This window comes from Acomys minous (genome assembly GCF_964271855.1).
Source record: "Acomys minous genome assembly, chromosome: 16".
Classification (NCBI taxonomy): Eukaryota; Metazoa; Chordata; class Mammalia; order Rodentia; family Muridae; genus Acomys; species Acomys minous.
Genome location: NC_140498.1, coordinates 28,193,031 through 28,337,209, shown reverse-complemented (window position 1 = coordinate 28,337,209; position 144,179 = coordinate 28,193,031). Strand labels below are relative to the sequence as shown.

The window sequence follows — 144,179 nt, the reverse complement described above, 5'->3', positions numbered from 1 at the left end:
ATCTATTGTTATAAGTTATTATAAGCTGCCTTGTACCTTGTAAATATAGGTGGGTACTAGGAAGAAACCTCATATCTTCCGAAAGAGAAACAAGTCCTCTTAAATATTGAGCCAATATTCAGCTCCTCAAAATTACTTTATTATTTAACTTTACTATCAAAAATTTCAGAAAACATTAAAAATTAGGATACATAGTAGCATCTACAACTGAGTCCATAAGTTATAGATATTAATAGAAATGTGGAATGATTCAGAAAATCTCTAACTTCAAACATGTTTCAAATTATTTCCATATTGCTCTAAGGATTTATAAATCACTCTGGTCAGAGTACTTCTAAAACTGATGCAAATCAAATGTGAAAGGGGACCGACCCAACAGACTGCTTCAAGCAAGAACTCTGGCTATGTTCAGTGCTCACTTTTGGAGACAGAGAGACAGTTTACTATCTGCCTGATGTGAAACAAGGTGCAAATAAGGATCCAATTATTGGTTTCATTCAGCATTTGCTCCTGTTTTCATTCTCTCATTCACTATGTTTTACTCTACAGAATTAATCAGAGAAAATGTAGAAGCACAGTGCACTTGGCATTTACTTTTTCTATTATAAGTATACAATGGAAACACTGTCTGAGAACATACACACATGCGCACACACACACACACTACATATCAATAAAATTAATGGAGTGATACTTTCCTCAAGTAACATTTGTTGTGCTAAGTTTTTATATAAGAATTTTAAGAAAGAAGGAATGGTATAAAAATTTAAAGATCCTTGATCACCCATAATACATTGAGTTTACATTTATCTGAGGACCAAATAAAAACAGATGCATTTTAATACGTATTGTTTATGCTTGTGAGGACAGCCTCAAATATATTGAACCTTGAGGAGTCAGTGACAGAATGCAGTCACCCAAAGTTAATTTAGATCCCTATTAATAGATGACTGCCAAAATTAGACTCTTCCTTTGGAAATGACATGATGACAGCTGAAATGATGCTTGATGCCTTTTGAGAAAAATCCCAGGCCCAAGGTGGAATCTGGCAAGTGCATGTGCACATGTCACTGCAGAAGATTGCATCACATTTTTAAAGTGGCCTCAATATCAACAGTTCAAAATTTGAGAAGGTTTAGTTAATTCATACAATATGTTTATACTGTAAAGTTCCTCAGTATTTTCTGGAAGAGTAAGGCCACAAGACACATCTCACGTCATTCAAATCAGCCATAGTGGTGAAACTGACAGAGGCTAATACATAGTGCAGTAAATATTATATGAGTCTCTTAATGTGGGTGTCTGTTCATCTTCGCATTTATGTTGAGTAAGGTAACAAAAGGTAGCATGCAGGTTTTGAATATTTTCCATAGAAAATAATAAAACCTTTTAACCTTGTGTGGCAATACATACCACTTGGCTGCCTCTCTTGCTTCTATTTGGTCTCTGAATTACTCCTATAAATGATTAACTAAAATGATATTTTGATGATATCTAGAATGGAACATCAGGCTTTTTCTATGCAATGTTTATGAAAGAAAAATAATAAAGCCACAGACTATGTGACAACATCAGATAACAATAACAGCATGAACCAATAGAGATATACATGTAAAATTCTTAGACAGAAATTCTATTTTGTCATTTAAAACTATCCTGGTTTCCATTATTCCAGTTATTTTAACTGAAAAAGAGAAACTCTTTCACTTAATCACAAATGGGCAAACAAACGAAGGGTGGTCATTTAGAACTTTAGCCAGTCACTATTATCAACAGAACAATGCACAATCTATAAGAAGTCTAAAATTAAGTAGCAAAGGTCAGGGGTTATGATGGCATAACCAGCAGACAACAGTCAGGAACGCTAAGGCAGCATGCATCCATTCTTTCACAGTTCTGAAGGCTGAAGGGACAGCTGAAGTTCTTCTTTCAGATTTGCAGATGACTAATTGGTTCCCTCATGGTGTCCTAGTTTATTTTCCGGTGCAGTGATAAACCTAACTAGCCAAATCAACTTAAGGCATGAAAGGGTTTATTTGGTCTATGATACCAAATTTCATTCCTTCATTATTGGAAGCCATGGCAGTAACTTATGACAGGAACTTAAAGGCAGGCCTACTTGTTATTTCACAAGGCACGCTATTTCAATCTGACCAAGGAACTCAGTTCTAAGGCCAAGGAGAATAGCAGGAACCATTGAGAATGATGCTTGCTACTGGGCTTTTACTCTTATACAGCACAAATTAACATACTTAAGAGGAAAACACACTGGGAAAATAGTTCTTCCCACAGTGGGCATGACTCTTCTACATCAGTTAATCATCAAGGCAAGGGAAATCTGATCTAGGCAATTACTCAACTCTTCACAGATGGCTCTAAGTTGTGTCAAGTTGACAATAAGTTACCCAGGACAAATGGTGAGAAAGCTCAATTATTTTATGATCTCATTAAAAGTTAATTTGTCCATTAATGTATCCATCTCCAAAAATAGGCACATTATATATGACATTCAACATATGAATTCTGAAGGAATGTAAGATTCTGTCCATAGAAACATATATATTCCCTTTATATTTTCATATATATATATATATATATATATATATATATGTATACATTACATACAGGATAAATCCTAGATGATGTATACACAATTCTGGATTTTATGAACAACTTTTCATGGTTTATTTTATGGGGAGGGTTGCTGGAGTTCACTTGTGATCTAAGTTTTATCCTACACTGTTCTTCTCCTGAACATATCAGAATGGATATATTAAAATGAATTTCTTTTATTTTAAATATTATAAAGGTGTAATTTTTAATTGGATCTCATTCCGTACACATGGATTCGAGGGAATTACAATGTATTGGGTCTTGTATGTGATTCTTTGACCTTTCAATCTTCTCTTCCTTCAAGACAATGTAATGCTATTTCTTGACTCTTATTCTCCCAATAGCTGAAAGTACAGACTTAAGAATTATAGATGTGAGCAATAATCTATACCTTGACCTAGGCTTTTTATTTGTTTGTTGGAGTCTAGGATAAGAATTATATCCTCAAGTATAGAGAAGTTACAAAGAAAATAATTTGTGTGCATATATATGTATATAATTTATGGAAGGTAGCTCCCAATAGTAGGTTTCTATATAGCTTTATCCATCGTGTTCATTCTTAGTTATTCCTTCTCATATTCCATCCTTTAATTTGCCTTCCTACGCCTCGCTCTGACCCTTTATACCACTACATTCCATCTCCTTCTCTTAAAATCACTCCCTAATACCTTCTTACTACCTTCCTGACTTCAGTAGGTATTCTAATTTAAACATACACTTCTAAAAATGAAAAAATAATGAGGCATTTGCATTTTATAATATGAGTAACTCACTGAAAATTATTATTTTAGCATCATCCATCTACCTGAAATTTTCATTACTTCATTTTTCTTCATAACTGAATAATATTACATTGAATAGATATACTGCATGTTCATCATGTAGTCAACAGTTTACAAGTATCTAGGATGTTTCTACCTCTCTCCCTATAATGAATATGGTAACAGTGAACATGGATGAAAAAGTATCTATACAGGAGGATATCAAGACCTTTGGCAACATGCTTGTGATTGGTATAGCTGGATCATATTCCGAAATCTACCTTTATATTTTTGAAGAAACACAGCAATGGTTTCCATAGTGGCTTTAGCAGATTGCCCTCCTACTAACTGTGAATACATGTTCCCCTTTTCCAAAAATCATGTCAATATTTGAGAATTAAGTATGATTATTCTGCTAAATTAATAATTAATAAATCTCTAAACATGTATCAGAGAAGCTATTTCTTAGGTAGATGATGATTAATTCAAAAAACCCAAAACTTGTCAATGCGTAGTGGTCAAAGACTGTGGAAAGAACAAACCTTAATGAAACATCTAGGTTACACTATCCTCCCCCAAAGAAGGTTCAGAGGTCATTGTGGAAACGGGGAATGAAATAGTGTAAGAACCAGAGATAGTGAACATGGAGCAAAACAGGAGTTGTTGGGCATGGTTGAGCCATTACACATGTGAACTCACAGTACCTGTGACTGAGTGTACAAGATCAAGCCAGCCAGACTCTAAGCATGTGTCGGGGAGGGACTCATGATTTCTCATCTTTAGCTGAGAAGCTATTGGTAACTGATGGCCATTGTGTGTGTGTGTGGGGGGGGGCGGGTGGAATTTATTAGAGAACGCAGCACCTAAGAGTCTATTCATGTTCCTATAGATGGCCCTGCATCTATGTACAAGCAGGAAGTACGAAGTGGATTCGGTGAGTTTAATAACTGGAGGATATCACATCAAGCTACAAGGTAAAAGTGTTGAGGTGTATAGTATGAGCATTTGAAGGAAGAGCATGTGATGAATTGGGTTGGAACTCATTATATGAGTGTACATAATCAACAAGAGTGAACCTATTATATTTTTTTTTTTAAGTAACTGTGTAAGTGTAGAAATAAAGTGGTAACTGCCGCTGAAGAGGCATGGGGTGAGGGCATGACACATTTTGTCCACCTTCTGTTACAACTAATTCTCCGAAATTTCTGTTCCTTATAATTAGAATGAATCAACACATAATCTACCCTTAGCAGGGAGAATCCCTACACACACACATTGTTTAAAAATCTAAAGATAAGTAAATGCAGAATGATACTTTCCTAGGATTTAAGGGAAGTTTTTACTTTTTGTATAACATTTTAAATTTATTATTTGATAACATTGTATACTTTTACACGCCCATCTACTTTTTCTCTCCAATATCCCTGGGACTCCATCTCCACCGATAACCCCACAGCTTCATGCCATGCCCCATTTTATAACTCATTAAGAACAATAATTGAAAATGTGGTTTTTATCTTATGTATTGTGGTCTTACTTAAGAAAGGGAAAGTGGTGAATTGTGACTCTACCATTGGATGGAAAGTCAACTCATTTAAAGTATCTGTTTTCTTTCCAGAGTTTAAACTATTTTGAAATTTTCACTTCAAGTTTTAGACTATGGAAAATCCCTTAGGTAGTTTGGACTGAGTTGACCAAAGCACTGACATTTCTAGATGATGCTTAGAAGGCACTTTAGCCTGAAACTTTAAAAATAAAACATCAGTTTTAGCCTTGCTTCTGTTTCAGAATTGCAATTAAACATGCCATATGTTGGCTAATCTGCAAATAATACTTCTGTGATCTTTTGTGGAATTTCCCTCCTCCAGATATCTATTCCAAGCTCCATGGAGTTTAGAAGCATCTTCTGAATTATAGTTACCACTGTTTCCCTGAGCAAAAGGTTTGAAGACATCAATGTATCATGTAGAATATATATTGCATGAAAAAATGGTTTCTAAGAGGTGAAGCCATAAGAATTCTTATTATCATTTTACCCAAAACCAAATATTAGCCATTTTCGTGTATTAAATTTTTCTCACAAAATAACAATAATCTACTTCTGCATTCAAGATATGTGTTACATAATTGGACAGAACACACACACACACACACACACACACACACACACATACACACACACACACAACCAGAAAGTATTTGAAGGGATAAAATAGATACATAGGAGAGTTAGATGAGTTAAGAGACATTCAAGAAAATAACACAGTTTTTTTTCTTTCATTTTTGATGAAATTTTCCACTTCCAGAATACTACTTAATGCCATCACCTCTACACACACATTCCTTACTCACCTTCAGCTGTGTTGCAGCCATGGAGAAAAAGGTTGCCTTCCCCTATTTCTAAGATATTCAGCACCAAGAACAGTACTTGAATATGCTTACTCTTCTTTCAAGCTGGACGAAAAGAGAAGCATCATTTTATAGACTGCTTTTTCCTTTCTTCCTGTCTTCCACAGCACCTAAAAAACTGTGTCTCTTATTGTCAAAATATACAGTTTAGATCTGGAAATTTTAAGTAGAATGAGGATGGGAAATGGGCAAGAGCAACTTGATGGGTAAAGGAAGGATGTGTTTGTCTATGAACATGTAAGCAATGCATTACAAGTTTCTCCGTGTACCCTCTCCAATGGTCTCTGGAGTGCTAGAAAAACTGGAATCCCACCTTCATTAATATTCAGTTATAAATTATGCCACAAAGAGCAACAGTTCTACAAGATTGAGCCATGAGGACCATAGCTTCTTATAAATGTGGTCATATTTCATGGGTATCCAGTGATACAGACAGTACCTTCACAGTACACTGAAATAGTTATTTCTATTTAGGGTGCAGTGAAACTTCTGTACAATAACACTTGGTGATATTGTTCTCTTTCAATTATCCCTGTATTTGTAGCACTTGTACAGTATTCACACTAAGTTAGATTAGAATAGTGAATAACATGGGTGGCACAAAGATTAAAGCCAAAAGTAAAACCTGAAATATTATCTTAAGGCATTTTTAAAGCATAAAGTATAATGGAAAACTTCCGAGTTTGTATGATAGTGTTAATTTAGAATTAAGTAGGTCGAGCCTTGAAGACAGAAGTTTATATCAGGAAAATGTTTGAAAGAAAACAAAACAAGAGCTGGGCATGGTGGCTGTATTGAGGAGGCAGAGGCAGGAGGATTGCTATCAGTTAGAGAAGATACTGGTCTACAAAAGCAAGTCCAGGACAGCCAAGACTACATGGAGAAAGCCTCTCTCAAAAAAAGAAAACAAACAAACAAACAAACAAAAAGAAAAGAACATAAGCACAGCTTATTTTCCTCCATGTATGAGGCATCGTGGAGAATAAAACACTGGAATGAAAAGTCCCAGTTAGGAATTTTGGTGGGACCCTGGGAAAAGAAACATAGCCTCAGAAATAATCAGCAGCACTTGATCAAGTCAGTGAACCAGTGTGTACAGATGAGGGACAACACTGATATCACACTTCAGTGAATGTCCGCTGTAAGGATGTCATAGTCCGTTTGAACAGGACAAGCCAATATTAACAAGCCACTAGGAAGGAGTTAATATCTGTTATCTATCAAGAGTATATCCAAGCTACACTCCAAACAAGATATTTCTGCTTGGCAGTGCTGTAAAACACTGACACACAGTAAACCATCACAACAAAAAGTATCCAAACAATACCATTGTCTTTAATAAAAGCAAGGAAAATATATGCATGCCCAACAGGACAAGTGGATAACTTTCAGAGCAGAAACCTCCAATTACATACATGCACATACACATATACACTTGGGCATGCACACATGCATGCACGCATGCATGCACAATTATAGAGTTTTATCAAAATTAAAATATAACTTTTGATGGTCGCATCAAATTCTTCCATGGTATCCTCTATATCTTTCCTCTATCTCTTGTGTTCTGTTGGCAATGCTTACCTCTGCAGTTCCTGTTTTCATCTTTAAGTTCTCTCTTTCCAGGCGTTCCTCAATTTGTGTTTTTATCATTGTTTCCATTTTCATTTTCATATCTTGAACTGTTGTATTGATTTCCCTCACCCAATTGTTCTCATTTTCCTGAATTTCTTCCTAGACCTTCTTTTATATATTATATAAGATAATGGTAGATTCAAGGTACCAGATATTATGTTGTATGGAATCTATTAAAGAGCATGGGGAAAGAAGGAAAGGGGGAAGGCTACCCTAGAGAGAGAGAGAGACAGAGACAGAGACAGAGGGGCCACATGGACAGTTTGTCCTATTATATGGCCCTGGGCAGGGCCACGCCCCCATGGCAGGTAAGCAATGATTTCATAGGCTGGCCAACTGAGGCAGAATCCTAACACCTGCAGTTCAGACCTAGCCAATGTACAGCTCATTCTCAATGGTTGTGGGGAGAACCGGAAGAACTGTCTCTGACATGAACTTTGGTGCCACAATTTGATCACTTCCCCTTGGTAGGAAGGCCGAGTGGCGCACAGAGGAAGGGGGTGCAGACTTTCCACATGAGACCTAATAGATTATAGTCTTGTGGTGGGGGAAAAGTTTTCATTCAGTTGGAGATCTAGGGGAGGGGAATAGGGTGGAAGAGGAAGGGAGTGTGGGAACTGCAAGGTACAAATAAGGGGATAACAGGTTGTAGTCTGAAAAAATTATAATAAATTTAAAATTAATAAAATATAACATCTATGAAGGAATAACATTATTTTTATGTATTACAATAAAGCATTTATTGCTGTTAGAAACTTCCCCACAACTTAGAGTTTGAAAACAAAGATTTATTTTCCCTCAATTTCAGTTGCCAAGAGGGCTCAGTCTGTGACTCCAGGTCTTTGATGATATTGCAAAGACTTTGTCAGGCAGAACAACAGACATATCAAGACTTAACTGCGTGTAAAGGACCCACTTCCAAGCTGAGCTGTGCAATTTTCAAGCTTATTGTTTCACAGCTATGAACCAATCATCCGGGATTCCAGTTATCCAGGAAATTCATCCCACGAAAGAAGAAGACAGAAGGGAAGGAAATCTTCTTAAAGTTGAATTTAGTTCAAAATGAGCTGACTTTCTGGACTATTTCCTCTTACATTGCATTGGCAATAACTACATCATATGGCCACAGCAAGTGAAAAGCAGATGGGGATATAGTCGTTTATTCTGTCGGTAACATGTTCAGACTTTGAAAAATTCTGATAACAAAATGGAAGAGAAAATTCGACAGACAACGAGAAATACAGTCATTTTGCTTCACTGAATTATAAAAGTGATGCCTTGTTATTAAAAGTAATATGCCCATTACAAATTAAACAGTAGGAAAATGCTATAAAGCGGCGTCTATAATATAACTTCTTTAAGAGAAGCATATGTAATATTGCTGTGTGTTGTATCCCCTTGCTTTCCTTAATTTAGATTTTGAAGATGTTAAATTTATTTGGGGAACATTCAGCGCACTTAAAATAAAATAAAGACAGAGAAGTTTGACCTGACTCTAAAAATGGTTCAGGAATAGAGACAAGAAAACTAAACTAGTTTTGATACTAGGTACAAGGGAAAAATGGTTAATGGTGCCCTAAAAGGACTTATAAGTAGTTAGGATTGCTTAATTCAGGAAGCAGAGTGTCTTAAGCACCTTCACAGTGTACTTTTGAACATCTATTTTGGGTATTTCAATTGGAAGTTTGGAATGTTCTATGAAAAGAAGATACCGAAATAAGAAGCTTGCTTTATTTATCATAGTGGTGACAATCCAGTCATGAGATGCTGCATTCACAGGGAGCAGTACAGAGTGAGATGGGCAGGAGGGAGGGAGGGAGGGAGGGAGGAGAAAGAAAGCCACATCACAAAGGTAAGAAACTCAGGGGTAGGACTTAATGTAAATAAATCATCATTTTGACTGTTACCCTTAATATTTGCGTGCCTATTATAAAATAATAGATAAAAAATATAATTGAAGGAGAGTGAAAGATCAGCCATGAGAAGTATTTAAGATGATACAAGAATTGCAAAGCTCTGAAAGATCTGAAAAAGGATTGTTACTAGAAGTGTGTAATTCAGAGGCAGGAGTCTGAAGAGGTAACTTATCATAGGCTATGGGATGTGTTAACCGGACACTGAAAAATACCAAAAAGTGCTAACTAACAACAAAGATTTGTTTCTCTCATTTCCTATGGGCATTCAGAAGATGTGGTTTAACAGTTTTTGAGTAAATGTAATTTGGAAAATTACATGAATCCAATGGTCCTGCATGGTACTAGAGCCACATTCACTTCTGTAGGAAGCTATTTTTTTCCTTTTTCTTTGTAGTGCTTGAATACACTATATTTGTTAAACATGCAGAACTATGATGAAGGCCACTTAACTGAAAATTTAGGCAATGAAATACTTAGTTTCACATCCGGATGGGAACAGGGGTGAAAAAATGATGTTAATTAGTAAAAACATATTCATTTACTTGTGCAGAACATTGGCTACAAATTTTAAGATATTGTTAAGATCCTGCTATTTCCTAAAAACTGTATGAGAATAACATTTTGTACATCAAATAACAGATGGCCAAGGTATTTTTTGTAGCATTGAAAATAATTGTGCAAACTAAATGCTAATTGTTTTCCAACTCAGGAATATTTCTAAATTATTTCCCCAACAATAGATACAGTTTTGAAAAGTAAAACTTTTGTATGTCATTACTTATATTCTAGATCTGTTGGTCATGACTCCTTTGGGGGTTGAATGGCCCTTTCACACAGACCATCAGAAAACTCAGATTCTACAATGTGATTCATAAAAGTAGCAAAGTTACAATTACAAAGTAGCAGTGAAAGTGCTTTCAAGTTTAGGGGTCATCAAAGCATGAAGAACTGTATTAACAGGTTCCAGCATTTGGAAGGTTGAGAACCACTGCTCTAGGCCATAATTCATTCAAAATCAGAATTTGAACTAAGTTTTTGAAGTAACTCTGAAGTACTGATAGATCTGGCCTTCCTCCCTGTTTTGAGAAAGCCATGGACAACAACACAATTCTACCCTTCTTAGACATAAGATGTATCTTCCTTTAGTGCATTCATTAGAGTTTTAAAAGTTAAGACTGAGTCCTAATTCTATGAAGTAAAAGTGATTTGGTACTTCTTTCATGGATTTGGGGAGGGGAAACAAAGTGAAAAACATACTTAAGACTTTTAACATATCTCGTCATTTGCTTGCATTTGTAAGGGCCAACCAAACTAATTGGTACCAATTATGATTCAAGTTAGGTATTTTACAGCTGTAATATCAATTATACAATGGTCCTGGGAAATATGACATGCAAATTTCTTCCTATAAACTAGAAAACAACAAATAACAGTAAAGTAAAAATCCAATAACAACTAGTTCAAAACACAATTGTTGAGGCTCAAAATAAGTTTCATTTCAGGATGTAATTTATGTTAATTTCAGCTCATTAGTCCCCTATGATTACCACAACTCTTAATCTAGGTATAATTATAGGTTCTTAATGAAGTAATTGCTTAAGATATCATGAAGAAATATTGATTTCATGAAACTGTACTTTTGTAACTCTTAATAAAAGCCACAGAGTTCCAGGTTAATATGTATTTATTCAGCCTTTGTTATAAGCAGCATTGGTTCAGAAATAGGGTAATCAAACAGAAACACCAAATTTACCAAATATCAAGATATAATGTGTTAGAATATAGAGAGTGTTATGACAGGGTGGGTAATTTAATTCTCCGACAGCTCTTATCTCTCAGCTGCCATTATGAAAAGTAGTGAACATCTGATGTCAGTGTAGGCTCACACCCTAGGGATCCATCTCTGAACATGAGAAAAGAGACAGTTGAAAGACATTTGCGTCAGCATTTATTGCAATAAGAAAAAAAAACCAGAACCTCTGAACATTCAGCAATGAGGTGCATGGTAGTTATGATAGTTACTGCAGTTGGGGTACAACTTACTGTGGTACAGTTTGGAGCAGCTATGAAGACTCGGTACATTTTTCTGTTCGAGTCCAGACTTTTTGAAAGAGGAAAGTTCCAGGGAAAGAATATTAGCACCAACTTGACAAACAAAACATAAAAAAAAAATCTATTTCTCTCTCTCATTTTTCAAAAGAGGAAATTCTACATAGTAACATTTAATAGCTGTCCAAGGATGATAGATATCTCAAACACAAAATATGGAAAGAAAACCTGCGGTTATTGAGGACAGTGGTTTGTTCACCTAAGAGCCTAGGAAAATGAATCCTTAGAGAAAGCACACTGGCCCTCACTCTTTCTTATCATTGCCACTTTTACGTTGACTAATGAAGTTTAACATCTTATTGCTGTTAATATATGAGGCCCTTGGAACTTTAAAAAGTATTATCTGATTTGGCGTTTTGGCTTATGTTTCAAATTCCAATATTTACGTGGTAGATGCATGGGGATTGCTATAATTCTGAGGACAGCATCAGCTACATATTCAGATCCTGTTTCAATAATGAAAGATAGATAAAGAGGAATGAAGGAAGGAGAGAAGGGAAGAGAAGGGGAGGAAGGGAAAGGAAAGGGAAGGAAAGGGGAGGGGAGTGTAAGGGAGGAGAGAGGAGAGGAGAGGAGAGGTCAAGACAAGAGAAAGCAGACACTGCTCCAAAATACCAAATTAAATAAAGGTGCTACACCTGAAGCATTGGTTCGCCTATTAGTACTTACCTATAACGCATGAAATCCTGGGTTTGTCCCCTGTACCACAGGAATTGGGAAGCGCAATCTATTACTATATGCCAATAGTGGCTGATGGAAGAAAATAGGCTCAAAAGTTCCAAATCATCTTTAGTTACATGAGTTTGGGCACAGTCTAGGATGAGGCTCTGTCTTGAAATGAATAAATAGATAAACCCAGAAAAAAAAAAAAAAAACAAAGAATCAGAAAAGAGAAAAAAAAAAGTCCAGTTTCAAATTCAGAGTCCTTTTCTGTTTGATGCTCTGCCTGTAAAGACTCAGAAATTAACCTCACCAGCTTTCTGAACGTGAAGAAAAGACCCTGCTACAAAAGAGGAATCACCTGGAATCATTTTTAGGGAGGCACAAATTACAGGAAGCTGGATCTAACAAGGGAAGATTCAAGGATCCTTAGACAGAAAAGGATGAAAGGACTCTGCAGTTGCAATTGGTCTCATTGTACAATTTCAGAGTTTCTGTTTTCTCTCAAAGCAGAGGCACATTTCAAAGGGAGACGATTGCATACCCATGGTGTCACTGGAGCATTTGTTTCTTGGTTTAAATGAATAACCAGATTAGTTACCACCATTCGTTTGTCTTCTTCTTCGGGTACTAGAGACTAACTACAAAGGGGCAAGCAAAAGAAAGCAGCTCTCAGACCAGAGCTGAGGGAGTCTGGAATGGAAGCAGTCATCCCTTGTTCATCTGGTTGTTACATGCATCAGTTGGTACTTCCTTCTGTGGCCTTCACCCTTGACCAATGAGCCCCAAATGCTAGCTTGTTTTAGAATTAAATTACCAGGCTAGAAAACATGGTATCTGCTTTAACTAAACGAAGAAAAAAAAAATCTCTTCTTAACCTCACTCTGTATCTCTTTTGCCATATACAGTTGAGTTCATTCCAAGAAAATTAACTGATTAATTAATTGATTAGTTATTTAGGAGGTATTTTCTTACTCTAACTATCCCTTCCACTTGAAAGGAGATTAGCTAATACACTATTTGGCTTATCTCTGAGCCTTATCAATACTTGAGGAAGAGAATCCTTGTTTGATCACAGTAATTAAAGGCAGCTTTCTTTACTTGTCTCACTCCCCGGGGCAGTGCTTCTCAACTTTCCTAATGTTGCAACACTTTAATGTAGTTTCTTATGGTGTGGTGATCCCCAAACATAAAATTATTTCTATTGCCATTTCATAACAATAATTTTGCTACAGTTATGAACTAGAATATAAATATCTGTGTTTTCCAACGGTCTGAGGTGACCCCTGGGAAAGGGATTTTGACACCCCCCCCAAAAGAAGTCACATCCCACAGGTTGAGAACCACTGTCTCAGGGCTACATTTTATGAAATAGTCCTGATCCCATTCAGTTATTATCTGAGTGGAGGAGACCGGTCCTAAGAGTGTCGTGTTGTAACTCATGGCAAGACATGTTTGAATTTCATCTGGAATTCTCTTAGTTTTGCTTGTGTGTTTTCTTTTCTCTTTTGCGGATGCACATGTGAAGATGTGAAGACAGATCCCTGAGAGACCTCTCTGTGCCCCTCCAATATGTGGGGATACACTGGAGAGAGCCACAGTTCAGTGTCTTCAGGGGAGGCTTGTCTCTTAGTGGAGAGACAGACACCGAAGCACTATTAACTTTACAAATGTCTTAGGTTAATATTATACATGAGAGTGATTGACCCAAAGGGTTTACTGCATAGTACATTACAGTAAAGGGTTAACGTAGGGTCTTAAAAGATAGAGAGATAGGCTCGTGAAAATTTGAGAAAAGAAAATTGCAAGGAGTAGAAAGAGTAACTAAAACTATTTTAAATTGTTTAGGCAACAAACAGAAAAGCTAATTTAACCTGAAATAAAATGACTAGTGGGAAAAATGCATGGAATTTTTTTATTAAACTGACAGGCAAAATCTACCTGTCCAAGTGGGGGAAAAACAGAAGTATATTACTTAATGACACTCTATGGGAAAAGTAGAAGATAGACATCCAATATTCCAAGGACATAGATGAACATGCAATATTCAAGTCACACTTTTTTTGGTACATTTTAAAAGTTGGAAAAACAAAGTTTGATGATACAGAGTCTTCAGGAAAAAATATTTTGGACTTTGTTTTGCATTATTCTCTCATGTCTAATGAAATTCTCTAGCTAAGTATCTTCAGACATAGTCACATAAGTTGCATGAATCGTGTGAAAAATCAAAAGAATCTCAACTTTTCCTTTAGCTTGATCCCATAGAATGTAAACAATTCCATTCAATTCTATTGCTGAAATATCCTCAAACTATTCCTCGGCCCTTCCCCCGGTTTAAGTAGACAACATCTTTCTGGGGTTTTCAGTTTTGCTTTTAATCTGTGTTTTGCTTCACATCATTTCAAAAAATTCTGGAGAATTTGTAATTCAGTAAAGAATGCAGAGAGCAAAGAAAAGTAATAAAGAACAAGATTAAAATATTCAGCTCAGTTGTCTAAGAAAAAGCACAGTGCTCTTGTGAACTTACTATTGCAGGTACATGAGTTGAGAAGGTAAAATAAACATGCTTAATTCTGCAGAGCTTACATGAGGGAGAGCTAAGGTGTTTTTGCTGTTTAGAATAACAGGCCTAATATGAATGGCATTCAAGTATTTTTTTTTCTTTGGCCACATAGACCTGTATTGTTTATCAACTACACTAGAATCCAATAGTTAAGATGTCATCATTTCCCTATTAACTCAAAGTATAGCAAATCAGGTTTCTGAAAGCCTGTCTCACGGACCTCATGTGTCATGTGCTTTCTGACCAGTTGCTGTGTGCAGGAGATGGTGCTAAGTGGAAAGGCCTGGGCTCACAAACTTGAGATGCCTGATCTGTTTTTAAAAACTGGAAGATCTGGAATACGCAGGCTGACTTTTTTTTGTTTGTGGCTCATTTGGAAAAGATATTCACACTGACTACTCTGTTTCTTTGTCCTGGCTTATCCCATGAATTTATATTACTTTCCTGACTTTGTAAAATGACAATGGAATTTGTTTCAAGATAAAGCAGATGTAGTTTCTCATTTTTTCCCTATTTACCTTATTTTCCCTTTAGGCATGAACGAGCCCCAAAATTCTGATTTCTTCCCTTTCAATATGAATAATGAGTAATGTTTTCATGAGTATTTTGAAGTATTTGAAGGCATAGATGCAATGGGTACTGTTTATTCTCAGCTTGGCTGGATCTAAGATCCTTAAGAGATGTGACTGTCGTCATTTTAGTGGGGGATTTATAGTGATTACATTAACCGAGGTGGAAGAACATAAACCCTGTGTACAGCACCAGTCCCTGGCTGGGATTCTGGATTATATACGTGAAGGGTAAAAGTGCTGTGTGCCCACACTGATGCCCCAGCCACGCATGACACGTGCAGACAGCTTAGATGCCCTATTCAGATGTGGCCTATGGACAGATCATTCTCTACATGGGGGGGGGGGGTAGGAGAGGAGCAGGGACTGCCTCTGATGTCAATGATTTGATCACTTCCCCTTGGTGGGGCGGCTTTGCAGGTACAGAGAAAGGGGATGCAGTCTATACTGATGAGACCTGATAGGGTGTGGTCAGAAGGTGGGGGAGAATGGACAATGGTGGAAAATGGAGGGAGGATGGGAACAGGAAGATACAATCTACGGGATAAAATAGACATGTAATGTGAAGAAATTATTTTTTTAATTAACTTGATAAAATTCTGTGTACCAGCATATGCCCATCGTTCTCCTTTTTGCTGATTATGGCTGTAACTTGAGCAGTTGCTATACTGAATTGTATCCTTTATCTGGGTGTCATATCAAATTCCCCCCTCATTGCTTTTGGCGAAGTATCATCACTGCAACAGGAAAACTAAGACAATATTAGTGTAATGAAATATCGGTTTTACTGGTTAAGTAGTTATTCTTAGAAAGGAATGGGCTTAAATTGTACTCCAAGTTATAGGTTTTTTAATACTTAAAACATGTGAAATGAATGTTAATCCCCCGAAAGGAGACTAAAGAACACAAACCCAATTTTTTTTTTTTTTTTTTTTTTTTTTTTTTGTCTTTGTCAAATTCAGCAAGATGTATGATCTGTGCAGGGGACTGTCCCCCTACAGGTGAGTTTGGGGACAACAATGAGTTAACTTGTTAGGCCTCTTTTATAGGGAAAAGAAACGCAAACTGGGGATTTTCAGAGAAGTATGACAACATAAGAACTTTTTAAGTGGAATACAGAGTAGATATCAGGTTGAAGATTAGTTGGCAGGGCATCTTGGTAGAACATCTCACATTTCCCCAGCAGAACATCTTATGTTATGTATGAGGAGAGAAGTCAGAGTAAGGTCTGGGTATGGGGCAAGTCAAATTGCAGGAACAGATCGTTGGAGGGTGAAACTTAAGTTTTACAGTAAACAGAAAGAACTTATTTTAACCTTCTGAGAAGCTGGCTGCTAATCTAAAACGGACTCAGGCTGGTCCATCATGATGTGAAAGCTGCAGCATAATAGGCAGTGGTTTTGCAAGATCATTTTTTAAACATCTTGAGCTTTTCATTAGTGAACAAACTTCCATAATACTTTGTTTCAAGTAGTGGTGTTGAATTCACCACTGACTGATGCTATGAGAAATGGTGTGACCCAGGATGACCAATCAGAAACATTTCAAAGCCTTTTTATTTCCTTTCTTACATACACAAAGTGATTGTTCTGGGGACGGGGGTATTGTCAAAGCAGAGCTACTGACGCAGATAAGGCATGTGATGCAGTTTTTCCTTGATATGTTTAACAATTCCTTTCTCTCTGATGCATTTTTGCCCTTGCACTGATGGGAATATATCTTTGTCCTGCCTGGGGCCACCTAATAAAGAGACCCTGACAACAAGACATATCCAGCACAAGCCAAGCAAAAGCTGAAAGATATATGGACAAGCAGCAAAGAAAGAGCATAAAAAGTCTTCATTTTACTGTTGTACGTCGTTATAGGTGCTTCTAAATTCAGCCCTTCCCTGGGTATTCCCTTACTCTTCATTTTGACAGAGATATAGTTAAATTTTGTCTGGACTAATGTTAAAATATAGGCTGGTAATCATATCTGCAATGTTATCTGTGTATCATCTTCTGAAAACTGTCTTGAATTAGTTATTTTAATATCATCTCAGTATTCCTAGCTCTGCAGTGTACTATACCACTGTTTTTTTTTTAAATCGTGGTAAAGATTATGTGTATCATATGAGATAATGTAAAATTTTGGTTAATATCATTAAATACGGGGTGTAGGGATACATGTTGCAGTTTTTAACAGAGTCTTATTTAGCCCAGGCTAACCTAGGATGACCTTGAATATCTCATCTTCTACCTATATATACCCAATTGTTCTCACCTGGCTTATGTAGTGCTGTGGATACAAGGGCTGTGCACACTGTTAAGTACTCTATCAATTGGGTCCATTGAATCTTCATCCCCTTATCACAATATTTGAAGGTCAATTGTCATGCTCTCTGCAAATTTTGCTCTGGAATTTTGTACTATTCACACAAACATACTCTGATATTTGGAAATGGGCCCTCATTACTTTAGTTTTCCAAGTTAGGAGGGTATAGGACCAGGCCTGTCTGCTCAGCAGCATCTCCTGTCCATATTAACTGATTCATGATGGATGTGACACAGGAGACCAGTGATATGCATCCTTAGAACTTTGACTTGTGATATTTTGAGACTATGAGGGAAAAAAAGATAAGCATGCCAATTTACAGTCTGGTCTTCAGTACTCAGTGCTTAGAACTACTTTGGACAGTAATCCACTACTTATTTCATGTTTCTGATAGGCAACAAATGTTAACATCTATTAAGCCTACTATTAAAATTGAGTGTATCCAGCTAATTCTGATAATAGATACTGGTTACATCTCAGACATCTTCTTACCCACATAATGGACCCATGAGTGTTCATTTGACTCATTGTTTTCCTAATTTTGTTGACAGAGAAGTTTATTTGAGACCTTACCTATGTTTCCCAGGTGCTGCTACTGAGACTAAAACATAGATCAAATCCTGGAATCCACAGACTGTTTTTGGCAAAAGCACCAGAAATATTTTTACCATGAGCCATGTATTTGATCATATTAACCCTTTCTATATTACTTGTTCTTAACTAGCTCCGTCTTTTTCCTTTTATATGCTTAACATTCCTTCTTTTAATATTGATGCACTTGTTACACCTTAGATTCCAAACATTTTAAGAGATAACATGTAACAAATGCATTTTCAAGTCTTGCTTCTCTTTTCACAGTAACCTCAGTTTTATTCATTTTTCTGCAAATGACATAATTTTACTCATTTTTATGATTAAATAAAACACTATCACTCTCTCTAACACACACACACACACACACACACTTAAGCTTAACCTAGGCTGATAGTATAATATGGTATAATGAACAAAGCCATTATTAGTGCACATATGGAAATGCATATGGAATGAGCTGACTTTGATCTTTTACAGTATATAGGAAAAAGTAAAGTATCTGGAAAACATGACAAAGTAAAACACCACGTAGTCAAAACATCCCAGAACAAAAAGAAGCACATCAGTTCCAGAATTCACGCATAGTAACCACACAAGAACAGGCATGTCGACCTGATGGGAGCACAGCACGGAGGTGCTTGCAGCCATCAGTCCCCTGGAAAACCAGAAATCTTAAGTTCAAAGTATCATCCTCTCAAAGGAATGGACATAAAAATGTTTTCTCCATCCAAAAAGATGGGAATTGACGGTGATTAATAGCTTGGTGATGTGTGTTATCTGTTATCGGTCTTCCAGGCTTTACCAAGCCCTCACAACCAGGACTAGAGATACCTAACAGTATAAAAAAAATGACCATTGTATTATCTGAATATCCAGGCCATCCTCAAAGGTTCCACACTGAGAACCAGAGGTGTCAAAAAGCCCAAATGATGTCTATGCTTCTATGCTATCTGTATGAACAAGACCAGGGTAGATTCTTACCTAGGTCCTTATGCTAATACAGATAGCCTGTTTCCAGAACCATCTTCTTGGCGAAAAAGGCATGCACTATTAATTGAGTTTCAATGTAAATATGCTTTCTTATGCACTGGGGATTGAAATTATACTATATTTAAGTAAGCTGGCAAAAACAAACAAACAAACAAACAAACAAATAAAAAATAGGCCAGACATTAGACTCCCTGAAGTTTGAGCTAAGTTGATAAAATCAAACCAAATGAGATTTTCCTTCCCACTTCTCCTTCGCTCAGTTCCCTGTCTTCCATGACCACCTTCAGGGTCTTCGGCATAGATCAGTTTTTATTTGTAGGATAAGTGATACCAAAATAAGCCCATTCGTACAATTGGTTATATGAAAACAAAAAACAAAAATCAAAACAAAACAGGTTCATTAATGAGTGATGCTTGGAAAATTGAAGATCTATGCACACAAAACTGGGACTATATTCTTTTTTTTTTTTTAATTTGTACAAAAATCAACTCCAAAGGGATCAAAGGCATAATATAAGACATAGAACTTTGAAAATATTAGCTCAAAGCCATCACAGAGAAAACAGTCCTAGATCTAAGAACAAACCATGACTTTCTAATCAATGCTTAAATAGCTCCGAATATGTTAACAAGGTAACAAGGTAAGCAAAGGGGATTACATTGCATTGAAAACTCTCTGCACAAGAAACCATCAGCACAGTGAGGAAATGGGCTACAGGATGTGGGAGAGCTTGGTCAACTGTTTATTAAGCAGGTCATTCATACCAGAATATATAAAGAGCTAAAAATTTTAGGTAACAGAAGAGCAGATAACTTCAGCAATAAACTGGTAACTGGAATGCACATTCAAATGAATAAGTGCGATTGGCTAATAAATACAGGAAACACTTAAAAATCTTTAGCTACCAGTTATATGCAAATCAGAACTAACACCACCTATTGTGAGGATGTAGAAAATAGTAACCTAATCACTCCTAGCATGACTAACTCAGATCAACTACTGAGGATGGAAATACAAAACTTCCATTTAACTGTATGTTTAAATAAACTCTAGTTACATATAATATATAATAAAATATAATTGGTATATAGATAGTTGTATTCTATTGTTTAGGAAGTAGTGACAAGAAAATAATCTTTATGTCCTGGTATGTGCTTTGTTTTCAAACTCCTTTTTCCTACAGTTGATTAAACTTGGGCACCAGGAGACCTTGAATGCAAAAGACCTACACCATTTCTCTAAGGAATTATGAATATATGTTCAGTCAATGTTTTGAATGCCATTTTATATGAGTTTTCACTGATAACTCTGTGAAAATATGATTTTATTTTTCAGAAATTAAACTCCATCTTTCCTTTAATTATACCTTAGTGTTCTCCTTGTTTCCTAGAGATCTACTTAACATTGAAGTATGTCACCCACCTGAAACTGAGGAATGAACCCACGTTATACATATTATACAAAAAAGATTGAAATAACATGGAGAAAATTTAGAAGTAAACACAGGGTTTTAAACTTAAAGATATTTAAGTTATATCTTGTTTTCTTTCGGTTTATTTAAAGGACAGTTGATTTCTGAAACAGAAACATGAAAAGATGCCCTGAAACCCTCTTAACTCTTAAAAGGGCAAACTTGATTGTAGGAATTATTTTTAGCCATGCTTTGAAATCTTGTTAGCCTCAAGAAGACAGCCTATTTATATATCTTCTTTTATGTCAGAAGATATTAAGGCAAGAACCTGGCATTAAATTTTGTGTTAATTATACTATAAAAATATATTTATGAAGTACATTTTTTCTAACAAATATTCATAATGAAGATGATCTCCAGAACACAAATAGAAGTATCAAAGTTGATATATTAGAACAAAAGCATCTGTATCCTATTTAACCTCTTATCATAAATTGACCTTCCCAGTGTAATAACTAAGCAAATAAAATTCTTAACAAAGCTTAGACAATATATACATTCTAAAACTACACTATTAAATGTATTTCACAGTCTAAGATTTCAATGACAAGGCTGGTATCTGGTACAATTTAAGACCATCAACGTTTTAGTAAGGATAAAGGGCACAGAAAATCTGATTAAAAGAGGCTTTTAAAACACCAATTTAAAAACTTTATAGGGCATAAAGCAAATGCCAGAAGAAAATTAGTCCTGTGAGTACACGCCTTGGCTAAAAGGATTATGACTTATGTATCATCAGTATTCTGAAATGGGTAGGTATTATGAATATGAAAGAATAATGCTTCTTTTAAAAAAAATGAGAATTTACAAAGAGATCTGCACTTCTTTAGAGGCACTGTGAATGTCTTCCTGTGGCAACTCGTCTCTAGATTCACTATCTACATTGTGAATATAAAAATGTAGTTCAGAGCATGGCCAAGGGGAGCAGGGTCAGATACTCAGGTTGATGATATAAATGTGAGTGAAGGCCTAGGAATTGTCTTCAGTAAGGAGAGTGCATCAATCCAACTGGGGAAACATTTGAACTCTGCAGGACTTAAATTATTGAATTTTCTAGTTTTACATGATCTTTTAGTTAAAATAAATAATATAAGCATAATAAATTTGAAAATAAATAAATAAATGTGCAAACACCTACAATCTTGTGGAACTATTGAATTTTATTTTACTCATTGAATTCCTTGGTGGTTTAATGAAGAGTCAGATTTATACTGGAAAATATATAGAATTTCTTATAATGAAATACGTTACTTGGTTGATAACTGTTGCTAGTGAGCAATACAGCTCGGAAAGTCAGTGTTAGGAGGACACGGGCATTAAGACACTTGATGAATATCCACTGAAAGGAGTATTAGTATTATGATTTGCTAGATTCAGATATAGACTCTGTAAGAAGTGCTTAGTGGGCTCTATATCCAGTTTGTCAATAGCACATGCATGCACTACATTCAGGTGTGCTCAAGATTTTGTGTTCTTACCAAGACACAGACTGCTTCATTATTCAAAATTTACAAAATGAGTTCCTTCTAGTAGATAAACATGTACTAGAAAAATACTGCCTAGATACCCAAGAGCTTCATTATCTTCTCATAAAAACAGTGGAAAAAGGGAATAAGAAGCTCATTAATGAAATAAAAGTTGAGGTAGGAAACAGAAGACAGAGTACACCCCCCCCCACACACACACACACACTACTTCTGACAAACTATATATAGCTTAAAGATTTTCTTTTATCAAATATCTTTGTTTCAAATCAAAATGATATGACTCACCTATAGAAGAGTCATAAGTGCAATGACCCTCAATGACTTATAATGATAGCCAGTGGAATAATGCTTGGAAGGAGATGTACATTAGGGAGGATAGGATGTAAGTAAATTGTTTGCCTTATAGAACTTTCCCTTGTCATGTAAAATAAATATGCTTTTGAGTATTCCTTTTGTAAGAGATTCCAGCTGATGAATCAGTACAGAAGTGTGTAGAATATGTCTATAATTGAATGCTATTCAGAAAGGAAAGGAAATGGACTACCAGTGTCCCTAACGATGTTCTTGTATTTCAGAAGTGTTCTACTAAGCAAGAGAAGCTGCTTACCAAAGACTCATAGAATGTGATTGGTTATATGAAAGAACAGAAGAGAAAAGGCCAGAGTAATGAATGCAAAGCTATGATTGCTTTAATGTCTATATGAATATTCATGTATTTATATATAAACACATGCATTGATATGTGAATACATAGTACTAAGAAATATTGAAGTTTTTTGGTGAAATGTCTATATATAAAATGCCATGATACAATAAAATTTCCTAGTTGCGGCTGTCATGGAGATTGAAGAGGCCACGTTCTAGCCAGACAGGACTTCTAGTGGAGGGAGGGAAACATCAAGCCATCCACAAAAAATTCAAACAAATATTTACCCATCTTAGAAGAAGTGCAGGGATAAAAATATATCAGAGATTGAGGGAATGTCCAATCAATGCCTGGCCCAACCTGAGACCTACCCCAAAGGAGAAAGCCAATCTCTCACACTATTAATGATACTCTGTTATGCTCGCAGACAGGAACCTGGCATAGCTGTACTCTGAGAGGCTCCACCAAGCAACTGACAGAAACAGATGCTGAGATTCACAGCCAAAATAGGGCAGAGCCCAGAGAGTCTTGTGGAAAAGTGAGGGGAAGGACATAAGGATTTGTAGGTGACAGAAGCTCCCCAAGAAGACCAGCAGAGTCAATTAACCTGGACCCAGGTGGTCTTAAATAGACTGAAGTACCAACCAAGGACCATGCATGGACTGGTTTTGGACCCTAGACATATGTAGCCAATGAGCATCTCAAGTTTTGTATAGGTCCCCTAGTAAGTGGAGCAGGGACTGTCTCTGACATGGACTCTGTTGATTTTGATCACCACCTCCTGGTAGGGCTGCCTTGCCAGGCCTTAGTGAAAGAGGATGCTCTTATTCCTGATGCAACTTGGTGTGGCAGGGTGGGTTGGTGGGATGGGCGTCCCTTTTCTGAGGAGTAGGGGAGGGGGAAAAGAGAGAAGAAGGAGGGAGAGTCAAATCAGGAGAAGAGGAGGGAGGGTGTTTACAATTGGCATGTAAAGTGAATAAATAAATTAAAAATAATAAAATAAATAGCATTTCCTTTTTAAATATCTAAACCACCTAACTCATATTTTGTTCTGGGGATTGGCTGGAGTGTAGGGGCACAAATTGGGAATCATATCCTATTATTTTAGTTTAATGTAAAGACATCTGAAAAAGTCAATATTGCTTAATTAGAACAAATATCAAATTTCAGGTAAGATTTTACTTGGAAAACAAATTCTCAAATTTGCATGGTTTTTTACTATCAAACACTTACTAGGGTAAAGATTATCATTTGTGTAGAGTAATAAATATCTACAGAAAATATTGAAGGTTTCGTGATTTTCTACAATTTTAATCAAACATTTCATTTAACAGAATAAAAAAAATACCTCATATCAATTTTATTTTAATTTTTATTAATTTATTCAAATTATATCTCAATTGCTATCCCATCATTCGTATCCTCCCATTCCTCCCTCCCTCCAGCTTTCATCCTATTCCCCTCCCCTAGGTCTATGCTGAAGAGGGACCTCCTCCCCCACTATATGGTCATAGGCTATCAAATCTCATCTTGGTTGCCTGCTTATTCTTTCTCTGAGTGCCACCAGGCCTCCCCATCAAGGAGAAGTGGTCAAATATGGGGCACCAGAGTTCATGTCAGAGTCAGTCCCTGCTCTCCACATAACTGTGGAGAATGTCCTGTCTATTGACTAGATCAGAGTAGAGGTTCAATGTTTACTACTTGTATTGTCCTTGGTTGGTGCAGTAGTCAGAGCAGACCCACCTGGGCCCAGATCCACCCATCACAAAGTTCTTCTTGTAGTTTCTAGGGCGCTCTGGGTCCTTCTATTTCTTCATTCTCCTATATTTCTCCTACTTAGGGTACCAATAGGATGTCCTCACATCTATCCCAATATCCTGGTAAGTGAAAATTTCATGGGACATACCTTTTGGGCTAGTGTCCAATTATAAGTAAGTATATACCATAGGAATCTTTCTGTTTCTGGGTTAACTCACTCAGTATGATCATTTCTAGTTCCATCCATTTGTCCACAAATTTTGGGATAAGTGCAGATGTATGACAGTTTGTGTCCTTTTATTTAGCTTCTATTATAAAATGTTAACTGGGACAATAGTCACTTTACCCTTTCTGTAGAGCACATTGATGTAAAGAATTAGGTTTAGTACACAGCACTAAATGGGACGTTTCCATAAAATCACTCTTCTCAGAACTCAGGGAGTCCCATGGAAGAGGAGACCGAAAGAGTTTGAGAGCCAGAGGGGATGGAGGACACAACAAGGCCAGGACAGCAAGGCCCTCTTAATCAGCTGAACAAGGCTCATATCAACTCGCAGAGACAGAAACAGCAAGCGCAGGTCTCTACCAGGAGCTCTGGGTTTGCACTATAGCTCTCACTTTAGTAATCTCATGGTTCTTTTGAGTCGGTGAGCAAGTGGGCCTATGATTCTTTTGCCTTCACTTGGGGCTTTTTTCCCTTCTGTTGGTTTTCCTTGCCCAATTTCAATGCTGTGGTTTTTTGTTTTGTCTTATTATATTCTCTTTCGTTTAAAAATTATGTTTAGTATGTAGGTTAAAAATATTTGTATAACCTGATCGCTTACTTGATAATTACCAACTATGGGAAAATGGGAGCACTTCAGCTATCTTATTGTATTAGTTAGCTTTAGCACTAGTAACTTTTTTCAGTAAATATATTTTTGAGTATATATATATATATCACTTCATTATTCCCTAAATTAATTTATTTTTAAATGATCTCATCATCAGGGTTAAATGAACTATATTTCATTCACTTAAGTTGGATGGCAGTTTGTCTTTTTATTTTAGCATTTATGTTTATAGTTCTTATACAAGTATAATTTTCAAATAAAGAATTCCTCAGTATCAATCAGGAATAGTGTAGGGTAGCTGTAGTTTAGGGATTGAGACAAGGCTACATATGGCTATGACATGACCTTGTCAGGAGCATCTCTACGCCAGTTGTTTTGTTTTTGTTTTAATCGTGATTGTCCTGGTAGTCACACTAATTATATAAGTGATGAAAATACAGAGCACTAAATATAAGCATGTGATCCTGGTGTGAAACACATGCATTGCAGCATCATTAGTTAAAATTACCTGCTGGATGAAAATGGACAACACATTTGAAAATTTTCTCCTTTTGATGATATCATAGCTTTTTCAATTTATTTAAAAATTAGATAGAACCCATACTGGAAGTGAAAATGGGAAAGAATTTCAAGTACAAGATAAACCTGTTCAACTCCTTAAAATAATAATTAAGGTGTTCAGTAATACAACCCCATTATATTCAAAATTAACACCATAAGATGCACTATATACAGTTAAAAATTGTGCTCTGGTTAGTAGGTAGCATAAAATTTTGGTGAAAATAAAAGATGACAGAAGAGGACAAATTAGGCAATTATTGGATGAGAAAATATCCAATTAAAATCAAGTGTACCAGAAAGTGATTTAATTAATATTAAGCTATCTACTTTTTTAAAGGTTAAATCAAATTTGTGATGTAAACTAATCTTTTAATATATTGTTTTTTTCTCATTTGCTGCTTTTTGTATTTGTATTTTAATTTCTCATGTACATTTTACAAAATACCAGCTTTGGAATTCAAAGTATGGATTTTCTATTACTTGACATTCATCAATCAGTTTTTAAATCTCTATTAACCTGTGGCATCATTAATTCTTTCAAGCAATATCTCGTGTTTCTGCCTATTACAACAGTCTGTCTATTTCTCAACCTTTCCCATTCATTGAGTCTCTGTGTACAGTAATTTACTCTTTATTTTGCTGCTAATGCCTTGTAGAAATACTAGGTGCACAGATGCCAGTTGCCCTGAAAGAATGTTAAAATCTCTCAATCCGTGTTCTCAGGGTAGGATAGGTGATGACTGATACAGGGATTGTTATTAAACACTTTGTTTCTTTCTAGAGACAATTAGAGAATTACCTTTAATTTGATAGAAGACCATGGATGGTGGGTTTGTGGCGAAAGGCCAAAACTCTGAGCATTGGTAATGACCTAAGGGTGTATCCTAAAGAGAGCAAAAAGATGTCTGCGGTTTAGTCTTCATATAGAAGTCTTTATATAGAAGGCAAATTAAATATTATAGAGTTCATTCAGAACAGCTAGTGTAAGTGAACCTAGGAAGGATGGAGCTGGGAGGAGGGGCATTTGTGAGTGACTTTGGGAAATGCTTAGGTAAGAAAGAGTAAAGACTATGAGTTATTTAACAGGAATGAATTTGCATATAGGTTTTCAAAAAATAATAATGTCCAGATTTTACTAGGGAATCTACTGCACTCAGAGCTTTGATGCTCAAAGAATCCAAGAAAGAAGGACTGACACAGAGCACATTTTAAAGAGTAAACAATCGTTTGTGTATATGCTTGCACGAAATGGTAGAGTTCTGTAATCCACCTGATTTGTATTCAGTTTGGGCTCTGTATGTACCAAAATCGAACACAGTAGGAAAAAGCTCTTTCTTTGGCTTATCTTTCATTTTCTTATTTGATTATTAGAATGGAGGAATATTACATGGGGATGGGAAACAGAAGTCAGAAGCATTCCACTGGTTCTCTTATGCAACAATGATCTTAATCTACCCTGCACTGTACATTTGAGGCAGTATTTTGCTTGGTAGAGGATGTGTCCTTTGAGCATCTGATTCTCTTCTACCAGTGTTTGATTCTTCAATACCTATTCCCTTCACTTATTTTACACTCACACACACACACACACACACACACACACACACACACACACACACACACACACACACACACCCTGCCCTTGAAGTAAGTTAACATTCTGCTCAGGGAAAACTGATATATTAACAAAAGAGACAAGAAGACCAAATGAAAAGAACCAGGTACCTCTTGACACTAAAAGGTACACAAAAATAAAAAGTCTGATTTTCCTAGTTTTTCCTTCATTTTCCTATTCATTTATTATAACAATAAGACGATGCCATTGTGAGAGAGGTCTTGGGGAGAGAAACCAATTTGTGCACCTTTTACATAATAAACATTTGTCCTCTGGGGGAGGCGCCAGCCTTCTCTGTGAGAAGCTGTGTGTTCCTGGTAAATTATTCCACTAACTTTTAGTTACATCACCGATCATTTAAAAATGAGTAAGTGATATATTAATTCCTAGAGCGGTTTCAGTTCAATGTGTTTATTTCTATAGCCTTACATGAAAAGTAGTAAAACAGCATACTGGAGTAAAAATTTGAGGAAGCCATTAATCTCTACTTTGCCTGGTTCTGTCACTGCAGCCACATTTCCCACCTGAGTCCTTAGCATCTTCTGTAACAATGGTCCAAACAAACCAGACTGACTGATTTCATTCCTGTTTGGGTGAACTAAGTTCTCAGGAAGAGGCCCTCAGCTTGCTTGTACAGAGATAAAACATAACCTGAACTCTGAGATGCATACTAAAAAAAACGAATTTTAAAAAATAGACGCCATGCTGTGACACAGAGAGAGAAACGACAGAAAATGTGTATGCTCTGGTTTTTAAAGGTCCATGTGTTTTAGATTGCTGCGTAAATGACTGGCTTATAAAGTTTGCCTAGAGAAAGCCAGCTAGGCGAAACACTGTCAGAGCTCCCCCTAACGGAGGTAACAAGGAAGTCAGGCAGTTTGGCCAGCAGGCTTTTCCAACATGTGAATATTAGTAAATACTAAAAAATTAACAGTTTGCCATTCACAGTTGGTACAATGGCTCACAACAAGACAAACTTTTTTTGACACTAGAAAAAAATAGCTCCGATTATTCCATTGAGAAAAGGTGCTGTTTTTCCTCTCGCTGTAGGACCACACTTAATTGCTTTTGATAGGAACGGAGCTTTAAAAATTGAATGGCAGCTTAAAATAAATGTGGACGCTTTTCTCAACTCGTTCAGCCTGTGGCAACTGATAATAAAACATTTCTTTGCAAATAATAAAGGGAACAATATTTTAACTGGTCTGTTAAATTCATTATGGGCTGAGGATTCTGTCCAACTTTGGGCGTAATGTATCATGCAAACCTTTGCATCCTGTTATTTTAGGAAAGGAGAAGCTAGTGATTAAGTGAAGAGGTTGAACAAATAGCGGCAGCACTGTTGGCTGTTGGCTGTGAATGGAATGGCGTAGCAAAATTCCCAGCTTAGATGTCTGATTATTTAGAGCCTTATGGATGCTTCTGTGCTTCTCTTTAGGAAGAAGAAAAAGTCATCTTGAAATGCGTCCTAAAATAAATAGACATGAAAAAAATAAAAATATTTCCTTGGAATGTTTTTCAATGGTTTCTTCTGTCAGATGAATACAGAGGGACACCTTTTTTTTTTTAAAGAGCACTTGTAGTCTATGTGTGACAAAAGAAGCAATTTACTCAAACTATCATACAAATTACTATTTTGTTTTGTTTTGGTTGGTTGGTTGGTTGGCTTTAGTGTTTTTAATATTTCAGGGAAGAAGGCTGTGGCCATGAGGAAAGCAAAGGAGTGCTATAATTTAGGAGAAAAGACTTGATCAGAGTTTACTGAGTGCTGTACAGGCTAAGGCATTTCTTAGCTGTACCTCACCTGGAAGAGGGCTCATTTTCTCATTGGTTCCAATTCAGAGTGAAGTGGTTTTTCTTTGGAAGGAGAAAGCAATTAGAGAGACAAAATTTGAGAAGGTAGATTTTCTCATTAAGCAAGACTTATGTCATCAGTAGGGCAAACAATTGATTATATGTTGAAGGAAGGGGGGAAAACTATTGAGACCAGTGATTTGTATGTCTATCAGTTAACTTGAAAGACAATATCCACGAAACCTTAGTGGTTTTATGTCAATATACCCTTCTTCACCTTGAAAGATCAATAGTTTCTGGTTAGAAATTTGACTAATATCAATCAGAAAGCATTTTAAAATTTTCTTTACTTAGTCATTTTACAGCCTGATCCCAGCACCCTCCCTCCTGTCCTCCCAGTCCCATCCTCATGTCCCCCACCTCCATTTTATCCTCTCCTTTTTCTCAGGAAGGGGAGGCCCCTAAGGGTTACCAACCCACCATGGCACCTCAAGTCAGAGCAAGAATAAGCACATCTTCTCCCTCTGAGCCTAGACAAAGCAGCCCAGGTAGGGGAAAGAGATCCAAAGGCAGGCAACAGAGTCAGAGATAACCCCTACTCCCATTGTTAGGGGACCCACATAATGACCGAGCTGCACATCTGCTACATATGATCAGGGGTCTATGTCCAGCTCATGTGAGCTCTTTGATTGGTAGTTCAGTCTCTGTGACGCCCCATGGGCTCAGGTTAGTTTACTCTATAGGGTCTTCTTGTGGTATCCTTGGCCCTTCCAGCTCCCTCTGTCCCTCTTCTCACTCTTCCACAAAACTCCGTTTGCTTGGCCTATTGTTTGGCTGTGGGACTCTACCTCTGTTTCTATCAACTGCTAGATGAAAAAATTCAGAAGACGTTTATGTCAGGCTTCGGTCTGCAAGCATAGCAGAGGATCATTAATAGTGTCGGGGTTGGCTTTCTCCCACGGGGTGGGTTTCAAGTTCGGCCAGACATTGTCCCAATCTCTGTTCCATCTTTATTCCCACACTTCTTGTAGGCAAGACAAATTTTTGGGTGGGTTGGTGTTGCCCTCCCTCTACTGGAAGACCAACCTGGCTACAGGAGGTGATATGTTCAGGCCTCTTAGCCCTAGCTGTTAGGATCCTCAGCTAGGATCACCCCTAGAGACTCCTAAGGGCCTCCCCTGTCCCAGAGACGCTCCCTACCAAATATTTGTTCTCTCCCCAGGTCCTCTGCCTCCCACTCACTCCCACTGCCGCCCCCATCAGTATGTGATCCATGCACTGAATAACCTCCCCAACCCATCTCAGAAAGTATTTTAATGCTACTAATTGAAGAAATACAGTAGCTAAAGTGATAAATTGAATTTTAAAATTATGAAGCAGCAGAAATTTAGCCATTCCTCTGATAGGGTGATCATTTTTGTCATTCTATGCTCTATTAGTATCTAGCACATGTTGGACTTGAAATAAATGTCACACAGGGGTTTGAGAAATGGACAGATTGGGGATGAAGGTATTCAACTTATATGTGGTCAATTTTTATTCCAAATTTTGGAGGTTAGATTAATATGAACCATTGTCACTATATTTCCCCTTATTACTAGAAAGCATCACTTTATTGTACTTCTTGAATTGTTTGTATCTTTAATCGGGGAGCATAGATTAAGAATATGACTTTTCTAACCGTATCTGTGTATCACTGTAAGTCATCAATGGTGGTATTTTATAAATCTAAGGTATTGAAATAAACCTTGACACTACTACAGGCTAACCAACATAACACAATTCTTCTGCTTTCTCTATTTTTAAGGCAAAAAATAGTTTTGTTTGATGCCTGAATTGAACTTTAGAAAAAATGTGCAGATAACTATGGCATACAAAACATATCATATATCATTGAACAGGGGAATTGCCTGACATAAAGTTCCACTCACAAAATATTTTTGAGTGCTTTGAAAATGGAAAGAAAGACAAGTTTATGAGGATGTAGACTGCCTTGGAGTATTACACTTGTTCAATGTTAATGTAAAATTCAGCCAGCTTGGACATTCATTTTAATAATTCACCTTATTTTTCCCTACCTCCTTCCTGTCCACTTTTCTGTTATGCTTAATCATTTAAGGATCCTTAAAACAAAACTATACAAAACAAAACCTGGCAAGGAAGTCAGCTGCAGACATTGTTGAAATCAGCAAAAGGTCCATTCATCTGATAACACCCTTTTCTCCTGGGGAACCCTGGAATCTTGGCTCTCATTTACTCTTTATAATAATCTAAAGTTTAAATGTACCACACTCAACCTTCCAATAACAAGGAAGATAGCAATATATATATATAGTCTTTAATAGATAATAACATAGTTTATTACAATTCTAAATACTGTGGTAGTTCTTGGCAACATCCTGATACCAATTCCCTGTATAATTGCATCATAGGTGGTTTTAAAAACAAAGCATTATCTCTGCTCTAGAACCTGGGATCTCAGAAATTCTAGGTTATAATAACATGTAAGTGTATAACCTACTGTGTGTTTAGGAAACAGTAAGACAACACTGTGATGATAGAGTCCTATTGAGTGTGAATACTTAATCCTTGCCACTACTCTAGGATGAGAAACTTTGGACTACTGAACTTTCACGTAAGAAGAAACTGATTCAGGCCAAGTTTGGTGGCACAGGCCTTTAATCCCAGCAGGGAGTCAGAGGTAGGCGAATCACTGTGGGTTAGAGGCCAGGCTGGTCTACCTAGTGAGTTCAGCATAGTCAATAGTACAGAGAGAAACCCTCTCTCATAAAAACTTCAGAAGAAGGAGGAGGAGGAGGAGTAGGACAAGGGTGAGTACAGGAGAAGAAGAAGAGGAAGAAAAGGAAGAGGGAGAGGAAGAAGAAAGAAACTGATTCACACAAAGGTGACAATTTTACCCAGGAACCATAGTAACTACTAACAGACTTGAGATGCATTCAAACTTAGGATGAGATCCTCTCTCAAGTACAGATCTAAGAAGCTGAAGTCTGGCAGGAGTAAGTCCTGGCCCTAGTGACTTTAAACTTTTAATTGAGTCTTGAGGTTCAAAATAGAGATATTAGTGCATAGCTTATGGCTTAATGCAGTGTCTGTATCCTTGAAAATCAGGGTGATGGCCCTCATTTGTGTTCTCATAACCCTCTCTGCTGACCCTGTCACAGCACTTACCAGCAGTCTGCATTGCAATTGATTTTCTGTTTTCTTGTCTGTTGTTTCTTCTCAGCTACGAATATTTTATGTGCTACTTCACCCCTCTGGCATCTACCACAGCTACTGACACAGCTTTTTCTGTATATGTTTTGGGTAAATGCAATGTCTATTTTTAAATTGACAAAGAAAAGCCTACATCCTTGGTTTATTTAAAAAAAAACTGTCCATGGAAACACTTTGGATTAGTGAATTGATAGCTTATGATGGATGGATGGAATGAAGAATGGAGGACAGATAGAAAGATGGATAAAACAAATGAGTAAATGAATAAGTATGGTTTGTTTTCATGAAGGCAAGTTTCTATAATTTTATGTCAAATTTTGAAATAAAATTATTTTCCATAAATGAATGTAATTACAAACAATTTGAATATATGTGAATTGTTTAAGAATTAAATATTGAATATAAAATCATATTATTTAGGTGCTACTATATAATTTGAATGATTTTACAAGACCTAAAATCCGAAAGTATAAGAAATGTGTAGAAATGTGTACATAAATTGAAGGTAGAGAAAGTAAATTTAGTAAAGAACATTTGAAGAGATATATAGTATCATTATTTTTATCTAATTTTGTTTTTTTATCTAATTTTATTTAAAATTTAGAGAACATTTAATTTGCTATGTCTGGATATAAAACTCAATGTTATAAGTGAATGTAGAATCATTTTATTCCATCTGTCCTAAAACACATAATTAATCATCTGGAAGTCACAATATATTTACAGTTCAGCAAAGCATTAGAATTACAAGAAATGCATGGAATGTGTTTGAAGTAGGTATGAAAACATGACACAAAATAAATGACAAGTATCAATGACATCAACTTAAGACATTATCGCTCTTCAAAGTATGTGTTATTTAATTCCTTATTGACTACATTGATATTTTGGCTTATTTTATCATGCAGTGATAGATAGTATACATTAAGATGATGGGCTATTGGGGCTGGAGAGATGTCTTGGGCATTAAATGCTTGTTGTACAAGCCTAAAGTTAGAAGTTCTAATTCTACCACTCATATAAGAAGCCAGGTATCCTGTAAATACCCGTAACTCATACTTCTTTTATAGGACTTTATGTACATGTCTGAACATATATGTGTGGGCATGCAAACTGAAACACACATGCACATATATAAGTAAGAAAATATGAAAACTTGATAGGCAGCAATATTAAGTATACTTAAGAAAGTGAGATATTTATTTTGAGATGAAAAAATATATGAAATGTTATATTTGCTTTTTTAAAAGAACTTTCCAAAATTCATACATATGTCTTATTAAAATAAAGTCAGAAATGGCATAAGAATTTTAGAACAACAGCTGATTATGTAGGACATAAAATGATTTAGTGATCTTTTTGTTATAATAAATGGAAGAATACAGTCTATACAAAAAAAGAGGTTACTCTTTTGTTCCTGGGTAGTGTTTAATAAAAATGTTATATCTATAAATGAATTATTTCTCCTGACAGAAGATTTGAAAGAATTTAGTTTGTATTACAAAATTGTTCTGAATTGTCATGATCTTGGTGGTGTGCATGTAAATCTGTATGAGCATGTGCATGCTTTTATATTTTTGCCTAGACTTACAGATTCTGTAAAGCTTTCGATGAAGGAAAGAATACTTTTCACTTATTTCCAATAATATTTCATATTATAGAGTATCATAAAATGATTAAAATAGCTAATTATAAAGGAAAGCAATAATATTTCTGGTAATTAAAGGTCAGTAAGTAATTCTATTTTATTTCTTCTCAAATGATTGTTGAGAAATGTAATTAGTATTCAAGCTAACTTATATATGCTGTGCTGTGAAATAGATATCCATGTAACAAGCTTGTATCTATTTTCGAGATAAGTAAAGTCATAAGAGAAGGTGTGAGCCGTGGATAGAGGACAGTGAGTCAGAACAGAAATACTTTCTTGATTTAAAAAAAAAAGTAAATCAAAAGAAACTAAGAGAAATGTCACTGTAAAATCTACCAGCACCTGCATAAAGACAGTCAGAAATTCTAGTGATTTTGAATACTCAACCTTGAGTCTAAAATTTCTTTGATCCTATAGACATGGCCTTTTTTCAATAGATTTCTCGTCTGCCTTGTTCACACTTCTTGTCCTTGGCTCCTGGGATGAAAACGATGTTCTGAGAAATTTGTAGTTATTGTAGATGAGAGTCTACTTAACCTGAATGAGTAGATTTTCCTCTCCTTCCCTTTTACTAGTTTTCATTCAAGAAGAATGTCCCACCTCAGTGGTCCAGCATAAGGACAATGCCTCCCTGTGATTAATGCCCCCCACTCGTATCAGACAATGCAGTCTAGTAAACTGAACATTTCATGAAGAGGAGGAGTTGATTTCTGATTTTAGCACAGATTGGCTGAGTGACCTTGAATAATACAAGCCACATCTGTATATTGGCATTTTCCGCATGTAACCTCCCCTGCTCTGTTTAAAATGAGCACACTGCATATGGCAGCCTTTCAATCTGAGTGATCAAAGCCATCAATAAGATAACTGCTGCGTCATCCCTAACTTCATCTTAGAAGCTAGTGTCTTCATTATAACTACAGAAAGGCTTTGCTTTCCCTCTTTTCTTTACAAATACATCTGTATATTTGTTGATTGGTGCTTACACTATTTGAAAATTTCATCTTAGAAATTTGTTTTGAACAGGTCAATGTTAATTTTTAAGGAAAAGTGTATTTACTTTTCATAGAGATGAGACATTAAGTTACAACATTCCATAAAGTGAAAAAAATGAGCCCCTACTCCAATGGTGTGGATGATATTCCTAGAAAAATTATTTTATGACCTCACAATAGGCTGCAAACCTGTGGAAGTGTCATTCATGGGTAAATGCAGTGGTATTAGACTCAATTGATGTTATCAACTTTTTTTGTATTTTTTTCTCCTTTATTAATTTATTCTTGTTACATCTCAATGGTTATCCCATCCCTTGTATCCTCCCATTCTTCCCTCCCTCCCATTTTCCCCTTATTCCCCTCCCCTATGACTGTTCCTGAGGGGGATTACCTCCCCCTGTATATGTTCATTTTAATATATACTTACAGTTATTTCACGTGACAATAGAATAGTCATGATTTGTTGTTTAAAAAATCTCCCTTTGTTATAATCAAATATATTTTATTTAGTCAATTCTATATTTTTGAAAAGTCATGGCTCTCCAATAGTTTGTGGTTACAAACTATTCTACAATGAATATGTATTCCTCATGTATATATTACTGTGGGCAAAATTTTAGAAATTAAGTTTTTAGGTCAATATATAAATATTAAGCTATGAAATATAGTATATATTGTCCTCCAAAAAGTTGTATGATTCATATACAGTTGTTGATGTTACCCCTTATCCATAGCCACTAAGGATGAAAATTATAGCATATCATGATTTCTAAAAATCTGGTGTATTTAACAAGTTTTCATATTACACAAAGACAAATTTAATTAAAACAGTAAATAATGCTGAAATATAAAAAGAGAAAAAGTAGGGCATAAATTTTTCTTTATTTGAATAATTGAATTAATTATTCAATGATAGAATTAATTATTCAAATCAAGGTAATAAAATAGAATGAAAAAATGATATCGTATTTCTTATTTGAAGCTGGCATCTCTTGGGTGGAGTAAAAAGATTAAAAACAATTGAAATCACTTCAGAATTTGGCAAAAACCAAACAACATTGTTATGATATTGTGACTCGTAATGTGCCCAAAATATTACTGTTAAGTGAAATAACTCATTTTAGGTTAATGACAACCTCCATGCATCTAGGGAAAAAGAGCAAGAAGAGAAGTTATAGCACCCTGCTGCATGACAAAGTCATTGCCTGTCTCTTCTTCTATGCAGGATAGAATCTGTAACTACTGATTAATCATGAGCTCTGTATGATATCTGGAAGACACTAGATTAAGGGAAAGATGCTGTCATGTTAATTCTCACCAGGATCTTTTAAAAAATCTTTATTTCATTTTCCTATCTGATCATAATGTTGATTTCCTTATTAATTTTATTTTCTTATAGTTTATCAGCAGCCAGGACCAAATCTATCAACTATAGTTTTGAAGTTTCTCTTTACAAGATAAAATAAGACAAATTTAGACAAATTTATTCAAATTGTATCATTTGTGTACTCAAGATGTACATCTTAGCTTAATGGGAATGAATTCTTCTGGTAATGATATCCTTGGATTTTGATTTAAATGTGATGTTTATAGATGAAGACAGTTTGTGGCAAGCGAATAGGCACAGAAGTATAATTAAAAATATCCTTTGGAACGTGTCTGGCGTCAGCGTGAGAGATGAGGAGACTCCTACTCCATATGTTAATCTAAAAAAAATCAGTAATGTCACTTTAATAGACCTATAGGCCCTGCTTTGAAACGTAAGTGATTTCATTCGATTTTGTTTTCTTTCTTTCTCTCTACCTTTCTCCACTCTTTTGTGTGTGTGTGTGTGTGTGTGTGTGTGTGTGTGTGTGTGTGTGTGTGTGTGTTAGTAGCAATAATAATGCATACAGCCCAGGAGGCTGACATATTCTCCCACTTAAGTTTTTTCATTATCCACTTGAGACAGGGTCCCTCACAGGAACTTACAGGTTTTCCTGGTAGGTGGGCTTGTGGCATGATCTAGTAATCCTTCTCTTTCTAATTCTTTCCCACCACATCCCCAGACATTTTGTGGTCACCCATGGCTTTACCTGGGTCTACTATTTGTGAAGCAAGTGTTTTTCCTATTAGCTGAGTTCTATCTCCATCTCCCCACAACCCAACTTCTGCTTCTTCTTCTTCTTCTTCTTCTTCTTCTTCTTCTTCTTCTTCTTCTTCTTCTTCTTCTTCTTTCTTCTTCTTCCTTTTTTTCTTCTCCTCTTCCTCCTACTTCTTCTCCTCCCCTTCTTATCATCTTCCTTCTCTTCCTCCTCTTCTTCCTTCTATTTGTCACATTACTTAGACAAGCCTGTCCTTGAACTTTCAGTAAAGAACTATGACCATATTATGCATAATTTCAACTTTTGTGCCAACTCATATATTCACTTAGATTCTATAAAAATAAAGTAAAAATATCTTCAATGCTGCTCAAATTGGTAGTACCAGCAATTTATGGTGGCAGTAACAAGAAACTATAAGTGGGATATTATTATATATTATTAATACATTATGCCATTTCTCCAACATTCCATCAAACTCAAGGAGAACATCCATTGTTGATTATTGGAAATCTTTGAAAACAATTATTTTTATCATATCTGCAAATTGTTGCACTCGTCTGGAACTGCTCAATGTTACAGACTATTGCTGGAAATAACACTGAAAATTTAGCATAATTTTAAAGGGCACTCAATAGCTGCCTGGTCTTGAAAATCTTAAATTTTAATCAAGTGGAAGCTAACAGGTAACTCTGTGCTACCACGTTTCCATATTTACTTGTACTTAAGTATACATTGCTAACAAATATATTTCAACAGTTTTTCAAGTATAATTTTTAGGAAGTAAATGTTCTGTCAATTTATTTAGCACCATTTGTGTTTGCACTTAACTTAAATAATGTTTTAATTTGGGATTCCTAATAATAATCTCTGAATTATTTACATCAACAATGTGGAAATATTTTTAAAATGAATTTTTATGTCACTAATCTATACTTAAAATTTTATCATACTCTTTTGACAGAGATGACTGTTTAATACAAATTAAACATGCCTGTGAGTACATGTAACCATTTATAGATGTCCTAAACAATGTTTAAAAAATAACACACAGGTAAGTACATTACTTATTTCTCAATGATATAGGCATCGTATCACTATGCATAAATAATTTCACATTATTGTGCCCAGTGTAGAGACAGTGTAGAGACATCTGAGAATGTATTTTATGCCATTAGGCAACATTATCTTTAGAAGACTATATTTGTCTGTCCTGAAAAACTGAAGTCAATTATTAATGCAGTTTGAAAAGGTTACATTATACCTTAATATTTTTACTATATCACTGTATAAATAATTCAATATTTGCCTATGAGCATTATTTCCTCTTATAAAATGTGACTTTTGAAATAAATTTATCTACTCCTAAATACTTAGATATTTGCCTCTTAAATCCTTACCTGACAGCCATACCAAAGACAAAGAATTGTGTGGATTTAGACAGCAATCCTAATTTTAGTAAAGGCTACATGATGTTCACAGCTCAAAATTCATTAGACAGGTACCCATTAGCAGCCATTTTGACAATACTTTCATGTACTATATTCTTGAACTACATAGGAGGGAAAAGGATATGACAACATTATTTCTTTAATTTAATATCAAGGCACCTTTGAGATCCAAGGACTAAGTAGCTCATAAGAAAGATCATGCCAACTAATGAAGCAACAGAGCCTGCTGTAAGCCAAGTCTCTCTGGACTTCTGAATATCTACAAATGGGAAAAATGCATCAAGAGTAAGATGGAGCTTTGATTTTTATCAAGCTATAAGACTGAGTACAAAAGGGCACTGAGTTGCAACTGCACTGGTCTTAAATTTTTTAAGCCTATATGATTCTTACTTTTGAAGATGCAGAGTATAAAGTCAAAATAATACTTATAATCAATGATTACTACTTATAATTTTTCGTGCAGAAATATTGGGAGGTAAGCAGAATGTCTAATAAGATGCTTTGACTCCAACATGAGAAGTGTCTATGCACGTGAGATTCTATGGCCATCATTTGTTCCCTATCTCCTCATTTAATTGTTTAAATTTCTAAGTGTTTCCTTTGAAAGATTTATTTTACTATTGTTATTTATGTGTATGTGTGCATGTAAGTGGCTGTAGGAGACAGACGATGGTATGTGATTCCCAAAGGTGGATTTATAGGTGTTTCTGAGCCACTTGATGTGTGTGCTGATGACCCAACTTAGGTCCTCTACAAGAGAAGCAGTCATTTTTTTCTTATTATTTTTTATTAAATATTTTCACAAATACATTTATATTATTGCACACATATACAATAAACTCCCTACAGCAAGAAGAACCATGACACAACCCAGAATTATATAAATGTTACATTATTATTGTTTTGGCTATTTGTATTTGGCAGCCTGGAAGAAAACATCTTTCTTATCTTGATGCATCTAAAATTCTAATGTAAGTCAATATCTATCATATCTCATCATTATCAACCTAAAAAAATCTTAACCCCTAAACAACTAAGCTTAATTGTAAAACTAAACTATCTGGTCTTCCACCCCATCAGAGACCCGAGAAGGAATAAAATTAATTACCAGAGTTTAAAGGGGGTGCAGGTTAGCAGCTTCCCAAGTGAGAAGATGACAGAGTTAGCTTGGTACCTGAGCAGTCACCCAAAACTCTCTATAACATTGGAGCATTATCTTCAGCCTTCTGGCTCAGTGTATCTGGCAGACATATATGCGTGGATATTCATCTTTAGAGCAGAGCCAAGTCTCCACTCTGCCCTCCTACCTGCACTACTTTTCCTAGGTAGGCTGAAAGTGGATACTGAGCGGGTATGTCTTGCCAGATTGTTTGAGAAGTGATAAGACCATGGTTGGAGGGTGTGACGATTCATTTTTCTTTAAATATGGAGTAATGGCTCATCATGTCTCTCATGCCTGTAAACCTAGCACTCAGCAAGAAGGGGATTCCCAGGAATTTAGGGAATCCTGCCTCTGAAAAAAATAACAAAGCTACAAAATTCTGTGTAACTGTCAATGTTGGTGTCTTGATTTCCCTCAGAAAACCTTGTAGGCCCTTGGCCATCTCTGTCCCATTTCATGATGGATGATTAATGCATTAGAGGAAAATGGGCATGGATAACATATCCCCAGTTCTCCCTCCTTGGTAATCCATCACAGCCATGTTCAACTTCTATTTGACCCATTCTCGTTGCTGCTGTTTTGTGGTTTTATTTTGTTTTTGCTTTTTGTTTTGTTTTGTACTGGGGATATTCACAGGGAAATTCTTGAGTTCCCCAGTCTGACTGTGACTCAGTGAAATTCTTAGGAAAGGAGTCAGGGAGCCTACTTTTGTATCCAATCAAAAGGTATATATGCATCTTAGCAATCACATCATATTTGTCATCCAAGTTTTATTTTTGTTTGGTAATATTTTAGGTGACTCTTAGATGGGAAATGGTTTTGTTGTTTATTAAAATTTCTCAAGTCCCAAATCACTGTTACCATACCTTCTGCTCTGGCTCTGGAGGAAGTATTCCATGTTTCGTTTTTCCAGAGTGTGTGATTGCCATCTTCCCTTCAGTGGGAGAGCTGTGTTTCTGCATTGTATATGTATATGAGGGCAAGGGAAGTTGTGGGACATACCTCTGCAGCACTCCATGCTTCTGATATAGATTTCTACCGTCTTTATTTCCTGATCTCATCATAAGCCTTGCTAGCACAAGTATCTAATTCCTCAGTTCTCGGACCTCTCGTGGCGTTGTACATACCGGATACCTTCTTGCTTAGGGAAGTCATTGTACCTAGGTTCCGCTTTTGCTGCTGGATGCTTTACCACCTAAGCACTTGTTATCTACTTTCTAAATTTCTATTAGCTTTGCTGGCCAAATGATGGCCATTTCCTTTCCTTTCAATTGCCCTTTCACACACACATATATATCTATACTGTTTATTTGCTGATATTTTAATGAATATATGGAGAAGGAATAGTGTTGATAACTCAGTGTTTGATCTGCCATACTTTCTTAAAAGTCTGCAAATGTGACAACCAATAGTTGCGGGGCCAGAACTGAAGTCACCAAATCACTCTACTAACTCACAAAAAACAATGGAATAATAAATATGTTGTATTATTATGTATTTGTCATTCTTAACTATGTTCTTATAATCTATGACACTTATAAAAAGATACTTAAGGAAAGAAGGCATTTCTCGGGAAAAAAAACTCAGGCATGAGAGACGGTAAAAAGTCTTTCATGGCTGTAGTCACTGACTTCTTTGTATAGCTATGAAAATTAGAGTCATACTTGAGTAATAAATTCTAAAGTGGAAGGACAAGAGGCACTGTAATATACTGTTTCCACTTTTTTAAGAATGAATTTTAATTTTTCTTTTCATTTTATTAAAGGTGTGTAAATAAAAATCTGGGCATAAAGTGTATGCGTACCAATCGATACTCTGAAAAACTGAATCTGACCTTGGTTTAGCAAGAATGTAGTATAAAGAATGAAACAATGATACTTTGTATGGGGTGATTTAATAGTTCCTAATCAAACTCATTGGGGTAAGAGTCATTAAATATTTTGCATTAGGAAATGGAGAAAGTGAGGGATCGAGAAATGTACCAAATTCAAGCTGTATACCTACACCATGTCTATGGAATGCCTGAACTATTTTCTTTATGTTAACATCAGCCTAGATTCAGAAACTACAAATCCAAGCATTTGAGGAAACCATAGTACTATTTTTCTTTTTCTGAATTCAGTAGTGTCCTAAATTGGCAACTATATAATAAAATTTTCCAAAAGTGAGAGAAGTACATAAATAGCTCAACCCTGAGGTAATAAATTAGCAAACTCACCTAGAAAAACATTACCTAGAAATAATAATATATTTGTGGGTAAAAAACACTAACAAATATAATTTCCTAGAGCATAAGGAAACATTTTACTTGACTTTGTATTTTAAGAAATGATGTTATATCCATTTAAATATGTTCAATAGGTATTTGTTTTTATTTCCTACTATCCCTAATGCATATGCTTATACAAGGTTAAATGTTCTAAAGCTTAATTTTATTTAACAAAAACAAACTCTAAACTGTGAAAAAGATATTTGTGAGCCAATGCATTATTATTTCCATCCTTCTTGATGCCTCTCTCTGAACTATTTTCAAGTGTCTTGCAATAGTTTCCAGATCATTCACTCTAACATTTCAAATTACCTTTAAAAACACATTGTAATAGCATTACTTTAGTCACTTATTCCCAGAAAATGTTTTTAAAATGATTTATGATGTGATAATTAGCTCCATTTTCAGAATGTTATCCCCAATAGTAGAATATAAGGTGCTGGAATAAAACTGAAAACATGGAAATTTTATGGGAAGACAAAGGATTAGCAAAATCAATGTTTTAACTCATGAAAGGTCATGCTTAGCAAGAGATATCTTTGCATAGCCTACCTATAATCAAACCCAGGCAAAAGGAGACTCAGTAAGTAAAACAAAAACACTACAAAATAAGCACAAAATACTATCAAAAGACATTATTTAAGTATATAAAATAATTACTAGTTTATATTAATGGTTAAAGAAGGGAAATTGAGTTTTATCCTCTTCATGACAAAATAATTATCTGTAAACAAAATTGCTGAGTAAATCTTTCATTATGAAACATAATGGCAATACATGCTGGAATTCTTTCATATTTTTAAGAGATAATATAATTTGGATAATTTAGATAAGCAGTAACAGTGTGATCAATAATCAAATAAATTCATGAGAGTAGAAAAAACTTAAAGTTTTAGGTGCCCAGCATTTGATTTCTAGCATGATTTAAAATGATAACTCATGAGTCAGACTTATTTTAAGTTGTGTCAATTTCTTCAAATAAAGTAATTATTTTTATGGCACCAATTGTTTATAATATTTAATATTATTAGTACCAAATATTGGGACTAATACTGGGAGAGAATGCTGAAATATTATCTCTAAACTTTCCACATCATACTATTCTGCCATCACGTGTGTGTGTGTGTGTGTGTGTGTGTGTGTGTGTGTGTGTGCGCGCACATGTGCTGGTTTGTGTGTATAACTCCAATATAATCATCATAAAATTGTAATGATATATTTTTACTAATTATTCCTATTGGCAAATAGGAATATTGGTAATAATAAGTACAGGAGGAGGATTTAAATACAGGAAATCTGACCATGTGTACCCTCAAGTATGAAATCAAAGTGGGTTCTTCCAAGCCTACCAGATACTCCCAGAACTACTAAACAACTTACCCACAAGGCAAGTGTAAGATCTCATGATTCCCCCCACTTTTGCCCACACCAGGCATTTTATTGTTTCATAAATTTGATCACAGCACATTATTGCTTTTTCCAAAGTCCCAGTAAAATAAGTATCAATTCATGTGCTAGTCAATATTCCTCTGTATTTTAAATATCATATTTATTTATCTATATAAAAGCATCATTTTTAATACAGAGACCCACAACTTGTCAGGAGTATTTTATAGGCTAAAGTTGATCACATTTTGTAAGATTGGCCTTTGTTGTCGACCTTACACACTGTGATTGGAGACTTTGCTAGAATTTGTAAGAAAACAATCAGAGGGAGACTTCTTGTCTGTTAATTGTAATCAGCAATGTTTCAGGGTCCAGATGGCCTGAAATTTACACTTCGCACACCATCTACCTATGTCATGTTTATGTAACTGTAGGCAAGTCATAGCTGCATTTTGTCTCAGTTATTTTAGGGAAAAATTAAAATACCAAGGAAATTTACCTTGTAGAATTGTGAAGATTAAATTAACTAATGAAGGATAGAAGTTTAAATAATTTCTGGTTCATAAAGCCTTCTAAAGTAGTGATTATTATAACCATCACGAGTTAATATATAAATGTGAACTTAAAGAAGCTAGAATCCTAAGTAGTAGGGACTCCTCTATTTAATGTTCCCCTAAACTAGTCCTAAGCAGGTTAGGAACATTACTATTGTAGTTCTGTAGTACTTGCTGCTCACCAGTCACTGATTGCTTACATAAATACCCAGAGCTTAGGGAAGAATCTGATGAGATGTCACATAGAAAAAAAATGTTGTTGGTCTGTCAACATTATACTTGACCACAGGGCAAGATTACAGACACTTTCAAATTCGTAACTGGGAAACTTGCTTCCATTCAATTTTGAATTTTTGATTCTTTTTAATCATTTGTTTCTCTTTCTTAGAGTCTTGTAGCTTGATTTTTCCATTGTTTGAGATGAGAGAGGGGAAGGAGGAGGCAGTGAGGTTTCCTGGCAGATTGATCTGTGATGCGCACCCAGACATGCAGAGTTCATTGTGATTAAAACATCGCAAACGTTGCACATACAGTCCTATTCCGTGACTCAAGTGCCAGCTTCAGTTGTGAAAATAGATCATTTGATTCTCCCTCCTGAAGAGGTCAGCTTGTTAGTGATGAAAGGGGCTGCTGCTCTGTTTATCCTGAAATGAGTTTTGAGCGGCTGGGTAAGGACATAGGGGATAACAAACTACATGATTACATTTAATTTCTATTTCAATTGCAATTCTCTTGAGCCCGAGCTCTCCTTTCTCATCTATTTTCTTTGTGACTGTGGCACATAGAGCAGTAACTCAGAATTTCATCAGCTACTCTCAAATCTCTACTCAAGACTCTAAATCTAGAAAAATCTTTCTCTTTACAATGTGTTTGATGACATCATTTTCGCTTGAGATTTTTGGTAGTTTTCTTCCTTACTTTAAACAATTTGCTTTCTTCTGAAAATATGAAATACCTTAAATCTAGCCTAATTATTTTAGTTTGGCAAACGCTGACTTAATTTATTTAGAACAGATTATATTGCACCTACCAAGCTCAGTATGTCTTCTCAATTAGTCAAATTCCATGATCCTAGATGATAAACTCTGGAGAGAAAGTGGAAACAAGGTCCCACCCATCATCAAGAAGCTACTTGCAATTGATAGGTGCTGGGATATGCAACATCATTTTCTTCAAAGGAGTGAAACTGTGTCCATCAACCACACTTCAAGACAAGCTCCATGCTCAAAAGTAATTGACTAACACCAAAATGACTTTATTATCTTGTTTGATTTGTTTTTTATGTGTTTCTGTTTCTTTTATTTTCTTTTTAAGGGAGAAAAATATAATGTTAGATATGAAGTGACGGATGATGACCTGGGAGGAAATTGAGGAGTAAAAAATATGATTAAAAATATATTCTATGAAAAATATTAAAGGATAAAAATATTTTTAAATAATTTCTCCAAATAGGTAAAGCTTACATCAATGTCTGTTACATCTATGAAAAACAGACACTGTGATGTAAGTTTGTAAAAATCATTAACAAACTCCAAGTTTAGGACATTCATTAGCTTTACGTTTCCATTGATGCAGACGTTTTATCACAACATGTAAGAGAAAAAATGACCCATAGTAAAAACAAGTTGCTTACGTATGTTGCAGTGAGAATTGACACTGTGCCTAAAGGAAAGATTGAGAGATGAGATGGCAAAGGCTGTGCAGTAAGAAAGATGAATAAGATGGCTTTCAGCTGGGTATAAAATAATAAAACAGACAACGAGGACAGGACTCTGAGCTACTAATGGCAGGCTGGCTAGCCACCTAAGCCCTTCTGGAATGTGTGTAATTCACTATTTTTTTTTCATAATTTTTTTTTGCGTCCAATACAGACTAGTCTAACAAACTAGGTAAAGGTAGCATCTAAGAAAGCCTCCACCTATTTCATGAAAGATTGCACAAACCACCCCATAGAAGAGGAATTAACATCTTTGCAGCTATAAACAAAGAGAACCTGGTGCAATTAATATCACTTAAGACACTTGCAGAATCAGAGCGTAACAACTCTGGCCAAGTGAATAACAATTAGTAAACAGCCAAGGTCATCAACTTAAAATACCAAGCCAGAGATAAACACACACCCTTAGCTGGATGGCAGCGTATGAACAGAAGGACATGCACAGAGCAGACCTACTGGATCCTCCATTAGCTTGCTCATGATAGCCTAGAGAGATCATCCTTCTCACAGTGGGTATCTGAAACATTGTCTAGTTTCAGCTATATCCCTATAAAAGCCCAAGGTAAGAGAGTTCAGTGTTGCCCCCGACACACCTCTCTCAGGACCCCACCCGCTCTCTTGCACTTGTTTTAATTTCTCACATGTTCTTGATGTTTCTTAACAAAACATGCTATAAGTGTGCTTGCTTCCTTGTGTACCAAATCTTTCATCATAATTGACATAAGAAAATGAGCTCAGGAGCCAGTGTTTGGAGTGGACCTTTTGATACCGGAACATGTATTTTTAAGCTAAGTACAACAGGTCCAAGAGAGATTTCACCAAATTTACAAAGTTTCTTTAACATGACCACTTCCCAAGATGATCTACTTCATCTTGTGCTCCATATTTGACCTCGTCCCCTGGATGGGGAGGCCTGGCAGCACTCAGAGGAAGGATAGCAGGCTACCAGGAAGAGACTTGATACCCTATGAGCATATACAGGGAGAGGAGGCGTCCCCTTAGTCACAGACATAGGGGAGGGGAGTAAGGGGAAAATGGGAGGGAGGGAGGAGTGGGAGGATACAAGGGATGGGCTAACAATTGAGATGTAATATGAATAAAATAATAAAATATATTTTTAAAAAGAAAGAAAGAACAATACTCAACTTCATATTGTAAAACAAAAGTCTCAGGATAGCTAAAGCAATCCTGTAACAATAAAAGAACTTCTGGAGGTATCCTCATCCCTGATCTCAAGCTGTAGTCCAGAGCAGTAGCAATAAAAACCACATTGTAATGGCATAAAAACAAACACGTTGATCAATGAAATGGAACTTAAAAAAAAAACCATAAATAAACACGCACACACCTAAAACATTTGATTTTTGATACGGAAGCCAAAACCATACAATGGATAAAAGAAAGCATCTTCAAAAAATGATTCTGGCCTAACTGCATATTTGCATATAGAAGAATCCATATAGATCCATATTCATCATCCTGCACAGAATTCAAGTTCAAGTAGATCAAAGACCTCAGCATAAAACCAGACACACTGAACATGACAGAAGAGAAATTGAGGAATAGCCTTGTATGCATTGGCACAGGAGACAGCTTCCTGAACAACAGCTCAGGCAGTAAGAGAAACTATTAATAAATAGAAACTCATGTAACTGAAACTCTTTTGTAAGGTGAAGGACACTGTCAATAGGACAAAATGGCAGCCTACAGAATGAGAAAATATCTTCACCAACCACACATCTGGCAGAGGGCAAATATCCAAAATACATAAAGAACTCAAGAAATTTAACACCAACAAACCAAATAACCAAATTTAACAAATGGAATACTGAGTTAAACAGAGCATTCTCAACAGATAAGTCTCTAATGGCCAAGAAGCACCTAATGAAATGTTCAGCCTCATTGGTTATCAGGGAAATGAAAATCAAACTGACTCTGAGACTGCATCATTCACCTGTCAGAATGGCTAAGTCAAAAACTAAAGTAACAGCACATTCCGGTGTGGATGCGTTGCAAGGGGAACACTCCTCTGTTGTTGGGGGAAGTGCAAACTTGTACAACCACTTTGGAAATCAATCTGGCGATTTCTCAAGAATTGGGACAAGTTTCTACCTCAGGACCCAGCTATGCTACACCCGGGCACATACTCAAAAGACACTCAACCTAACCACAAAGATACTTGCTGAAGAGTGTTCATAGCAGCTTTATTCATAATAGTCTGAAACTGGAAACAACCTAGATGTCCCTCAACTGAGAGTACGTTGTCGGTATATTTATACCATGCAATCAGGTATTAAATCAAGGGAGGGGAGGGGAGGGGAGAGGGAGCAACTGGGAGGAGAGGAGGGAAGGGCGGTTAATACAGAGATATAAAGTAAATAAATGAATGAATTAATTGGGAAATTGTGCTGAGATGTTTATTTGGCGTTGTAAATAGCCTAGACATTTCTTGATATGCAGTACCTCCCCCATGCACCTTCATTTTGGGAAGCTATTACCTTTTGGAACTGTTTTCGTTCTCTCCTACCTTTTGCAGCTTTCCTTACATGATCTCTGTTGTATATCTTTTCCTAACAGATGTAACTAATAGCAAAGAACCCTACATAACTCACTGAAGAAACAGTTCTAAGCTCTTTTTTGTAGCCCATGTGATGGCTTCAATTAGTGAAAAGAGAAGGACTGAGGTAAAACCAATTATGTGAGTGAAAATCCCAATCCGGCATAGATGCATCCCAGAGCCCCCTCCGGGAGTCAGATGAAGAAAAGAGTCTTCTTGGCCCCGTAAATTGTTTCTAGGTTATACAACTACCAGGAACTGGGAGGGAAGTGAATCTTCTAACTTTCTGGCTTCACTATTGTAATTTAAAAAATTTTTAATTTGCAGAGGCCAATGGGCTTCCCTCCTCTGACTCGAAGGCACGTTCTGAATCAGAATTGCACAACACTATACCCTGGCAGGTTTTCATATGGTCCATTCCCAATCCATACTTCACTCTTTTCTCTTTAATGCAGACATCTTCATATCCTTCTCCTTATAAAGTAGGTAGTGTTAAACTATTGCCCTGCTCTAGCATCTTCATTTCTCATCATGATATGACTGAGTTCTCCAGATTATTTACCTCATCCCTTCCAGCCTTTTGTTTTCCTTTTTCTTTTCTTTTTTATATTTGAAAATGTAATTTTAACACAATATATTGTGATTACGGTTTTCCCTCCCTCAACTCCTCCCAGATACTCCACACTTCCTCACTCACCAAAATCCATGCCTTTCTTTTTCCCATTAAGATACAAATCGGTGGCAAAGGCAGACAGATTTTTTTGTGAGTTCAAGACCAGCCAGGTCTGCAAAGAGAGACAAAAATAGCCAGGGCTTTGTGTAACAGAGGAACCCTGTCTTGAAAAACAGAAACAAAAACAAACAAAAAGATACAAATAGGCATCTATACTAATAAATAATGGACTTTACAGCTGTGTCCTTTTATTTGGTTAAGGTTTGGTATATAGTTATTTTGTTTTGTTTCTTTTTGAGTAATAATGTATTTTTCTGTAGATTTGGAACTTTTTTTTGTTATATTGGGATTCTGGTTTATCTTTTGAGAAAGAACTTGATGTTGGGTGGTAGGGAGGAGGAAAGGATCTAGACAAACTTGAGAAAGAAGACAAATATGATCAACACATATTTAAAATTTTAAATTTCTATACATTATAAAAATAATAAAAATGAAATTAGTTCAAACCAAAACAAACTAAAATAGGACAGAACAAACAACCGCAGAAAAAGAGCCAAAGAAAAAGCACAAGAAACAAATACAGTCACAGAGACACACACATTCATACACACACAGGAATTCCCTAAAACACAACACAGAAACTATAGTATGTACACAAAGGAATGTAAGGCATTATGGGACAAAGAATCCCAAGCCTGCCATTTGTGTAGGCTACTGAATGCTAGGCAGCGGGACTGGCCTCAGTACTCGTTTGTATTCCCATTGAGACTTTGTTGGAGAGAACTAATCTTTTATTTTCTAGAGGTTATCAATTAGAGATAGCTTCTGGATTAAGTGTGTGTGTGTGTGTGTGTGTGTGTGTGTGTGTGTGTGTGTGTGTGTGTTGTGTGTGTGTGTAAATGTCCTCCATCCATAATGAGATCTCATCATGTCCAGACTTGTTCAAGCCATCCTGCTACAGTCTCTGTGAGTTCATGTTTGCATTGGTGTTGCAATATTTAAAAGACTATGTTCCCTTGATGTTGTCCATGCCCTCAAACTCTTTCATTATTTCAGCGTCCTCTTCTATAGTGTTCCCTGATCTCTAGCGGAGGAAGTTGATGGTGGCATGCCACTTTGAGATGGGATGTTTTAAGGTCTCACTCTGTACACACTGTCTTGCTGTGGATCTCTGTATTTATTCCCATCTATTTCAGGAAGAAACTTCTCTGATGATGGCCGAGTAAGACGCTCAGAACGTCATTAGGGGTCAGTTTCTTGCTACATTCCTTTAGAAGAAACATAGTACTTTGTTTTCTCACAGATTTGGCCTTTGTAGTCGCAGATTTTTGGATATCCAGAAATGTCAGGAGCGGGTCCCATCCCTTAAATCCAATCAGATATTGGTTTGACAATATCTGACAAGCTTTGTGCACTATTGTGCTAGTGCTTCTTGCAGACAGATCACCATTATATATGGAAGAGTTTTTTTTCTGGGTGGAATTTCCCTTTCTCCTTTGTCAATGTGCAGAGTAACTTCGAGTACCATGAACACTAATTAATCAGTAGGCGTGATGACTCCATTTAGGCACAAGCTTGGCTTTCGCAGTTTCAAAATTGAGTAGGTGTAGTCTTCAGCGATAGGCCCTTACCCTCAATAGCCTTGTCAAATAACTGTTGTTTGGGGGTCCCAGTGGGATTCCTTTGGCCAACAACTTAACTAGATAGGCTAGCCCATTCCCAGTACGGAAGACTTCATTTGGTGAGGAAAGATAATAAGTTGGATCTCCATCTCTCTCAATATTTGGTGATTCCATTTATATCATTCATATATGATGAATATTAGGAAGCTTCTACTGTATTAGGTTTTCACATGGCTCTTCAAATGTACCTAGTTTTAACTGTACCTCCCCACAGTCTGTCTTTCACTACACTCTTCCTTTCCCCTCCTTGCTTGATCCTCCCATTCCAGTCCACTCTCCACACATCCACAACTATCTGTTCTATTCCCCTTTCCCCTGATTTTTTACTTTGCACCTAATCTCATTGTTTAAATGCATTGCAGTCTAGTTATCAGAGACATTAGAGCTAACCTCCATATTTAAGTAAATAAAAATCATAGTTCCTTTTTGGTGTCTGGATTGCCTCACTTAAGATGATTTTTTTTTCAAGCTCCATCCACTTCCTAGGTATTTAATGATTTAAAAAAACATAAGAGTAGTATTCATGGTGACTATATACCATATTTTCTTATCTATCCATCCAATGATTGACGTCTATATGGTTTCCAACTTCTGACTATCATAAATAGAGAATCAATGAACAGAATTGAGCAAGCAGAATGTAGTGCATTTCAAGGATATGCCCAAGAGTGGTATAGCTGGATCTTGGGGTAAATAGATTTCCAGCTTTTTGAGTAACTAACACCCTGATTTAGTAGTTGTACGAGTTTGCACTCCCAGAAGCAAAGGATGAGATTTCCCCTTATAACACATCCTTGCTATCATGAGCTCTCACTGTTTTATTGTTCTTGGCAACTCTGATTGGTGTAAGATGAAGTCTCAAAGTAGTTTTGATTTGCATTTCCCTACTGACTAAGGATGTCCCACATATCTATAAGTGCTTCTTAGCCCTTTGTGTTTCTTCATCTTTATAATGCTCTGTTTAGATCTGTACTCCATTTTTTTTAAATTGGGCCCTCTTTTTGATGTTCAGTTTATTGAGTTATTTTTATATTTTAGATACTTGCCATCTATTAGATACATAGTTTGGTTAACAAATTATTCCTCATTCTGCAGTCTGCCAGTTTGCCCTACTGATGATGTCCTGTGCCATGCTCATGTTTTTTATTCCTTCTATGCACTTTTAAAACATTTAACTTTTTTTACATATACATTATATTATTACATGAATATATAATAAACTACCTGTAACAAGAAGAACCATTAAATAATCAGGAATTATATAAATGTCACAATTTTTTAAATAAATAAAACAATACTCCTAAGCACTTTTCTTTTAGAAAAATATTCCTGCTATTCATGGTATTTTGTTAAGATTGATAAAAGAACAGTATCCCTTCAGATTAGTGTATGACCAAAACTGGACAATCAAAATCTTCTAAGAGTTTGGTGCAGAATAGAGCACTATGAAGGAATAAGAAGGTAAAGCTGAGTTAATGCAGTGATTATACCCCAGTAAGGATGGAATATGTACCCGCTGTTGATACCCCCTGAGACTCACTTTGTGGTTGCATTTCTTGGGAGTTGGCTATACAGCTTCTCTTTCAGCTATGTGATTTAGGTAGTAAAAACAAATTTCTTAAACTTCCAAAAAGCACACCATGGTTGATCTCCCTTCCAGCCCCTTGCTTTGATTCTGAGAATATTTGAAAATTCTATCTTTGCTAATTCACCATCTGTAATTTTGGTCAAAAAAAATTTTTTTTTATCATGTCTTCTTCATGGGGAAACCTCAATGTCAGGTTTCTTTTTCTTTAACTCCTACACATCTGCTACAAATCAGCTTGTTTTCCCCAAGAAAAATTTCTTCCTGCTATATGTTCTTCCACTATGAACTCCTATGATCCATGCTAACTATACATTGAATAGTTGATTATTTTCTGTAAAAAAAAAAAAAGTGGTTTCAATAACTGTAGAGATTGTGCTTAAATTGTTGATATTTAACTTTGGTACTTACATGAATGTAAAAGACCACTGAACTCTAGAAAATGGTATATAATCATGTCACAAACTGAGTATAATCAATGTCCAAGAAATACGAAAACAGAAAAAGATTGGTACTCCACTGGGTATTTCAGATAATTACAGAATTAATAGCCAACTACATGATTAATAGAGAGCCGATGTTCAATGAGTTCCAAACAAACAAAAAACTCTGGAGGACATTTGGGTTCAGGCATGGTAAACCCTGCAATTCAAATCAATGATTGTGAATTTGGGCTTTTCCCTGAGCTAGCATTTCATCACTATGTAGATAGGCTGACAAGCTTCCTCTCATTTGTCATTTCTGAGTTCGAGCGGGATAATGAGGCCTCATCTAGCCTTGGCATGAATGAGTGTGCTGATTGATTGGTAATGCCTGCCTGAGAAGAGAGATTACCTATCAGAAGAGTGATAGGTGTTTTCCACTTCTATGCTCATGTGTTTATGTAATAAATTATCTTCTAGCTCTTTTTTTTTATTCAGTTTCTTTAGAAAATTGATAGGGAGTTATAGAAAATACAAGTGTGGCCAAGAAAACTATAGAAATATAAAATTATAAAATGCCTAAAATGTAGTTGTTAGTTCTACTGATATAGAAGTTATTATCTGCAAAGGGTACAAAGGGTTGTCCAACAATGCTTACAAGTTGGTCAACAATTTATACTCCCATTTTCTGCTCTAGAATTTTCAACATGCGCAATGAAATTTAATTTGACACCAAGGACTGAGTTTAAAAAAAATAAAACAACTTGTAACTTGTGACAACTGGCCCAAATTTTTAATTATTAGACCCTCTGTTTTAAAATTCAGATAATACAGTAAATGATTAGATGATAAAAAAAAAAAAACAGGCAACTGGCAAAAATTAGTTTTCCCTAATGTTTTTATAATGAATTTTTATTTTTTATAGAAAACATATTGTTCTCTTATACAATACATCCCAAACATAGTTTCCTCTCCCTCTACTCCTCTCACTACTACTAACCTTCTCTCCCAGATCCACTTCCCATCTGTTTCCTTGAACTAAGAAATAGGCCTCTATGACAATATTCAAACAGGACAAAATAAGATACAATAAGACAAGGCAGAAGCCCTCAACTCATATCAAAGCTGAAAAGGGCAGCCTACTAGGAGGAAAAGAGTCCCAAGCACAGGCAAAAGAATCAGAGACACATCTGTTCCCACTTTTAGGAATTCCACAAAAAACATCAAGCTAACAGCCATAATATATACACAGATGACTTGGTGCAGAGCCTTGCAGGCTCATTCACTCTTGCCACTTGAACCTCTGAGAGCTCATGAGTCTCGCTTAGTTCATTAAGTGGGCCATGTTCTTCTAGTGTCCTCCCTCCCCTCTGACTCATACACTCTTTCCTCCCCTACCCCTCTTTCCCGCAGGGTATCTGCATCTCCTCCAGGAGAAGGAATTCAATGCAGATCTCCAATTTAGACTTTCCACATAATGTCTGGCTATGGGTTTCTGCAGCCACCCCCATCTGCTGATGGAGAAAGCCTCTCTGATGACAACTGGACTAGGCACTGACACAAGAGTGTAGCAGAATATCATCAGGAATCATTTCATTACTTTTTTTTCTTTTTTTGCCAGAAGTGTTTGGCTCTACCCTAGATCTCTGGACTATCTTGCTCCTGATCATCCAGGCAGTGTAAGGCATGGGCTTCTTCTCATGGTGTGGGCCTCAAGTTAAATTGGACATTGGTTGGGCGCTCCCACTTCTTATCCCAGCACAGCTGACAGGTAAGACATTTTAGGTTGAAAGATTTTTGGCTAGCTTGGTGTCCAGGTTTCTCATTCTGTAACCTGCAGAGTATCTTTTGTGGTTGTGTGTATGGTGTCCAATTTCTTATCCTATAACCTGCAGAGTACCTTTGTGCACCAAAGTGACTAGAAATAGGGGTGGAGGTCCATATAGGCAGCAGATCAGCCTCTCTACATGCAATGAGCTGTGTGGATGCTGTCCTCAGCAATGGGGCCTCACTGACAGTTTTATAAGAGTAACCCTTTACCCTAGCATCAGGCTGGCCTATTCAGTTATCTCTATAGGACCCCCTCAACCAGCATCTAAATTGAATGGAACCCAGTCTCAGCACTCAAAGCCTTACCTGGCTACAAATAATGGCGAGTTCAGACTCCACAACCTTCATTACTAGACCTCCCTAGCCCCACCCCCATAGATTCCAGGAGTTTTCCACTACACTAGGCTTCCACAGCACTCCCAGAATGCCTCCTATTTAGTTGTCTCTTCCTGTACTTTTGCCATTCCTCCTTTCTCCACCCTATCTTGATTCCTCCTGCTCCATCCCTACCAGGCCCTAGTCCACCTGTAAGAGTAAAAGAGAGAGGTGTCTGTTTGGTCCTTTTTATCTGGTGCCTTTGGCACGTACCTGGCGGTGGGTAGCAGATGATGATATTAGAGGTTGCTAAGCAACATAGAGGCAGGCGGCTTATAAGCCAACAATTGTCGTACAGGTCTTTCATTTGCTTGGATAGAGTTACCCCAAAATATTTTATAATATTGAGGCTATTGTGAAGAGTGTTGTTTCATTTATTTCATTCTCAGTCCATTTACCATTTGTGTATAAGATCGCTACTGATTTATTTATTTATTTATTTATTTATTTATTTAGCTAATCTTCTATCAGGTACAGGAGTCCCCTGGTGGAAATTTTAGGGTCAATTATGTATACTATGTCATCTGAAAATAATATTGTGACTTCTTCCTTTCTCATTTGTTTCCCCCTTGGTCTCTTTTGGCTGTCCTTTTATTCTAACTGAAACTTCAAGTACTATATTGAATAGTTATGGAGAAACCAGACAGCCATGTCTTGTTCCTGATTTTAGTGAAATTGCTTTGACTTTCTCTCCATTTAATTTTGTTGTTGGCTATAGGCTTGCTGTAAATTGTCTTGTGTTTAGGTATGTCTCTTGTAGCCCTCATCTCTCTAGGACTTTTATGAATGAAGGGGTCTTGGGTTTTGTAAAGGGCTTTTTCAACATCTAATGAGATGATTATAATTTTTTTCTTTCAGCACATGGTGGATTCCATTTATTTTTTAAAAAATTAAAACATTAGTATAAGAGATTCAATGTCTTTTTTTCTTTGAAAGAAATCTGTTAGTTTAGTTTCCAGGAGTTGTCAGTGGATGAATGTAGTGTTAAAATCCATCTTTTGCCCAGGCCACAGTACAAGAAGTAGCAGTGCTGCCTTTTTCGATTTATAGCCAGGTGCCCCACTGAGACATTGTCTGTAATTGCTTAGCTAAGTACCAGGTACCAGAATGTCTCACCCGTGGAAGTGTGGAACTCAGTATGCATCATAAAGAGTATTTGCGGCCACATATTCTGCTCTCCACCCCGTTGCCTGTTCCCTGCCTAAGAATCCCAGAGCCTGGCTACACCATGCCGATACTTAGAAAGTTACCCTTAGAGGTCCCTACTTCCTTAAACGATGGTTTTCTCTTTTCAGAGGTCTTTATGCTTGTCTGGCTGTGTGTCTGTCAATAGGATAAACAACTGTTTTAATAAACTCAATATCCTCAATAGCGCTCAGTGTCTCTCCTAAAACCCACGGGAAAGCTTTCAGATAAAAAATAGGCAAGTTTTCTGGAGAAAGATTATATTTCATAAAGAGCTTTCCATTGCACTGTGGACCCTTTCACACAGACCTTTTCATATTTGGTATAGCACAGGAATGAATTTAGAGCTGGATCTTACAGGTAGGACTTGGGCCATGGAAAGAGGAGGCATGAAGGGGCAAAAAGATGATTAAATTAGGAGGAAATATGGAAAAGAAACCAAAGCATTAAACAAGTGGTTTAAGTAGGGATGTCTCCATCTCTTTTTGCAATCTGCCATTCAGTTCTCAAGATTAAATTTTCTTTCTTGTGACAAATTCAGCAAGCAGGCTGTTATATTTTACTTACACAAACAAGGTTGGTGACAGACACCAGCAGGAATGGTTTGGAACCCCATAAAACTCATACCCAAAAACTATTAAAAATGAAATACTCAGTGTTAAGGAGAGTTAGCAGGTATACTCACTTATTTCAAGCGTTGAAGAAATTACTGCACTTACATCATCTATGAAATACTGTGATTCTGTGTTTGTTTTTTAATGTTCTCATCTTCCAGCTAAAAAAAATAATATTTAAAACAACCATGAAGCCATGAAGAAAAAAGGACACAAACCCATCTGTCTCCAAACCCTATGGAATTCACAATTCACAATTAAACCAATCTGAAAGGCTATTCTCCCTCCTTATTCTTTTTCCTTGTGACAATCCCACAGAAAGCAACATCTTCCTCCATGTCCAGAGAGCCTGGCTACACCATGCCCACCCTTAGAAAGTGACTAGATAATATTCCTACTTCCTTAAACAGTAGTTACCTCTTTTCAGAGACCTCTAGGCTTGTCTGTGTGTCTCTTAATGGAAAAAAAACTGTTTATTCAGACTTGGCCAAACTTGGAAAACTCTATCCGCATTTGTTCTACTGACTGGATGCATTCTTGGGTAAAACAATTGTCAGGATTACTCTAAAGTGTTGGTGAGATTTTTGCACCTGTTCTTCAGGCTGCCTGAAGATACATCACTGACTTGTTAGCTGTTGCATGGAAACATTTCCTGACCTCTCAGGCACAAAACAGGTACTCTTTGTCAGCTCTTCCAATTCTCAGCACCGAGGATAGCTCCCTTCTATGGAAATAATTATTATTTAAAAAAAGAGATTGGAATTTGTGAGGTGAGAAGAACGCACGGAAGAAATTGAATTGGGGAGGGAGAGTGGGAATGACATAGATGTAGTGAGTGTTCTTATATACAATTCTCAAGAGAATGATTTAAAAAAAAAAAAAGATGACTGGCTATTTGATATTAGATAACCAATTGGTGTACCTTCCCCTGGGGAAGACTATTTCTGCTGCTGTCAACATTCTTTTACTTTTATTATTTTCTTTTAGTCATTGGCCTACGTGTATGTGTGTGTGTGTGTGTGTGTGTGTGTGTGTGTGTGTGTGTGTGTGTGTATTTTAAGGAGGGCTATAAGGAAGTGTTTGGAGGGAGAAAGGAGAAAGGTAAATGATATAATTATCTCAAACAATAAAATGTTAAAAAAAAAAAAGATAAGTGTACAAACACATTTTAATTAACCCTTTGAATCCTAGTGCTCGATACATCAAATCAAATCTACAAAGTTGTCTAGTAAACATAGAATTTATTCAACAATTAACTATAATATAACTCTTCAATAATTTTATGGTTTAATACTTTGTTGGGATATTTTTGTACATTAACTTATTACCTTTCCCCAGTACATTCAGAAACTAAATATCATTCCTAATACAAATATTCTATAAAATCAGGCATTCTCCCATCCAAGTACTAACCAGGTCCGACCCTGCTTAGCTTCCGAGATCAGACAAGATCAGGTGCGTTCAGGGTGGTATGGGGTCCCGCTCAAACTAAGGCACCAGCCAAGGACAATACAGGCGGTAAACCTTAAACCCCTACCCAGATCTAGCCAATGGACAGAACACTCTCCACAGTAGAGTGGAGAGTGGGATATTACTTTCTCTCATACTCTGGTGCCTCACCTTTGACCATGTCCCCTGGAGGGGGAGACCTGGTGGCACTCAGAGGAAGGACAGCAGGTTACCAAGAAGAGACTTGATACCCTATGAACATATACAGGGGGGAGGTAATCCCCCTCAGGAACAGTCATAGGGGAGGGGAATAAGGGGAAAATGGGAGGGAGGGAAGAATGGGAGGATACAAGGGATGGGATAACCATTGAGATGTAACAAGAATAAATTAATAAAGGAGAAAAAAAAGAAAAAAAATCAGGCATTCTTTGAAATCTATGTTTTTCACATTTCACATAAATAGTTTATTGCCACAGGAATATTTTAAATCAGAATCCATACTTAATGAGCACTGTATTCTATTAGATCACCTCATCATTGGAATTAACACAGATATCAAACTGTGGTTTGTTTTTTTTTTTACACATAGGTAAACTTGAAACCATGCTCCTGTTCAAAATATTGTTTTTCAAAAGCCCATTTCCTTACTGTTCTAGAATGATCTATATCTCTCCATACTGGCACCTTTGTTTTTGTGATCTCCCTTCTCTGATGGCTCCTACTCTGGCCATTTTAGGCACATCTTCCCTGGTCATTGGAGCGAGAGAAAGCTACAGTCTTTCTTGATTTCTAAACTTAAATTCACATCCTCAGTCTTGAACTCAGAAGACATACTGTTTAGTTCATAACTTTTTCCCTGTGAGTTTAGTTAGCATTTGTTTGCTTTAAACAAAGTAACCCAGATTCAGAAAGACAGAAACTATGTGTTTTCATGCATATGTAGATCTCAGTTTTCTATGTGTGTGGTGAATATATGTGCATCTATATGTTTCTCACACACATACATGTGGTTATTGGTTCTGAAACCAGAAAGCAGATTATGAATACGGAAAAAAGGATTTTGAGTCAGGGTGACACGTAAAAGGGACTATTGGCATAAAGGATACAGATGGAGGGAAAAGGACCAACAATAGGACATTATGTGTAAAATGTAAAGAAGCTTGGTATCCTATGTGTGGATTTTAAAAATAAACAAACGAGAGAAACAGAGTCTGTTCCTTGGGATGAATCAGAACTCCATTGGTACATGACCACAAAGCATATTGACTTTGTTTTAAAAGATGTGTTGTCTTTACATGTTTAAAGCCTAGAAGGCTATAGCACCATAGCAAACCAATTGTGATAGGTTTGGAAGTGAGCAAAAGACAGCTGAGTCTGAAAAAAAAAGAAAAGAAAAAGAAACTTCCTACCAGTAAAGAGTATAACATTAATAAGAAAAGACACACAATTGAAAGAGAGAAGAATCACAAATTAATCTAAAAGAGGGGTTCTTAAACCTCCTAATGCTGTGACCCTTTAATACAGCTCCTCATGTTGTAGTCACCCCCAATCATAAAATTCTTTTGTTCCTACTTCATAACTGTAATCTTGCTATTGTTATGTAATCAGAGCATAAATATCTGTGTTTTCCACTGGTCTTAGGCGACATCTGTGAAAGGGTCAGTTGACCCGGAAAAAAGGGGTCATGACCCATGGATCTTTCTTAGTAGAACAATAGGTTTTTATGGAGGTTACAGAAAGCCTCGAGGTAAATGATATACACCCTAAGGAGACAAATATTCAGAGCAAGTTCAGTTTTAATGCTAAACTTGACCAGCACCTTGGAGAAGACGATTTCTCAGGAATATGAAAGGTTGAAACTGAATACCCTTTATAAAGTTTCTGAACATTTTTTTTAACCTTGGGGCCATTTCTGCCCTTTTCTAATTCTGGTAAGCATGTATGTATATGTTTCAGTGCTCTGTTTAAAATTCTTTTCAATCAAATAAAAGGATATGAGACTTCTCCTTAAAAGTAGTCCCTCTCTGCTCACTCTGGAGGACATCTCTACTCAATGAGGTTGAGCCAATGGAACAGTTGGGAAAGGAATGGTCACTTATTTTCCCTGTGTTGTCTCAAGGTGCCCAAGCTCCCTGCCACCTGGATCATTTAGCAGGCCTGATTAAAGAGCACAAGGCCTGGCAGTCTGTGGAAGGCTATTCCCTGGTGCCACCTGGACTGCCCTGGGCTGCAAGAAGCCTTGCTGTCTCCAGACAATCTGTCATTTTGCTGTGTCCCAATAACCTTTGGCAACAGCAAAAGCAAACAGGTGCCTAAAGGCAGAGGGATTATACTAGAGAGGATTTGCCCTTTATTTATCTTTTAAATAAGTATCTCTGCCACCTTCAAGAAGTCGTCTGTGCACACGAACTCTGGTGTCCCATATTTGACCATGTTTCCTGGATGGGGATGCCTGGTGACACTCAGAGGAAGGATAGCAGGCTACCAAGAAGAGACTTGATACCCTATGAGCATATACAGAGGGAGGAGGTCTCCCTCAGTGACGGTCATAGAGGTGGAAAGTAGGGGGAAAGCTGGAGGGAGGGAGGAATGGGAGGATACAAGGGATGGGATAACAATTGAGATGTAACATGAATAAATTAATAAAATATATATTAATAAAAAAACTTAAAAAGAGGTCATCTGGAGGGTTCTCTAGGAATCAAGAGTACCCCTGGATTCACTACGGTTCTAGACTGGATGACATGTAGATTTGAAGTGGCCATCATTTTTATGAAGGTTAGTCTGTCTTCACAGGGTACTAAATGTAAGAGCAATATTTAAAAACCAAGGCAAGTAATAAGAACATATGTAGGTATCCCAACTCACTGCATCTCTCTTACATACATACATACTTCGGGTCCAAGTATCTCATCTCTTGCTACCCTTCTCATTTCATAAAAAGCCTTAAAACTTAAAGATGATGATTTTAAAAAAAGTTTTATTGTTTATTTATTATCATGTATACAGTGCTCTACCTGCATGCCAGAAGAGGGCATTAGGTCACATTATAGACGGTTATGAGCCACCATGTGGCTGCTGGGAATTGAACTCAGGACCTCTGGAGGAGCAGTCAGTGCCCTTAACCTCTGAGCCATCTCTCCAGCCCAATATGATTTTTAACTTTTAGAAACTTCCTCAGGTTTGGAAAGTAGGTGAGTTGTAAATCATCTGAGTAGCTTGTGAGAAATTGTGGTGGTGTGATACCTTAAATAACAAAAGAAAACTAAAATAAAATGTAAATTATTTCTCTAAAGTACAAAAATAGTTCAAAATAAGCACAATGTTAAAAATTTGTTTATAATTAGCATCTTTTATTTTGTACAAAATTCAGTTGATGTCACAAAATGGTGCTCATTTGAATTTATTAATTTTGTTTCATAACAAAAGAGCAGCATTTTCTATTAAATATTATCTACAGTGTTAAACCTAAAAATTCATTTTTTTACTGATGTTTAATAATGTTACACAAGTAAGGCACATAGTAGAATATCTAATATTATTTTTACAATACCACCAGGGATGTCGTAGAAATTTCTGGTAAATGTCATAAGAAGTTCCATGGGACCATAGGAACATGTAGTAAAGTCTTAGAAAATAAGAAGAGAGTTTCACATTTAGGGATTTTAGTTCTGCTCTACGGCTCTTACTAATGCAATATAAATATCTCTATTTTCTGTCATTTTTTACTCCTAGCTTTACTCTCAAAGCTGTCTTGAATTATGATAGTTCCTTTCTGTTATCTGGCAAGATTTCTTAAAACTTGGCTTTCAACATCTCCTTGTATCATAATAAAGTGCTAAGCCAAAGACAGTTTGGTAAGACTTTTGCCCTTGATATTTGCTATACTAAAAACTGAAAATGATAAAATATTTAAATATTTATTTAGGCATTAAAAGAACTCATTATGTGTGAAAACATTTTAGTAGCAATGAATAAATTAAATAAAACTTTCCTGAATATTTGGCTTAATGATAGAGTGCATGCCTCACACTGGTTAAGTTCCTGAGTTCTAATCTACAATACCATAAGCAAAAGTCCAGTTTTGGCCTAAAGAGAGAGTTCAGTGGTTACTGCTGTTCCAGTGTCCTCTGTTCAGTTCTCAGTACTTATATCTGTCTTAACCTCAGCTTCAGGGGATCTGATACCCACTTGTAGCCTATAAAGTTATCCACATATGCATGACATACATGCACACAAATACATAAACATACATTGTAAGAAATTAATGTATAATTTAAAAGTATGTATGCTACTGTTTCATATTCTTTGTAATTTCTCTATAACATAGCTTAATAGTAGAATGGTCAATTTAAATATCTGTTTATTTTTTCCATTCTACCATTTTTTGCTTTGGTTTTGGTTTTGCAGGGTTTTTATTTATTTGTTTGTTTTGTGGTTGATGTATACAAAAATTTATGGTCAGACATACAGCTTTAAAGAGTGTATAACTAGTCCTTTCTTTTCTTGTTGTTATTTGTTTGTTTGTTTGTTTTTTTCTTAGACAGGGTCTCTCTGTGTATCCTTGGCTGTCCTGGACTAGTTTTGTAGACCAGGCTAGCCTCGAACTCACATCGATCCACCTGCCTCTGCCTCCCGAGTGCTGAGATTAAAGGCGTGTGCCACCATGGCCAGGCTCTAGTCCTTTCTTTTCAAGAATAATAATATATTCATATATATGTATATATGAATATTCTATGATATTGTATAAAACTTGAGTGATAATATATTAAAGTGTAGCTTTAATATAGAAGCAAAATCATATTCATTAAATTTTCTCACTCACCTACATTAAAATTCAATATTCTGTGTATGACAATGAATAGATAATTTTCCATAATTGGTTTTTGACAGTACACACCAGTCATATGGAAAATATGGTCACTCAATGAGCTGTGAAAATCTTTTCTTAAAAGCTCAAATTTTATCATGGGTGATAAGTATTATTAGTTACTTTTGTGAAACAATTGTGTGAGTTTATTCATTTTGAGGAAATGTTTGCTTTACACCTGAATTGGAACCCATCTATTGTTTTTAAGTAAAATAAAATACTTTACAATTCAAGATTTTGGATGGAAGTGGTTTCTTTTAATCAGTGTTTTGCATTGAACCATGATGGTGATCCATCAAGCAGCAAAAGCATCGTTCCGGTACGTGTCATTTCAGGACACAGAATACTAGAAAGGTATGAACTCAGCAGATGATATTTAATAAATCTATATACTTTACCATTATGCTAAGGCCATTTCTCAGAACAACTGTCTGTTCTTTCCTTGTGTTGAAGAGTAATAAACAACACAGGGCCCTAGTAACTTGGTGTATGTTGATTCACTCTGAATTTCAGACAGTTTTAGTCACAGGTGCTATGATAACCTCGTTATGAATACCATTACATTGAAAAAAGGACAATCCTTTGATATTAAGCCTCTAAATATTTGTCAGACATCTTCAAGGTACACATAGCATGTGACCTTGTTACATTTCAAGACTCACATCCAATTAAATATAGCTTAGCTAGAACCAACAAAAGCTCAATCTATCTTACTCTTTCTCAGTTGGATACACAAAATTACATTACTAAGGAGACTGGAATAAAGTATTGAACTAGTTATGCAAAGAAAGATCACTTCAAATATTGGTCAGTACTGTTTATATGAAAGCTAAATCATAGATTTTACTGAGTATATTATAAATAAACCATCTAAAGTATCTTGCTTGTAGAATAACAGATGTAAAGATGAATATTTAATAGTATATGGATAGACTGGTGCTCCTGCTCACATTAAAAATAGAGCCATGTAGGTAGGCTATTGATTACTTGCTTCCCTTGGAAGCTGGCGAAACAACTGCTGGTTCTATGAGAGCTAGCCCTCAGGGAGGAGGCTGCCAGTGCAGTACCATTTTGACTTCTTCTGTGTGACAGCTTCAATAGTCACTCTTACCTGGAAGTTCTGGGAGTCAAATAAGGATAATGAGACTATTTTGTTCAGGGTCATCTCTTGAACCCACCAGAGCAACAACTTGAAGGGATATTTTTTTTGTTTTACACTGGGGTTTTAGCTAGATATCATGCAGTTCCTTGGGAAGAAATGTCATGTCTCAGAGAGTACCTTCATTAAAAGTATGTATGTGCATGATAATTCTACACATTCACTTTGGGTAATTATATTTAAAAAGTATATTTCTTTGTGTCTTTTTCAAACACTCTTAGCATTGTGTATCTTTCCTTCCTCCATTTCCCTATGTGTTTTCCTCCCTCTGTGAACTACTAGGTCCAGCTCACCAACATATCCCCATAGGTCAAAAGTGGCACTTACATCTTTGGAATACCCAACCACAGCTTTCTATTGGATTTAACATCCTGCTTCTCCAAAATAACAAGAATGATCTTTCATAGTGCAACAGAAGCTGCACCTTTAAACAAAATTATATCCTGGCTACATTATTCGTTGTCAAATGCGATGGGAATATAATAATATAATGTGCTTTTTAAAATGGAGCTTAATTCCAGCAAGATATATTTTAGAAGGAGTAAAAAGTAAGGTGGGTGTTAATTGTGTGATGATTAAACATCTTTAAGCATTGTCTCAAAGGCTCACCAAAATAACATATCTTTTACTCATCTCTGACAAAATTACCTTTTGATATTTGAGAAGTGAGTTTCTGAAGAAGAATTTAATTTACTCTGCTCCTTATCTTCTCTAGTGAAGTGATGTATGTTAGGAAAACAGGTAAACAATGTCGGTACTTGAAAAAGTTGGTTTAAGTACTTTTATGTTATCAGGAATGTGACTTTTATTTTGATAGACTGTATAAAAGAGTTGCAAAAGATATCTGTTCATATAAATGATCACATATTAGCCTCATAGACATTAGGAGGACAAGGTTTTTGTCTGGATATCATTCTGAGAATTCTAACGCATATCCCAATTTAGTAACATACAAAATCTGTATGGTATTAATGTTATCCATTACAAAATATTGTGAACTGAAGCATTATATTATTTTTCAGCCAACAAAATACAGCTCTTGTGCATCTGTGAATATTGAATATAATGTGGGTTACTACTTGCATGATTTTGTGACATTTGTGGACATTCTCACGGAGAAGAATGATTACTAAGCTCTCAACTTACTATCTATAATTAACTTTTAGTTTTTGGAGTAACATTGATATTGATCCCCTGTTTACATAGAGATATGAGTTGAGCAGCATAAAGCAACTGTAGCTAGGGAGGAGAGATCACATTCAGATAACGCTCTCACCATAAACTGTTCAAACTAGGTAATTCACTGCTCTGTTGTTCTGACCTCCTCTATGAAATGAGGCTGCTGCCCTGGATGTGCCTTTCCAATTTCATGACCTAAATTTCACTCCTAAAATAAGTGGCTCTGGTTCCTCGTATATGAATGTTTAAATACAACCCACTAGGCTTTATTTATGTCCCTCTCTTTCTTACAAGGGAGCAGTACTTCTCTATGTTGGTGTGTTTATTCAACCACATACATGACTCAGGATTTTGCTAGATGGTGATCAATATGATCAAGGTGACAAATAAGAAGGCTAATTTAGATCAAAGATGCCATCTCATCCCTAGAAAAATCCAGGTTTATATACATACATACATCTATGCATGCATACATACATTCATACATACATGCACACATATGTGCATCTATAACAAAACAAAACACAATGCTGCTTTGATCTTTCTTAGAAGTTTAAACTTATGAATAATATTTCCATGTGCATTTGTTATTCATGAAAATTATCTGGTTCCTAATAGTGTCATGCTGATACTGAACACCATATATATTGTGTTAAGCCATTATGGATGACTGTGATGAAATCTTAAAGACACTTGTACTTCACAGTGACATGACTGAAGACAGAAACTTCTTTTAATCCACAAAATGAATATTAAATTTATCTTCATTTGTAAGGAATTTTAGTTATACTTGTGAGTGTATGTGTATGTAAGTAAGTGGGGGGATGGTATAAGTGCATGCTACAGCCCCAGTGTCCAAATCAGAAGGAAACTTACAGAGTCTCTCCTTCCACCATGTTGGTTCAGGAATTGAACTCAGGTCATCAAGTTTGGTAAAAAGTGTCTTTACTGCCTGAACTACCTCATTAGCACACTAGAGATTTCTGCAAATGAAGTTTTAGCAAATAGCTGTCTGGTATTCAGATAACAGATACAAGGAGTTCAAAGACAGATCTACTATAAAGCTATTTCTGAGAGAGAGCATGGAGGGGAAATCACCCTTTTATCTAAACTATATGTTTCTTCATTAATTTCTTAGGGTTGTTGTAGCAAATTAGCATAAACCAATGATAGTATTCAGAAAAAAATTCTTTTCTCCACATTCTAGAAGAATGGTTTTCAATCTTCCTAATGCTGCAGCCCTTTAATACAGCGCCCGATGTTGTGATGAACCTCTACCACAAAACATTTCACTTATTTCATAACTGTAATTTTTCTACTGATGTGAATCATAATGTGAATATCTGATATTCAGGATGCCTGATGCTCAACCCTGAGGGGGTCATGATTGAGGACTGTTCTTGAAATTTTGTTGTCAGTGATGCAGTCTTTCAGTCATATGGGAGGGAAATACTTTCTGGTCTCATCCAGCCTCTACCAGGAGTTCCTGCACATAATACCCATCAGGTCTTCTTTTTCACATGGCATTCCTGTGCCATTACCTCCAGCCATTGTCAAACCTATCTTTGCCATTATAGTACACTGAGCATTAGATGCTTGTCATTAAATGTTGGGCTTGATAGCTGAGGATTATATCCTTCCGAGGTTGCTAATTATATTTGCGAATGCTGCCACACATAATAGAAATTAAAACATATTTTTTTAGGGTTTGAGCAATGTGGCTCTTTTATTTTTGAGTAGCAACCATCCAAGTCATTCAAGCTTTATACATAAATGCTCTTTGAAACTGTTTATCACTCACTGTCCCACCTATGTCTAATGAGTTGGAGAGAGAGAGATCCAAAGAGTAAGGGCCCACCAAATACATCTTTCTGTTCCCAAGGTCAAGCCTGTTTTATGACAGGTACACATTCACAACACAAATCTACTCAGTAAGCTGTTTTAATACCCCGAACCTGAAAGCTGCATTTTCATTCCTTCAAAAAAAAGTTTTTGCATTTGATTTGTCTCAAATCTCTCTTTCTTACTCATATAGAAGACGACTTAAATGGAAGAGGGTGCTGTGGAAAGTACCACATTAAAGAGTTAAGCTTTCATTTGATTTCTTAGAGTTTCTTGGAAATGCGCATGGTGATCTCTGATCTACCTCCAGTGAAGGGCTTATCCACCATAGCTCTCTTTATATTTTATTTATATTATAAAGCTGAATTTATGCAAATAATCGGCTTCTGGAATTCACTAACTCCCAGGGGTAGTCTGTAACAAATGTGACTATTTAGCCAGAAGCCATAAACCTCTATACCAAGAACCTAAAGTCACCACACTTTCCTGCCCAAAGGAAACACACAACAGGATTTATTAAAGAAATCCTTCCATCCATCAACTATGACATAGTAGAGATCTAGATATTCAAATTATATTTAATGCAGTGTTTTCAGACACACTTCTAGGCAGTGTTGCATACAACTCGCATGTTTTCCAGTCTCTAAAACCAGGTCTTTGTCATCACAATCTACAGTTCTTCTTTCAATGCTGTGGAAGTTGATATTAGCGAAATCCCCAAATGTTTCCCTGCACTGAAGGTGGTTCAGAATTGGAGCTATTGAGAAAAGTAGGCAGAGCCACAAGCAAGGGGGCTAATTATATTTACTGGTTGACCTACAAAGAGCTTAGCTGTAACGTAGGAAGGAGAAAATCTTTCACATATGTTGTCTGAAACTGAGCAAAACATTATTGCTTTCAAAAGTATTTGAGTTTTCTTATGTAAGAATTATTCCTTTTGACTTAACAGCTTCATTGAATTTTATTTCACCACTTGCTTGTATGTACCTTTCCACTTCCTTTGTAATTTAACAGTTACCAGTTTTATGTTGAGTGAGCTGGAAAAAAAAATCACTAAGATGTACTTCAAGAAACCTTTGAATTCTCTGTAGTTAACAGTAAAATGTATATGTCTTCTGAAACAAATCTTCATTCCTCCTTCGTGGTTTCCTAATTCAGATCTCGAAGTTCTAAAATAAGTTTAGTAAATACATAGCATAAGCTGTGGGCGATGTTGATACCACTTGTGACTTGCTCAGGATCCCGTTAGCCAGCAGTGTCTGGGGAAATGCATATTCATTAGGTCCATCCAGAGTTATTGAATTGGAAAGTATAAATGTCATCAGGCCATGAGTTCTCTGAAGCACTTCTGGCAACTGTAAGGTAGGTTTGAATGCGACGGCCACTGGGAGATTGCTTTCCAGAGTCCTCAAGTTGAATGGTTCTATCCTCTCAAGGAATCTCTTCAAGTGTAGGAATATAAACACTGCTCATGGAGAGAGGTAATGAATCAGTGTTTTGGGTAGATTACTAGCTTCTGACTATATCGTTTGCATATATTGGTTTACATTTTCCCTTGCAGTTTACAAGTTTAATTTCCCCCATGTTTTAAAGAAGTCACAGATTGTCCACTGATATATTTTTCTGTCTACTTATTGTTAACTATCTGTTCCCTATGACACTATCAAATTTTGTCAGAGACACTGAAAGACAGGCACTCTGCCAGGTTCACTTACACCTACTTCACATAATTTCTTCCCTTTACCTGTTAGTATTTTTATAGCTGTGTTGTGCTATAACATTAAAATGCAAATAGTTAACAATCAACTGTATTTTGGATTGTAAATTTTATTAAGTTGATGTTGTATAGCAATAACCAATGTACAATTTTAACATTCTTCCATGAACAAAAGAGATTCCTTATAACCAGGTCCATTCCATGTCCAACAGGAGACACCATAGTCTACTTTTCCTTTACAGGACATTTCATGCAAATGGCAGCATTTAATGTCACATCCTTGGTGTCTTGCTTCTTTCACTTTATATGTTTTTTCAGTTCATACATGTATCTTGATGTGCTCCTCATTATCTCCCCTCTTAGAATTGCTTTCCTTTCTACTTTTCATGCTCCCTGAATAAAACTTTTTTGGTATTCATCTGTTGTTTTGTTTTGTTTCATTACTTGTAAGGTTTCCAAGCTGGGGAGATCATGTGTTTATCATTATTCACACATAATTCTGTAGGGTTTTACATTTTTAGGGAGTAATGAAACTGTGGAGACTTATGGTAATCTGATACAAAACATTTGGAGAAAAACTAAATTAAACCATTTCACACAGTATCCACACTATTTATATTCTGTCAGATTATGAGATTTAAATTTTTCCTCAGTATATTTCATGACCTACATTATATTAAATTCCTTTTGTGAGTGTAAATTTTGTGAGTATAACATTGTATTTTAATTTTTCCTTCTAATAACTATTATTATTAGTTATTAGACATCATTTCATATACAGTTTGACTACATTTTAATATCCATGTATGCATTACATTTAAAAATGGGTTATCAAACTTTTGTACCATCCTAGGGCAACACATGCAGTAAACCTAGAACACCATCCAGATCTAGCCAATGGACAGCACATTCTCCATAGTTGTGTGGAGCGGGGACTGACTCTGACATGAACTCTGGTGCCTCTATTTGACCACTTGCCTTCAAGTGGGGAGCCCTGGTGGCACTCAGGGGAAAGATAAGCAGGTTACCAGAATGATACCTGATAGTCTGTGATCATATGGCTGGAAAGGAGGTCCCCTTCTGTCACAGACCTACGGGAGGGGAGTAGGATGAAAGAGGGAGGGAAGGGGGAATGGGAAGGTACAAGTGAGGGGATGTGAGATGTAATCTGAATAAATTACTTAAATAAAATAAATTAATTAATTAAATTTAAAGATAAATAAAATAAGATAAAGTGGGTTATCAGTTATTTTATGTAGCTCTATAAATTCTTTATATATTCTGGCTACTTATCTACTGACAGATAAAATTCTAATCAAATTTTCTCAGACAATGGTTTCAGCTTTTATATTTTCCTTCATTGATATAATTTTGTCTTTGAAGCACAAATGTTTTCAGAATTTAATGAAGTAAAATTTATTATGACTGTTCATTTAATGTATTTTATTTGTAATTTTCAAACAACTGTGGAGTTAGACAAAGCCATGGATACTTCTACCCATATGTCTTTTTCTAGATATGTTTGGGTCTAATTTGATAAAATAATAAGATAATAGATAATTTGATAATATGCCTCTTTTATCATCTTTTTAAATTAAATAGACAGTTTTTAGTATAACTTTAATTCCTTTACATTTCTGAGCTGGGATTTTAACATTTCAAATTATATTCTTTAACATTTTTATATTTAGCTGAATAAAATACACATTTTGTTTCAGCACATATTTTGAAACCTGTCTATTACATATAGAGAAGTTATCATTATTACTTCCTTTATTTCCAAGTGTATTTACCATTTTTCTTGTGATAAGGATTGAAATATAGTATTTTATGATTTTTCAACATGACATTATACGTACTAGGTAGGTTTTACTTAGGAATATATATGACTATACATATACGTAAATGTATGCAATAACATTTAGCGAAAAAAGAGGCCATGAGTTTGAAAGAGAGTTAGAAGGGGTATATGGAAGGAAATTGGGGGAGTGAAGAGAGGGGGAAATGTAGTTATATTATAATATCAATAAAATAATTCTTTGTTTTTAGACATAGTCACTATGTTATACAACACATATCTAAAATTTTGTATCATTTGGAGACTATCTCATCATTTCCAGTTCTCATCATTTTATTCTCAATTGTATTAATTTAATTGTGTTTAAATTTGACATATGAGTGAGATCTGTACCTTTTGTTTTCCTGTTCCTGTATTTTTCACTTAATATAATGTCTCCCAATATCACCCAAGTTATCAGAAGTAACAGAAGTTACCTTTTAATAGATTGAATAGTATTCTACCATTATTTTTAATTAATCAATAAAATATTATAAAATGAAAAATGTATTTCTTTTACTAGCCTTCACTACTCCTCCAAATGAGTGATAGCTCTCTTTCAAAATCCAAACTAGATAAGAAGTTCATATAAAAAATTTCGAAGTATGAATATTTATATCTGTTAAATAATTATAATTTGTTTAGGAGGTAAAATAACTTCATATTCACTTTACTTCATGCTATAACCAAAAATAAATTGTCAGCAAAGGGAAAAAATGAACATGGGATATTTATACTTTCACTATCTCTAGTGTAGTAAAAAGGACAAATACAGTAAAAAGTCTCAGGAAATGTTGGGAAAAGGTCTTACAATGAACTAAATAAATATCTGAAGGTAACTTGTATGGCTAAATCATGTTGAAAGAGAATACAGCCAGCTTTTTGTTGTTGTTGTTGTTGGCTTAAAATGATATACAAATGCAAAGATCTCCAACTAAGTACTTCATTGAACTTTAAAGAGATGATTGACACTGATGTAAGCCTATCTTTTTCTCTCGATGATTATGAAGAGCCTTGGCATGGACTTAGTTTCTTAGCCCTGTGCTCCTTCTTGGGTATGCTTGGAAATTAATGAAGCTGTTTTTGGATCAAGTGATGCATATTATTGTTTAGTTTGACATTGATAATATTTCTGATTTCCTTGAAATTTGAACAGACCTTTCCATTTGCTGTAATGGAATCTACATTGTTTTGGTCCTATCATCATTTGGCAGGCTGCCTGACATTATCTGATCAATCATAACTAAATGTAATTTTATCTCTACAATGAATTTGGTCCTGTTCCTTCTATGTTTCACAAATGCCAAAGTGTCACTAGCAATGTCAAACACCAAAGTATTTGGAAAATTTTTAGTCCTTAAGAAATTATTTGTAAACAACAATCTAAGATCAAACAACTTTTCAAAAACTATTCTAAATGGCCAGATTGATGTTGATACTTGGTACTTGTGAGATTATCTAGTTAAAAAAAATGTCTTAAAGGGGGCAATGGATAGACTTTTGAGTGATATATAAACAGAATCAAGTATTCCAGTTTATTATTGAATAACATAATCTTTATTATTATAATAGAATACAGTGAGACATAAGATTAAAAGCTTTAGCTAAACGCTGTAAAGCGAGACATGCAGCTGCCATGAGCAATCTTGACTCAGGTTGGGTTTTATTGCCACTTCACTGCACTAAGGTGCATAAACATTCAGTGTCATCTTTTTTAAAAACTTCCTGGGAGTCAACAGGAACTGCCCTCTAAAAGAGTATATCTTTATTTTTCAAGGAAGACTTAACTAGTATTACATGGTTTAGCAAAGCACTGTTGTAAAGCTACATAGAATAATTTCGATTTGATAAGTTTGCAATCAATTTATACAATAGAATACTTACATGTATTAACAAACTAGGAAATGATGTAACGCAATCACTGCAAAGCAGTAAGCAGACTAGTAAGAAATATTCACATCTAATGAGCAAAACACAAACCCAAAACTAGGCATGAGAAGTCTGGAAAATAAAATGGTCTCAATAAACAGGTTAACGTCGGAAAGTAACAAGATAAACGGCAACACAGATGTTAGAGCCATAATTTATTTTATTTTCTATACGTATCTATACATGAAATGTCCTTGGTTCAAGCCATTTTGGCATAGCTCATGAAATTTAGGCAGGACCAAATCAAACAATGAAGCACATTTAAAACAAAACCAAAGATTTGTCATCTTTAGGGAAACACAAGCAATGTGTTTTCCAACATCATTGGATAGCAGCTGTTCGAGAAAAACATTGCTCAAAACTCAGGTATGGATTCTCATTGCCTTATATGGCAAATATGCTAAAAGATTTATGTCATGGTCTTATAAATGTGATTAGACCATGGTCTGTGGATTCTGAACACTAATGTTAAATATCTGTGAAAATCTATCAGACAAAAGAAGACTTCAAAAATACCTTCTTCATAAATATTTACTTCTAAAACATCTGGGCAATAATGAAAGGATAGAATTTTTATAAGGAATATTAATGGACCTCTTTTATTTAAAGCCCTTACATAGTGTACCTACAAATATATTGCTGCAGTATAAATGAAATGTAATAATATTACTCAATAAAAGCTAGTTCCTGTACATTCTTTCATGTATTTTATATTGGATGCTACATATGGTACAGCACTTATTGAAATAGTTGGTATCAGCAAATAGAGAAATAATATACAGTTGGTTTTCTAGCTCCAACTACTATTCCCTATTTTTTTTTCTCTTTATCACAATAGCCTAAAATAGGGAAAATGTGGTATGACAGAACTCGAGCAGATAGCAACTGATCTACTATTGAACACTGGGCAACAGTGAAGTTATGAGCTTTCTCTGTATAATTGGATTTCATACTCAATATGTTTTAAGGTGGCATCTGTCTCCTACAGGCTGTTCTGTTTTTAAATGCAGGCTCTAAATGTATTTCCATAGCATTTAACAACATTCTAACAGCTAAAAGTGGAGATTCCTCATGATATTTTAAGAACATAACTTTAAAAAAAATTTAAAATGTACAATCTCATGCTGACTATTTACATATATAATTTATATATTCTATTTTTTGTTGGCTAGTCATAAATCTCAGTCTAAAGCTTTTGATGTAGTTATATAAAAGAATACATTCAACAATTCTAGAGCTTGCAAAATAGATTTGCCAATCTGAAAGCATCTTCATCATAAGAATAGCATGATTCTTGGGTTAATGAGTTAACTGGGAATAAGAGTGAAAAGAAGGATATAGTGTTGAAATTATTCAATGTATTTATTTCAGCTTCTGTCAAGTAAACATCGGTGTTAGGCTGGCTGATCTCCATAGAGTCTACTGGTAAAAGTTCAGATGACAGTGACTTAGCCCGCTGAAAGGCTCTCTTTCAGTTGGATTCAGAGTGCTACAGTGACAGTCACACCTTAGCCTTTTATTAGACTTCCATATATTCTAAAATAGCATTGAACAACAAAATATTACATAGTGAGGTTTAAAAAGATAAAGCCTAGGGGATTTTCAATTTGACAAACAAAACAGTAAATCTATATAGATATATTTCCGCTTAAAACATAAAACAAAACATAAGCACACCATCATTTGTGCAATAAAGACATAGATTTTAAGGTTTATTAAACATTTATCATTTATCCTTTTAAACACCTTCACACAAAAATATTTTTGACATATATATATTTTTTGAGAGTATCTGGAAATATATATCTACAAATGACTCTGGTTATAGTTAAGCTCTGTTTTTCTTCTACTTTTCCTCCTATCTTCGGACCTTCTTCCCCTCCCTTTTCCTCTCGTCTGTCTCCTGACTTCATTTAGCTCCCTGGCTTCCTCTCAGAATCCTGTCCCCAAGCTGAATACTCTGCTCTGCTCTGAACTGTCAGACAGGGGGTCTCTTGTTCTTATATGAAATATGGAAATAAGGAAACCTTCGAATTCTTTAAGACAGAGGCAGTAAAGCAGATAGGAATCACTGCGTTGAGAACAGAAAGCGATTCTCGGTGCAGACGACTGAACAACAGAATGCGACTAAAAGAACCTATTGGTGCGGTGTGGGGGCTTTTAGCTGAGGCTCTCTGTTTAAATACGTGGCCCAATAGACTAAGTTAAAGATTCCAAATAGCAGCGGGAAGGCTATTCTTGACAGCCGGTCGATTTTGCTGACGCTGTTAAACGTTTTCTTGGGTTCTGGTGGTTTTGTTTCAGGCTTGACTTCTTTTGGTTCTATGGTCGCACTTTTAGCAATAGTTGCCAAGCCGGGATCACCCCTGGCCAAGTTAGGGGTATAGCTGGTTGCTGTTGGAGCATATGTGTTGTTTTTCTTAATGAGAGGATCCTTCACTTTCTTTGGCTGGAGAAGAAAAAAAAAATAACTTATTTAGCAAACAGTGAGAAACCAAATTATGTTTCGGAGCAAAACAGCACTTGATGCAAACCCTAAATCTTTCCTTGATTTGAAAAATCTAAAATCTGTAATTTATGACTAATGCGCTGCGACCATTTGAAAAGCCAGATGATGTTTCGTAACCTTTTTGATCAAGAGGTCGAATCTGTTCCTTTACTGGTTGAATGCAAAGCAGACTTGGGGTGACAGCGGCTGTATTATGGAAGCCTATGATACTGGACTCAAAACCACTTTCCATCCTCAGCCTTCCCCCTCTAGAAACAGTATCCTGGACAGCAAAAGAAGCCCAGGATACACTAGGGAATGACCTGAGTTCAGTGCTAGACACCCTGACAGCCAGTCCAGGCCTCAGATGTGTGAGGAGGCCAGCAAGGCTTTCCTAGCTTGTACGGAACCTCCAGTTAAGCATAACTGTATGTGTGGGAGCCTAGGCTACATGAAAAGAACACTCCAGGTTGTTCACAGCCACAAATTCAGGACTGGCAGCAAGTATTTTAGCGCACTTGCGGGCCTTCCATGAGCAGATTTTCCTACATCTATGGAATTTTGACAATTTTTTATAAATAGAGAGTTGTGTACCTCCTTGATGGGCTACAACTCTCAAGCCAGACTGTTTTCTGTATTGTATATATTGGAATGAAGTATATTCACCATTATGATTAAAATTTATTGTATTCATTATTTTTATTATTATCGTTATTGCTTTTTCTGAGATAGGATATCACAATATAGCTGCTAGAAAATTTTAGGTGACCTGTGCGGCTCGGATTGATGCATTACAATATTTCCGTAAGACAGCAGCTATGGACTAATGCTTTTCATTGTTTTGTGCACATTAAATCAAGGAAATCTCTGTTTGGGGTCTTGGAAGGTGTGCCTACTCTTGACTTCAATGAAAGCTGAGGGTAGCTAATTTTTCAAATGTAACCCAACTAAAACACGAAAATGATTAAGCTCGGAAAATAGCAAAAGGAGCCGAGGATATAATTAAAAATCCAGATTACATTAGAATTACACTTAGGAAATTTATAGATTTGTATTTGCATCTGATGTCAGTTATTTTTTTGAGTTTCCTAAGGATACTAGAGAAGGCCAGTTTGAATATAGTTTTTCAACTTTGAATGTCCCTCCTTCTTTCTTTTGTTCTCTTCCTGTGTATCAGTTTACTCAAACAACCTCCACTCTGCATTATGTCAATTTTCAGCCTAAGAAAAGAAGAAAGGAGTCTTCACAACACCCCTCTTGCATCTAATTCTACAAATCAACATATTCAACCAAAAAGGCTTAAGACCTTGGAATCTTAATATGACACAGAGCCACTGCAGTATTTATTTACCTTTTCCGGAACCACGCTTTTGCCATCCCACGCATACCCTCTCTTGGTGAAATAGTTTACTGTGGCAAACTCAATCAGAGCTGAGAAAACAAAGGCATAGCACACTGCAATAAACCAGTCCATGGCTGTTGCATAAGCCACCTTTGGGAGAGAATTTCTGGCACTGATGCTCAAGGTTGTCATGGTCAGAACAGTTGTCACTCCTGTAAGGGGAGAAATTAAGTTAACATACTGACTCAGTATAGAAAATTTGATTACAGCAGGCCTGGGCAGGTTCCCTTCATTAAAGGGGAACCAACAGTATTATATTCAGATTTTAATTCACCCTATTTTGATTTGTGGTGGGGGAGTCACGATGTAGCCTCAGTGTAGTTTGTGACCAATAGCACATCAGTATCTAAGGTCAATCAGAAGAGATAAACTGCTCTGCTTTTTTTAGAATCTCTTACTAAAATAGTTAATCCATTAACTAGGCATATTGTATGCGTATCCTATGTAGGTTAGGAAATATTATTCAATTCTTGGGTAACTATCTTAGATATCTACTGCGTAAGGTATTCTAGAAATATCTACAATGTTGTTTAATAGTCTTTGCACCAAATGTAGAAACATGAAAGTCATTTTTAGTGCTTGATAGCTACAATTTGGTGATGATAATTTACCACATTTGTAACTTTTCTCCAATACTACTTCTCATTCAAAAGAGTTTACTCATATCCTGGAAACAACATGTGTATGCATAAATGCGTATCAAATTACATAAAGCTTACTATGTGCAAAGTAGCATGTGTATATACTTTCATATATGTTTTTATATTCCTTGCTTACAAATCAGTTGGCTAAGCGGTAGCAAGACTAGACTTTAAACATAAGCCTGATTCAAATGTCTATGATCTTCTCTCTGTTATAATGCCACTTTATCTTCCCTACTCTGTAATTCCAGCCCTAGCAATCTAAGTGACCTAAACGCAAAGTAAAAACAGTTTGTCGGTTGGTTCTATTTTCTTTACATATTTTTATGAAATGTATTGTGGATAATACCCTTTATTGTTGATTGAACTCCCATATGAAACATGCTTTATTGGTACCATATATTGAGTTTAATGCTTTGAGATTCTTTAGGAAAAATGACAAATGTTTAAAAATAATTCAAAGCATTTCTGCCATGAAAGGTCATAGATCATCACCAAGCACCCTTGGGCTGTTCCAGGGACGAGTCACCGACCTCAGCCACTATGTCTGTAAAATGGCTGATTCCACCTTCATTTCCTCTACTGTCCATGCCATCACTGAGGTTCTCAGAAAGCGCAACCTTGGCACAGTCATGCAAACATTATTGTGAGAATTATACTCAATAATGTAAGGATGATAACTATTGTGCTGCCAAGGAAGGGGCTGTAAATCAAAGATTCTGAAGGTAGGATTAGTTCTTCCTGTTGATAGTTTCAGAAATCAGCTGGGTTATGCAGCTGATAGAAAATTTTTGTAAACTGCTTTAAACCAACCAATTTTTCTACGTTTTTCCAGGAATATAAAATAGATGGTCTTTTACCTACACTAGAAAATGAAATGATTGAGAACAAATATGGTAGAATATTTATTAAATGATATTCCTGATACATGCTCAGGACTATAGGAAATACGTTTACTTTGAGGTTTGGATGGCACTGGGCTCAGAAAATTCTAGAGCAAGTTCCTTATTGCATAACCAACCTAAAACATATTAGCTGGCAAACTGCCCCCAGATTTACATATCAATATCAAGTAGAGCAGATAGCAAGGTAATTAAAAGTCAGTAATTGGGGAACAGAGCAGCCCAACTCCAAATCCCAGCTCTATAATTGCTGAATGACCTTGGGACAATTTCCCCACAATCTCGGCCTTCTGAGTTGTTGCTTTTAATTTCTGTCTTCTAATTGATTTTAGAAGCTCTAGCTCACAAGGTTATTGAGACTATTAAATGAGATAATATAATAAAATATTTAATTATTAAATTAGCCTAATGGTTAAAGATAATATAAATAACTATGAAGAAAATGTCTGTGTTCTTTATTATATATTACTACTATTACCATAAACTCCAATTTTCTGAAGTTCACTTTATGTAGGGAAACACCAAGAATAGTATGGAAATTAATGTTATTACTGCAAAACTCTGTAAACTAAGAATAATACAAAATAGCTTAAAGTATGTGTGTGTTATACATGTGTATGCATATATGTTTGTGATTTCAAATCAATGGTATATAAAAAGTAGAAAGGAACAAAAAGTGTTGTATGGCTATTAAACTCCAAAGGTTATGCCTGAAAAGTTACATAGTTTATCTTTCCTGTGTGATCCATTTAAACAATGCTTTTCCTTCCTTGTACTTGCATTTGACTGGAAATAGGAGCTTAGACAAATGAATCTACAAGGCGAATGTTATATAGCTGTTACTGGGTAAAATTAAACCTAAAGCTCTGGATGATTTTAGCAGCAAATCTACATGGCATTGCAGGCAAATAAGAGAGAACATAGGAAGATAAAAATATATTATTTTTCAAGTCATAGAGTACACTTCATGTTTGCTGCGTTCTGGGTTGGTTTTTATCAAACTGTTACAACTCTAGTGCTGTTTTTCCCTTTTGACATTTCTTTACATACTAGGGACCTGCTTAGGCATCTATAGAGCTCCTAGAAATGTGCTAAGTTCAGACTAAGAAGAATAGAAAAATGTACTGAATAAATGTTAAAAGGCTAAAGGTCTAGGAACAATGTACTTGTGATTTTTATTGAACTCAAACACTATAAATATATGACTTTGTACACATAAGTACTTGCTATAGCCGAGTTTACAGTTATATAGTTATGTTCACCAAAAGGTCGTTGGTCGATTGTGCTATAAGATCATTGAAAATGTTACGAGGAGTGTTTTGGGCTCATAAAAACACTTAAATGCTTTGGTAAATTTCCAAATAGAAAGGAGAGTCTTGGCTAGAGCAAGAGAGGGAAAAAGCAGTCTCTAAAAATCCTTTTCAATACAGTACTGGCTTCATTCTTTTAAACTAAAATAAACCACAAAAACCTAAATCATGTTTATTTTTTTCTCCTTTATTAATTTATTCTTGTTACATCTCAATGGTTATCCCATCCCTTGTATCCTCCCATTCTTCCCTCTCTCCCATTTTCCCCTTATTCCCCTTCCCTATGACTGTTCCTGAGGGGGATTACCTCCCCCTGTATATGTTCATAGGGTATCAAGTCTCTTCTTGGTAACCTGCTGTCCTTCCTCTGAGTGCCACCAGGTCTCCCCCTCCAGGGGACATGGTCAAAGGTGAGACACCAGAGTATGTGAGAAAGTAATATCCCACTCTCCACTCTACTGTGGAGAGCGTTACAATCACAGATCTTGAAGCAACCATTAAAGAAAATGCCAAATCTGGAAAACTCCTGACACTAAATCATGTTTAATTCAGTGTTTTTTTTTTCTGAGATAAGGGCTCAGATGGGATGTCTATGCAGAACTGAGCATCTCTCAAGAGATAAGTCTTTAGTGGGTTCAGTGGTTGTTAACTTTGACAAATGGCTACAAAGAAAAATGAATCTGAAATGAACTGCTTGTTTATCTGCAGCTGGAAATCATTTTCCAGGTTAATTTAGTTGTGTGCTTAAGCTGTGGTCAGAAGATGAGAGAATGGACTAGGTGATTTTCAACATGGAAGCGTTTGCCAAGTTGAGAAGACAAGACACTTCTGAGCAGATGTGGCAGTCTTTATCTCATTTTGAGATAACCGATGTGCACCCGTGGATGTTAGGGGTGTCAGAATCTCTACATATGAACTGGCTGCAAACGTTAAAGGTTTTTCAGTGTGGAACATGTGACCTTCAAAACAGCAGGCCCATAGCAATTGTTTGTAAATGAAACCTGGATGACTATGTCTTCTACCGATAGACACATGGCCTGTTACTTCTAAATGAATGACATGGACCACAGCGAAGCCATTAAGTGGCAGCCTATACTGCAGGAAAAACAGAGGCAATAGCTTTGTGATATCATTAAGTTCAAGAAACAAGGAGCTCATATCTTTTGTTGACTTCTCAGCCCCTCACCGAGTAACTCCTAAGATATCCATAATAGTAGTGTCCAAGATGTTTTAGGTTTAAATAATATAAAATGGCAAGTCACATAGAAAACGACTGGCCAAAAATCACATAACAACTGTTCTTTATAGTTATTTTATAATTTTTATGGTCATTAAATTGTCAACTTCAAACATACATGTCAAGGAGGGAATGCTGTACACGTAGTTTACCACCTCATTTTATCTCCAGAACACAGCCATAACTCAGTGATTTCAACTAAATACTCACCGATTAAGAGAATTAATAAGTTTACTGTATCAAATCTTGTTTTCGTTAATCTTAAAAGTACAGGTGACATGGTGTAACTGGGATTCAGTCAAGAAATACTCATTTCTATGAAATGTAAACTCTAAGATAATGCATCAGCTAGTTGTATTTCACATTACACAAGTTGTCCACTGTTTAAACAGTTTTCTATTATGTTGCCTTAACATCCAATTTTTAGGTTATTTTAGGGACTGTAATAGAAAAGAGTCTGTTTCTAACTTTTTAGGAGTGTACCTTAGAGGTAAAAAGAAATAATCCCTCTGTTGTTAGGATCACTAATGGTCTCTCCCTACTTAAGAAAATCATGATTTCACCAATATAAGCAAGTAGTCTTTTGCTATTTTTTAAGATTCTCAAAAATCATATGCTATGTATTTTTATGTTTAATAATATAGTATAAGTCATATGAAAAGATAATAAGAGATACCAGGCAGCAGATATTATGTTATGTGGGGTTTATTAAGTGAGTATGGGGAGAAACGGAAAGAGGGGAAGGGTACCTCAGAGAGAGACAGAGACAGAGACAGAGACAGAGACAGAGAGACACAGACAGACAGAGACAAATACAGAAACAGAGAAAGAGAGAGGAAAGAAAGTAAGAGTAAGAGGGCAGAGTGAGGTAGGACTGTCCTTTTGCATAGCCATGGGCAAGGCCACGCCCCCATGGCAGGTAGGCAAAGACATTACAGGTAGGCAGACTGAAGCAGAATGCTAACATGTATGACTCAAAATTACTGGTTATGTCAGAGGAGACTGCCTCTGGCATAACCAGTAATTTTAAATCATACATGTTGGTGCCCCCTATTTGACCACTTCCCCTTGGTAGGAAGGCCTGGTGGCAATGAGAGGAAGGGTAAGCAGGCTACCAGGATATGATCTGATAGGCTGTGATCATATAGTGGGGGAGGGTGTCCCTTTCTGTCACAGACCTAGGGGAAGGGAACAGAGTAAAAGAGGGAGGGGAGGGTAAATGGGAAGATACAAGTGAGGGGATAACTCTGAGATGTAATCTGAATAAATTATTTAAATAAAAAAATAAAATTACTGCTTATAGTATTTTTAGTCCAGCAAGTGCCTTTTTATATGAAAAATTAAAATTAAAATTATATGAAGCCGTTCTGTTTGTATTAACAAATCAGTTTTTATATAAGGACATTAGTTTTTAAATCATCCCATAATAGAAATTATAGTTCTTTAAAGCTTTTGAATATACTAAGTTTATATTTTAACATATATGTGACATATTTTCATTCTCTTTGCATGAGATAGCTACCCTCTACACTGTACACATATATATTGATTGGCACTTACCAAAGACAGTTCTTGCTGGTACCGACTCTCTGTTGAGCCAGAAGGAGACTTGGGAAAGAATAACTGTCATTATGCAGGGCAGGTATGTTTGAATCACAAAGTAGCCAATTTTTCTTTTCAAGTGGAAGTGAGTAGTCATAACCACGTATTCTCCTAGAGGGTGAAATGGACAATAAGGTTGAGTAATTTGCCTTTGAAAGGAAGTTATCCCTTAGGGTTTCAAAAGAAGCAATATTCTAGAGGTTAGACACATCTTGTTTTCCACATGACATCTACACCCTGGAGGGAAAGGCCTTTGTCCAAGAGTGAAAAGAAACATTTTTAATATACATCAATTTGTCTCTGAGGACAATATGGAGGTGCGCAAATCTCTTCCTTCTTCCTTCCTTCTTCCACTGCTGTATTGTTTACCTAAGGGATAAAGTTGAGCTTGCATTTCCAGACTGAAAGTGATCTGCTAGATCCAATGAACCCAACAAACAAAACTAGCATAGTTTTCCAATAATTTTTGCAAAACGGATTTGGCATGTAAACTGAAGGCACTTTGATATAGAAGTTGGGACAGCTGAATTTTAGTTCCAAGATTTCCTTAGATCTCAGGGTTTGGTCAGAAATAGAAAACTAACAGTGATCTAAAATCCATTGTTTTTCAAAAATTTATTTCCCAGAAGGGGCTGTTTAGATTTGAGAAGACCTAATTCTTCAACTATCACTCAGGTGTATAAGAGATTACTTGACTCTGCAAAGAAGTCTATACTGATAGTAAATTTTTTTATTTTATTATTTTTTTAAGTACTGGGGATAGAACTCAGGACATTCCACACGCAAGACAAGTCCCTTAGCCAAGCAGCATCCACAACTCTGTAACCAAGCCTCAGAGATTGCTTCAGCTTCTAGCTAGGTCTGGGAAATGATGTTAGGCACTCTCAAAGATCTTTCTGTCTTAGAGTCTGGCTTCATTTACTTGTCTCACACAGTAGTTAAACAGCACAAAGTACAGGAGAGTTGATTTTCTTCATGTTGCTTCTCATTCAATTACAAATCTTCAAACTATTAAGCCTGATTCACTTTGGAGATAGGCTTAGCTATATGTAGGTAGTTAGATATGTTCAAAATGAGAAATCCCCATCCAACTTAGAACCATTCCCTACCAGTCTCTTTTCTCCCTCTCTAAGCATCTCAGTACTTGATTGATCACTTAACAACCATTCCTGGGTCTCTGACTTCAGCTCCTGAATTTAAGACTACAACTCCTCTATAACCCAAAACTCTCGACGCAATCTTCATCAATCTCATACCTGGCTGTTCTCTTCCTCAGTAGTTGATCTCCCTTCCTTCCCAATAACACAATTTCACAATCATCTTTCCCCCCCATCTTTATGTTTTGGCTTCTCCAAGTAACTCATTGAGTATTTCCTTTATAAATTACTGAGTTGTGTGTGTCAAGCCATCATTTGCCTTTCTATTCTTAAGTAAATGAGGTGTGCTTCTGTTGACAAGATTACCCTTCTCTCCTCCTGCTGGCTTTCTGGAGGTGTGAAAATGCCTGCCAATTTTGCAGTGAAAGGAATTAGATTCTAAAAATAAAGACTTCTAATCGCAAATCCAACAAAAGACAAATAATGGCTTTTCATTTTGCATCACCAACTCTGTTTAAACTTCACATTGCAGCTCACCTAGCATGGCCATGTATTTGATATTCCAACGCTAGAAAGCAGAGACTTACTCTGGCCTGAGTTTTATAGCCAGAATATGTCTCAAAAAAAACCCAGTAAATAACTTTCATCAAAAAAGTTGACCAGCATATATCTGTTTAATCACTTTCAATGAGAAATTTGATTTCACCTATGCAACATCTTTCATCTCTCTTTTACCTTTCTTGTGGTTACTATTTCCATCTCCTTTGTACACTAATTACAATAACCTGCTAGCCGTCTTATGTGCCACATGGCATCTAACTTGAGTTCTCTCCTACCTTCAAAGGCAGAGGGATCTTTTACTTGTAATTATGACATTCTTCTTATTTAAAATAACTAAACAGATTCCCATTGAAGTGATCTGGGGAGCTAAGTATTAAAGACCCACTCTGAATGTAGACTAAATAATCCTGTCACCAAGAAGGTGGAAGCCTACATATGCAAATAAATCCACCTCTGTCGTAGAGGGGTTTTGCTGCAGTCATAGCTTATAAGCCCTGGACATTGGCTGCTTCTTCTGTCATTGAAGATAAACTTATACTAGCAAAACTCTTGGGAGCCTCAAGTCTTCTGGCTGGGACTGGCATTGAAACGCAAGTCCTCCTTGTTCTAAGACTCCTGGATTCTTAAGATGAGCAGATTTGTTGAGCCTGAGGCTTGGTGGCATATATTCTATTATGCAATATGGCCCAAATTCATAAAGCCATCCAATCACGGACTGAGATATGAAAATCCTAAACCAAGGCGCACTTCTTTTGTTAATATTTTTCTCACATTCCATCTAATACCCATCAGAATGGCTAAGATAAAAAAACTCAAGTGATAGCACATGCTGGCGAGAAAAGGGAACACTCCTCCATTGCTGGTGGCAGTTCAAACTTACACAACCACGTTGGAAATCAAAATGGTGCTTTCTTAGAAAACTGAAAGAAGCTAAATAACAAACAGGACGCTAGAGGACATGCTTAATTCTCATTCAGAAGGAAAAAATAGAACAGACACCGGAAGCAGTTGAAAAGAAAGAACAGGAAAGGAGCCTGACATAGAGGTCCTCTGAAAGACTCCAACCAGCAGAGGATCGAAGCAGATGCTTAGACTCACAGGCAAACTTTGGGCAGAGCACAGGGAGTCTTATGCAACAGTCGGAGAATAGAAGGACCTGGAGGTGACTGGAGCGCCACAGAAGTCCAATGGAACCACCAAATCTGAGCCCAGGGTGGGCCTGCAGAGACTGATGCACCAACCAAGGATATGTGTGTAGAGGACCTAGACCCTCTCCTCAAATGCAGTCAATAGGCAGCCTAGTCCGCTAAGCAGGGGCTGTCTCTGACATGGATCACTTACCCCTGGTGGGGCAGCCTTGCCAGGCCACAGAGGAAGAGGATACAGGCAGTCCAGATGAGACTTGATAGTCTGGGCTCAGATGGTAGGTGAGGAGAGCCCTCTCTTTCAGAGGACTAGGGGAGGGGGAGAGACGTGCAGAGGGGAGAGAGAGTGGGAGCATGAGGAGACTAGAGAGGTGGCTACAATTATGATATAAAATGAATATGCTGAAAAAATAAATTTATAAATATTGTCCTTATGTACTTTTGTTATTCATAGCACTAGACAGCTAAGACTTATACCCGTGTACAAATGGCATTTTTGGACAAAACAATTATATGTGGTTAAAGTCTGTTTTGTGTACTGACTGTTATTTAGTTATATCTCTAGACTTAACCTGAAAGAAGGACCCTAAGACAATACAGTCTAAGGAATAAAATTTCCCAGTATTTCTGTAATGGAGGAGGAAAGAGCTAAAATTCTGGTTCAAAGGAGGAGGAACTTGTCTCCCAGAAGGAAATCTAAGACTGTTATTTCAGTTTCTCTCAGATTAACACGAGAAAATCACCACGTAAATATGTCCATTTCATCCTCTCTATAAGATTGTAGTCCGGCTAAAGTAAAGATAAACTCTAAGAACTTTTTTTTTCTTCCTAATTCTAGACACATCAATTCTTTCTCTTTTTATCAGTTTGTGTTTCCTAATTTGAAAATAGCCATTAAGTTTGTGCATCAAAGCACCTGGTAACATAACTGCTACGTAAGAACATTAGGTGATCTCCCCATCTCTGTAACGAGGAAAAATGGTCTGCATTACACACAGAAAGGAGCAGCTCTTCCCTGTAATCAAGCCTTTCTACAACCTAGATTCAAGATGGCATGCAGGCTCATGTCTTTCCATACATAGTAACAGAACCTGGGCCAAGCAAACTCTATTTCACTTCTGTTGCTGAACGTTGAACGTTTTGTTTATCAATCGATTGAAAACAGCCCAAGTACCAGGTCCACAGCAGGGTAGTAAGAAATGTCCTAAGGGGAAATCTTATTAGCCTTGGAAGAAAAAGAATTTATCTGAGTGTAATACTCAGATCTATTTTCTTGTTGTATACCCTTGGGCACCTCCTGTAGACGCTTGTACTCTCAGTTTTCTTGTAGCATATATTAGTAAAACGCAATGTGACTGATCTAACAGGACGCTACATAAAGATGCTGAATTACATTTCAGTTACTTTCTCTTTTTTCTTCGTTTTTTCACCTGAGGAAACTATTTACAAAAGAAATGTAATCTGTGTTACTGAAGAAAACCACTCATACATTCTTCATCAACTCTCACTTAATGAATGTGTACTGAATTCCTTCTACCTTAATTACAGCTGTTTTTATACTCATTAGTGAAAGTATGTTTGTATTTTAAAAATCTGTATACGTTGTATATTGTTGGTGATGCCTTCAGGGTCAATAGAAACAAAAACAACTGATCCTATTAGGATAAAATTTCAAATTTCTGAGAACTTTCTAGAATTGGGCATGCCAATGCTATGTTTTACCACCCCAGGGGTACATTTTATTATTCCTAACCATTCATTCTATTATGGCCCAGAAAATGTCATCAGCTTAAAGGAAAAATTTTATCTTTCATAAAATGTCAAGAAGATGAGTATCTACAGATATTCCATCATCTTTTGTCAATTGCACTGTGACATTTTTGTGAAGAATCTGTAAAGAATACAGATCTGCGGAGCTATTATTTGACATCATACCATATTATAAACAATGCATTTTCTGAGATATTAGGAAAGAACAAGAGGACTTCCATTGTTTTGGAAGCATTTTAAATTAAATAAAATCTAAAGATTATTGGCAAAAAACTTTTAAGCAGGTGACAAAAGTGTCAGCACCATCACAATTGAGTTGTAATAATTTAAAAATAAAAGAAAAACAAAAGAGAAAAGCCCATATCTTTCAATGGATTGAAAGTATACACACCAAGTGTGTATACACTCAGCATATACAATTAACAGTATAGAAGAAATGTAAGTTAAATATCCTCAGAGGTCATCTAACTCTGAGTGACAATATTTCTGATATATTACAGAGTAAAATTAAAGCAACTTGAAACAACAAAGTGGTATCAATTTGGCAAATTAGCATTGAGAGTTGGTTCAGAGATATTTTTCTCAAATGCTCGTTAAACACCTTGGTTGGTTTTCTTTGGATTCATTTTCCTATTCTCTGGGATGCTCTGAGAATAAAATTTAACAGCATATATGACAAAGTGGTAGATATGTAGTCTCATTGGCTAGGGAAAGAAACCTAGAATGAATTTACAGGACGTTCCATTTGAAGCTCTTTCCACATTCCATGGAAATAAGGAAACATAACCAACTAATGGAACTTTTAGCCTAACTAGATCTTTTTCCTCATTTGAAATATGAATTTACTGGCTAGAAAATAAAAGAAGTCTTTTTTTTTTTTTGGAGAACGTGTTCTAGGCCTCACAGATGGACACCCTGAATGTTGATCACCATGCTGACCAACCATCAGATAAGCTGATTCTGAATGATGCTGATCTTGGTAGGCCATCCTTCACAGACATGGAGAAAGGCCTCCATATCTACGAAAGATGATCCCTGCATTTGTCTTAGTATTTTTCCTAAGGACAAAAGATAGCAATTCAGAGAAAAACTGCTTAGTTTCCAAACTATCAAATTTGCTTTGGCGAACAAGACAACATCAAGTTACCCTTGAACATTTTTAAGCCATTGCGTGAATTGTTTTCTTCTTCCTTTCTGGATACTGATGTTATTCTTGTCCCAAAGGCCAATGCAGTTACTTCAGTTCTCTGAATATAGCTTGGAATCACTGACCTAAAATCTCAGATACTGTGGTAGTATACCATTCTTTTTCTCACATCAATGAGGCGATGTAGAAGCATTTGCACCGGAAGCATGTCACCGGGAACATATGATGTATATTTACAGGCAAGGAAGATACCACTTCCTAACTGTGTAGGAAGTCATCTGAATGATTGGGCCTCTGGACAGACATTAATGTGGACATTTTTTTCATCTAGTTACTGTTGTTTTGTGTTCTAGTGCCATTATTCTCTGGTTTCCTGGCAGTAACAGAGAAGTAATTGCACTCAGCGTCATCTATCTTAACATTTTCAGGGCTCCACAATAAGGTATGAAGTATAGCACTGACAAACCTTGTGCAAGATCTTTGTTGCTTTCCACTAAAGCCTACAAAGATTGATTCTTGATGATCAAAAATGGCCCCAGGGGAAGTATAACTTGGTTTCTTGTTGTAGTTTTGAAGATGTATCTCACACTGAGTTCTTGTATTTGAGAAATTGTCGTCATTCTATCTGCTCCCCAATATTTAACAGTAAGAGGTGTCTCATATTATGTACAAGAGTACTTTCTCTTCAGTTACAGAATAATTATTTCCACTAAGGCCAACATATGGAGTCAACCAGCTTAGTAACCCAAGTCTTGGCCTTTCATCTCCTGGTTTCAGTCCACCTTTCCTTTTGATTATGTTAATTTTTTTTCTGAATAATTGAAATCTGGTGGAATGACTCTTTAGGAACTAAAAGTTAAGAAAAGCGTTAATTTTTAAGATACTAGATCTTGTCCTACAGAGGGCTGTCATGACAAGCTCAGGGGATAGAACTACAAGAGAGTCTTTTTTCTCCAAACTGTCTTCCAGACTTGTGTATATTATTGCATATACATTATCACATTGGGGTTGTCTCCTTGGTAGCACCAGCCACTGTCATAAATGGTTAAAAGTATCTGTGTATATGACACTAAATGAATAGAACATAGCATGATGGCTACCGTTTTCCAACAGAGATATACACTAACAATGTGAAAAGCTACCTCCTGCACTAAGCTTTCCTCAATTACCCCATGCTACATTTTCCCTTTATTTATGCAAAATATTTATCCAGTGCCTTCTCTGCCATGGCTACTACAGAAAATAATAGGGATAAAGAAAGCGGACACGATCTTTGCCCTCACAAAAGCATTACACGGCACTTAGCAGCCATTTTGATAATTACAGTTTATGTGTTCATCCACTCTAGACTTCACCTTTCCATGAGAGCAAGGTCTGTGCTATAGCCGTCATTGAAACTCTGGTGCCTGTCATGATACCTGCCTTATCATAGCACTCATTTTAAAAAAGTAAACAGATCTTATTTGGGTATCTTTTTCAGCACATGTTGAACGACAAAAAAAAAAAAAAGTATTTAGGACTGCAGCAACAGCCATTATGCAATGGTTTGAGCACTAATTGTGTGATGGTTTATACTAGAGCTCCACTCCCATTTGTAAGTTTCTTTTTAGGTATAAAGATAGACCCAGACACTTAATCATGCTATACAAAAACTCCCACACTGAGCTATGCCCTCCAATCACTATCTCATCTTTAATTATAATTATGTTATTTCTGTCTCTTTTGATGAAGGGAAGGCTTCTGTTTGGATAAAGAGCTGTTCCAATGTCCCTAGGCTTCTAAGTGACAGGACTGGGATGTTTACCCGCATCTTTCTCACAGTAAAGAGACCTAAAGAGACCAAGCTTTCCACTATGACGTTTGCACTTCTAATAAATGGAAAGCTGAAGACAGATCTCCATCTTACAAAATAAGAAACATAAATATTTATGCTCCTAAAGAATGAATGGGGGTTTTTAAACAAGGAAATGATGCACCTTATGCAAAACGTAAGTGACTAATCAGTTACTTAAAATGTTAACATTCTTAGGGTCCCAAGGGGAAATCTAAAACTAGAAAATTTGTTGTTGTTGTTGTTGTTGTTTTCTGAGAAAATTAGCATCACTCTTCATGTACAAGATAAGGTCACTGTCTTTAAAAATGACAAATTATAGAGCATTAAATAAATTTAAATTCTGTAAGATGTGTAAAAAGATAGTTATTAGCTCTGGACAAGTATGTTAGGAATTGAACACATTTAAAATGCAGAATTTTGAGAGGAAGCATAGGCTTTATGATTTGTTATATTCCGGATTTGACTTACAATTACTTTGTTTTCATTATCAAAGTTCAAATAATACAAGGTGCTTCTTTGTGTAACAACTCTTTGCAACAACATAGAACCCCCATGCACAGTTGATTAGTAGTGTTTCATGTAATTTGAAAATACCCCTAGTGTTGTCTCCAACATTAAAAACGATCACAGTTTAAGCACTTTTCATTCAAAATGGTATAACATAGTGTATATACTGCCATTAGCTTCAATTGGGAAATAGATTTAACTATAGGGAAAAAAAGGAAATTGGCTTTTTTGTGTTCTATGTGTAATGATCAATGTCTAAATTTATATATAATCCATTGATGTGGGACCTAGAGGCCACATAATCACTAGTATATGTGTAATGACATTGTGTGCAGAGCCTAGTAAGCAATCATCTTCAGGGGTATCATTTATTCTTCCAACATACTACAGAGTTACTACAACAGATTGGCAAATTGAAGACATAACAAATTGTCACAGACTTTCATCCCTAACAGTTTCTATCCTCAGTTTCTGTTTATGTCCCAAGCACCCTGATCACACAGAACCAGATTTTTATAGTGCAAATAAAGACAGTAGAGAAAAAAACTGAATGCAGATACAAGCCTAGGGTTTACGTTTCCAACTCTACTGATATTCAGCTCTGAGCACTTTTCTCAACCCCTACGCCTATTAAATAATATTTATTTAATCATTTTACACCTTGATCCCAGCCCCTTCCCCCCTCTTTTCCCAGTCTCATCCTCATGTACCTCTCCCAGCCCAATTTCTCCCTCCCCTTCTTCTAAGATAAGGGAAGGCTCCCAAGGGGTACCAACCCACCCTGGTACCTCAAGTCTTAGCAGGCCTAAACACATCTTCTCCTACTGAGACCTGACAAGGCAAGCCAACTAGGGGAAAGGGATCCGAAGGCAGGCAACAGAGTCAAAGATAACACCTTCTCTGATTATTAGGGACACACAGGATGATCATATTGCACAACTGCTACGTATGGTCTAGGTCCAGCCCCTGCGTTCACTTACTCTGTTTTCCAACTTTTCTGTCACTAAGGGAATCACAGAGTTCTTACATTCTCAGTATATGTTCTTCCTCTTCCTTTCACTATTTCCTGAGTAATCAAATGGGATTTACCTGTACTGGACTGAACAATTCCAGAGTCAACTGTTTGTCCAAGAAGGTCATACTGATTTAAGCGTGACCCATCTTCTGCCACAACGACTGAGCGAGCTGGCTCTCTTGTCCACTCATAGACAACTTCTGCTCTTGTATAAGCATCTGAGAGAGGAAAAAAAAAGAGCGTGCTTATGCATCTTGCCTTTTTGATTCTCCTAATGAGCTGATGGTTCCATGAGTTTCCTATTTCCTTTCACATTGTTGCAGATGGCAAGCTAGAAATGAAAGCTTATATTCAGTTGCTTCCTTATATATATATATATATATATTCTGAGTTTTTTCCTTCAGTCATTTGTTCACTCCTAACATGTGAAGCACATAAAAAGGAGACAGAACTCTCATAATTATACAAAAAGACACATATATACAAGGTGCATAACTTTATGTGACTTATACTGGAATAAGAGATTCATGAATAGATAAGCAAATAAAGATATAATTCCACAGAGTGAGATAAAGCCATACACTGCTGAACAAAGGAATAGAGCCAGGGCTGCATTTTAGATTTGGAGAAGGCCTTGGAGAGGCTCAGAGACAGCCCTTTTATAAGTATGAGAACAAAAGAGAAGGAGAGCAGACCAGTGGTCATGAGAAAGAACTTGTCCAATAGACAACATGTTGTTGCTGTTTATTTATCTTTATTTCAGGCAAAGGAATGACTCAGTTGAGGAAGATTAGTATATCCACTGTAGAAAGCATGAGCTAAAGTGAGATTAGAGCCAACTCTGTTCATATGCTTTTGTGCCATAGGAAGCTTACACGAAGTGTAAAACTAACACCAGAAATGTTGCTGCACAGCCTTTGGACCAGAGGCCTACATTGGCAACCATTTAGTTGATTATTTTTCTAGATATTTACTACAATGGTGAGGATGCTAAAGATGGTGTGAGTTATCTTATAGAACCTTCCTTCTCACTCATTTTCATTAGCCAAGTCACTATCAGTCAAGAAATCTTTCATATGAGATGCTGACTCACAAAACCTTAATCCATTCAGATTAGAGAAGAGTGGATAGAAATGAAGAAAAGAAGAAAGTGAGGGAAGAAGAAAGGGATAGACAGAAGGAGAAAAAGAAGGTGGAAGGAGGAAAGAAATTCTGTTTTCCAGTCACAGAAGACTCATGTCACATGGGCTGAAATGCTGTCTTCTATTTAGAAGCACAATGAAGTTAATATTTTAAGGAGTGTCAGATGAGGAAGAGTAAGCTGCTTTAGATTATTTGATGGGAGGGCATGACAGCAAAGGTTAGCCTTATGATACAAGCTTGATTCACTGGCCAATGGCCAACTTGTCCATTAGTCACCCTGGGCACACTGCCCAGAGACCAAAACACTTTCAGAAGGCCATGAAAATGTTTTAATTTATTTAAAATCTAAGATCAATATAACCTAACCTGGCCTGTATTCATCTTTATACCAACAGTTATAAACCATAATTTGAATTATGTTTTGGAGAAATGTGCCCCCCCACACTGCAAGAAAAAAAAAGGTGCATAGAGTGCATTGAATTCTTAACTCTGACCTGTTCAATACAACCTTCAAACCCAGGCCTCAGAATTGTATAAAAGTATGTACTTGCCCAACCGAAACTATTATAATATTTTAAATTATGTTAGCCTTTTATATGAAAATGATGCTACCTGCAAAAACAAACACTGACTTTGAAACAAAACTTGGAATGTCACTTTACTCTGAATCGAGTGATGCAATGAAACTGAGATTTTGCATCCCCATCTTTTTATGTAGTTCTCCTGTCTGCCCCATCATCATTGCAAGTCAATTCATACCCGCAGCTATCTCTTGAACAAAGTTGTATGGAGGTTTGAGAGAAAATAATTTAATGCATCTTGAGACAAATTTAAATGACAAATGGCTAATCTAGAATTGTCCCCTATGGACTTTTAAACATTTCCTTCTTATGAATATTTTCAGTGAGTAAAAGAGCAAGGCCTTTCTGCAATGTACAGAGTAGAACAATTTTTTCAATGAAGGAAGTATAAAATTTGGCATTAAAAAAGTCTCTCAGAATAGGCCAATGCATATTAATTGAAGAAGCCTCATATAACTTACAGCCCTAAATGTGTATTTTCAGCACAATATATTTTTTCCTGATGACAGGAAGCTTTTGTTTTCTTACTGAAGTAGGCACACTATATTTGTGATAGCACAAATAGACTGAATGTGACTCTTGAAAAGGATTCAATGGCCACATGCCTTCAACACATTTAATAGACAGTAAACTGGAGCACAGAACCAAGCAACTTATTTCATGGCATGCCACTGTTTAGAGGGAAAAGGAGATAACAGCTTAAAGTGCTATCCGTTCTACTTCCTCTCATTTGAAATACTTCTAGAAAAATGTCCGCTCTATGTACATAAGCTAAGAAAGTACGCTGGTTCTGCAAATGTCAGGGAAGCTAGTTCTAGAGTTCATTATATTTTGGAACAAACTAAATCTCCCAGTACCAAATTGTACAGTTGTTGGCAATAGTGGCTAGATAGTGTCATTTTATATCCTGAGTTGTCTCTGGCATGCTAATATAGTTGGGGAGGTAGAAGTCCTGCACTGTCTTTGGTGTCTCATACTTGATTTCTTAGAAGTACCATGGTGTACGAATGAACGTGTACAGCCCTCTACTACAGTTCAGTGAAGGTTCACATCACTGGCTACTGTCAGCTTCTCCTGAAATTCTCCATAAATGAACAATGCCCTGCTGTGTGCAAACTGAGGCTTGGTGGTAGAGAAGACAGAAGGAAGACACTGGGATAGTTTGTTTGAATGGGTAGCTCTAAGATATAAGAAAATAGAAACTGACACGTATTTTCAGCTGCTGCTTAGTAAGCTCCTTTGGGACATTATTTCAGAAGATGCATATGACACAGCAAGAAATGGTAAAACAAGAGGCATGGTTAAGGCTATGAAATGGCCTCCCAGTAGTACTATACTCAGGCCTAGATTTAACTTCAAGAAAGAAGCTGTAAAATAAACTTGCGGTGCCTGTTACCAGCTTCAGTGGCCACATCTCCATATTTTCCTTTCAGTTCCCACGTGTTGTCCATATCCTCAGTAGTTTAAATGTGGAAAGGCCAAACGGCACTTAAAGCCTGGTTACTATAATTTTCTATCATTTTACAAATATTTATTGAGTTACGCTACCCTCTGCCCTAGAAAATGATAAGTAAAATATACCCCGCTCTCATAAATGTTGATGTCTGCATACAATAAAAAGTATTCATGAATAAACACAAATAATAATGAATGCAGGGGCAAATGTTATAAAATAAGTCGGAAGAAGAACCAAGAAGATTGATAGAGCCATATACAAATTACTACAGAGTCATTGGGAAAGAACTTAAGAGGTGCTGTTTATGCTGAGATGGGGGAGATGGGGAAGCTAGCCACATGGGTGGATGGTACAAAGAGAAGAAGAGCACAGACCAAAAAAGATCACAGGCAAAACACCCAGGTGCAAAGCTGCTTATACGTTTTCCTTTAACTTCGTTCCTTTTTGTCTGCTATATTATCTGTTTTCTCCTCACAATCCATTTTCTTCTCTGTGAAATATCCCACAAATCCTCCAACTAAAAATGTATCTGTATGAAGATATTTTCTGCCCAACCTCCTCTGACAACTTAGATAAAATAAAACACATTTCATTATACTAAGATATAGGTAGATGATTCTTAGGATTTTTAAAAAAATGTTGATCTTTTCGAAACAGCCACTGACTTTTTTTTTTTAACCAACTATTCCCCATCTTTCTGAAAGCAAATGCAAGTGCTCAAGATGTCATTTTGTGATGAGGAACACCATGCAAAGATATCCCTTTGTTAATAAAGTGCAGCACTAGGCAAATGTCCACCAACAATGACCTCTACATGTCTTATATGAAAATGCATGGCCCCTTTATTCAGCTGTCTGTACTGCTGAAGCAGATCTTAATGCAAAACCAAACAAAACAATGAAACAAACAAAAAACACAAGCAAACAAAACAAAACTTGTAATATATTGACCAAATAAGAACATATTTGAAGACTAATTTGAAGTTGGGGATAAAATACTTTTATCTAGGGACATTACCAATAGTAATACTGTGATATTGGTGATGGATCAGTCCTGCTTAAGAAAAAAATATAGTGGGTGACCTTCTCCAGTCTAAGAGAGAACTTATAAGGCCTTATATGTTTGATGCACTCTTTGATATCCAAATAACAATGGCATCATTATTAGTAATGACACTGCCACTCAGAAGAAAACCCATGAGTCCACGATGTAAAGAGTGCTTTAAAACAAGAAAATGGTGAGAGAAGGTAGGCCTCCCCCAAGCCCTGTTCAGCTGACAGGTTAGGAGGATATTAATCCTGAGTCTTCCAGATAGAATATGATCTATAAATAAAGAACAATGACTCCCCACGACAGCAGCTGCTAGGCGCATGAAAGCCCTTTGCTATTTTCTTTGCTTGCTGTCATCCTACACTATCACTATTTTTCTTCTATGAATCATATTTTACCAAAATAGTTGCTCAGTCTGCCTGTCTAGTGGGAACAGTAAGCCGGTTAGGTAAACTGGGGTTGACTCAGTCCTTGTCTGAAACCCCCTGCAGGAAGCCTGGAATACATTATCCTCTCTTTATGTACCTATGATCATCAGAAACAGAAAAAGAAAGGGAAGCTCAGAGGGGTCAGCTCCACAGCCCGAAGTTCCCCCTTCTCCACAAAGGCACGCCTTGATGATTTCAAACAGGACAGCTCCAGAAAGTTAACACAATGGAGATATGACACCATTAATTGGAAACAAAAACATATATACATTCATAAATTACAGGTGACAGTCCTACTGACCTGAAAATATTAGAGATGATAATGACAATTAATTATTTTCTAGATATCTCCTTCACGTCCTGCTACCATTAAAAAAACACACCTACACATTGTCTTGGGCCACCTATGAATATTTTTTAAAACCATGTCAGAACAATATAAAGTAAATATTTTAATCCTTTGATTGGGATGAATATGTATCTAAGATATAAAAGAATCTTTCACTTTTCCACAAATGCCACTTGGTACCATTTTCCTACTACATGGCTTAACTCATGGTTTCTATTTTAGTAAATAAGAATAACACGGAGGCTGGACTGATGCCTAAGTGACTAAGAGTCTGTACTGTTCTTCTCAGGGTCTCAAGTTTGATTCCCTGCACAAAAATCAGGTAGTTCATGACTACTTCTAACTCCAGCTTCAAGAGATTTGATGCCCTTCTCTGGCCTCCATAAGTGCTCACACATGCATGATATATATTCACGTTGTGTCCTAGTTAGAGTTACTCTTGCTGTGATCAAACAACATAATCAAAGCTGCTTGGGATGGAAAGGGTTTATTGCAGCTTGCACTTTCGTCTAACAGTCCATCACTGAGGGAAGTTAGGGCAGGGAACTGGAGACAAGAGCTGACCCAGAGGACAAGCAGCAAGCCAAGCTGCTTATTGGCTTGCTCCTCGGGACTTTGTCAGCCTGCTTTCCTATGGAATCTGAGATCAGCAGCCCAGGAATGGCACCAACTGCAATGGACTGAGACCTTTCTCATCAGTCACTAATTAAGAAAATGCCTTACAGCCAGATTGTTTGGAAGCATTTTCTCAAATTTTTTTCAGATAAGTCTATCATGTGTAAGTTTACTGAAAATTAGACAGCATGTATAGACACACATACATGCCCATAAATAAATATGAAATTCAATGTAAAAAGTAAAGATTTAAAAATCACGTAAGGGCTACTACTCATAGGCAACTCTTGTGACATGTTGCTGTATGAATTTTCTTGATATTATTTATGACTATCCAACAGACCGTAACTAGTTGGAAATCATTGCTTACATTCATAGGTCTCTCATAAAATAGTGATAAATTGAAGTAAATTTACTTACAGCTTCCAAATTTTAGTGGGCAAGCATGGGCATCCATAGGGAAGTCTTCTAAGTGCATTGGGCATTCAGCTCTCACTGTCAGCCTTGTTAATTAAGGAAACATAGAGTACAAACAAAAGTTCAATAGATTAGACATTTATTTGTAATTAGAGCAGAGTGTTATTAACTATAGAAAACATTAACAAAGCAGAAGAAATGGATGTAAAATGCACACCTATGTAATATTCATATCAATTAAATGATCTAGAAAGAGCTACCATGATTATTTTCTACAATTTTTTGTTCATTTTATGAAAATAGACAAGATTAGATTTTGAAGAAAGGGAAAAAGTTACTGGTGTTTCTAATAACCGAGAGCATCCACTAATAGACCTATCTATAGGAATTGTTCTGATAATTAATTACTCACATTAATTAATTCATCTGATAAATAATTAAAATATAAAATTACATAACAAATGATTTGATCATCATACAATGTATACCTAAATTGCAATCATATTGGATATGCTAGATACATACAACTATTGTAGAAAAATGAAACCTTAGAGCACACGTAATCTCCACTCCATCCTTAGTTGAAAAGACACTGGCAGCAATACTCCTGTCCTAATTGTTCTCTGAATCCTTCCCCAAATAGCACCAGCATATGAGAGAAGTTCAAGCAGAAAGTAAGTATCCATGGAATTTGTGACACTGTGGTTCATAGATCCTAAAACTCTCCTTGATGATTTTCATGACGTTTGACTGAAGTCCAACGGTTTCACACACCCATTGACCAGTTGAGGCAGGACCCCACTCTGCTTCCCTTCAGTCTTCTAAGTTCTGGGAATGTGAACTCTTTATTCATGTTTTTGTTTAATGCTAAAAACTAATTCATTGTAATATATTTGTTTCTAACAAATAGGATTGGGGCAGGAATTTACATTTATTTTCCTCATAATATTTTTAAAAATATTTTTTTGTATATCTGCATATGAATGCATAAATATTTTGGTATGCAGGTCCAAAGACAACTTCCAAGAGTCAGTTGTCTCCATGTGTGTCCTGGTACCCTTATCCACTTACCTAGCTAAGATGTTTGAAAGGTTATTAAAGCAAGGCCTGTGTTACCCTTTCTATGGAATAGCTCAAAAAAAAAATGTGGTAGGGTGGCTTTGGAGTCAGTAAAACCAATTACGTTTTAAGATAACTGATTGGCATTACAGAATGCATGCTAATGTTTAAATTACATTTTCAACTATCAAAGAACGTGGTAAGACATTGGCAAGGTGGAGAGTGATTTGGTTAATGGAATATGTGGCTTATTTATCATTAAAAATGTTATATACCCAAGAAATATTTAATCCTCGGATCTGAGAAAAGAATAAAAAGAATAAACACTGGGTTTAGGTTCAGCCTTAGTGTGATTTTTGGGGAGAGGAGAGATGCCTGTGTGGAAACAAAGAACACTTTAGTTTGTAATACACTTGAGGCCAGCTTAGATGATGCCATAGCTACCTGTTTGTGTTTACCAGTCCTTTATTTTCTTTTCCCTTGTTACTTCCCCCTTATTCTTTAACTCCTTTTATATTCTGATTAGATGGATTCAATTTCGAAAGAGGCTTTTTAACTATGATTTTTCTCTTTTCCATCTAAATATTTGTGAAAATCTACATATTCTGGCAACAACTGCCTAATGCCAACTGTCCCTCTAAAGCCATGCTAAATACAACCAACAACAAAATTGAGTTTTCTTTTTTTTTCTTTTTTCTTTTTTCATAACAAAAGAATAAGCCCCAGAAAGATGGCAGCATGATGCCTTGCCTCTGGCAGCTGTCTTCTGGGCCCCAGGTATGCGGCCTAATATTGAATGCCTCTTTTGAACCACACGAAGAAACATATCATCTTCTCAGAACAAGTCTTTGAACTCAGAATTTGGCAAGAATTTCTACATTGTCTTCTCTGTGGGTTGGCCTGATTATTTTATCCAGTTGCTTTCCCTAGTGAAATGTGGATGTCTTTCTACACATTACCTCTATGGGCTGGAGTGGAAAGAAGTCTTTTCTTTTGTTCCACCTCTCAGAATGAACAGAGAAAAACCCTCAGGTTACAACCATCCTGCCTACATCTCCAAGTAGAAGGAAAAAATAAAAATAAAACCAGACTAGGGTCTTTTGATAGAGTTTGCTATGTTAAAAATCATTTTATAAATACTTTCATTTGAATCAGGCCCTTAGGTTGTGCTACTTGTGAATTCTTTGCCCTTTGCTTGATACAAGCAGATTTCTCCAGTTCTGATACGCCTGTAATTAGCACAATTAAAGCTGTAGCAGTTAAGAAATACGCACTACAATTCTTAATGAAAGGAATGTTAAAAGGTAGCATATACTAACTAAATGATAGCTCAACCTGGGACATAGAAACACTTGACAAGAATGGGAGGCTTATAAGGACGAGAGGTCAAGTCATTCCATATGTGAAAGAAATTGCCCCGCCTCGGCAAATGCACTTCTTCCATGTGTACAGCCACATATTTTAACAAAAGGAGAATTTTATTTATCTTTTTGTTGTTTTTTTATATATATTTATGAAAAGAAGGCTATTGCTGACCTTCTTCAGAAGACTTTGGACAATTTGGTGTTTTTACTAGATTTTCATTCTTCTAAAGGAGGACTAACCTTCCCTATGAATCTGTGTTTGCATTTCGTTGAAAAAAGCAGTGAAAGAAAACACAGGCTGGAAGTTATACTGCCCACCTTGTGTTGTCAGGTGCTTTATACAAAAAGTCAGGGTTTTATAAGAGAAGGAAACCTTTGCTCTCAGTTATTTGTGAGTAGAGAAAGAATGTTACAGATGCTACATGACATTAGGTACAGGCAGCATTGCATTGGATATCTCAGTTTAGTGAAATGGTTGGGAAAAGGTACTGTGAGGTTACAGAGAGAAGGCAGATGTGCCATATTTGAATGAAAAAAAATGATCAAGCATAGAAAACATTGATAATTCCACTCAGTATTCATATTGGGCAACCAACTCTCATTTAAACAAGAAATATTATTTTCATTAAAAGATAAAATAATAAATTATAGACCATTCAAATGTTCCAAGTTAAGACTATATAAATATATATTTTCTATAAAAATTATTTAATATTTTTGTTTTGGTGATTCATGCTTTCTTTATTCTATCCCTAAGACACTGTATACATATCTCAGGCTTTGCAGTCATTTCAGAAAAGTAAAAGTTTTATGTCTTACACACACACATTTATACCCTGACTTCAGGCTAAGCCAAACCATCTCTAGCTGAGAATACGTTCTGAGATATTGTATATTTCTTAACACACATACTTCCATGTGGATTGTAAAAGAACTTTATATATTCAAACTTTTCTTTTTGTCTCCCCTTCTTTTGTAGAAATACTTTTGAATATCAACAATTAAATATCTTCTAAAAATTTAACATAAACCCTCATGGGATTCAAGGAGATAGGAGTTCATAACATGGAACAAAAGCCCTCATGGTGAGTTAGAACAAGTTGGAATTACAGCCTCTGAGATGTGGTATATATTACTTAATCTAGTCTGTTTACATTTTATTTAACAACGTACAGAGCATTGTGATTGCTTAGCAGAATGTGCTTCATGCTTAAAACTAGGTAACCGAAAGAGCCATCTTGGTGCTTGACCATGATGGTTTCCTTCTGGTAGCAGAACAAGCTGTATGGACAGCTTCCGGCAGGAGTCCCGGCTTCTCCTTACCTCATGGTGTACAGCAGCGTGCCATCCTCGGTGATGCGCAGGAGTTTGTTAGGCATGGTCATGTTGTGGGCCACAGATTTCTTTCCATTGTGGAAAAACGTATCTGGAGTCCAGATTTTACTGGCCATAAGGTTGTTTAGCCTGAGAACCGTCATGGGTCCTTTGAATTTTAATCTTTCATCCTTCCAGCTTTGACGGAAAAACACATCTATTGTGTATTCCTGTGTAATTTTGGAAAAGAGCGGAGTTCACACTTTTTACAATTTGCCATACAAGTGTCTTACAAATATGATTTTTGAAGCCGTGCATGGCTTAGGTAGCAGTCTCAGAACCAAACACGATGGCACTTAGATATTAGTATTAGAGGCATCACCAATTGCTTTTGTCATAATATTTATGTGCATGTATAGACACACACACATAAGTATAAACACACACACATACATACACATATTCCTGTTTATGGATAGAAATTTGTTCTACTTATGGAAAGAAACAATTTAAGGAAAAAAAAACTGAGAACAATTTTCTCTTTAGATACCTGAAAGTAAACAAAACCTCCTTTGACACCAATAGTAAAATAAAAACAATAAAGTTCAGTTTTAAAAATAAACCATATTTTCAGATTTTATGTAAAGGATAATATTTAAATTAAGGAATTTAAGCCAGAAGAATAAAGTATGATATTTATGGACCCTCTGTGTTCCCTGCAAACTACATAATCTAATTCGAGCCAATCATGGTGCTGATAAAGTTGTAAAAATCCCTTGGCTAAGGTAATGGGTTTTTTTTTCCTGTTTTTATAGAGATAATATATGTAGCTTTCCAATTTTCTGTCATAGTGAACAAGACTATGAAAATTTGGAATACGCTAATCAATTTCCACTGTTAATTTGGACTTTTCCCCCAAAGAGCGGGGAGAGAGAGAAGAATGCAAAATGTGGAGGTGTGTCTGTTAGTGACTGTATGTGTGCATGCGTGTCACATGAGAGATGTGTGAACCTCATCACCATTCACAGCCAGAGAATCTATTCATTTGACTAAGCAGAGCATTCCTCATGGCATTACCCAGAGACAAACATCTGCTCATCTAAAAACAAGCGATGAGACTTACCAGCTCCTGAAATTGAAAAGGATAGTATTCATCTTCCTTGCAGTACTTGCTACATTGGCACTAAATTTAGAGCTCAATGGTTTGAAATAAAGATTACCACACTCTCCATTAATCTTAGCATACTCAAAACCAGAAGGAGGCTAGCTGGGAAACATTATGCCATGTTTTCCTAATCTTTTGAAGCCTGATGCCTCTGAAGGCAGCTGCTTTTAAATCTTATACATCTTATCCTTAGGACGTACAAAATAAATAATGTCTGTCTCCAGGCATTTTGTGCATGGTTTTAACTACCTCCCTCTTTCCTATGATTTAACAACGCGAGGTAAAGTCTGAATGTAAGCTTGCCCTTCTGTCATGGGTTTGATATTGGTCAGCCATTACTGACCTATCGTTACATCATTAGTGGATGCCTCCTAATACACCATGTAGGTAACTGGTCACTGACATACAAACAAGAAAGTAAGCAAAATAACGCCCTTCTCTTGATGAAGGCCAGACAAGTCCCCATGTTTGCTGATGACGTGTGTGTGTGTGTGTGTGTGTGTGTGTGTGTGTGTGTGTGTGTGTGTGTGTGTTTGAGTGTGTGTTTGTGTGCGTGTGTGAGGAAATGTCAGATGAAAGTCACTGTTACACCTGATAGGAATTCATTCACTACACACATTTGTTAAGCATCCATTAAATTCAGCACAGGGAGAAATTACTAAACCTTGAGTCTTATTGGAAGAACTTATGGAGGAGAGGGCTTGTGGGTTTGATGATGAGGCAATACTCCATGAGAACAGTGCTTATCACTCGGAATATACCTTGTGTGCTTGTGTATATGGTTCCTTGTCTGGATAAAAACAGGCTTCTGAGACAGGTGTATGATATCTAACAACCATTCACTTTTTCCTCTTCCTAGCTACAGCCAACTGTCTCTTTGCAACTGAATGATGTTAGACTGGTCTATACTACAGAGAAAGTCAACAGGGAAATAAACCACCATATCAGTATGCGAAACCAAATCATGTTTCCTGGAAGCTAACTCTTGGTTCACTGTTACCTATGAGAACGATTTCAGTTGTTTGTTGAAGCTGAGGAAGTATTGAAGGTAAACTAAGCTCAAAGTAAAATAGATTTAGTTAAACCGGGCATGATGGCAAATGCCTGTAATCCCAGCATTCGGGAGACAGAGGGAGGGAGATATCTGTAAGTTCGAGGCCAGCCTGGTCTACAAATCAAGTCCAGGACAGCCAATGCTACACAAGAAACCATGTCTCAAAAACAAAACCACAAACCAAACCAACAACAACAAACCAAAAAACAAACAAACAAAAGATTTAGTTTAAATTTTCAACAAAATATGCCCAAAGGTAATGACTCCAAAAAATCATTTCATGATTACCAATTTCCTAACATCTGTGTCTTTATTATAGTTCCATTCAGGTTTACTTATCTTTGTTAATGCCTGACAATGAAACCTCCATTTGGTTTGAGACAATTCTCATTCAAATATCACACACACACACACACACACACACACACACACACACACACACACACACAGAGAGAGAGAGAGAGAGAGAGAGAGAGAGAGAGAGAGAGAGACAGAGACAGAGACAGAGACAGACAGAGACAGACAGAGACAGACAGAGACAGAGAGACAGAGACAGAGAGACAGAGACAGAGAGACAAAGACAGAGACAGAGACAGAGAAAGATAGAGACAGAGAACAATCTTAAAGTAAAATATATCCCCTCCCCTTTTCTCTGAGTGGAAATAAAACCTAAACAAAAGCAGTTGATTGTGACCACATCCTGCCCAACCACAAACAGAAATACTCTCTGGCCCTGTCTCTGAACGTCTCCATATGATTGACATAGCAGCAGTAGGCAGCTTCCATGGTTTCATTATACAGCATGATCTAGCCCCCATGATCACAATTTGCTTGATCAAGAATGGACATTTGGACCAATGTGAGCCATGTTTCCCTCTTCAGCAAACTAGAATAAGGTGTGAGAAAGACCTTTAGTGTTAATGATTGTGAGTGTAAAGTCAACACCTATTATTTTGTTCCCAATTTTATCAATATAATTTTTAAACTAGAATCCTTTATAGCGTGTGATAAAAATTTTATTTGAAAAAGTGATTTGGAAAAGTTGTAGGATGAGATCTTTAAGACAGTGAGAAACAGTCAGAATCAAGCCAGACAAAGGCAGAGTATAAAAGATAGGACTTCGTGGGGGGGGGGGGGGGAAACTGAATAAATGCAATGTTTTGCAGAAGGATTTACTTAAGTTTCAAAGTTGCAGCTCCCACCTCACAAGAGAAAATTCTCCCGGAATTTCTCTGTTTAATAGAGTAGGTCCCCAGAGAATATGAGCCTTATTCTCAAGATCTGGGACAAAACATTCACTTTGTACCTAAATAAATATTGTATTGAAGTGTTCTGGCTCATGCCATTTATTACCATCTGTGTGTGCCTTGACTTAATTCATTTTAAGTACTATGGAAAGCAAGCTCTGTGATTATGCAGCCTGGATATTTCTGTCAGAACCTAGTATCTTGGGAATGTGCTGTTTGATGGCCAATTAATGGTTTTTAAAATAAGCTTAAGGAGTTGACCTCATTTTTTTTTTTATTCTAGATGAAGCTGGATGCCATGGGGACTAAGCAGTCTTTAGGGATGGGCTGCCCAGGTCTTAGTTGCTACTGTTAGCTAATGGGTCACTTTCCTTTCCTGAAAGCATGCAGATAAGAATACTATTGAGCTGAATGGTTTGAAATGAGTGTAGAAGATAAAATAAGATTTAAAATGCACTAATGCCTTGAAAACACTCAATAATGACAAATGCAAATGCGGTTATTATTAATTAGGTATATTATTAGTTCTTGCTTAAAACTAGACAAAGCTTTTCCTGTTTTAAAAAGTAACTTTATCATTCTGCCTTCTAACTTTAACTAACTCTAAATAAAACTACTTTTTATACCTGATTTCCCATAATATCAATCTTCTACAGCAGGAGATCGGGTACAAATTCCAGGATCCACTTTGCAAGTCAGTTGCAAAGCCTAATTTGATCATTTCACAAAAATAACTCAAACACTGTTTCAGAAATTATATGTGATGAGAAAGATCAACATATGTACACCCTTTCTGTTCCTTTTGTTTTCAAATTTTATTTCATCTGATGCTTATATGTGAAATGCAGTTTTGACCAATATAGGGATAATAAGTAAAAATATCTTATTATGTACCTTTATTTTTAGCCAAAAGACAACCTCTTTGGCCCATCGAATTTCTGTTAAACTGAGCCAATAGCTCAAAAGCATAATCAAGTCAATAAAAACCCAACATGGATGGCAAAGGGCTCATAATGCTCTACCCCAAGTTGAGGAGCTACTGGCAACTGATGACTCCTGGGGGAGGGAAAAACAGTTTTTGTTTGGAACTTGAGGCCTGCTCAGTTCCCCTTGCTCTGGTGTGTGGCATTACAACATATTCTCACCAGAAATCGCGCTCAGTGGGTTCAAAATAGAGTCCCTGAAATTGAAAAGAAGACTCTCTCCAACGGGCGTCGTAGCAGTTAGAGGAGAGAGACAAGAACAGGGGTAAATTTGATGAAAATGCATTGTATCTAGGAATTAAAGTCTTAAAAATTGCAACTATATTTTAACAATAAGAAAAGATTAAACCCTCTTATTTATTTGATGGTAACACTTATTTTTCATATTTGGCTCCCTTTGGGCACTGTTTGTTAACAGCACCTCTTAAACTGCATTTCATAATAGGCATTCTGCCACAGGCAGAATTATTATAAAAATAAGTTAAAAAAAATAAGTATAAGAATAAACACTATGTTATTCTAATCTTTCGCCCTTTACTTCATTGCTTTCGGTCTCAAAATATTCCAAACTCAGGAAGGAAAATTTAGTTTACTCTGGCCCACAAGAATTCAAAATTTTAATAGAATGATAGGCTTCTTGCTCTATCAAAAAGCAACTGGGAATCCATTACTCTCTTCAAACTACAGTGCTCTCGGGCTGTAGCACCTGCAAGCCAGGATTGTCCTTGCAATTTTAACATCACTTTAAGAAAATGAGACATTAGTTTGCAATAAAAATATTTCACCAAGCAGTACTATGTATGTGTCCAGAAGCTGCTTTGATTTTTATATCAAGAGATTTGATTGAAATACAAATTGGTGGAGTTCACTTGGTTTTGTGTCCATGACAAATGGCTTTCCTAAGCTTTTCTTTCTCAGTTTGCCCCCCGTAGAAATATAGAACTTAGATGAGTGTAGAAATGAAAAAAAAATGCCTTTGAAGTGTGAAGTGTGTATGTATGTGTGTGATTTAAACCAGGCATAATCTTACATGAATGGACACTTATAATAACATACACATCTGAGGAACTTTGAGCCTTTGGGTTTTTGTTTATGGTTTTTTAAAAAATTTGTTTAGTTTGGGCTTTTTTGTTTTGTTTTGTTTTCTGTTTTCTTGTTGTTGCTATTTTGGGTTGTTGTTGTTGGGTTTTTTGTTTGTTTGTTTTTGTTTTTTGTTTTTGTTTTGTTTTTTGTTTTTGCCCAGAATACTTAATATTCTGTTTCATTTGAGTGTGATTTTATATTGGCTTTTGATGGCCGACTGTGAGTCATGGTAAGGCCTTAACTCACCCAGGCTTACTCCTAGACCCAGGCTTGATAACTCACAGGCTATAACACCCTATAGTAATCAGGGCTGGCACAATGACAACACGCAAGTAGTTAAGCCTGTGACTGAGTAGGGAAGAGTGACAAGATTGAATATGCATCATATGGAATACAGACAAAATAATGTGAGTTTCATTTTGAATCAGAAAAATTGGCAACTTTTATTTGACTTCTCTCTGAGCCGAGAAACCAAAACACATTTGCAGTAAGCACTAGTAAAAGGCATTTAAAATACTAATACATATTTGAAGTATTCGTATTAGTATGGCTTAATGGCCTCTGTACAATGCCAACTCTTACATTTTTAAAGATGTTCTGTAAGGACGGACACCCAGAGTTCTGCTTTCAGAAATAATTAGATGAACATTCTACAACAAAGCACATTTCTCTTTCCTGTATTTGTCCCTCTCAGTTATTCTCTTTTCTGTGAAATCAAGGTAAAGTTTGATATCCATTTTCAATATGTAGCCAAAAAGCATTCTGACATGGCATGCTACAAATGGCTGCTTGCTCAGTAATAGTAGTGCTTGCTTGACAGCTGGACATTTCTGGATCAACCTGGCCTCACACCTAAACTGAAAGGCACACGGCATGGTGAGTCTCGTGAACAGAAGTTAAGCAGGACAGTCTTTAGGCGTGGAAAGGGGAACACTGCAGTGGTTGGTTGATAAACACAGAAAGTTGTGTATGTGTGTGTGTGTGTGTGTGTGTGTGTGTGTGTGTGTGTGTGTGTGATTTCAGGACGACATCTACTTGGTTTTAGATAAAAATTAGGGGATGATACCTACGCAAGATTCATCCCCATTTCTGGGAATTCCTTAGTTCCCCTTAGTCCTTTCTCAGCCCTCTGAGACTTTCTCATGTTAGCATAACTATTGATATTGTACTTCTTCACATCTTGTTTAGGCTGAGATATTGTTGAGTGAACCTTATGTCAAAGAGGAGACCATGACTTCAAGTAGGAACAAGGCCGGGGAGGATACTTAGGAGGGAATGGAGGGAGGAAAGGGAAGGGGGAAATGATATAACTGTAATTCTATCTTAATTTAAATATCTAAACAACCCCCCTGGAAAATCAGACATATAGTGTCACTTACCATATCGTGGTCCGAAACCGGTCCGAAACTGGTGACGAAGATGTCAGTCTTCACTTCAGTTACACGCTCTGGTGAAGCAGGAAATTGTGCCAGTGAGTGTCTACCGGAACTCACTCTCACACACTCACACCCAAGTGGGAAATGTATTGGCTTTGATTAGCTATTTCCAAAATTGGCCCACTGTGTAGTTCTGATAATTGACTGCTTATACATGGAATTTCACAGTTAATACTTTCAATGGAGAACAGACCCTAAATATGCCACCTTGGGAGACTGACTTTTAGGAGGTCTCAGCTGCTTCTTAATGAATTTTTAAAGAACAGACACACTTGCCTAAGTGATACTGAACTGGTGCACATTATAATAAGAAATATGTTACCATAGCAATACGCTCGAAGTTTAAATATTTCTACATAGTCAGACAGACCTTTCAGGTACGGTGTGTACCCCTGGGAAGAATAGAAGAAGGCATAGCAGGCTTTATGGAGCCTTTAAGGTCTCCAATGTATGCTTTACAGATGGTTGCTTTCTGTTACTAAATCATAACTGAATTATCCAAATTACTCCCTGGGGAAAATATGACACATATAGGAGCATTTTCAGGTTTGAGGATGAGGAGAACATATTGGGGCATGGAAAAAGTTAATTTAGTATGCTGCTTCACGTTGAATGTAATTTTATTATAGTGGCCACTGATGGCCTATATATAAAGCAATAAAACATATTTATTACAGTTTGTGACAACTCAACACAGATATTTTATAAGACATACCCCTGCTAACCAAGAAACAGGAAAACATTGCTGGCTGAAAGGAAACGATTTGTTGGGGGTGAGAATGGAAAGGAGGCTATATAATTTTCACCTGCACTCTGGAAATGCACTCTCGTCTGCTAAGTGGCTCCTATCATGTGTGCTACCATTTCTATCAGAGGACATTGAAAGCATCACCCTACCTCTACAACGGTAAAGCCTTTTGAGGACCAAGTGCTAGCTAGCCTGTCTCCTTCAGCAATTCACTTGTGGATGCTCAAGACGTCAGGATGAATTTATTGCAAAGAGGCTAATCACAATCAAAAAGAACAATTAGAGGAGGGAAATCTTGCTTGAGATCGCCATTTCACCTGTTCTTCTCTAAACAAGCCATTTCCTTGATATTAGAACAATCCAATAGCCTCCCTCACGTGAACATTAGATCATGTTTTTAGGTTTTTTTTTTTTCATAGCTCTTGACAAGAAAACATAGATCTTTGTGTGCTTCCTTCTCACTTCTAACCTCAGCCTCACCATGCTGTCGCTAAAGAGGTCCACGTGCCTAGCAGTGCAAATCTCAGCTCTGTTACCCGTTCTCTTCTTACAGTCTTGTCTCTGCCTTCTCTAGCATCCACCCTCATGTATCCCTGTACCTCTATCACAGCTTTTTCTCCATATATTTATTTAACTATGATGATATTTTTCTAATTTAAAACCCCTCATTATTTTACATGATAACTAAAACTTACATAACAGATTTCACTACAATATTTTCATGCATAAGCATCCTATTCATATTAAGATTCCTTCAGTTAGTCACATTTTATACAATGTTGTGACCAACTTTCAACAATTATTAATGAAAAGAAAATCAATGCCAGTAGAACATACCATGTTACATAGTGTCACTGTGAATTCTTCTTTATCTATGACATGTATTTTATTTTATTCAATAAAATATACATTTTCAGGAAAAAGTACAAAAGTAATAATGGTAGATATTAGAGCCTTAGAGAAATTTACACTCTAAATTATTTTTTAGCCAAGATTCCTCCTATTGTAAATAAATTTGGATATCTATTGTTTATAATTCACTTTTGTTTTATTAAATCCCACTGAAGCTTGGCAATAAGAAGAATTTGTAACTAAATTAATTTTCTGATATATTTTTATCATAGATCTAATATTTCTGTTGTTCATCTGTTTTTAATTCTTTGAGTCAACTTCAAGAAATTCTAGAGTTCAAGTTATATTTTTATGGTGACTATTAAATATATGATCTATAGCAATTATCTTACGGAACTTAGTAACATATGGAATCAAAGTTGTGTCTGCTTTTATGTTTTACTTTCCATTCTTAAGATGCATGTTCATTCAGGAAGTGCTGACTAATTTGTCTGCACATTGGCATACATTTGCCAACCTGAGACACTCTCTTATAAATCTATACCACTATTATCTGTTTCTTGTGTGTGAAGACAACTTAGTATCTATTAAAGAAATTCCACAAGGTAGCTAGTTTAAAAATTGGGCCAGCAGAATTTTTTTTTACTATTAACCAATTTGTATCATCACACACAACAAAGTGGCTTGAAAAAGTGAGAAGAAAATTTATAGAATTTACAGGGTACTATTTTCCTTCCATTGTTTCTAGATTGATGATTAATAGATGACCAGCTACATAGTCAAAAATTCTGACCACCTAAATTATTATAAGGACCACCGAGACAAACAAGTAAAACTTGATATGTGCTTAAATTTAGGTCCATCTATTGTTCTGCATAATTTTACCTGTGCCATACAGAGATTAGGCAAAAATGGCAGTAATTTACATAAGGGACTACAGTTGCATTTAGAAAATCTATTTTGTTGTCTTTTCTTCATACTTGGCCTATAGCTTATTTACCATATCAGTTCATGACCTTCAGGTACTTCCCTTTACTGATTAACAGCACTTGCCTCTGAGATTTGCTAGCACTTACTTTCACTATATTCCCAAACAAGAAATCTGACCTCAAATCCCTCTATCCCAGAAATCTGAAATGACATTCTCACTATATTCTCTAATCATATGTTTATCCCTAAAGTATTTCTGATTATTGCTCTCTGACATTTCCTTTTTATCCTCCAAATAGGCAAGAAAGAAAGAAGGAAAGAAAAAAATGGAAGGCAGAGAGACAGAAGAGAGTGGGGTAAAGAAGGAGAAGAGTAAAGCAGAGGAAAAGAAGGCACAGGTAAAGAAGGAAAAGAGGAAAAAGAGCAAAGGATGGAGAGGAGAAGGAAGGAGAGGAAACAGAAGGGAAGGGAAAAGGGAGGGGAAGGGAGCAGAAGAGAAGGGAAGAAGGGAAGAGGAGGGGAGGGGAAGGGAGGGGAAGGGAGGGGAAGGAAGGGAAGGGAAGGGAAGGGAAGGGAAGGGAAGGGAAGGGAAGGCAAACAGAAGTTGCAAAACTAAAGTATGCCTCTGAGGGATTGCCAGGACTAGTAGGGAAGGATAAGTGATGTAGTAAGAGGGCAAAGAAGCACAGTCAAGTGTAACTCAGCCTGTCATTCTTTTCTTGAGAGGCATAGAGCAATTACAAGAGGAAAATAAACTCTTTCCTTTTCCTTCTTAACACCCATAAGAAACTCTATTTTAAATAAATAAAGTCAGCCTTACTGACCTGTTTCTTCCCCAAAGTTCTTTGAAAATAAGTCTTTCAGAACCAAACAAAAAGTTTTATGATGGAATTGATGACAATATAATAGATGATGTTTGGGGCCAAAATCTATTGTTAACAAGTTTAGACATCTCGAGAAGACATGAAGATATCAAATATCAACATTTAAATAATCTTTTCATTCATCTGTGACTATCCATACACCATACTTCTTTTGGTCAGCCTGAATTCAGAGGAAAGAAGAAGATCTTTGATTGAAATGGACTTTTCATACATTGCACACCGGAAATACCCTGAGAACTCTGTAAGTCATTCTTCTTAATAATCCCAAGCCATGAATCTCCAGAGAGAGCATCTCTGCAAATGTATCTCAGCAAACCTCAGTGGCATGGTTTCCTCCTTGTATGAGCTAAGAAGTGGTGACCTGAACTTAAGACCTTTTTAGACTCAAGACCAAAGGTAAGTGGAAATATCCTTGTCTTTAGGTGCTCCAGTTGAGATCTTGAAACATTGCTAGGGAACCTTATTTTACCCACATGATTGGAAAACATATACCTTCCAGGTCTTTCTCCTCAATGAGATTCACAAGTAATATCTATCTATCTATCTATCTATCTATCTATCTATCTATCTATCCGTCTTTCATATAGCTATCTAAAAATTAAGGAGAATTAAAATTAAATGACATACTTTAATACCAGAATCACTGACTTAATACCACATTAACATTTCATTGTGGGCATACTTGAATGACGCCAATTATCTTTCTAGAGAGCACATGAAAAGAGGCCAAAATATTTTATGTTCAAATGCATTTTTCTTAACAGCAAATACCAGGAGCATTAAAGGAAACTTAGGTAAAAATACGTGTAACGGAGCCAAAGCCAAACATGACTGCATCTCTTTTGCATATAGTGAATTGGCTGAAAACTATAAAGCAATTAAAATAACTTCAGGGGAGGAACTGTTCAAAGACTTAAATATTCAAATATTTTCCCCAAAGGTGTTTTACTCACTATAGCCTCACAATAAATTTATATTAAAAATTCAGTCCTTAAACTAGCAAACCTTTCAGCGCTGTGTTAAAACACATACAAAGGTTGCATCTCCTAACTAACAGAGAACAAATCTCTTTTCACCTGGACTTTCTGCACTATTGAGACCCTACTAAAAGTACAGAAATAATAAATAATAGAGGCTTTGAAGTAATAGTTTAAAAGGACAATTAGTGCCAGAGGCATAAGAGAGAAAAGCAGTATAGTAAAGGAAGGAGAATATATATTAGACTGAGGGTAAAAGTGCTTCAAATTTGACTCTGATATTCTTCTAGGAAAAGCTGTGTGATTTTTAGGTATCATCCTTGCATCCTGCTAAATCTATTTTTTCACCTTCTGAATGAATAGATAAACTGAAATTTAAAGTGATTTTTTAAACAAGATTGAAGGAACAAAGAAGCATTTTTTATGTGTGTGAAATTTTTATTTCTAATTTTCAATGTGTTGGATAGACACAATTCTGTATAACAGTAATAAAACTGCGATCAAAATTTACTAATGTTTATGTTCTGTAACACATCTCTTAGCTTTATAAGTGAAAATATGCTTAAGCAAGACTTGAGAGGCAGAAACCAGATAGACAGGCAGGTAGGTAGATGACTACATAGAAGACCCAAAAAAAAAAGGTCACTGTGTCCGGAGCCAGGCAATGCTGATGCTCACAGTACAAGATAATATTTTGAAGTAAGTAGGACTGCAATCAAAGCGCCAGTGGATGGCAGAAAGCAGCTAACCTTTGTGCTAATGCCATAGAAAGCCTATGGGTACAGAAGTAACATTCTGTTACTTGAATCTCCAGAAAATTACTGATGCTGTTGAATAGTGAAGTGTAAGACTGACTCTAATAAAAAGAATAGAGAGATGGGAAAGTTGTGGGCAACGTGTTAGCAATACTCATCACAACAGCTTGTTTAATGGGGCATTAGCCACATGTTCAATGAAAATGCTGTCAATTGAGCAACTTAGAAATATTCATTGGGAAAGTTTTTATGCACTCTTAATTTATGGAATCCTATATCAATACCAAATGGACCAACATTAGTCAGCTTCATAAAATAAATGCAAATATCTTAGTTTAAAATGGCCTTGTCGAAGAACTAGCAAAACCCTGGGTCCCCACATAAATACCAATATATTGCATTGGGCCATGTCTCAGCTTCAAGTCAGCCTTCCTGAAACAATAGTTATACTACCCTTCTAATATTATAGGAAAAAGGGAAACTCTTCCTTGGTTGATTTATAAATCAACCTAGCTTGTTTGTGTTTAATGATTAAAACAGGATATAGGGTAAATAGTTATGTGTTAAGACATCTAATGAGTCCATGACCATTTAGTGATTTGGGGTTCAGAGACCTCAAATGACTTAAGCATCTATGTGGAAGAAAGATTAATTTTGCTATAGGGCATGATATACATCTCGTCTCCACTGAAAACTTTCTTCCTTCTATGTTCTTAACAGCGGTGTCTTCTGGGACACTTTGAAGGGAAATATGTGCATGTAATCATGGAAAAATAAGTGTTGTCTTATGTGTAAATATCTATATAAAGGTTTGAGGTAGGATACCCCATGCAGTGTTTGAGATCTCTGATTCCAACATAACAATACTGAGATATATCCCACCACAAAGGATCTATCTCTCTGTTAAAATTCCCAGTGTGTTTCTCTGTGATTTCTAACTCTGAGATTCCTCTCTCAGGAAAATCAAATAAATTTCATTTGTAGAATTCACATTCTACAGTAAGAAGAAATAAGTTATGGAAAAAAATGTTTCAGAGCTCCCACTGTGGGACTGGAATAAAGATGGGAAATGCAAAGAAGAGGAAAAGATTAATTTTACTATGGTAGTAAAATTACCCATCTCCATATTTTGGGACCTGCCTTTGTGACCTGAGTGTAGGCTCTGTGGTTTTCTTTTATCTGATAAAATTCCTGGCACTGATCATGGAGATGATTGACACACATCAAGAAAGGCTAGAATAGAATGTTTGTATATGTACGATAGCATTCCTTAGTGTGTCTTGGAGATTCATTACTTAATTTGGACTCATGAGCCAACTGGAGATCTCAGCCAGTAAAGATGAAGAGGGATTCTCTGTTCATTGAACCATGTCTCTTCGGGTTTTGGTAGCTGCCTTTCTCTTGAAATACATCTATGTCATAGACTGTCTAGATCTACTATTTCTGTGGAAGGGTGTTGCTTTTGCAAATATCTGAACATCTGTTCCACAACTTGTGTTCAAAATCCATAAAATTATAATAGATTTAAAGGGAATGATTCTAAGTGTAGAAAATTTAAATCCTCTACTCAAGATCATTTTCTTATAAAATAATATACATCAATGAGAAAGGATTAAATGAAGAGAACATTTTATTGGTATTTTTGATATTTTTAGTATATGTAATCTTTTTAACTTTATCTAACACTAGTACATTATGAAAAAAATGTAAGCAGTTTGAAATTCTTCCAAACATGAATACAAAATCAATGTTTTAATGTTAGTTATACATGAAAGTAATTTTTTATCTCCGATCTCAGTGCCAAATAATCATAAAAGATTTGTGAATACCAGCTATCTTATATATTAGCCAATTAAATTTGATTTTAAAATAGAATTAAAATAGTCACACTGATGCTATGGAACTTCACATTGAATTCTACACCTTTACTATCAAATCTATTTTCCTGCACTTATCCAACACCCAGAAATGAAAAATCTGAGGCAGAATTAGAACTTGGAAAAACAATCTACCTTATAACCTGCTACACAACTCAGGTCCATTACCTGAAGTTTGTTGATGTGTATAGACTTTGAGTCCGGTTAATTTGGGTATTGATATTTCTTTTAGTTGCAAGCTTTTCTTAATTAATAACATTAATAGATCGAATTTTTAATTTAAAATTAGGCTAAATAACTCTTAAAAAGAATAAACTATAGTGTATTCCTCATTTCTAGGAGCAATTGCACAAAACATACAATTTACTCACTTCTGCTTTCTTTTAGTTTTCCACTTTTCTCATATTTGAAAAAAAATGCAACTGCAAATGCACATAAATTCCCTAAGAAACCAAAGCCATTTTTCCAATGACAAAGAACTTCAGGCTGGTTGGTTCTTTCAAACTGAGTCCCTTTGCAACAGTCGGATTAACAGTAAATTTAGTAAGGGTTTGGCTAAGTCAAGATCGGGGACATTGTTTCATTTTCATTTCTTTGTTCATTTTGAAACAGGGTCTTTTGTAGCAGAGTTTGCCCAAATTTATTGTGACACAGATGATGACTTTGAACACCTGATTCTCCTGCCCCCTGCTCTCAAGACCTTCGATTACAGGCTTAGATTAGAAAAAGTCTAATGATTAAAAGATAAAGAGTACTATTTCAATTAGGGTTTCTACTGTTGTGATAAACAGCATGACCAAACAAAGCTTGGGGAAGAAAGGGTTTATTTCTGCATACCTTTCCACACCACATCACACTTCCTCACCAAGAGAAATCAAAACCAGAACTAAGTTTAGGCAAGCCTGGAAGAAGTAGCTGATTCAGGGGCCATGGAGGGATGCTTTTTGCTGGCCTGCTTCCTTGCTCATTGCTCTGCCTGCTTTCTTGCCACATGCAGGACCTCCTGCTCAGGGTGGCACCATCTGGGACCTTCCATGTCAGTCACCAATTAAGAAAATGCACCACAAGCAAGGCACGTGCCAATCTAGTTGGGAGAAGTTTTTCTTTTTCTTTTTTTTCTTTCAAATTTATTATAATTTATTCAGATTACACTGCTATTGTTATCCTATCCCCTCCCTTGTATCTTCCCTTTCCCACCCTCCCTTCATCCCGCACCCTCTTCTCCCCCCCTAGACCCCTTGTGGGAAGTTTTTCAATTGAGGTGACTATATCCAAGTGACTCTATATTGTACCAAGATGATATCAAAGTAGGCAGAACATGTACTTCCTAAACCTGGGGCTTCTAAAATACTTTTGAGTATCTAGAATTGACAATCTCTCAATGAGTTGCTTAGATCTCTATTAGCCTATTTTTTTCCCTCCTGAAACAAAAAAGATCAAAAACCAAGAATTTAAATAAATAATACTTATAACACAAAGAAACAATATTTAACTAAATGCTGTTAATATGTAGCAGGGGTAGAATCTCTGTCTGTTTAAAAGCCTATGTATGTACCTATAAACGTTCCTTTTCTACTCACCCTCCTGGGTTTATAACTTTAGAAATATTTGCTCATATCTCTTGATATGAGCTTCTTGGCTTTTCTTTTCTTTTCTTTCTTTCTTTCTTTTTTTTTCCCTTGGCTTTTCTTATCTCTATAGATTGGTGGTGAAATCTTTGAGAGCCATCTATCATTCCATGCATTACTTGTTTCGATTAAATTTTAAAATAAATTTACAATTTGATAACAGTACTTCCAAGAAATGCCAGGAAGAACAAGGGGAGGGTGAAGAAAAGCATCTGCAAGGCCTTGCTTTAGTTGTGACTTTACCAAGGTTTCTCCCTTGTTCTCCGTCTCATTTGTATTCTGGATAAACATGGAATTTGTTTTTGAAAGAGTGAAATGAATTTGTTTCTAGATGAAAGCATATTTTAGAAGGCAGCTGCCTGAGACATGAAGAAGACAACGAACGTTCGGCTTGTGAGGAGACCTGTACAATACGTTCACTGTCTGCCGGGTCTGATTCACAGTGGGACCGGAGCACACCATAAAATGGACGTGGTCTCTACAGAAAGGCCATTTTTAAAAAAAAGGCACAGCCAGAAGGGTATTGTCCGTTCTCAGAACCTCTGAAATGTTGCGTCAACATTACGAATAAGGCCTCTGTCTGTGCATTATGTTTTCCAATTTGAGGAGTTGGAATGGAGCCTATATAAAGGCAAATCAAATTTCACCCAAGTAGTTGCTTAGTTTTAGAGGAAAGCCCGGGCCAGCCAGCCATTCTTAATTCACTTCTTTCCAGTTGCCTTCCTCTTCAGAATTGTCTCTGGTCCTCTCCTCCACACTGATGGTTCTCGCCAACTTTTGGTCCCACCCTTCATCTCCCCGCCTCTGTTGGCTTTCTTTCTATTTGGACCCAACTTTTCTTATCTTCCTGCTCTTTCTGCTTTTCAATCTTTATCTCCCCCAACATGCCACTCTTTTAGACTTGAACTTGGTTTAGTCAAACACATTTTGAATTTCCTGATTGAAAAAGGTTCTCTTGTTTTCTTGAGGTGAAAGCAAGAAATGGTAAATGAGGAGGAATTCAGTAATTATTGATTCTATACATTTTCTAGCTACTCATAATTTTAATTCAAATCTTCTGCAATTACTTTGTATTTGATGTATACATTTCACTGACACATTGATTCCTTTTTGTTCTTTTTACACTAAAGTCTTGGTGTTGTACTTGTTCTAACTCATTATAACTCACCTGTTATAAACCAAAAGCCACAATCTGCATCAGAATATTTCTCCTCCTGTTATAGTTCTATTTACTCTTTCTGTGGTTGACTCTGGGTCCTAAGTGAGGTGGGGCCTATCCTTTTAAAACAATGTTCTAATGTCTCCAAGGTAATTTCCAAAACCTGGATCAACGAAGCAATGGATTTCATTCCCAGTAACATGCAGGAGTACACTCCCAAATAATAAAGCTGAAGGCATCATGACAGACCTGCACACGGAAGAATCGTTTACATAACATAACTTCATTATCATATATCTATTTTGGGAAGATACTCAGAACAAACATTCCTGTCTCTCTTACAGGGTTTTATCATGATGAAGACACCAGGGCCCCTTTCTAGGAGAGGTCATCTTAGATATAATGGTGTACAAACTACTGCGTAACTTTTGCCTCATTTTCATATTAAAAAAAACCCAACTCTGCTCTGTGCTCCCCTAGCCTTTTCTTCTAAAAGTAAATGAGTCATGTTAAATAAGTAATAATAACAAAGGTGGGTAGCCCATCTTGTTGCAGGAATTCACTATTAACCATGTCATGTTTGAATTATCTGAAATTTTTATCAAAATGGAATTAAACACTTTATATCCAAGGAAAATAAGATAATTTCCATTTAACCAGCCATTATCAGACTTCATAGCTGATTACATTACAAAATCAATGTCCTGGAAATATATTTCATAGTCTAACTGTAATTGTATAGTATCAATTTTTAATATCACAATGTACATAAACTGTTTTGATCCTGTAACAGTAATGTGTCAGTTTTGGTCTTAAAAATTAAGACAAATTTGAAATGTGAAAAATGTAAAAAATACGATTAGTCAATATGAAAGCTTCAAAATTGAAAAAAAAATCTTGAATCTTGTACATCTAGTTTCACTATATCCCAGGCCAACAAATAAAATAGAAATTGAAGGAAGATTGCACCTATGTTTTCCTTTGTTTTTATAATTATTTTTATTTTGATCTTTTGATCTTTATGGGATAAGCCACTGTTTCTGTTCCCTAACCCACAAGTCAGTTTTTTATATTTTCAGAATTAAGTGATTACATAGGTTAAAAATAGTAATATTCGGATAAAGTATTGTTTATTCTGATATTCTGAATAGTAATATTCTAATAAACTAAATGTTTTTAGTTCTTTAAGAAAATCTCCCCATGTCATAGATATCAAAAATTGAAAATTATCTTTAAATGTATGTTTTAGGCTGTTCATTTATTTTTGATATATAGCTCCCTGCAGTTTAAGTATATGTAGCATATATTTATGAGAGTCAGAATAAATGATTAAATGAAAATTAGCAGTAATGCCTTGTTACTTATACTATAATAACAGTACAATCACAACTGATCATTATAGAAAGTGTGTGTATGGGGGGATGTTTATATTGAATTCTCTAACGAAGCAAAAGTCACAGGTACACCTTTCAGAGGATATTTATATACACACAATAAAGTATTTAATATGGTTTTCTAAAGTAGAATTAATGACGGTTTTGGACATAAGATTCATTCTATTGCTATTGTAAAGACTGACCTGGGATAAGATGAGCAGTAGGTAATGAAACAAATATACATATATATTTTATATATAATATATTATTTATTTTTAATATATTGTATGTAAATTATTTATATATATATTTTTATACACGTGTGTATATATAATTTATCAGCATTTTCAGGAGCCTTCCATTTTATAGTTTGTATCAACAACCAGTGGTTGAATCTTTGTACATTCATCCCTTATTTCTGGTTTTGTAATTTATTCAAATTTTATGCAAAGAGAGCAAATTTCCTAGAGTCAATCCAGGTGCGTAGACACACAGTGACAGTATATTGCTGCATTATGAACAGAAGAGCCGAGCTGTCCACTTTATGATTACTCCATCACAAATGTAAGGTTTTATTTTTCTTGACAGAGAGTCTTCCTATGCTGTCGAAGTAGCTTTTGAAATATTGAACTCAATGCGTCTACCCACTGTCCTCAGATTTCTTAGTATGTGAGTCTAGGAGCACATGACATTATACTCAGCAACTTTAAAATAATATTTTTCTCTCCTCGTAGTTAAATGAAGACAAGGTGGAGGCCAAACTTGAAGAGATATCGTGTCCAAAAATTGTTTAAACTTAATCAGAAAGTACTCCCCCTGAGACCATATATAAGACCATACATATGTATATATGACTATACTATATACGACTATATTTATTATGATATTTATAGAGAAATAATATATGTAGATATATGTATCATGTAAACATATAAAACACAGATTATATACACATACACATACATGCATATATAATCTCAAGATGTGGCTCTGGCTAGGAATTTTCTTCTTATGCTTTTAGACGCTAATGATATTTGGCAGATTCAAAATAGATCCACGATTCCTGTCCATGTGATTATAATATGCAAGCTATGTATTTTTAATGACCTTGAGTCTGGGAAGGTAGCTCAGCAGTACAGTACGTCTAGCATGTGCAAAGCCTTACATTCAAGTCCCATGTCTGAAGTAAATGAATGGATAAATAAATGGAAATCCATGACACCATGTTGTTTGAAAAGCCATTTGAGTTCTTAATCTTAGCTTTCATTATCTGTTCTGACTAACTTAATACAAGGTGACTTCTCATACTGCTGGTTAAACATTACCATTCATTTCTGATGCTTTGGGAACTGTGACAAATTGACTGTAGCTTGGGGATCATAGAGTCATATGTGGGTTTCCTGTGTGACTTGGTACGGCAATTTGTTTACCTGCTTCACTTGCTTTACTTTAAAAAATCAATATTTTGATGTGGCTTTATTAGTGTTTATTCAACCACATGAAGTTATGTGCTATTTTCCAAAGAACATATATTCATATATATTACATTATTCATATATACACATCATATATTACATTATTCATATATATATTCATATATATTACATTAGTTTCTCCTTAATCAGAAATCTATTAGTAAATTAATCAATTACTCTTTAAATAGCATTGAAATTTACAAAAGAAAATTAGATAATTACATTCAAATGTATAGCCAAAATTAAAACATTAACATCTATTTTATTCTTCTTTATCCTAGAGATGGGCTAATACAGTACTGATATGACTGGACACACACTCTTATAAAGTATTTCAGCATAGAATTAGAGATACGCTGCTTGAATTCAGTGTAGATACAGAGGGTGAAGTTGATAAATTTTATGTACCTCTTTTGTGTCATTGCGAGAATTTTGTGTCTGTCAGTATATATCCAACTATATGCACAAAACTATTTTAGTAAATTGTTTTAGCACTGAGTGGTCTATTAAAATATGATTCATTATCAACCAGCATGCTAATGTTTTTATTTACTGTTTGAAAAGAAATTAGAGGTATACTAATGGATATTTAATAATACTAGATTTTCTCAAAGAAAAACTGTGAGGGTGTAACTCACCCCCAAGTCCTGGTCTCAGGCGATTGTCATAACCATCCAGGAGTCGGTCCAAAATCCTTGTGAAGACTGTGGTGTTGTCTTTAAGTTCATCTTGGGAGGGCTGTCCATAGCTGAGGAAATAAAATAAAGAAAATGTTAGCACTAAATTATAAATTTCCTCTTAACCCTCATACAATTCAAAACGTTTCTCAGATTTTCTTACTCTCCTAGCTGTTGGGAGTTTAAAAGAAATTATAACTCTCGTCATTTTCTCATTTGTACCTTCATTGGTGGCAGACTTTTTGTTTTCATATAGAAAATTAGTTCTAACTCCATGTCTTCCGTTCTCAGAACATAGGCGGTCTAAGGAAGATACTTTTCTCCTCTGAGCAAACAAGACTGTTAACGCACACTGTAAAAAATGTCTTGGAGGCTTCTATCCAAATTATGTACATTTATCTGCATATGTATATCTATATGTGAGTTACAAAACTAACTCAAAGGTTCTTTTTAAATTTTTATATAGAAATTTTCACATGCCAAAACTCCTTCCTCTGTTTGCTTTCCCTTCATTTAAGCTTTGGATTTTTGGATTTTTTTTTTTTTTTTATGTTGGAAATATTTAGGAAAGGGGGATAGGCAGACCACATATTATGTTACTTGTATTTTTATGGATGTGAAAACTTTGATTTTCCTTAAGGTATATGAAAACAATTTTGAAAATTTATTCAAACCTTTATTTTCTTGAACTTTGATCATTTCTGGGTTTAGAAATAGCAGAGGCATTGGGAAAAGGTCTTGTAAGGTGCAGTACACCTTGGCATTATGTTGTAAGACACAACTGCCTAAGAGCTTAGCACAGGCCAGGAATACGTGGAATACGTTTCCTTCCTTTTCTGGACTAACACTCTATCTCCATTCTTCTGTAGAGGAAGGACTGTTGCTGTTCTTTCTGTTTTAGAATATAGCTCGGTCTCTCAGAACTATTATTCTTGCTTTCAGCCATATAGGGCTTTGCTTCACATACCATGTGTTTCTTATACCAACCACTTTATTATGTATGTGGATTTAATGGAATTTTATGTAATGGTTAGCATGACACTTTCAAAATCCTTGAAGAGAAGCAGTTTCTACCATAGAAAAAAATTACACTCACTGATAAATTTTAGTGATGACGCTGACCTTGAGAAAAGAGATGGTGTGGATACAGGGTGTAAAACTAAGAAAGGGAAATGAATCTATATACTTCATATTTAAGTTTTATTATTCTTTTTGTTTCCCTTGTGTGTAGTTACATGGTTAATAAATATAAGCAAAATAGTGGCATTTTAAACCAGAATTCACTGATTTGATATGAACACCAAATACAATAATCTATTATCACCTCAGAAACAAATTATGTTCTGCAAGTAATTCATTTTGTATAAGCAAAATTCAAAGACCTCTTCTCTTTTTCTTAATTTTATAAAATTTCATTTAAAACTTGCAGATAAATAAAAAAAAATCGCACACCAAATTAGCTGTACTAAAGAAGAAGTGAATGAGGAAGAACTGGATGCAGAAAATGGCCACTTTAGGGATGCAAAGGTGATTTGTTTTTCAAGTTCTGATTCAGTCATGGGTAAGTGCATCAAAGACACTCAATGATGAAAGTGTAAACTTCAGTGGGGACCTTCACTGATTCTGTTCTGAATGTCTATTCTAACTATATAGAACTTCACTAAGTTGTGTATACTTTCAATGACTACTTTTCTGATAAAGTTAATTCAATGGTTAGAAGTAAAATTTCTCTATGGTACTAAATATACGGAATTTATTTCTATGAACCTCATTTTCATCCTATGCAATTAAACATTAATCCATTCACATCACATACGTTGTGGGCTTACTCTTCTTAAGATAAATGAAACACCTTGCTGTTTCATTTTGTTTTTAAAAAGAAATGTGCAGTGAGCTTGTGACTTCCTGCACATCTCATTGGGAGATGACAGCAGTAAGGCAAAAGCTAAGACGAATTTCTCCAAGTGATTATTTGTAAAGAATTCATTGTCGCAAAACCAAATGTCATCCAAGCGTCTTTCAAGGACATTGGAAGGTCATCTTGATACACACAAGAAAGAAATGTGGACACACTTTAAAATTCAGGAAACTTTCCATAGAGAAAACTATTAGGGAAAAAGCAATAAAATTAGGAGGGGAAAGAAGGTGAGTGAGGATAACATCAGAGGTGGTTAGACTGCTGACAAGACCCTCAAAATCTCTGGAATCTGTTACCTCTATCTATGCTCCCCGTCTTTCCACACCTTATGTAAAATGCGTGGAAAAAAAAATCTTTTCACCTTACACATCTTGCTTTAAGCCATTATTTGCATTGGAATGCAAATACCAAAGAGAGCCTCCCCATTCCAAACGAAAACAGCCCTGCTACCCCACATAGAATAGAAATATTCTTTTATTCTGATTTTCTAACCAGGCTCATCTTCAACCTTAGGTCTAATTTCCTATTTAAAATTACAACTGCAACGGAAGAACTCTAGGAGAAAGAGTAAAATTGCTGTTGGGGGGATTACAAATACTAATACGAATGTAGAGTGCCCTGAATGAATATACATTTTGAAGAGAAATGTCAGTGACTGAGCCTGCTTTTGATTCCATATGAACCACTCTGTAATAAAACACTGTGCGCTAACTCCATCTACAGGTCATTATAATAGTAACACTTCATATAATTTTTCAAAATTCTGTGATCATTTAACTCCTGAAAATAAGAGTATCTGACAGCAATATATTTCTTTTTCTTCTGGTATGTGTTTACCAGATAATACAACACAGCCAACATCTCATTTAAAACCAATCTTCAGAAATTCTTGCCTTTCTAGGTGGTCCCATAACTCTGACTTTGACTCATAAAGAGTCCTATTGCATTCAGAGGAGTTCAGAGTTTTATGATGCGTCGAATACCTTCCAACAAGGCACAAGAATAGATTACATAAAAAACCACTAAAGTAGATAGAGGATGATATAAACTATTTGGTCATTTAGATAGTTGCTGTTACAATATGTCATATTCTTTATTGCATCATTGGAAAGTATTTTATTAGTTCTACTCACTGAGATGTATTCACAACATGTCTTCCTAGTACAAGTGCTTGATTAGCGCAGTTTAATTTTTATCTAGTATCTTAAAATAATCATCTGGTGTATTCCATCTCTATTAGTTTTATTAGCCCTGGTTTAAAACACAATGTGCATGTGTGTATATGACACTCAAGCTATAAATCTTATTTTAATTTTTCTACTCCCATGCTTTCACAAGTTGCTCTATGATTTTTGCAAAATGGTTAGAAATTTTCCTCTTGGAAAATTAATTTACAATTTACAGGGCACATGGAGCTTAATTGGGCAACTTTTCCCATAAATTACGAAAGTACATTTTTTTTGTTGTTGTTCAGTTACAAATGAAAACTGAAAAGTTCATTTTCAGACTTAAAAGTTGAATTCATACATTTTCTAGCAGAAAAGCTTGTTAAGTGTATTTTAGAGAGCATCCAAATAAGAAAGTTATTTTCATGTTCTATTCTTCTTTAGTCTTAGCTGGAATTTCATTGCAGTAAAGTTTTCTGAATTCCCTTAGTCATGAATTCATCCATGGACACTTTTCTTCCCCCTGATGGAATAGATGATAAATTATAGAAATTGTCATGCAGAATTAAAAGAAAATGCCCCCACCTTCTTCCTGACAGAGTGCTCAGAATGAGGGTCCAGGCCCAAAGATAGTCAGAGAGACCCCGACTTTTCTTCATCACGGGCTTGCGCAGCTGAAAAGTGGAATAAGTAGAGATCAATGTGCCTTGCAAGAAACATCAGGTTATAACCACTAGGGCTGACTGAGGCAGTTCAGATGAACGCTTTGAAGTCAGGAAATGACCTCACTAGAATATGACACCTCATTGGGAGCAATGTAACCCTGAACCATCCATTCTTCATTCAGAAATATACCAGCATTTTAATTTATCCTGTAAAAGAATACAAGTTGAAATATTTTCAGGTAACAATATTGCTCAACACAAAAGATGTGAGCTGTTTCCTATAATAGCCTTTAAATTTCCATTGCTTGCTTCTTTATTCTTTTTTGCTGTTTATCACCTGGAAAAAAAAATGACCTTTCTGATTTGTACCCCTATGGCAGAATCTGTACCGAAAGCTTTAAGGCTTCGTATCTATAGCAGGAGAGCATGTGGGTAGGTGGGATATGGTAGGCTAACACCTCTGTTGACTGAAAGTATCTCTGAATTCTGGATGCACCTTGATTTCAGAAGCAACTGTATTTACCTCCTTATAAAATCCATTGGAAACACACTGTTGAATGCCAAAGTCGTGCCTCTCCTCTGTGCTTGTTAAATATGCTCACTAATGTTTCTATGAAGCTAAAAGATGCACTTTATAGTCAGGCCATGTGCCTCTCTCTCTCTCTCTCTCTCTCTCTCTCTCTCTCTCTCTCTCTCACACACACACACACACACACACCAATACACACACACACACACACACACACCAATACACACAAACATGCCCATACATATCTTATAAGCGTTCTCTAATTTCTTCCAGGTTGCTGCTAGAAAATGCTTCATCTCAAACAGATGGGATCTTAAGTGGTTTGCTTTGCATGGAAGGAAGGGGATATTTATTTCCACTTAGGTAAAGTGCAATCAATCATTATCTGATTGTTGAACTTGGATGTGGTAGGAGAATACTGAGAGACTCAAGGAGTAAAGAAAGGAGGGTTTAGGAATATATGTGTGTGTTACATATTCATATAATTATGTTTGTATATATATATATGCATATTTTAAGCCAAATGTTGAAATCCCGAGCACTACCTTGTTAGGAAGAAGACATAGTTACTTAATGCACTGAAATTAATTCTAGTCCTACTATGAAAACTATCCCATGTATTTTATTTTGCCACTTTCCTGGATGTTAACTCCTTAGTAGAGTCAATCGCGAGTAGACGGGAGCATTATAAAACCTATTTTTTTTACATTAAGCACCCTCTTGTTCCATGTGGTATGCCTTTAAATACATCAACGAAACGCTTTCCACACTGTCCAGGACCATTCCAGTCAGTCAAAGCCATCATGAACAGTCATGTAAGCAAGGAAGCAGCATTTGCTTAGAGTGCAACGATGCAGACATAAGAACTGTGAGCCTCATCATAGTCTTCTCTTAATTCAGGGACCGCTTTGACACACAGAAATAGAATATGACCAAGACATCTTGGATAAATATCATTACGTTCAAATATTGCATCCAAATGATTCAATGATAATTCATCATTTTTTTAAAAAAATATCAACATCTGTTCTGAAGAGGAAAACAACTTCTCTTAACCCCACTAATCCACACTGAATCTAGAAGAGGGAGAAAGTCCTGAAGGGATCAAAGACAGATGCCCCAGGCCAAGACACTATAATAGCTTTTGCACTCCTCCAATATTTAGAGGAGAGCAAACCTGCCATGGCACTTCAGTTGTGGAGGAAGAAAGTTTCTTGCGAATACAAACATAACAGTTGAAAAGGGAGCAAGAAGCTGCCTCCTTATCCCTTTACATCTCCATCCTGGCCCTAGCTAGACACGCACTCCACTGCCCACCTCCCCTGCCACCCAGATCAAATAAGTTCAGTTTCGCATTTCCAGAATGGGAGAGACCCCCCTACAGCAGAGGGCATGTCAGCTTCGGCCGCTGAAAGGGGAGAGAATAGACGTGTTCAGGAGAGGAGTCTTCCCTAGGATGGAACAGGGTGTCAGGTTTTCTGTCCTAGCCTCTTAACTTTAGCTGATGGCAAGCTCCGAGCGCCCCTCCCCAACTCACCCCACTCCCCTTGGCCAGGGGGAAAAAAAAAAGGAAAGAAAAAAAAAAAAAGAAAGAAAAATCAAAACAACATGTCAACACCCACCCCTCAGGGTACATTCAAATCTGCCTCAAAGAGGAGAGAAGGAAGACACACAGAGAAAATTCTGCTCCTATATCGCTGCAGTTTTCACCCTGAAAGAAAAACATTCCTTGTTTCTACCTGCTCCCAGCTTCAGCTCCTGTCCTGCTGGCTCCTGCTCTTTTCCCCCACTAGAGCATCCCTGCCTTTCCAGCTAGGACAAAGGCATGTTGCAAGCTCTAGGTGTTCGCGGTCCGAAGTCTCACTTACCTCGGGGCCCCCTCTGGGCACCGGATCGCTCCAGACCCGGGAGAAAAGTGTGGGAGAGAGGATCGCGGTGAACTGGAGCTGCGCGAGTGTGCGAGCGCGGGCGCGCCGGGCGGAGGGCGTCCTCGCGCCGCGCTCACTCACTCGGTCTGAGCCATCATGGACTCTGCGTGCTCCTGCACTGGAGATTTCATACCCAAATTTGCTTCCCAATATCCAATCTGCAGCTACACAACAAAAGATTTCTCTGTACCAAGACAGTAGTAATACGTCCCAGCGCAAACCGGATGTGAAATAGGCGGTGACTTCATGCCAGAGAGATTTTATTTTAGAAAGGAAGGTGGTACCAGCCACTGGATGTGGACACCAATCCGCCCATTTTTTATATGCAGCGCAATTTAACTTGCACCGCTCTGGCCCTAATCCTCTTTTTCGAAGCTGCCCACTCAGATCCTTCTTGGTTCTGCTACATGCAATTCGTTATTTGGGGGTGGGGGTGTGTGCTGGTAATGGGGGTAGGGAAGGGCAGAAAGGGTTAGACATGAGGGCTACACTTTGGATCTTTTCTCTCTTGTGATTTTCGGGCACACCGTATTCTATGGTGTGCTCGTTAAAGCACAAGCGATTCTTGTAACTCCGCTACCTCTGATCAAATATTTAACCGCTGCATCCATATGAATGAACGCAAGCTACGAAGCTAGGAGATGCAGGCTTACACGTGTGTGGAGCGCTCTGTCCTCTTGACTTGTTATCCCTCGCACACTCCCACACATATGTCTAAATCCGTGCATGTTGCAGAGCCAGGACTAGTGAGGGACAGCAAAGGAGAACCCTGCCCGCTAAAGAATGGGCTCCTGCTTTTTAGAGTCCTTCGTACTTTCTCAGGTTCTGAGCGCTTTGCAACCCGCCTTTCATCTGTAGCTTAGAGGACAGCCAGACAGGCTTAGGAACCGGGTTTTTTAACCTCTGTCTGTGTGCGTTATCTTGAAGAAAGCACAGTCGCCCTTAACTCTGGATTTTGCTAGGTTTCCGAACGTGGAATATTTAACTTCACATAAATCATTTTGGGGTTTGAGAGGCACATCTCCATTTCCGGAAGCATGCCTTTGCCTTGAACTCCATCATTCTCTATTCAGAAAAATGGGAGGGGGAGGGAGGGATTTTTAGAAGTCGGGGGAGGGGGGGGAAGCTTCTACTTTTTCTTCTCCTTCTCGGGGGCCCTCTTTTATTACCTTCCCTGGGGTTCTCCACCCACAGATAATTATACACTCAAGGAGTGTGTGTGTGTGTGTGTGTGTGTGTGTGTGTGTGTGTGTTCGACATCTTCCCCTAACTGAATTTTCAGGGAATGAGCGATGACTGTGGTTCTTTGCTCAGGTTTTCTGAATGGCTTGCAGCTTAGGTCATGGGTGCTGTCTTCCTCGGGGCGCTGGTAGACATGCCCAGCACTACCTGGAGCTGCCTTTCAGCACTTTAATACCACAGGGGAGGAGGTGCTGAAAATATGAGGCATCCTTGTGGCATATTTCTGGTAGACGAAGTCTGAGTTTTCATAAGCCCTCTGGCCATTTTCTTCTGGTTGGACTTCCAGCCGAGGAGAAATTTGAAAGAAAGACTATGCCTTGTGTGCAAAACATAAAATAATAATTTAAGAGGAAAGAGAAAGGCTAATTAGCCAGTCCAAACACTTCTGTGCTTAGTATTCTACAAGTGTTCTTGGTTTATGCTGCAAGGAGATCAGTTTATACTATTAAAACTTAAGTTAGGCAATTGCAGTGATGTGGTCTACACAGTCTAAGACCACACTCATAATGAGTTTGTCTTCTCCCTCTCTCTCTCTCTCTCTCTCTCTCTCTCTCTCTCTGTGTGTGTGTGTGTGTGTGTGTGTGTGTGTGTGTGTGTGTCTCACTAACAAAGAACTTTAGAGATAAACATTTGGAAGGTAGGTTTGGAGACGGACTGGAGATGTCTCTTTTTAAATAGTAGTAAGTTGCCAGTGAAGCACACAACAGGTGTGGATGGACACTGAAGAACATTGGCATTCCTTTGCGTGGTGTAGCTCCATTCATATTTATCAATTAATTTACTTATTCATTGAGTAGCTTGCAAACCAAAACTGATTACACTAAGGTTCTAAGACTCCAAGTTAACAACTACAAAGCATTTTTTCTTATCTCCCCGCAATGTACTAATAGTCTATATTAGTTTCAGTGCCTTTTGAAAAATAATCAATAGTCATTAAAAAGTGATATTTTGTAAGGCTTTCCTTATCCTGACTAAATTGGTATAGCTCTTTTTTTTTTTTTTACATTTCTTGACAAATTGGGGTAAACATTAGCTGTTATATCCACTGTCATACAATCTAATTGCTGTATTGATTATGATTTTGCAAATATTGGCACCTGTACTGGTATTTGAGAAAATGTCTCTGAGAACAATTCCAGTCTCATACAGCTTTATGTATGACTACAACCACATGTAACTACATAGCATCATACACACACACACACACACACACACACACACACACACACACACACAAATAATATTTTGGAGCTATAGTGTGAATGCGGAAATAGAAATGCCCCTAAAACGAAACACCCCATAGAATAACTACATCATTCCCATGTGAATCATCCTAGTTCTGGTATGTATCTATCTACACACAGGTTAAGTATATCTTGCAGTGCATACGCAATTGTTTTAGGACACCTATGTTTTTAACAAATAAAATGCTGACAACTTGACAAGCCCAGAAATAGTAATCAGAATTCTGAGCTATGAATATATTTATAGTTTCCTACCCAATATATTAATATAGCCCCTTATTTCCAAGTAAGAAGATTTGAAAACTAATAAAGGAAAACTATTTTTAAAGTCCTGCTCCATTAATTTTTTAAAAAGTTGATGGTTTTATACTTTTCCTGTCATATATGGAGGAAATCTTTTCTAAGAGTGTGTACTTGAAGAAATAAGTTATTGAAGCAGCAAAAATTATGGCATCGGATATTTCTAATTATTTACTTTGTGAAATCATGTCCTATTTGTTCAGCACAGATCATTCAGTTTAGTTGTTAAAGCAAGTTTTATTATACCCATTTTACAAATCTTTCATACCCCTGGCTTAAAGAGATCAAAGCATTTGCCCTAGGTCCTATGGATCATGAATTATCAATTCTAGGATGGAAATTAAATTTATGAATTCAAAGTTCACTCACCTGTTCATTCTCAAACATCATTGTCCCTTTATTGTATGTGCTCATACAAATGTCCTTTTTCATTTGTTTGATATTTACACTTGACCACTTATGTCATCATACAGTTTCCCTCTGATATCAATTGACATTTTAATCTTAAAAATATGCAGTTTTAAAAGTTAAAGGAAGATCGGAGAGTAAGTAAATATTCACAGGAAGAGTGTTTATTTTGAAGATCTGTGTGTTAAGAAACAACATATAATTTCATTTTTCATTGTTATTTTCTATCTTTGTCATGAAGCCAGTGACCAAGACCCTCATAATATTTAATAGTTCTCTCACGAGGTATTTAAGATCAAACCTAAGACCAGAGATTCTAGAAAGGCCAAATAGCTTTCTCTGTGGTATTACTGATTTGATACCTATTGCTTTTTCTGTCATTTTTTAAATGGCAGAGAGGCCTGGCCTAATGGAAGAAGTGATGCTGATTCCCATCAATAGAAAACTGCATTTACTTTCTCAACTAAATATGCAGTAAATGATGGAAAAAATAATGAGTGTTCTCATTTATTCAGTGAATCTTTTTTAACATTTACAAAATAATTTGAGGTGAGGATGAAATATAGTTTTTAAAAATCAGCTTTACCGAAACCTGGAACAAGGTCACTTTCAAAAAGTTGTTGGCATGGCTCAGACATACGTGTGCTGAAAATATGTCTCAATATTAATATATGGTGAAACATGGTTAAAAATCCACAATAATAAGCACAAAGGTTGTACTTGAATATCTATATGTATTATATATAAATGAATGAATACACACAATATTTGAAAATTTACTAATTTTACTAGCATATAATACAGACTACCCTACTTAGTGATTTGTATAAATATATTATATCAAATATTCCTTCTTGTATAATTGATACTGTAATAAAAATATTGTTTTTAAGAATTGATAATTTTGTACTTCAATTGAAGTACATTTGCCATTCAATACAGTATCTTTTATTTTCAATTTACAAGCATAGTGTGACAGTTGCACATATTAATGGACATGTAAATATAATGTAAAAATAAAAATAAAAAATGCAATTGTTTTCATTTGAGTCATAGGCATCTTAAAATCTGATGGTATAGAATAGACAAATCCCATGAAAATGTCAGATTGTAAGAATAGCATCATTTCCCAATACTATTTGCAGACAAGTTAAACAATTATATATGAGTAAATATTAGTATGAAATATGTGTATATCCATATATTTATGTATACATATGACCCAGAGTCTCTGACATGTAGCAGCTCCATGGCTGGGTATATTACCAAGGTTTTCCAAGCCCCAATAATAGAAAAGTTCTAGTAAGGTAATCATACCTTTGAGTTCCAGCATTGCATGGAAAAATATCTCACTTGACTCTGTTGTTTGAAATATAAATTATATCTAATGAATGTACATTTCTTTTCATTTTATCTCTTACTATAAATATATTTGTTTACTAAAATTTAATATGTGTTTTAAAAGAGTTGCCACATAACTCATAATACTGGATAAGTATTCATTTTTGTATGAGACTAAAATTCCAAAAGAGAGGTGATTTTGTAAGATATTAGGAGAAGCTAACTCCCATGCCATCTTATTCCAAAGACTATGTTCCTATTTGTAAGATGTTCTGATAAAAATATGATTATCAATATATCGTTCTTAGCTATAGATTATTTTACATAGCTCTGAAACACAACATTTGAAGAGAATAAGAGGCCTCATGGAATCCTCATTACACATGGTCCATCCAAAGCTCGTTTACATGAACATAGATTTACCAAGCATATACTCAAAACACCTTCTTCTCTGATTGATTAAAAGATAAGATAGAAACATGTAGAGGATACAGGGACAATTTAATAGTTATTTACATAGAGCACACTGGAGGTTTCGTCTGTTGGTAATTTTCAACATATAACCTGGATTCACCCATTTTCTTTAAAATACTTTTCATAGATGTCAAATTCATCAACTCACGCAGATAAATTCAGATTTATTTAGAACTGAATGAAATGATAAGCTGTCAGCAAGAAGTGATTTTATTTATTTAAAAATAAATAGTCTTCTTATTGCCCAAACTCTGAAGAAGGGTTTTCTGTTTTGGAGATTCACTTGATAATTTGAAGACAATGAGATAAGTCAGAAAGAAGGTATGAAAATAGACAACTCCTAAAATAGCCACAATGCAAGAGATTTTGAAATGCAATATCTGATACATGCTAAATAACCTAAATGAAGAACATTTGTAGAACATTGCTAAGCTATTAATTATGTGTACGGGTTTCATTTGGTAGATTTGAAATGCATGGGTAAGTATACAAAACGAACACATTTTAACTGTAAGTATGGATGCATATCTATTTCTCTGACTTTTGTTAGGAAAATGAGATGAATAAATGCTCAATTAGCAATACATATTAAGTAACTACTATCCAGGAAAAAAGTTTAGAAAGTTTACTTACCAGAAATAATAGTAAAATAATAGACAAGCTGATTCTAAGAAACTGCACTTAGTTTATGTAGGATCTTCCGGTAGGACTATGATGTGTCTGGTTTATAGTATCTCAAGATTTTAATGTGCTCTCATTATCATGTTGGTCATCTGCATTTACATATTTGTTTAAAATCATAATGCACACAAAAATGACACGATCATTACAGCAGCATTTGAAAAGCCATTCACCATGCCCTGAATGGTCGCAGGATTTGTGGAAAGGATATGAAATGGAAGGATTTATGGGAACAAAGATCAAGAATTAAGACACTAATGCCCCATCTGTTCAGTAGCTCCCGCTTCTTGATGCTTACAATAATTGTGCTTTGTGGAATGAAATGAAAGCAAGGGTGTGAATGTGGATGCATTTTTATTATGATTGTACATAAATACATCCAAATGTAGCTAATTTCTGTGTTGAGTGTGGAAAGTAAAAATTAGATTTGATTTACTACAATTTTTTAAGAGGGGAAATCTTTATTAAATACTTTAAATATTTTTACATATACATTTATATTATTACACACACACACACACACACACACACACACACACACACACATATATATATAATAAACTACCTAGAGCAAGAAGAACCATGAAACAAGCAGGAATTACATATATGTTGCATTCTTAGTGTTTTGGCTATTTGTATTTGGCAAAAATTGAAGAAAACACCTTTCCAACTTGGTGCTTCTAAAATTCTGAATGTAAATCAATCTCTATCGTATCTTGTCATTATCAACTTAAAACATCATAACCACTAAACAACTAAGTTTAATTGTAAAACTGAACAATCTGGTCTTCAATCCCATCAGAGACTTGAGAAGGAATAAAATTGATTACCTGAGTATGCCAGGAGTGCAGGTAGAGACAGTTTGTTACCTCAATAGTCACCCAAAGCTCTCTATATCGTTGGAACATCTTCATCAGTCTTCTGGCCCAATATATCTGACAGACATATTTGTGAGGCAGAAACTATTGAGGACTTGCTTACCCTGTCTTGAAAGAGTTTGGCTGTCAATTCTGCCTGAATCCAAGCTTGCCCTTTTTTAGGCAGGGTTCTTTCTGTGGTAGAAATGAGACATTTTGGCCAGTAGCTTATTCATCACATTTGAAACTTATCTCCATAAGGAGGTTCTTTGATGCTCATCATCTTTTTTGAGGTAGGTTGGGGTTGCCAGGAGTTAACCTGTCTCATTATCAGTGAATCTCTAAAATAATTTTTAAAAATTAAATGCCATATTCTGTATGTCTCTGAGGTTTCTGAAGACCTTATTTTAACTATTTTACAATATTTTTATATAGAATCTTATCTATGTTGTAAAACTAAGAATCTTGTGATAAAAAGACTAGTAATTGATATGACCATGATTTGATCAACTGACAATTAACTTGTATAACTTATTTATCCTAAACGGCCTGCAATAGCACTTTCAAAGTATTGGAAGTAAACCTTGTATCCCTTGTAACTCAAAATGACTCTGAGATTCCATCTTACACCTACCTGAATGACTAGGTGCTGACAACAAAACTCCACTCAACAGCAAAAGCAGTTAAGTACTCTTAACTGTCAAGTCGTCTCTCCAACCCTTTCATGTTATTTTTTAATGCACTGAGTCTAACTAGAGTTCTCTATAAACCCTTGGGCCTCTGGTGTCCCACTGGAACATGGCCAATCTACTGAAGCCACACTTTTTTAAAAAAATTTTTTTCATCCCATTTACTTTTTTAAAATTTTTTTATTTTTTAAAAATTTCTTATTATTAATTTATTCATATTACATCTAGATTGTTAGCCCTTCCCTTGTTTCCTCCTATTCCTTCCTCCCTTCTACTTCCCCCCTTCTCCCCTCCCCTATGTCTGTGATTGAGGGAGACCTCCTCCCCCTATATATGCTCTTAGAATATCGAGTCTCTTCTTGGTAACTTGCTATCCTTCCTCTGAGTGCCGTCAGGCCTCCCCGTCCAGGGGACGTGGTCAGAAAAGGGGGCACCAGAGTTTGTGTGAGAGTCAGATCTCACTCTCCACTCAACGGTGGAGAATATCCTGTTCATCGGCTAGGTCTTGGTAGGGGTTCGAAGTATACTGCCTATATTCTCCTTGTCTGGTGCCTTAGTTTGAGGAGGCCCCCAGGACCCAGATCTGCCTGTCATAAAGTTCTTCTTGTAGGTTTCCAAGACCCTGTGGATCCTACTATTTCCCCATTCTTCCATGCTACTCTCACTTAAAGTCTCAATAGGATGTCCTCTCCTCTGACCCACTTTCCTGGTAAGTAAGGTTTTTCATGGGACATATCCCTTGGATTAGTGTCTTGATATAAGTAAGGATATACCGTTTGACTCTTGTTGCTTCTGGGTGAACTCACTCATTATGATAATTTCTAGATAAATCCATTTGTCCACAAATTTCAGGAATTCCTTGTTTTTAATAGCTGAGTAGTATTCCATAGTGTAAATGTACCACAGTTTCTTAGTCCATTCTTCTACTGAGGGACACTTAGGCTGTTTCCATGTTCTGGCTATTATGTATAAAGCAGCTATGAACATAGTTGAGCATATGTCCCTATTGTGTGGTAGGGCATTTTCTGGGTATATTCCAAGGAGTGGGATTAGCTGGGTCTTGAGGAAGCCCTATTCCCATTTTTCTGAGAAAGCGCCAGATAACTTTCGAAAGTGGTTGTACTAGTTTGCATTCCCACCAGCAATGAAGGAGTGTTCCTCTCTCTCCACATCCCTGCCAACCATGTGGTGTCATTTGAGTTTTTGATCTTAGCCATTCTGATGGGTGTAAGATGGAATCTCAGTGTCGTTTTGATTTGCATTTCTCTAATGACTAACGAGGACGAGCATTTCTTTAGGTGTTTCTCAGCCATTCGATAGTCCTCTGTTGAGAATTCTCTGTTAAGTTCCAAGCCCCACTTCGTGAAGCCACATTCTTAAAGAGAATGAATCCCCCTTTTCAAGGCTTCCATCTTACACCATTAGTTGCTTAGCTTTGAGTGGGACTTCACAACAATCCCTCTCTCATGCCAGGATTGTTTTCTGGCTGAGTTTACACAGACCTTGGAGATCCTGACTCACCACTGTGAGTTCGTACATGCAGTGCTCAGTTGTTTCGGAAAAACATTGCTTCTGGTATTGTTGTTTACTGAATACTTTAGCTGCCTGTAAAGATAGTAGCCATTGAAAAACATGAAGTGAAGTTCTGAAGGCAGTGCAGTGGACATGTTGTATGGCCCCACTTACAATCAGTGTTCAGATTCAGTGTAAGGTAGATCATTCTAAATTGCTTTCAGAATAGGACAAAATGAGTCTCAAAATAATACTTTCTTAGCTCATAGATATGGCCAGCTTTTCATTAGAGACAATATCATACCTGATATCTCACTAAGGTTTATTCCAATATAATTTTCAGTCCAATTTTTTATAATAGCACCATTTACATATAGGGAAATTAGGTTCAGAAAGTAGACAGGACTTTCTCAGATACACAGGTCTGGATTTGTTGATTTCAACCCTGTAATTACGAACCAGTGAAGATAAATCCCTTCTCATACCACACAGTCTTCAGAGAAGATTATGATGAGCTATTTTATGATTAGATATTACAACAAAATATAGCTGTGGACATTTCATTTATGGAAACACATTGCATAATATTTAGCAAAGGAACTTGGAGACAGATCTATCCTTTTTTCTATCCTTCCCTCCATCCTTACTTCTGTCTGACTTTGCTTCCTTCTCTCTTTCTTTCTTCCTTCTTTTCTCTGTGACTTTTTTGTTCTTGGACATTTTCTCTGAACTTCAGTTTTCATATTTGAAACAGGAGATTCATATTTTTCATCATACATGCAGTATCTATGAGTTAATACCTGAATAGTTATGAGTTAATACCTGTATAGTTATTTGTATGTTTAAACACTCTCAACAATTTGTGGCAATGTTTTGTTTTGTTTTGTTTTGTTTTCAGCCGTCGTCTTTGAAATGCATGCTATCTTACAGAAAGCAGCATTTCCTCTATTGTTTACCAGATTTTTAACATTGAAATGGGGTTTCAGGATGTTCTGGTCACACCAGCAGAAGCTTTGCAATGGCACTGTTTTACTTGCATAAAATCCACAAATACCAAATTGACCATTTGGTTTTCTTTATCATATAGTTGTGGCCTGAAGCAAGGAAGAACTGTCCTTTGCATGGATAGTGAATTCATTATTGCAGAGGAACTCTAGTCAGTAGGTGGTCAGCCATAAGATATAAAATGCTTAAGGCTGAAAATAAAGGAAAATGAAGCCATAACCCCACAACAGGAGGTAAAATATATGCTCTGCAACCGGCTTCTACTCAATGCTTTTGCCAACAAGACAATAAAGGTTAAGTGACAGCATAGGATGCTTTATATTGGAATAAATAAAGTGGAATAAAAATAAGTGACATAAAATAATGAATAAATCAGAGTGTAACCTAGTCTTGTTACTTCTTACTCTTTTCTGACAGTTGGAATAAATACTACTGAAGATAGTAGAAATTCACCAAACTCCAGAGGGCCACTGCAAAACAAGCCATTTACAATGAACTCAGTAAATTCAGAAACTGAATGGCCATTTTTTCTACATAGAACTAAGGAAAACTGGGAATACTGTTTCGGAGTTCCCATATTGTTAGTTTAGACTTGTGAAACTGTTTACAGAGAAACTCACACTCTGTTGAATCAACTGAAACTTGCCAATGGCCAGACACTGCAATAAGCACACATACCAACTATTTCATTAAAAAATAAAACATTTCTGCTCTATGTATATTAATATAAAGTTAGGTATGTCTATAGTCTTCTAATATAATAGGTGGAATAAACCCAGAAGACAGAAAATTCTGTCTGGAAAAAAAGCAGCTCAGCTAAACTGAGCTTCAGAGTCAGGTCTTTGAAAACACCCTGGTTCCTCTTCCGGTGACCTTGAGACTTCATACCTCTAGGAAAACTAGCTATTTTACAGACTGAACTGTCCTAAGTTAGTCTGACAGCCATATGTTTAAATCATGACTTCACTGCCTGAAGAAATTTTTTGTCAGGCTCCCAAACAAGTCATCGAATTTGGTGGAATTGCCCTGTGGCTTGGAGGAACATAGTTGGTGAAGGTCAGACAAGGTTCAGAAAGCCTTTGTCAGAAGCTTAAAGGGGGCTCAAGTACAAGCCTTGCTTCCGGACATACCATGTATATACTCAGAAAAGGTTCTGTGAACTTAAAATAGTTCAGTGTAAAACTGGGCTGCCTCTGTGCATATTTTCCTAAAATAATGTGTAATTTGAATCTAAACAACATTCAGCGGTGCAGCAAAACAAAACAACAACCAAAAACCAACAAACAAGCAATGACTGTGAAACCACAATAGATAATATGCCAGTATTTTCTTTGTTTTAAGATGATAAGCCATAACAAAATGGAAAATGAGAGCTCTACAGTTAAGCACTGGATACTTTTTAAACCTCCTGGATGTGTGTATAAAATCCTATACGGCCCCTAATTTTTAAGGCAATCTTTCATTTTGAAATATTATAACTTGAATATTGATTATATATGAAACATTAATATATAATTAGTAGCAGTTTTTAGAGTATATTATCAAATATTTATTAAACAAAGAGTATAAAATACAAAAAACATGATTTCTAGACAACCCAGGTAGTTATTTATGCATATTAATTCTGTATAAACAGGCTTCAGTAATATCTTTTTTTGAAGATCATTTCTTAAATATAGTTTACAAATCTAAACCTAAATTTGAGATTTCCCTACTTAACACCTCATTATATGATAACACATTCTTTGTCAAGCCCTTAGCATCATATCCTGGTGACTCTTGGCAGAATTCATATCTTTATAGATATTCATTGCTTTAGAGTATCTACAACTCATTCATACAAAATAAAAATAAGTCACATTCAGTGATCTGTTTAGCTTGATTTTTATAAAAATATAAGTTGATTAAAAGATTACTAAAGGAATTAATATGAACAGTATCACGAACATTTAAGGTAGGGAAATGAGGCATATAATTTGTTTTATCCTATATAAAAATGTGCACAAAGCTATATTAAATAGAACACAGCAGTTATATACAGAAAGAATTACACAGTTACCAACATATGAAGACTTTATATTACAGATTTACTATATAAATTAGATTCTATATGAATAGTTTTTCAAACCAATGTAACTTAATACATAGTTTGTGGAGTGAGACATAGGTTGCAAGGTAAAGTAAACCAAACCAAGGTAATCTCAACCAAACCCTTTAAAATCATTTTCACTCCCCAAAACTAAAATGGGCTCCTGGCAGAAGGAGAAAACTTTTAATTAATAAAGAGAGAAATCTAGAGCTTGCAATGATAAATCAACAAAAAGTTTCTGCTTATGGTCAGTGAACACAGAAATTATTATTTGACTACAATTTTGGTCAAGGAGATACAAATTGAAGCTATATGATGTCATGGTTGTCTAAATAATCAAAACTAATAATTGATGGTAAGCAGCACTCTTTATTAGGGGTAAGCTAGCATCCATGACAATTTATTTCAAAGTCAAAATTTGCACTCGATTTCAGTAATTTACTTAATAAAAAATTAATTCAAGTGTAGCAGCATATACCTAAATGGAAAATTAAATTATGACTATCATGGGAGCATCCAAAATGTAAAAAAAGAATTATTCAATATATTTGGATATATCTACATCACTAATTTTATGTAGAAATTTATGAATAAGTATTTATTCATTGGCAAGAAAATCTAGGTATAATGCATTTTCTTAAAATAATTTATTAAACTTTATTTTATGTGCATTGGTGTCAGATACCTTTGAACTGCAATTACAGACAGTTGTGAGCTGTCACGTGGGCTCTAGGAATTGAACCTGGGTCTTTTGGAAGAGCAGATAAGGTTCTTAAACACTGATCCATCTCTCCAGCCCCCACTATAATGCATTCTTATTTGAAAGGAAAAATCTAAATATAGTGGTTGCCAGTTCACAAAATAACATGCAAGTTAAGTGGGGCATTGTGATGCCCATCTCAACTTTAGAGAGAAGTAAGCAACGTTATTTTAGGTTTGATCCAAGCCTAGAATATATATATATTCTGATTCCCCAAATTGTCTATAATTATAAAAGGTTTATTGTTTTACTTTTAAGACTATTTTTATATGTGTGTGCATATTTTTGTGGGTGGGTGGATTGAATGATAGATATATGTAAATGCGATTGCTGCCATCTTTGGAGGTCAAAAAAATGACATAAGATCCACTAAAGTTGGAGTTACAGCAGGTTATGAGCCCTTCCATATGGGAGCTGGCAACTGAACTAGGGTTCTCTAGGAAAGCAAGACATTAAATCCCAAGCCATCTATCCAGCCACATCTCCCTCACAAATTTTTCCATCCTTTTTCTATACAGTTAGTGCATATAATTTTTGTAATTTCTATAAGGAAAACGTCACTGTCAACAGAACAAAAGGACAGCCTATAGACTGGGAAAAAAAAATCTTCACCAACCCTACATCTGACAAAGGGCTAATATCCAAAATACATAAAGAACTCAAGAAACTGAACACCACAAAACCAAATAATCCAATTAAAAATGAGGTACAGAGCTAAATAGAGAATTCTCAACAGAGGAAAAATCAAATGGCTAAGAAACACTTAACTAAATAAATGGTCAGTTCCTTAGTTATCAGGGAAATGCAAATCAAAATGACTCTGAAATTCCACCTTACACCTACCAGAATGGCTAAGATCAAAAATTCATGCTGCCAAGGCTGTGGAGAAAGGGAAACACTCTTCCATTGCTGGTGGGAGTAGAAACTGGTACAACCACTTTGAAAATCAATCTGGTGCTTTCTCAGAAAAAGTGGGACTAGTGCTACTGTAAGATTCGGTCCTACTGCTCCTGGGCATATACCCAAAGGATGCTCCACCATAAAACAAGAACATTTGCTCGATTATGTTCATAGTAGCCTTATTTATAATAGCCAGAATCTGGAAACAACCTAGATGTCCCTCAAGGATAAAGAATGAATAAAGAAACTGGTACTTATACACGATGGAATATTATTCAGCTACTAAAAGCAATGAAATCTTGAAATTTCCAGGCAAATAGATGGAACTAGAAACGATCATCTTGAGGAAGGGGAACCAGACCCTGAAAGACACGCATGGTATATACTCACTTATAAGTGGATATCAGGCCAAGATAGATGCCCTTTGAGAAACTCCACCCAGCCAGAGATCAGGACAGATGCTGGGATTCACAGCTGGAATCTGGGTGGAGCACTGAGAGTGGTATGGAAGAATCAGGGAATGGAAGAACCCAGAGGGTTCAGGAGCCCCACAAAGAGACCATCAAGGCAGGTGGATCTGGGCCCAGAGCGGTTGAAGCGGAGGGTAATAGGGAGCAAGAGGGAGGGAGGATGAGAATGAAAAAAGATACAAGTGAGGGAATAACAATCAGTATGTAATCTGAATAAATTCTAATACATTAAAAAAAAATAAAACAACAGCGAAATAAGATAAAAATGTAATTTAGATTTCTGGATACAAAAGTAGTAATTCAATGACATCCAGAGTTCCTTTGAAATTCCAAAAGTCTGAACATTTTGCAAAGATGGTTTGTTATAATTATCACCCAGGGAGAGCTGGCTTCTCAGAATTGCTGAGATTTCATACACTCCGAGAAGCTGAGGAGGAAGTTGCTGCATAGTGCGAGAAGCTTGTACTGACTTCCTTTGTCTTCCCGATTATGACGTCATGCCGGAGTAACACGTTTCTCCGGGAAGAAACTGAGTTCAGAATCTCAGCGACTTTCGCCAAGAGCGTGCTTAACGGGTCCCCATAAATTCAACAACAAATGCTTGAAAATAGAAACTGTCAATCAACGAACTAAATATTTGAGTAAGAAATAGAATCCAGCATGTGCTATAAATACCAGATCATTTTGACAGTACTGCCAGTATGGTGACATAGAGCCACTTTTTTTTTTTTTTTTTTAAAGAAGGAATCATTCTGTCCTAAATACCCTGGAGAGCATATGTTTAAGTCTGTTAGTGTCATGATGACAGGTAACATAGTTCCTTCCCACTTCCTGTCTGTTTATTTGGGAACTCTTCACTCATTGTTAAATGAATCACCTTTTATCACTTAAATGGTAAGGAGCATAATGCTGGTTTTGGGATTCTGCACCATCATTATGTAAGCAAGCAGCTCCCAATTCCTACCAAGGATATCCTTTTCCTCGTGCGTATTTGCTTTCCACACAGCCCCAGAGAGAGTAGGTTTAATAATAGAGAAAAAGTTTAAGCCCTAAATTCTTTCATTTTCATCGCGTTTATAGAGACATACATGTTAACTTCATCATCAAGGAAAAATATAATTTTTCCCATGTCATTGTTCAAAGGAAAGTAACAACACTTCCATTTTTTTTTAATATCCTCATTGCTTTTTATTATCTTAGGTCCCATGTTTTATCATCTCCAGACAAGAACGTTATATGTTTTGGTGCCCTAGAATTCTACAAAAATGAAATCACTTGGTATATTTTCCCTGTTATCTAACTTCTACAATCAGTGTACTTATTTTGAAATCTACCACGCCATTTTATGGTTAGTACCATTGTTATTTCAATGGTACTTTATTATAAGGCTGTACAACAATTTGCTTAGCTATCCACCCCTGATCAGATAAACTTTATTTTGATTGCTCCAGAAACACTTCCAGTTTTAAATATACACTCAAGTGCTGTGTTTCTCTGTGGTGAAAGCGTAGCAGTCTACAGAATGAAAAAACAAAAAGAAATCCTTAAGCTTTTTCTTCATGGTTTCATTGAAAGATTTCTGTGTATGAGATTGAGCTGACGTTTACGATGAATGATAGACAACGGTGCTTATTTATTCTGTGCCTACCTTTGAATAGGTTTTAATTGCACGGTGGTGTACGAAGACAGTCCACTTGCATGGTCTCTACTATGGTTCAGTGAGAACTTCAGGCTCCAGGGAGTGTGTAAGGACCTTTCTCCCTCTGTCCTGGCTTTAAATGGCGACATATGTTAGACATAGAGACTGAAAGTGCAGATCTAAGTTATTATAGAGGGTTTTTTTTTTAACTCAGAACAAACTGTGAGAAGTAAACATTACCTCCTGGTAGCGTATCAGAGTAATTTCTAGCCATCAGGGGGATCATGTTTTAGTTCAGCTAATTACTAAACCGAAATAAGCTACAATTTATAATTGATTTTTTTTAGCTGAATGTTAGAAATCATCATCATCATCATCTCATGGGCATAAATAATACAGTTTGGGTAAATTATCTAGCTTAAACTCTGCCCTGTGATGTTTAATGCAAAATTTCTAAAATGTTAGTAAGAGCTCGGCTTGGTGGCATGCACTTTTAATCCTATCATATGAGAGGCAGAGCCAGGCAAATCTGAATGAGGTTGAGTCCAGCCTCACCTACAGCCACACCTCTAAGCCAGTCCAATGCATACTGAGACCCTGTCTCAAACAACCAAGTTACTGATAGTACATCCAGTATAGTGTTGTTATTATCACTGTTACATATAAAAAGAAACTTTCTCTTTGAAATTTGGGTTCTAAATCTATAGTTTATAGCAATTCCTGATAATGTTGGGTTTAGATATCAAGACCTCAATCCATAAGTCACTATAATTAATTACCTTCAATAATGATGTTTGCCTTTGAAATGCTTTTCTTTCTTTTCTTTCTTTTTTTTTTTTTTCTTTTTTCTTTTTTGGAATGTTTTTCTTTAGGGATTACTTCAGGTTATGAGCACTTGAGAGTTCATGAAAAAGCTGTGTAA

The 144,179-nt window shown here is 36.2% G+C and overlaps 1 protein-coding gene and 1 long non-coding RNA gene across 3 annotated transcripts in view; one reads left to right on the top strand and one right to left on the bottom strand.

Moving 5' to 3' along the window:
• Positions 1-72,842: 72,842 nt before the first annotated feature.
• On the bottom strand, positions 72,843-127,965 carry GABRA1 (gamma-aminobutyric acid type A receptor subunit alpha1). Of its 2 annotated transcripts, none has more exons than XM_084762876.1 (10): positions 127,587-127,965; positions 125,110-125,198; positions 121,402-121,511; positions 108,046-108,113; positions 101,144-101,364; positions 97,401-97,483; positions 91,433-91,576; positions 82,241-82,393; positions 76,540-76,742; positions 72,843-75,149 (listed from the first exon to the last, which is right to left on the bottom strand). In XM_084762876.1, the coding sequence occupies exons 2-10, from the start codon at positions 125,181-125,183 to the stop codon at positions 74,838-74,840; spliced, it is 1,368 nt and encodes a 455-aa protein (XP_084619002.1). In that variant the 5' UTR covers positions 125,184-125,198; positions 127,587-127,965; the 3' UTR covers positions 72,843-74,837. The 2 variants fall into 2 exon arrangements, with proteins under 2 accessions (XP_084619002.1, XP_084619003.1); XM_084762877.1 differs by lacking the exon at positions 127,587-127,965 and adding an exon at positions 127,458-127,491.
• Positions 127,966-142,105: 14,140 nt separating this feature from the next.
• LOC311586725 overlaps positions 142,106-144,179 on the top strand; it is a 4,537-nt gene continuing 2,463 nt past the window's right edge. Inside the window, exons 1-3 of the long non-coding RNA XR_014775635.1 lie at positions 142,106-142,259; positions 143,277-143,363; positions 144,130-144,179. The exon at positions 144,130-144,179 is cut by the window's right edge and continues 2,463 nt beyond it. This is a non-coding gene — a long non-coding RNA (uncharacterized lncRNA). The remainder of the gene's footprint in view (positions 142,260-143,276; positions 143,364-144,129) is intronic.

Coding starts and splice junctions, on each gene's coding strand:
- GABRA1 (XM_084762876.1), bottom strand. CDS start 125,183: ATGAAGAAAAGTCGGGGTCTCTCTGACTATCTTTGGGCCTGGACCCTC. Junction 121,512..125,109: donor AGCACTCTGTCAGGAAGAAG/GTGGGGGCATTT, acceptor TTATTTCCTCAG/CTATGGACAGCCCTCCCAAG. Junction 82,394..91,432: donor AATTGTTCAGTCCAGTACAG/GTAAATCCCATT, acceptor TTCACCCTCTAG/GAGAATACGTGGTTATGACT.